General features: G+C 28.2%; 1 protein-coding gene across 1 annotated transcript; it reads left to right on the top strand.

Annotated features, from left to right (window-relative positions):
• The first annotated feature begins 26,542 nt into the window (after positions 1-26,542).
• LOC107457290 (homeobox protein NK7.1) lies at positions 26,543-135,815 on the top strand. The gene is made up of 3 exons (XM_016075428.4): positions 26,543-27,785; positions 105,204-105,508; positions 132,749-135,815. The coding sequence occupies exons 1-3, from the start codon at positions 27,035-27,037 to the stop codon at positions 133,538-133,540; spliced, it is 1,848 nt and encodes a 615-aa protein (XP_015930914.3). The 5' UTR covers positions 26,543-27,034; the 3' UTR covers positions 133,541-135,815.
• The last annotated feature ends 8,364 nt before the right edge of the window (positions 135,816-144,179 follow it).

Below are 144,179 nucleotides of genomic sequence, written 5' to 3'. Positions count from 1 at the left end.
GAAAACCATTGCCCATTGAGGACTGCGAGACAAATTAACACTTGTCAACGCTTTTCAGTAAACGGCTGCGAGCGTTTATCTCACTCGAACATGCGAAGCGTAATTATTATTAATTCGTAGTAATCTAAACTTTTCACGCTCTTTCTCTCTTTGCAACCGTCGATATCATTTAGCCATGAAAAGGAACGGCGGTAGCGTCATGGTGTGGGGAGGTGTATGTGTAAAGAACGAATGAAAGAGTTACTTGTTCATTCGAAAGTTGCGATAACCAGTTTGGAAACCTGATTAGCTTGTCTTCGGGTAAACTCTTCGCTGTGGCTAATTTGTGCTAATAGAGAGAGAAGGGGTGGCCATAGAGTTTATTCATAAATCGGGGATGGGTGTCAGGATGCTGTCATAGTCTTGGAACGAAGTACTACTTTTCCAAATATGTTTCTAAGTTGTCCATTCGAGCGATCCAATTCCATTATTAGATTCCTCGATAGGTAAGATACTCGACGGGTATTGGTTTCCGTCAAGATTAAAGGTTTGATAAACTTAGCAAGGTGAGAAGGAACTGCCCCCTGGACATTAAGGTTGTAAAAATGAGTTGGGGAAATTGTTTCAAATGAGATAATTACATGTATTAGTGGACCGTATTAAATAGTTGGTTCGGAGTTCTTAGTAATAAATAATTCAAGTTAATGAACTTCTGTTGAATAATTAATTAAAAGGCGAAATCTGTGTGATTTAAATTTAACGAAGAAGTTTGTTGGGAATTAATATTTTAAACGGCAGAGCATAATTTCATTGCTTTTTTGAATCTCTGCAAAAATACTTTTGTAATATTAAGTGAGTTATGTGTGGTTTTTTGTGTAGGCTTATAAGAAGTCATGAAAAAATATAAATTAAATGTTTAGAAGGGATATTCAACAAAATGTTTTCTACTTTTTATAAAAGGTAAAATCTGTGTGATTCAAATTTATTAAAAAATATTGTTAATAAATTATTTTAAAAAACAAAACGAATTTGAATTTTTTTTTTCTTTTGCAATTCAATGAAAAATAAGAGTGCAATATTAATTTCTAATTGAATTATGCATGAAATTTTCAATAGTTAATTGAATATTCTCTAAAAATTATGAAGAAATTTAAACTAAATTTTTTGCTTGTTATGCACGTTAGAAAATATTTATTTGAAAGTCAACAAGTTGCTTTTAACCTAACTCCAAAAATATTTACTTTTAAGTAGTACACAAGGTTGACATTATGTTAATAAAATGCAATTTAAATTTTACAAGCAAACTATTTAGAAAATATTTTGTATGTATTACAAAATATTGCAAATATCGTAACATTTAGCTTAATTTTAAAGTAAAATATAGAAATCCATTGCACGTTTGTACATTATTAAAAAACGAAATTATTTCATAAAAATAATTATTAATGTTTACGAGCAGAATATATCAAAAAAATAGCACTTATCGTAGAAAAGTAATAGTAATTATGCCAGATTATGGCTCAAGGTTGAAGCATATTATGTTTCAAGGTATCGAAATTATTGTTGAACAACGCAACAAGTTTTATAAGTAAATGAAATTCAGAAATGAGATAATTACAACGGTTCTGCAATCAATGACATCAACGTTTTCTTACACTAAACATGCCATAACCTGTCATAAGACCTGTTATTGTATGTTGTATAGAATTGTAAAATGTTGGTATTTTTAGTGTTAAATATGTTCATAAACATATAATAAATTAAAACTAAAAAAAATAGAGAGACCAGAACAAAAGTTATAAATTTAAAAAAATAATACTTTATGAAAAAACGTGAATAAGTAAAATAAAGTTTTAAAATATTAATACGTAATGTATAATGTTTGTATTAAAAAAATTATCACTAAATATTATAAACCGCAAACGTTTTAAATTTCATTATTTTATGTATTCGTCATTAAATGTACTTGTCATAACTCTTTACTATTTACTTATAAATGAATCTGAATAGCTGAAATCAATCGTCCTTTCATATAGCTTGGAGCTGTTTGATCATTTTCACTAACAAGTAATCCGATTACTGCTCAGTTTCAATTTTGAAAATCAGTTTAACTGGAATTTTAATATTTTTATAAGTTTAAGATAACGAACAGTCCGGAATTTCGCTTTGTTGATGCATTAGAAAAAAAAGGAATTAAACACATCGTTCATGTTTGGTGCAGTCTGCATTATTCTGTTATTAAATTCTTTTTTTATTCTCTGTATTTCAGCATTGAATAACAAACCATAATCTTCAAAAACGTTCAAATAGTTAATTCCAAATAATAATTTATTTATAATTTTATCAATTCTATTTCAGACATTTCAACTTTTTCATGACTAAATTAAATAATGAGCTATTTACCAATTACTATTGGTCGCGTTAAAGTTTACAGAACCATTAATAATTCTATTTGAAATAAACCTCTTTTAATTATTTTGATATAGTTCTATCGCTACATAATGTGTCGTAATAAATGTTTATTTTATTGAAACTATATAATCACATTCTGATTTTGGAAATTATCTCTAAATATATTAATAGATTATATACTCTAGCATATAATCCATCATTAAGTATTCATTGTTACGATCATTTTCTTGCATTTTATATAACTCTCAATATATTTCCTGTAGTTTACATCGAAAAGACACATAGGTATGAAATGTTTAAAAAAGTTCTATACGTAATTTTTCTATCACTGCCGACCGGACAGTGTTGGGATCAGGGAGCTGACCTCACATCGGAGTGGTCCTGGGCTCGAATCCCGCACAAGGTAGGGGTGTCCTTACTGGTAGGGGTATCCTTACTATCTGTCCTTACTGGTCTACCAAATATGATGCCCCTGAAAGAATGGCCGACGAATTTGCCCTACTGACAGCTGAGGCACAAGTATCAATCGGGTGAATATCGGGAAAAAATCATTAATTTAACTTTGAAATTTAAAAAAAGAATTATTATGTTATATAATATGACAGCACACGACTACAAACACATCAGAGTATCAGGTACAGATATTTCACTTCTCGTGTTTTATGTGTCTGGTATTCAACCTATCTCTAATGTTCGCCTCAAATAAAATGTAAAAACATGTATTTGGACTACACAAACACACAAAGTGCAAAATTTGTACAATGTTTCAGTTTAAAAATACCGAAAAAATATATTTATAAAAACTAAATTAAGAAGAATTTTTATGAAGAATATTCCTGATTTATAATACAATATGCACAAAAAAACTTTCATCAAGAAAATTATTAATTAAAGTTAATTGAACAAAGCTGTTAGAAATTATGAAAATTAATTTAAGTAATTTGAACAAGAAATTTCATGAATTTTGAAAATTATTGATTGAAGTATAATTTGGCAATGAGCCCTTGAAATCTTCAAAAATAAAGAAAAAAACGGAATTTAACATGACCGACAAAAGGAACATATGCTTAAAAAATCAATTCGGATGTGTGTAACCTCCAATTAAAACCTCTATTGTCTATAGGTGCAACCTCCTCTTTGAAAAAAACTAAAGCAACTTTGAATTAGAAAATAAAAATGGACAACAATAATTCGAAAGACAGAAAAAGAAACATTTTTCTGTATATGTTATAAATATGTTGAAATTCTATGTATTTTAATTACATATGGTATAGAAGAAAGGAGATTACAAACAAGAAAGAAATATTATTTTCCAGGTTTGATTCGTACCTTAAATTTACTTTCAAATGGCTGATGGATACAAACATGTGACTCTGCTTAATACAATGTTACAGTCATGTTCTTATCATTTAAAATGTTTAAAAATTAAAAACCGAGTTGGGACAAACATCCCATATAGTACCATTTGGTATGTTTTTCCCTGTATGTCGTGATAAAAACTATTACTTTTTATTTTTAAGTGATTTGTAAATTAAATTTTAAAAAAACGAACCCTTTATAACAAAGTCGCTTATGATGTTTGACTATCCTAAATTTTTTTAGGATCAGGAACCATTTAAAACCAAAGTGAAAATCTGAAAACATAGTAACTAAAAAATGTACTTTCAAAACTTCAGAGTAAATTTATCATTCTTTGTCTTCCCCATGAATTAAATAAGTATAAATAATGTCACCATATGGTTCAAAACTGTCGATATTATAATGTTTTTTATTTTATTTTAACAATTAAAGCTAAACGACTGACTTAGAAAAAGAATAATTGTAGATTGTTATTTTGTGTAGATGAAATCCAAATTGTATCATTTGTATCTCACCAAATTGTATCTCAGGTGAAAGGTTGACCTTATAAATAAAGAATGCTAGAGAAAATATTTTTCTTTCAATTTGTCTTGTCAACTGGCAAAAAAACATAATTCAAAGAAATAATTCTACATATTAATCTCCTTTTAGATGAAATAATAATCTTAAGGAAAAAAATACTCTTTTTAAAAGGCACTAATATTAGAAAAAATTTCCAATTTAGAATCTTTTTTTCGGCTATTACGATATCCTTGAATATTAAAAGTTTCTTACAAATTATTTTTTCTTATTTTTTGGCATTATTTAGTCTAAGTGAAAACTAGATACTTATTGATTCATTGAAAGATTGTTTCAAAAAGAGACTAAATTTAAAATAAACCAGAAATATGCCCATTAAAAATAATTTTCAAAGCTTTAAAACAATTCTGGCATTGCAATCCAAAATGGATAAGAAAAAAAAACCATCTTAAATTGTTTGAAATATTTGCGAAATGTATTTTCAACCATATACCGTTAAATAGCTTTTGTCAAAAGACCTACGAACTTTAAACATTAAAGAAAATACTTATTAGCCTAATATACAACTTACGCTGATCATTAGACAAGTTCAATTATTATCATATAAATTTTGGAGCTGTGTTGATACTATGTTTGTCATTTGGGAAGCAAATCTTATCAGCAAACGAATATTTGCGCGATGGAGCGATTATTGGGATAAATTTACAGTTCAAATTTTATTGATACTTCTCTCTCCGAATATTGGTTTCCGATTTTCAAACTAAGTGAAAAAAATATTTTAAAATGCTCGAAGGGGGAAATATGTCTAACGAATTATTTAAAAAATTGACGCCTAAATGATAAATACTTTCACAGAAAGTACAATTCTCAGTTCTCCCCCATTTAAAGAAACGAATCCCATTCCGAATATTTGAAAAAAATGCTTCGAATGAAATAAAATATTCATCCCAGTCGAAAAAGATTAAAATAAAAAGACAGAGTTTTTGAAACCGATGAAGAAAAAAAAAAATGGTGGCTTATCACTTAAATTTTCACCCATACGATAATTCTCCAATCTCTACTCTCGACAGCAGCGTGTAATTATACGGCATATAAATTTTACATTCATTATGAGTCGACAATTTGAACCAGTTGGGAAACGTTAATGAATATCACTATCAGGTATAAATCGTTAATCAATTAGTTGCCGTTGCAGAAACGACACTTATCTCTTTCCCATTGGTTCAGTGCTGATCCACCTGACCGTGACGTCACTGCTGATGATGACAGATTTTGGCAACAGGAAACTGGAAACATTTTCGGTAAGTATGTATAAATCTAGCGTGCTATTTGAAATGCTAGATAAGTCACAAAATTAATAAGCCAAATATTCAAACTATTCAACTGTATGGTTTGCTAGTTAGAAATTCAGCTGTGAACTTAACTAATATAGGATAGTGCTTGAAATGTGTTAATTTTATTTTTGTTAAGAAAATAAATTTAAAATTTATGTTCCAAGTCAATAAAACAAATTTCTATTATTCCGAAAATTTCATATTTGCAAATTAACATTTATTTCAATTCCATAAAACGCAAAAGAAATTTATATTTATACATAGTTTAGGTAATGCATTAGTCATGTTATCAAATTCTGTTACATTGGGGAAATCCTGATAAACAATATTATATAACATCAAAACTTTACATCTATAGCAATGCTATAAGGGTATAGAAAATTTTGAAAAAAAATGGTATGTAGCAAAACAAACACCTTTAACTGTTAAAGTTTGTTTAAATATTTGAAATTAAATTTTTTTCGTTTTAGTAAATGTATAAAAAAATTACTACTAGTTTATATGAGTTCAAATACAAATTCTATGCTATAAGTAATTTAACGTGTACAATTACTTACTTTGATTAAATAATTAGTTAAAATGTTTAACTTCATAAAAATAATGCTATTATGATTCATAAATGAAAATCAACTAAACAATTACAATAATTATTAAATGTCCAACAAATAACTTAATTTTTATTTAGTTCTTGACTTACATAAAAAATATCTATTATCAAGATTAGCAAAGTTTACTATAAGTGTTTAAATCAATTAACCATCTTCAATTTTAAGATAGATCAATAACATTAAACTTAATTATAAAACAATTTTTGTATCCTTACATGTGCTTAAAGCAGTCGTAATAAAATTGTAAAATTTGAAATAATTATATATTTTGTATATTAAAATTTTCTCGAAATTGCGAATTATTTATCCTAAAAAAGTCCGAGGAAAGATAAAGAGGATCTTGAAGTACTTGATGTTAACTAATCATATGTATACGTTGATTTTTACATATAACTGTGATAAAAAAAATTAATAAGAAAAAAAAACAATAAAATTAATAACGCTGTCAAACTGTCATTTTAAACCCAAAACTATAAATTGTTATTTAGATGTATAAAATACATTTTATAAACATATTATGCAATAAATCGCGAATTATAACTTTCATTGTAAGACCAAAATTTCAGATTATTTTTCGAACATATGAACTAGTGTTCTAGTTTAAAACCCTATATTTTAATAACATATTACTTGAGAAATTTTAAATGACTTCTCCAACAGTAAATACAAGAAATTGCTAAAAAAATTTTGTCTCTTACAAGCTATAGCTTTACAGAAATATTTCAACTCACAAAGTTCAAATAAAAAAGCTATAATATTCATAATATACTTATAATCAAGCTTGGCATGTTAAAAATGAAATATAATAATTCCAAATAACAGCTTCTAATTTAACAGCTCCTAAATAAAATATTGCCTCGTTGGGAGAAACTATTGATAGTCATTTCCTTAAAACGGCCCAATTGATATTCTGATTTAATCATCCAAAATATTCCCCCCTTTTAAGCGTCTCGCTAAAAAGAGAAAAATAATGGTATTCGAAGAAAATATGAATTACAGTCATTAACTCTTTGGAACTATTCCGTCATAACTTTTTATTCCACCGCTTAAGACCATCAAGGTGGAATCTTTAATTCCCCAAGTCGAGCACCTTATGCCCGTGACATCAACCATCAAGAGTGCCACAAAACGCTTTTGGCTTTATGATTCGGAGGGAAAACCTTCAGCCCAGCAAAACTCCTTCCGCAGATTGCAAGACACATACAAAATTAAAGCGTTAATTTAATTACCAGTCCGACGTTCACTTCGGGAGGGGTTTTGACACGTCGTTTCAGCAGTAGAAAGATATTTCCATAATGGGCCTCTCTTATGTCCTCCTCTAATTAATGTAGTCGGTCTTTTACGAGCGAGACCAGTTAGAAAAGACTTTATGGTTCTCTGAAACTCGGACGTCGGTTTCAAGAAAAGTGAGTTCAAATCATTTCGCCTTGCCATTGCATTTGGCTCTCTTTCTCTAAAGAGGGGAAGAAGAAGCAAATGCCGATTGCTTATTCGTAGGTTGGAAATTTCTTTTAAATTTATAAGAATCTATTTAATTGAATTAATGGACGAAATCAACAAATTAAAAAATTGCCTCTAGATAGCATTACGTTTTAGCTACTACTTAAATTTCACCTCATTCTTACTGCGGTATAATGTCCTCTTTTAATTAATGCAGTCGGTCTTTTAAGAGCGAGGCCATCAGTTAGAAAAGACTTTATGGTTCTTTGAAACTTGGACGTCGGTTTCAAGAAAAGTGAACTCAAATCATTTTCGCCTTGCCATTGCTTTTGGCCCCTTTTCTAAAGAAGGGAGGAAGTACCAATTGCCGATGCTTATTGGTAGATTAGAAATTTATTTTAAATTTAATAGGAATCTATTTAATTGAATTAATGGACAAAAGCAACAAATTAAAAAATTGCCTCTCAGATAGTTGACTTAGATAGTATTACGTTTTAGCTACTACTTAAATTTTCCCTCATTCTTAGTGCGGTATAATGTCCTCTTTTAATTAATGTAGTCGGTCTCTTAAGAGCGAGGCCATCAGTTAGAAAAGACTTTATGGTTCTTTGAAACTTGGACGTCGGTTTCAAGAAAAGTGAGTTCAAATTATTTTCGCCTTTCCATTGCTTTTGGCTCTCTTTCTAAAGAGGGGAAGAAGAACAACTGCCGATGTTTATTCATAGTTTGGAAATTTATTTTATTCTAAAGTTAATGGGAACAGAAAACTTAATTGAAACAATAACGAGAAGAAAAAAAATCAATTAAGTTTAAAAGTTAACGCTAACGTTATAAAAGTTAAAACACCTCTAATAATTGTCTATTCACGACGTTTTAGGTACTCCTCAAGTTTTACATTATTTTTACTTCAGTAAAATGTATATATACCACTCATTAATGTGATCAATCTTTTACATGTGACTCTTACTGCATGTGACTCTCTTTCTAAATAAAAATCGAAAAAGCAACTGATGTTTCTAATTTGTAGATCAAAAATTGACAGAAAGGAAATTAACTTATTACTCATTTAATTTATTTCTTATAGAGTTAATGAGAATTGGAAGTTTTTCTGAATTAATAACAAGTCACAAAAACAATAATTAAAAAAAAGTAAAAGATTGCTCAGAAAATAATCTCAGATAATTGAGTAGGATAGTTTTAGCTACTACACAATTTTGCTCGAATTCTTACTTCGGTAGAATATTAAACTTAAAATGTATATTTTCACATTTCCCTAGCATACAGAGTGTTCCGTAAATACCGTCCTTGATTTAGAATTCTAATCTATGTGTGATTTTAGAATTTTAATCAACAAAAAGAGGGCCATAAGCATTTAGGATCACAAATTAATTAACATCAGGCAATTTAATTAACAACAAAACGGATTTACTAAGAGGTTAAGACTGGAAGGTGACTCTGATACCAGTCTTTCAACAACAGAGTGAGTTTCCTCCCGCAATCAAACTTCTCTCGTTGTTTATTATTACACTCGCCTATCTCTACTGTGATTTGTCAGATTTCGATAACGTTTCCCCTATATATATATATAGCACAATAAAAACAAAGAGAAAAACGAAGAAAATTAATAAGTTTTATTAACTGCGCATAAGCTGCAAATATATAGAACTCATAAAATAAGCTAAAATATTGAGAAAATATGGAAAATAATAAATGAAAAAAATGACAAGAGAAGAAAATTATTAAAAATAATTTTTCAAAAGAATTTTAAAGAAATATAATTTTTGATATCTTTAAAAAAAAAATTAAAAATCCAGAAATATATCCAAAATAGCTATATTAATACACTATTAGAAAGCACTCCTTTTTGCGGATGTAATCGTGTGGGCTGATGAAGAGATCATATCTTTATATCTTATGCATGCATATATATATATATATATATATATATATATATATATATATATATATATATATATATATATATATATATATAAATATATAAATATATATATATATATATATATAAATATATATATATATATATATATATATATATATATATATATATATATATATATATATATATATATATATATATATATATATATATATATATATATATATATATATATATATATATACAGTGGTGGCCAAAAGTGTGGACACTTTTTGAAAGTTTCATGTTTTTCAACTTAGTGTGCTTGCAGAATATATTAATTTTCTCTTAAATACAAACGTTTATATATCAAATTGAAGGTAATTTAATGTAAAACTGCCCTGAAACCAAAATTGATACCTTCCATTAGGGATCTCTTCTCCAACAACACACCATTTATTTTTCAGCAGGATTCAGCTCCATGCCACACAGCAAAAGTATGCAAAGCATGCTTTCAAAATAAAGGCATAGATATATTACCATGGCCAGGAAACAGCCCTGATCTCAATCCAATTGAAAATTTGTGGCGACGTTTGAAAATTCTTGTACGAAAAAAACGTCCATCCAATAAAAGATAACTAAGTGAAGCTATAATTGATTCTTGGCACCATGTGATTACGAAAGATGAACTCCAAACACTCGTTCACTCGATGAAAAGACGCTGTGAAGCTGTCTTAAAAAATAAGGGTTATCCTACTAAGTATTGATTGTGTAAGTATCACTTTAAAAAAATGCAAATCTAAGATAGATCTTACTATTAATTGCATAACTTTTTTTGTAATACAGATATTGTAATACTGTATTTATTATTAAATTCTACATTAAATTACCTTCAATTTGATATATAAACGCTTGTATTTAAGTGAAAATTAATATATTCTACAAGCACACAAAGTAGAAAAACATGAAACTTTCAAAAAGTGTCCACACTTTTGGCCACCACTGTCTATATATATATATATATATATATATATATATATATATATATAAATATATATATATATATATATATATATATATATATATATATATATATATATATATATATATATATATATATATATATATATATATATATATATATATATATATTATCTTTACTTTTTTTCTTTTTCTTAAATATATGGATCATCTCTTTATAACACATTTTTATTTCTTTTTTTAGTTAGGTTTCTAGTAAACTCCTTCATGTAGTTTATAGACAATCCATAATAATTTACTAGTTACAAATATAGTTTGCTTGCAATCAAAAAGCTGTACAATGCTAAATGAAAGACAGAAAAGAAGTTTCAGATGACAAAATAAGAACAAAGCCTGTTTTCCTCTTTCGATACGAATAAATAAATAAAAGACAACACTCTGAAAAAAAAAAAGAATGAAAGGAAGGTTCGGTTGCTGGGGTAATCCCCTTCACTTAATACTGGTCTCCGAAGGGTGCTCCAGAAATGTCGCTGACGGTTTCCGTCGGCTCACCTCTAATGGCACTCACTTGGCTAATTCGGTCACTTCCACTAGACACAGATAGATATCGACCCCATAAGCACACCCTCCCTACCAAATAGTTCTTGCTTTTAGCTTGCAATGGAAAAAGAAACTCACATTAGTGATTCTATTCAATGTCTCTTAGAGAGTGATTCTCTTAAATATTGTTAAACATGTCGTCGTCCTTATTTATTGACCAATGAAATCACTAAGAATTGTATTTGAATTTGATTTTTCTTTAATACATTTAAACGATAGTTGAATGATAACCGATTTTTTTAAAAGATTTTTAAGCATGTCATCCTTTAAATTGAGCTATATAATTACTAAAAGTGTATTTATTTTTGTTTGACTCATTTAAGTTATAATTTGATTAAAATTGATTTTTTTTAATATTAAACATGTTGTACTTATTTATTGAGCAATGAAATCATTAAGAATTGTATTTGAATTCGATTTTTCTTTAATACATTTGAACGATAGTTTAATGATAACCGATTTTTTTAAAAGATTTTTAAGCATATCGTCCTCTAAATTGAGCAATATAATTACTAAAAGTGTATTTATTTTTGTTTAACTCATTTAAGTTGTAATTTGATTAAAATTGATTTTTTTTTAATATGTTGTATTTGTTTATTTAGCTAAGAAATCGCATCGAATTGTATTTGAGTACAATTTTAAATTTTTTAAACTCATTTAAATAATAGTTCAATGATAACTGATTTTCTTAAGCATTAATAAACATGTCGAGCACATTTAAAGTTTTGTTACGATATAATTTTTTTTTTATTTATTTAATTCAAAATAATAAATGGCAAATGACAATTTGAAATGGCATTTGTATTCGAAAAAAAAACAAAGTTTCTGAATTTTGAAGCACAGTATTTTTAGAAGTTTTATAATTTTTTAGTATTTTTAAACTTTTTCAGGTCAGAATTATGAAATTTTTTTAATACTTATTTCATAATACAGAAAAAAAAATTTGTTTTAAAAAAACATGAATGGTTAAAAAAAAGGTTCTGGATTGTAACAATATAATTTAAAAGCACTTATTATTGATGGAATAAATTGTACATGCATGTAATACTTATAAATTTATTTGTTTATGGTAAGAACCCATTAACTAAAGAGCTAGTTAACTTAAACAAATCAGATTTTTATGTAATAAAAATCCTGAAATCATTTCTTACTAAGATCTTTTGAGATACTATTCATTGAAAATATATTGAATTAAATAATTGAATAATTTCAACGCGTCCTGTAATATGTTTTTCCATTGAGATTAAAAATTTAGTGAATTTTAAAAATTCCTCCGAAACAGATATAGTCAAATGTGTAAATCCTGCACATTCATTATTGAATATAGTGACATAAAAATTGAAACAACGTATACTCATTGAGCAAAATATTTAGTCTCAAAAATGATGTGGAAGGAGAAATGTGTGAGAAAGATGTTCATTGGCTGCCGGTAGGATTCGAACCAATGACCTCCATGTGCGCATTAGAATTTTCTTACCCCCATAGTGGTACACCACAAATCAGAAAAGTTTACAATGACATACTAATTTCAAATTTCAATAGTATAACTGCTTGAAATTTGGAAAATGTGGTCCCAATAGCTCTTAATTTCTCTTTTTTCTTATTTCGCTATATCTCAAAAACTTTTAAGGGAATGAGAAGTCTGTCATGGCGTGTAATTACCCCAGACACTATATAAAGCTCCCTTTATCTCAATGGTCTGGGGGTGTACAAATGTGGTGGTTAGAGTATCCGACTATGATCCTAGACGTCCTTGGTTCGAATCCTGTAACATATTTCCCATATGTTTCTCCTTCCACATTAGTTTTGAGACTACGCATTTCGCTCAGAAAGGAGTATGTGCTGTTTCAATTTTGATTACATAGATTTTTTTAAATTCGGCTATTATTCGTTTCAGAGCCATTTTCACACATTTTTGCTCAATTTTGAGAAACTCTTTTTTACAGTGCAGAATACAGATCAGGAATTATTCAAGAAAACTAAAATAAAAATCCGCAAGTACATTTTTTTCTTTATTCAATATGTTCAGTAGAAACGGTAGTAGTTATAGGACTTTATTCACATCACACTAGTATTGCTCAATTGGCTATTGGCAACGATCTGGGAAACACCCTGGTCCGAAGACATGCCATCACAATTCTGTTCCTTTGTTCCGTAGAACAGTTTAATGGGGTCGATACAACTCACCTTGGGTCCCTTCGCAGTTTGATCAAAGTGATCACCCATCCGCTCACTGACTGCTGCCATTGATGCTTGACTTCGGTGATCTATTGGAAACCGAATCTTATAATCAGTCAGTCCACTGTGGGTTCTAATGGCAATGTTTTTAAGTAATGTTGTAACTTATGCTAAAATATTCGTAGTTTTTCTATGTTCAGCAGAAACATTTAATGATGATAAAACTGAATGGCTTTTAACTTATCGCTGACATGAGCACCTGCCACAATATTTTAATTCTAATCACCCTTAAATCTTGCTTAAAAAAATAGTATTATCATCTGAAAAAAAGAATGTCTTTAGAGAATAGAGAAAAAAAACAGAATTTTTTTTGTGTAAAAAAGAGAAATAATAACGATGTAACAGAAGTTATTAAAAACACAAATGACGATAAAGCATTTAAATATTTTACAATGCATAGGGGAAACTCTATCTACCGCAATAAAATACTCATCAGGAAGAAGAAAGCTAAGAAAAGTGCTTTTCCTTCGAAAACATTAATTTTCCCTGGAAGCTCGCCATCTCTCCCAACAACCTCCCGACATCAATGAGACTGAAGACCGACCATGCAGAGAAAGCTTACTTACGCGACCATTTAGCTGTGTGTTATCTGTTTGAAATACGATCTTTGCGGAATTTCGACTCCTCTATCTATTATCGTACGGGTGAGGCTGAGATTGATTATTTCACATGCCTGTAAGTCGCTCTTTTCGGCTTGGCTTACGACGAAAAATAAAATAGAGATTTGTCTTTTTGGGCCTTACGTCTATGTATTGGATAGCCAAATCAGATAAGGAGAGTATATTTTTATCCAATTTCGTTGTAATGCATGTTCTGATTCGAGTCTATTAAACGTTTCCGTTGAAAGAGATTAATTATTCTGTCGTAAAAATAACGCCGAATTGATGCATAGCCAATCAAATTGCTGACTTATGTTTCTGACTTATGCACTTTCAAAACGAATTTAGTAACTACTTGATTATAATGGAAATTAGAATAAAGTTAGAAACGGAATGGTTAAGAATATGATGAAAGTGTATCATGAAAGTGTATAATGAAAGTATATCAGGAAAGTATATCAGGAAAGTATATCAGGAAAATATATCAGGAAAATTTATCAGGAAAGTATATCAGGAAAATATATCAGGAAAGTATATCAGGAAAGTATATCAGGAAAGTATATCATGAAAATATATCATGAAAATATATCATGAAAATATATCAGGAAAGTATATTAGGAAAGTATATGATGGAAGTATACGTGAGAATGGCTATTACTGAATGAAATCAAATGTATATTTATGAGTTTTAAAAGTGGGCTCAAAAGTCTATGAGTAATTAGAAGCATATTGAAATATAATTATGGGTCTTGAAGTCTTTTTCATTCTTCGACTAAAAAAAATTGGAAAAAAATTCTACTTAATTTAAAAGTTTCTAATTATTGGAGATTGGTGTAATTTTTTTATAAAGAAACTAACTAAGATCACTGATGATTTTTAAAGAACTGATCATTTCACACAATTTTGGAGAAATAACGCCATTTAAGAGGAATGGTAAAGATTTAAAATATATTTAATTAAAATGTCCAATATAAGGAATATGTAATTCAATTTTAATTTAGAAAATCTAGATTAATTTTAATCACTTCGAAAGATTCAATAATAATTTTAAAAAGAAAAGAAAAGCAATTTTAAGCAATTAATTAAAGATTACTTAGTGTCACATGTAAACAAAGTAAAAACTACATATAAAATAAAGCATTAATATTGTCACAAAAAAGATATACCATGATTTAGGTACTATAATAAAGCTCCTTCTTCAATGTCAAAACGCAGATAAATACCAATCTCTGTGTCTAATTAGAACCTGCATATCACATGATTATTGAAATTTGCTACAAGCTTATTATGATACTTAAACAACCATAGAAATTACTCTTTCCTTAAAATTACAACAATCATGATATGCGTTCATAAGATTGGAGCAAATTTGAGCCATTGATATGGTTCAAAGAAACGATAGGATTTAAAGTTGGACTGGTGTATAATTTGTAACATGAGACTGGATTTAATGATCATTAAATATTTAAAATTTCATCTTGAATAGCTAAACTGTAAAAAGGGATTGAAAAATTTCATAGATGGTTTTTCTGAAGACAAATTTGAATGCATCGAAGTATAATTAATAACTTTCGAAAAACAAGCTCTTCATTTTAAAGTGGAGGAAGTTCACACTTTGTTGTTAGAGAAAGTAATGAAATTGCCCTACATCCTTTATCAAACCAAAAGAATGTTTTTAAGAGTAAAAATTGTTTGTTGATGACTTTGTTTTTCAGGAATAAAAAAATTTAAAAAAATTTTTTTATCTGTATTCATAAATTTCACTTTCCTAAATAAATATGTTCATTATTAGCCATATTTAATTAATGCTTGTTTCTATTCTTACTGCAACATATTTAAACTTGAAAAGAACTTGACGCTCTTTTCTAATTTATTAATGATAAAATTAACATTTATATTCAAAAGGAAAGGAAAGACAACAAAAATATCAATCAAGAGTTTAGAGAATTTTTTAAATATCTTTTCATCAAGAAAATATATTCAAAGATGTAACAATAAAAAGAACCGTAGGTTCCAAAAAGTCTCTAAGTTTTCAAAAATTAATAGTCTAAAATTAATAATCTATTAAATTTTCTGTCTATTAAATTAATTAGTCTATTAAATTTATAGTTTATTAAATTTACATGCAAGTTACATTAAGTAAGTGTGCGTTTTTAATCAACACGGAATAAATTAATGCTCGCTCATACATATTTATTTTTATATTTTGATTTTTGATTTTTTTTCTTTATTATTGCAGGGCTAATGCAAATGTAAAATTTAAAAAAAAAGCTACAATAAGTTGCATTGCCTCACAAATCATTATCTCAAAAGTAACTCCAGTGCGTCACAGGTTTTAAGTCATCTTGAAGTGCTGCACACAGGCGGGAGAAGTTTTCCTGTATTTAGACTGTTACATTAAATCTACTTAACTACAAGCAGACCATCCCCATCGATGTAGTTAGGTAGATTCCATGAATCTGCTTAACTGCAGAGGGAGAGAGATTTCATAACTATTCGAAGGTCATAGAGATTCTCTGCTAAGCAGTCATGACCAGTCGAAAAACAGATGAGATGAAACTTAGTCATGCTGAAATTAAAAGCTATATCTTTATTAATTATTATTCCTTTCAATCTTTCGACAATAAAAAAAAACAACAGCATTGTTCCGAAAATAGTTTAAAAAATTTGCACTCTATCTCATTTTTTTTTCTGCACAATAACTTCACTATTAAAACAACAAAATATATTATTCCTTTTTTATTGCCTTCTAAGTTTGAATAGGTGTGTATATAGCAAATTTGTCTGCCTTGTCCAGTTTGATATTTTTACCAAATAATGTGGCTTAGTATCTCAACACACATGGTACATCGTTTTAGAGTCTACTAGTATAAAATCTATTAGGTCACACTAGTGTAAAGGCAATCACAGGCAGAACAATCAAATTGACTGATGATAATTATAGCGCAAATTATCTTTAATTATATCAAATTATTTTCAATTATAAAGAAGTAATTTTCAATTATAACATTATTGTTAACACAACTCAAATGCACAAAACTGAAATGAATTCTGACACGCGAAAAACCACAAAATGTCTATTTGAAAATAAAAGAGGAACTCATATAAGCTCAAGGGGTAGTTTTGTCTGCCTTTGTCTTTCTCGTAATCTCCTCCATAAAGACTATCAGTCACATTTAATGAAAGCACTTTTCAATGATTGACAAATAAATCCGATTTGTCTAAATTGGTTGATTTTCCTTCTTTACTTTATGCATTTATAGATTACTCATCTTAAAGGTCATAACGTTCACGATTCTATAATGTCCATAATTGACGATCATTCTCCACAGAATCGATATCTAAACAATCTAAAACAGTTTAACGCCAATAAAAATAAAAGTAATTATTAAGTTGAAAACAATCATTCATTTTATTAATAAATTCAACCGTTTTGAGTGTCAGCTTGATGACATTAAAAGGCACTTTCGCAGTATACATTCTCAAGCATTCTAAGGATTTATGAGAAAGTTTAGAAATGTTTCAGCAATTAGGAAACAATCCCCACTCCCTCCTTTCTACATCAGACTGCTTAGCCGACGCTGGACATCAAATCCCTCTTTCCTCCCTCCTCCCCGCATCCCTTTCCCGATCTTTGTTCCCCATGCTCATAACGGCAACTAAACTCCATCCCATTCAACGTCATCCCGTTACGTCACACCCCACTGCACCTCTCCAGTGGCGACTGTTCCCGAACCCCCATTTTCATACTACTTGCCAATGGAAATCTGCCTTATTAGAGCCTCAACCCCCAAAACTAAGTTAATTAACGGAGTTAAGTTCCTCGGACTGTAGATCTAACGGGGCATAGCAACGAAGATTGTTCCTCCTCAGTTTTCTGAGTTCTCGTTCGGTAGTTTGTGCTCTCGCGCTTGTATAAGCGGAATATAATAAGGTCCTCGGTTATGTTGCGCGTCGCTCTATAGAGGTTCCTGGTAAACGTTGTGTGATAGGGTGTCATAATGATACGGGTAGACCTGGATATATCCAAACAGCATTCTACCTTCATTATGTGCGGGGGCACAAAGGAGCAAGCGGTCGAACGAACAAAGTGTTGTTTACCTCCGAACAAGCTGTTCACTTGCTGTGGAAACTATCGATTAAATGTAAGGTTAAGAGAAGGCATGAACGGTGGTGAATTTTAATAATAACGTGTTAAACAATTCGTTTAATGTCTTTATATCATGTTAGATATTGAAACGCCAGAGGATGAGATTGTAATCAACATTATTGTAGTTTAAGTACACGAAACAGATGGTAGATTCTGATATAAACATTAATATCAATTTATACAATGCGATTTTCTTATTGTACAGGAAGTCTGATCTACAATATTGATAGTCATATATCTGTCTACTATCTGATTTATCATATTTTCATCATATTATGCGCTCTAACAATTATTTTATATCGCTAAGGAAAGTTACGAAGGGTAGAAAGTTTTAAAAAGAATTAGATTTATTTAGTGCAGTTGTGACGAAGATTAAGCATCACTTTATCATTAAATAGAATAGAGGCATCTGAAAACAAACTCATTAATATTTATAGAACAATTTATGCTTGATTAAGAGTGAAATCTGCTAATTTCATCTCTTTATGACTTCATTACACAATCTAGTGACTTAATTTTTTTTAATAATGCATTTTATAATTTTAGTACCATTAATGAATCCTTTTAATAAGTTATGGATAAAAATAAATATAAATATAATAAATATAAGTATAATAAATGTAAATATAATAAATATAAATATAATAAGCGTAAATATAATAAATATAAATATAATAAGTATAAATATAATAAATATAAGTATAATAAATATAAATATAATAAATATAAATATAATAAATATAAATATAATAAATATAAATATTAGAATAAATATAAAAATTCATTTGCTTAAATAATTAATGCAAAGTTTTAACAAAATTACGATACAATATTAAACTTGAAGATCAGGGACACTTATTATTTCATATTTTTGCTCTCAAATCAAATAAATTTAAGTTGATATAATGGGATATATATTGAATAACGGTATATGAACGGAATAGCAGTATTGAATAACCGTTTAAATCATTTAAGAAAGAGTTGAAAAACTGTCCACCGTTTTTAATGGTTTCAAAAAAATTTTATCGTTATTTATTATTAAAAATAATTTGTAAGGCACTAAAAAATATCTTACTTTTCAAAACAATCGCTCTGCTTTATCTTCCAGATTCTACTTATTCTTTCATTTTTGCGTTATTGAATGTGTAAACTTATATTTTTATTAAGTTATTAGCTTTTAAAAATATTCATACTCAAATTTTAAGCATATTTTTCTCATTTATTAAATTTTCGAAACAAGAAAATTTGAAGAAAAAAAATTACTAGACGTTACAAAATTAACATACTTAAATGCACGCCCCACTAAAGCAAGCTAAGAAAATTTTTACTAACTCGAACTTTTCACTTAAATAAATTAAATATTTTTGAAATCTCTTTAAATCATTATGCTTGACATTAAATGTTAAGGCATATTTTATTCTTTATTAAATATTTTAGTACATTAATTTATATTAAAACTTATTTTTGAGTAAGGAAATTATAATGATCATAAAAATAAACAATAAAAAAATTAAAACACTTCAAACAAAAATAAAATCTTTTAACAATAAATTTTATATAAATAGGAGGGGAACTACTGAAACTAATCTTAAGCATTTTCTTGTTTAATACTGATTCGTTGTTTTCTTGTGTTTCTTATTATAAGCACATTATTAGTGTATAATTTATGAGCACTTCTTATAATGTAGTTTGGCAAACAATGTTAAAGCCATATAATTTTTATTTTTACTAATAAAAGAAAAAACCATAACATAAAACGTTCTTGAATTAAAAAAAAGAGAGAAAAAAGTACTTTAAAAAATTTCTACTATAACTTAAAACTTTTTAATAAGTACTAAACTTAATCGAAAAAATTATTAAATAAAATTTTACTATACACATTAACTTTTTCCATTAATATGTTGTTAAATAAAGGTTAACATAAAATCTTTCCTGAGATTTAAATAAAGTACCAATATGAAAATATTTATTTTAAAGATTATACTAAATTTTCATATAAACATAGTAAAAAAAATTCAATAACAAGGTATTGCTCTGAAATATGGTTTGATTTCTTTAATCTATTAAATATGACAATCTTATTAGGTTTCTACATTCAATCTAATTGTTTTCAAGTCATTGACAGTTCTGTAACACAGAGCGTGATTCTTTTTCACAACCTACAATTTTTTCTAAGCATTTAAGTACATTCTCAAAAGCATTTAAGTTGCATACATTGATTTTTAAATACCTTACGTGCAGTTTCAAATGTCCTCTCATATTGCTTGATTGCTTTTTGTTCGCCAAGGCTTGATCAATAAATAATCAATATTGCTTGAATACTCCATGTTTTCCGAACATGGAATTATTTGGAGCATAATGTTACCTTAAGCTTTATTGTACATTTAAATGGTGCTTTACTTGTAAGCGAAGAAAATTGGTTAAAATTGTTATAATTTATAATAATAAAAGACTTAATAAATTTATTAATATTGCATCATTTCATAATACGTTAACTTCTAGTTTAAAAAATTTATTTTAAATGTAATGTTAAGCACTTTTTTGAGTCATTTATGAGGCAGATTAGAATTCCAACGCTTGTTGCTAAATTCTTAATGAACTGTAACCGTATGCAGGATGTTGCGTAATTTCCTCTCATAATATATATTTTTAGAAATCTTGTAAAAAATGAAGTAAAAAATGTATACATTTGAATTCACAAATTTATATTTAAGTGTGAGAAAAATAAACGTTATTTAGATCATTCGAAATCTTAACGGAAAAGAAAAAACTAAAAACCTGTTTGATTGCCTAAGGAAATCGATCGAGGGGGGAAAGAGATTATTACGAAAATTGGCAAACAGGCGTAACTTAGTAGTTTTTCAACCCTCGTTGTTTAATAATGGTTTGTTAAATTAAGCCTGTATTTGTTTTTTTTCCTTCCTATTGAATTGCAACTTCTAATATGTGGATTTCCCAGTTTCTGTTTTTAAAAAAGATTATAATAGTGTGTATTAAGGGTTTTTAAATACTGAGAAAATGGTATGGTCAAAATTACCAAAATATGGTAAAAGGTAACGTATATTTGACTCTGAGGGAACACCAAAAATATAATTTATTTTTACTGAAGCATTTTGGTAATGATTTTGGTCTGTAATCAGTAAAATCTGTTTTTATAATATGTAAAATATTTGGTAAATACGGCAAATTTTGACAATTTTGTCATAATACCTTAGAGCATGGCATAAATGCTTATTCCTTTAAATTTTCTAATGAATTTCATATTTTTTACTACGTTTCTGGTTACAAAAAACTATAATTTTGAAAATCAGAATTTACGGTAAAGCGTTACCATATGAACGGAAAAATATCAAAGGAATGATTTAATAACCATATATTTTTTTGTATATAATCCCATGAAACTAAAGCGGAAGATATTACCTAATTAAAAACTTCATTCGCTTCAAATGCATATAAATAACAGTCGTTATTTGCTATTCATATATATTTTTGTAAACTTTATTTTTTAAAAAGGTCGTTATATGACTTATTTGCTATCCATATATTTTTGAAGCAAAAAAATTTTTAAATCAGGTACGACCACATATTTTTGTATTGTATTGTATTGTTTGCATTGTTTTGTACAACCATAATTACCAGATACCATAATTATCATAATCAATCGGAATTAGTTTCTTTTACCAGAAATTTCATTAGTTTACAATCTGGTATTTGATATTAGATTACAATCCGGTAATTTTACCATAATTTTTTTTTCTCCCTGCTGTTGTTGTTAATTTACGTCGCACTAGAGCTGCACAATGGGCTATTTTTTTTCCTCCCTGCATAAAATGAATACGAATAAGTGTTATCTTTTAAATACATAAAAAGACATAGTCATTTAAATTCAAATTAAGGACAATAGCGTAAGTAAGGGAAACATAAACCTCCATTTTCCTGTACTAAAAAATAGCGAAGCAACCTTCTCTCTAGCAATCGATTTCGAATACAAAAGACAACTAGGTAAATCAATTGGGCTATTCTATTAAACGGCAGCAGAGTCGCTCGATCATTTCCGCCAGTATCCTTTCACCGCCAAAATGTATGAGTAATATAGAAATATAGCAACCCCAACAAATCAAGTTATAGTCTTCTTGTCACGCGAGAAAGGCTTCCTCGTAGGACTAAGCAGGGAAAAGGGATCTACAGGGCCCACAGGGAATCCCTTGAAACGTTAGCCATAATAGCGCCAGCGCTTCTGAGAACACTAACACTTGGGAATAGTCGATGTGCTATCCATTGAAAAGGGAAAAAAAATGGGGAAAAAAGGAGGTCAGTTCAGAAATGATATCACGAGTTAAGTGGATTAAAGTTCGGGAAAAGGCGAGCTCTGATGACTAAAATCTCATCTCGCACTACAACCGTTTCAAAAAGTAAGCTTTTGCGAACAGTAATAAAAGGTCCTTCTGGATTGAGGTTTATTTGTATTCTTTGGGTGTGAAAAAAAAGGGCCATTAGATTTTTATAAAGATGATATTTAATGGGTTTTTAGTTTTGAATGTTTTGTTAAGGATTTTGTTGCTCGATAAAAAATGTCACGTATTTTTTAAAAAGCTTGTATGTCCTGAGATTTAATTAAATAGCTTATTTACGTTTTCCTTTTTTTTTTTTTTTAATTTTTTATGGTGCTAAATATTTTGAAATTTTTAACTTACCCAATTAAAGTATTTTGCTTCTCTTCAAAATTTTAAAAGCAAAAAAAAAAGTTACAAAAAATAAGTAAAAAAATTTTTTTTGATTGCATCACTGGTTACCTACTGGTTTAAAGGCTTTTTTTCTGGTTTGACTCCGATAAACGTCACAACATTTCAAATCATGGGTAGCAAAATCTGTCTCAATTAATGTTTGTCGTCTGATTGGTTTCTAAATCCTGACTGTATACGTGTTTCAAGATGTCACAAAATACTTTTCATTCCTCAGTATTCATATTTACATTAAAATCACCATCAAGAGAGTAATTATAAGTTAATAATAAAAAGAATATAAAAATTATTATTATGTAAATACATTAAGAATGACTGCGGATGAAAATAAAAAGAATAAGAGAATTCTAAAAAAAAATTATCAAACAGCAGCGGTTGCCACAGCAACGCATGCAATGACGACGCCTGCGAACTATTTACTACTACTCTTAGACACAGTTGAAAAGTGTGATAACGTCCAAATAAAGAGCGCAAGCCATCAAACCCAAAACAAGACCTATTTCGCCTATAGGTAATAAGTGAACAATATTTTTTTTTAAATGAATAACTAAAGAAAAGTACGAGGTATTATTTACTTTTATAGTGAAATAATCTATAATAAGCAGTCTGCTGTTTCATTCTTTTCTTATTTTACTTACAAAGCCAAAAGTACTACTACGTGAAAAAAGAACACTGCAAAAAAGACAAACCATTTCCAAAGCTTGTAGCTGCTCCTATTTCGTATAATTTAGTCGTATAATTCTTCAGAAATAGGAAAAGGGTATCTGGTATACATGGAATATGATAAATGTGAGGGAGATTTTTTCACACAGCAATATTTGATATAATGAGCTTAAATGAACCATTTTTCTGAGTATACGCCAACAGAAACACTGGTATAACCAAAAAGTGCAAAATATTAAAATTGCTATGCATTGTCAGAAAATAATAACATTTAACAATACATCGTGATATTCTCCCATTTAACTGATTAATATTATTTTTACATTGGTCAATAATTTTGTTGACCAATTAAAACTTATCAAATCTCACAATATCATATTCAATCATCATCGTGTGTTTGCGATTATATATTTTTGATATGTTATGTGATCGATAATGATGTCAATTTAATAGTATTCTATAGTTAAAGTCATTAATTTCTTTGTTGAGATATTTTAGTATTTGATATACATTGTTATCAATAATGTGCATTGTTCCTACATGTTGTCAAACTTGGAATTTTTATTCCTATTACAATTAAGTAATTAATACTTTGTAGCATCACCTTTACCATTTCATGCATTTTGTTAGAAATTTTACACAAATATTTTCTTCATATAAATGATATAAACACATTGTAAAATAAAAGCCAATGAAATAAAGGATTTTAACTTAGTCAATTGCCGCAGTTTTTTTCATCGTCACTTCAAAAGATTTTGCTTTTACAATTTTTAACTTTATTACGTATTTTTTTATTTTAAACCTTTTTTTTTTCATCCCTAAATCACAACGTTCAGATATATTTTTCTTGCCGCTCTTAAAAATATATATACTGTATTAGTCGAACATTTAGCCAGAAATTTTCACTTTTAAAATTAGTATTATAAAATACAGTTATTTATGAACCTTTATAAGGAAAAAGAATAAACTTTTTTACTGTTTCTTTTTAGGATTTTCTATAAATGACAGGCATTAAGTTTGAAAAATTGCTTTGAAAGATTTTGATTTGCATTTATAAATTGCTAATTTTTTTTTTTTTTTTTTTGCTTTTTTTATTATAATTCTCAATTTTATTTTTAATATAATTCCTGATTCTTATTTTAATTGTTGCAAATGATTCCTTATTCTATATCGAAAGAAGTTTGTGGTTGATTAAAAAAATCCACAATAAATAGCTTTAATATTTTCCATATATAATCCACAACCTTTCTTTAATATTTTTACTCTATCTTCAAAGATTTTCCCACTGGTACGATTTTATGTAAGGAATAAACATTAAGATGTTGAAAATTAATACTAAAATGCTTAAGATACCCTAAAAAACTAAAATCATTAAAAATAGGAGAGTATTACTCCAATAAAATTAATGAAAAGCTAAAGAAGACATACAAATGAAAGATCATTCAAAAGAATTTAAAAAAATTATAATTCAGTATGTGACTACACAATAACTGATTTTCAAAAGCCCACAACCAAGCTAACCAAATTCAGTGTGATACGAATTTTGGCAACAAATGATGATTTTTAATTATCTTTGGATAAATAGTTGACTATTCTTATGTTGAAATCTATTGCTATTAAGTAATTAATGATAATACTTTTCAACTTTAAGTAATTATTAAAGTATTAGATCGCATTCAAGTTTTTAGTGACTAATAATATGCGTGTTAAATAGGTTTTCCTATTTGCACACATAATCATACTCACTGAAATGATAACATAAAAACATAACATAAAAAATTGCAATATGATGATGAGTTTTAATTATATGAGTTTTAATCGGAAACATAAAAACCCAAATAATCTTTTAAATTTAAAAAACGAATGTCGAAAGAATAAATCAAATTACTCCATTCCTTGTTCAACAACACCATAAATTTTATATATATATATATATATATATATATATATATATATATATATATATATATATATATATATATATATATATATATATATATATATATATATATATATATATATATATATATATATATATATATATATATATATATACCGTAATTTTAAAATTAATATTTATTTAGTTTGATTTAGTGATCTTACTGTAAAAATTATGATATATTTTAGTTTTTTTGTTCCGTAACATGGTCCTGTGAAAGGAAATTTACGGTCAAAGGGGATTTTACCGTAATTAGATTCGGAATTTTTTACAGTGTAGATTAACTTTTAATTTCATAGGTAATATTTCAACAAAAAAGAAAGTTCGTACTTAGAAAGATTTTTTTATGTACTTTATTTAAGGAAAACATCCTATAAGTATAATGATTACTAATATACATCTTTGTTTCATAAACTTTCAAACAATTCAAACTGAAAATCAAACCAGATTATCATTTTTCTTATCGACCAAGTACAATAATAATTAGCTCTCCGTACTTAAAATCCCAAATGAAAGCATTTTAGATTTAACTTATACGACTCGCTTTTCGCAAGACAATTTATTCCCTCAACTCCCTGATAGACTTATTTCCATCCTTCTTTTTATCTGGCAACTCCAGTTGATACGTCGGTGTAATTCTCAAAAGGAAAAACATCTCCTTCCATCGCAGAACCGTGTTCCAACGGATATAACGTTTTTTCATCCCTCATTCTCCATAACTTCTCCGGAAGAGTTATCGATAATACGTCAAATGATACTACCGAACTCCCCTTCCACAATTTGGCAGGAAATCGCCTAAACTACCGCCAAAACAAAACTTTATTTTAAAATCATACCCCCTCACCAATATACAAATAGCTATATTTTGATTTGAAATGATGCTCACTCAAGTTTTGTGGTATCAAGTGATTCAGTATTAATTGCCGCGCATTTAAATTAAGACATTTTCCCGAAGTATCTTGCCAGAAACCTGCCCCTCTCTATTGATTGGGCGCGAGGATTATTGCTTCCCCCCGAAATATCCCCCCACACTCAGGGAACTCCACCTCCGCGCCCCCTATCCATGCCCATCCCTCTCCCTTTTTACGATTCCAAAGCAAGCTCCTCGTGTTCTTCATCAGTTGCGTCAGAGGTTTCGGAAACAACAGACATATCTCGAAGGCTGCTCTTAATGAAAACGCTTTTCGCCATTGACAAGCTCCAGTAGGTTTTGGTGCGTGACGAATTGTTGATGTTTAGTTATACCTCCATTAATGCGTCGTGATATAAATGGATTTAGCTATTAAATTTGTCATCTTGTTATATTTTGAAACATAGTACCATTAGTATTTTGAGGATAGTATCGGTTTTAAAATACAGTGGAAATAAACAAAAAAAAGATAATTTATTTTGCGAATTTATTAAATCAGATTGAATAATGAAAACACGATAATACCTAAACTGTTGGAACATTTAAAGAGACATGAAGGGTTTTAATTAATCTCTTCATATGATGGCATATGATAATGATAAGATACCATTCTACATGAGTATATAGAATTCTTACAGCTAAGAACGTAAAATTTGTTTAAAATCTGGTCAACAACCTCTTTCAAATGCAAGAATATTACATGATGCACCAAGCCAATGGCTGTGGGTCAGATTCCTCTTCACCGTTTCACAACCATCATCAACTGCACTCTCAGCAGTTGGCTTCACCTCCTGGTCAATTACCCCCAGTTACAACAGTCAGAACATGGCACCCTCACGTTTATGCCAAACCGCCAAGACATCCTACGCCGCATTTCATAGCAGATATTCTTGGTTTTCGTGAAAGAATATCTCCAGAAATAGTTAACAATCATTACTGCTCCATGACGATGAGTCCTCCACCTTCTCAAGAAACTACTCCATTGATGAATGGTAACTGTGTGCCAAAACAGCCTTTGATACACCTCCACCAAGAGTCTCGATCCACGGTGGAACAACCGTTAAACTTGTCATGCCCAGAGAGTAAGAAATCGTACACCCCTACAAATATATCAAACTCTTGTTCACCAGCTGGTGGTAATGGAGAATATGAGTGCGCCTCCCTACCAAACGGTGCGATGACACCAGATTCTATTGTCATTCCAAATGTGGTGTGCAAGCTAAGGCTTGAAATGACACAAAAGTCAGGCACGCCATCCAATTGCAATCCAATAAGGTCACCTGTAAATGGAACCTTGTGTGTGAGACCTATAGCTAGGACAGGTGAAAACGCAACTGCTAATGTCTGTCATAAAGATATGGCAGGAACAGTACCAAATACTGTCATCACGAACACTATGACAATCACAGATGGGACGCCAGGACAACCTGTCAAAGGTAAGTCTTTCTTCGTTTTTTTTTTTTCCTTCCTTTTTTTTGCTGATGCATTTAATGCTTAATGTTTCTGCCTATATTTAAAAGGGTTAATGGGAGTTTTGTGTCGTACAGCATATTATTTTTTTTTCCATCGGAGATTAAGCATAAATATTTATGACTTAATTTCGAATCTTGTTTACAACCTAACTTGGAAGCGTAAGTTATAAACTGTCTGTAAATTATAAACTGTCTGGATTCATGGGTATTTTATTCAAAATGGTAATAAAATAAACAAATAAATAGTTATCGGCAGATTTGTTCAAATCTTTATAATCAATTGTCATTATGTCTAATGTTACGTTCGTTTTCATGTCAAATTTTAAATAGAGTTTTTCTATTGCAAAGACAAACAATAACCGTTTTTTTAGGGGGGAAAACAGATTCAAAAGTTAAAAGGTTAACTAAACATCAAATTACGGTCTAAAAATGTTTTGAATTTATTCAGATTCGGTCTTAAAAATTTTGTTTTCGTTTTCAATAGTTGATCGTTAGCCCTAGGTAACTAAACATTAATCTTATGAACTGCCTACTTTTTACTGATTCGAAAAGTTCAAATTGTCTCTAAAATTAAACGTTTTCAATTTTTTTCTTACTTTTATGGAATTTTAAAATTATTTTCCTTAAGCGAAGCATCTTTGCCACATTTAAAAATATATAGAGAGAAATTTTTTTAACTGATAGTTTAGGAATTAAGTGATTAGTTACAAAGCAACATTCATTAAAGTTTAACTGTCTAAGGTTGACTGAACAATAAAATACTAAACATTGACTTTAAGAAGCATGGTTTTTGGACTAACATATCTCTGAAGCCAATATATATCAAAAAGTAAGTTGATTTATAAGCTTTATGAAACGAAGTATTGTTGAAGTAAGAAACAAAAATTTGTTTCTCTGTAATTGACAACGTGTAATTGATTGTGAACGTGTAATTGACAGAGAATCATTTAATCGATTGGAAATTTTTATACATATTTGTAACTTAAATGGTAACTTCAGATTCTTATGACTTCCCAGAACTGAAAAATTACATTTTTTGAAGATATAATTTTCATAAATATTTTAATAAAAAAGACTTTATGATATTAAAAAGGGCTCTATTTATGAAGCAATGTAGCATATTTTAAAATATTGCTACGTATTTTCAAATATGAACCCACCAGTATGCAAAAAGAACGTTGAGGGGTTTTTATTTTCAAATATGGAAATTCAAAAAATTCCGGAAATAGTGGAAGTAAAATTTTTTTATTAAGTTCTGCACTTAATAAACCATCTATTCCAGTTAATGATAAAGATCCCTTTAAAGATAAGTGAAAGACATGTGTCGGTAAATTAAAAAGAATTGCCTTAATGTGAAAACTGACGACATCTAGGCTGTAACCCCAAGATGTCTGCTTAAATCGTCTTAAAATTTATTCACGATACTTTGTTATTTATTCTAATAATATTTTTTTAAAGTAAATATTGCTATGTATTTAATTGCTATCTGGGTAGATCCATCTGTAAGCAAATTCCTAACTTAATTAACTCTTAAAATGTTCCAAAAAGTCCTCCGCTTAAGCATGGCACTGTATGTATTTTTTTCTCACAATACAAATTTTATGTTAATAAGAAGAAGATTTTTTCTAGTCAAGTAAAAGTATACAAGTAAATTCTCTGATTATAAGAACCATAAAAATTAATTCCATAAACATTAAAAAATTCTTTTAATGTCAAAAAGAATATTCGAATATTACTTTCAATGTATTAAAAAAAGGCTTATTGATTTTTAACCACAATAGCATGCATATTTTGAGCAACCTTAATAAAGGGTTAAACTGAGATGGGCACAGTAGGCCTTGACCCTCCATGGGCTGTCGCGCCACTGAGTTTAGTTTAGTTTAATAAAGGGTTATGTGAAAACTAGTTGAATGATATCCCAGTACACTATAGTCAAGTGTAAGAAATATTAATTTGAAATATAACATCTTTCTACCCAATACGCTTTACTAAGGCTGCAGTATATTAACATGTTTTACGCACTTAACATATTAATAAAAGTGAATGATACAATAATTTTTTATTCACTAATTGAAGACAGATTTAAAATTATTGTTGCTAAAACCATTTAAAAGGTAAAGTACAAAATGTTTTTATTATTAACTAAGTTATTTTTCTCTTCTTCCTTCATTTAAAATAAAACTTAACTATTTAATGAGCACCAATTTCTACATCTACAGTCACGAAAAACAATGCTACCATTCATAATATTTTTTTCCTCCTCAATCTGTAAGCATTCCTTATCAAATGTTTCTTTCATTTCAGGTCTTATAAAAGTAGTTCTGAATTCATTAATTTAAAGCAAACATAATTTAAAACTGTCACGAGTAATTCAATTTGTTTGAGTACAGAACCGAATTTTTAATATTGCTTACTTGTAAACATTTCTATGAAGGAGATTTACTAAAATTTCAGCTTTGATTTAAAATATAGATAACGTTTTACAAATTTTTTTTTTTGAAGAACCAATTTTTCGAAAATTGATTTTAAAAAATCTTAGCCAAAAATTACTAAAATCATAAGTAAAATCAAGTGATTAAGAAGCAAACTATTTTCAGTTTCTTTTTCCTCTTTTAAATTATGTTATTAAGGTTTTCTGTTCCCTCTCATTCTCAGAAGACATGATCCAGATGGTTAGTTGCTTGTTCGAGGAAGGAAGGGTGTTAGGTTCGTGTTAAGGATCAATCACAGCATTTTTCAAATTTTTCAAATTATTAAAAAAGTAATGATTTAAAATCCTTCCCATTTCCACATGAGAATTTGTTGTGTTTATACAAAGGTCATACAACTTATCTTTTTCTCATGCGTCAGACTTAGCGTGAAGTACATTCTGAAAGACCAACATAATTTGCTTGTGAAATATGCAAGAAAAATGTATATAATAATAAAAATGTTACAAGTTATAAATTAAATATTTAAAAAAATATATAGATCAAAAAAATTCTGATGAATGAGTTCGAAAAAACTTGAATGACGAACTAAAGTAAGAATATTCTTATACAAAATACTTATTCAAGCTTATTAATAGTTTATTCAAGCATAGTAGTTTCAGTTATAGCTGAAAACTTTAAAAAAAAAATCACTTTTTTTCAGAAGTTTTAATTTTATAAAATGTGCCGTAATACAGTCGTAAATATTTTTAATATACTCATCATATGACTTGACAACTTAAACAATTTAAATAAAATACTTAAATTTTTTAAAGAAGTTTCATAAGTGTGTCTCGAAAGCCCTTAAGTGACAAAATGTCATTTTGTTTCGGAATTCACCTGATGACTAAAGTCAAGACTTTTATAATCAAATGTAGATAGAAAGCTTGCAGCAAATTGTTTCAGAATGTAAAATTTTCACGTCAAACTGCTCTTTGAAATTGTTTCTAAAGAAATAATTTAAAAGTTAAAGACATTTCTTCTAGATAAGAGTACAATACACAGAAGCATTTTATTCCCAACAGTGGAATTATTGTGTTCTTCATCAAAACCACTGTCCTAAACAACTTGAAAATGTGGTTTATCATTCAACTTCCCATAGTTTCAATTAATGCTTCTCCGCTTGCACCTCGCGGAGAAAAATATTCTGGCAAAGTTACTGTACAATATGATAATGACATTTTTAAGGTAGATTTTTCATATATATATATATATATATATATATATATATATATATATATATATATATATATATATATATATATATTCATTTTATTATTTCTAATCTGTCTTTCTTTAATTTAGGAACTCCAGCTTTCGTTGCGCTTTAGGGAATAAAAAACAATAAATAAAAAAAAGTTAGTTTCAAATGGGCTCTTGGATCACGAAGTTGCTGTTACCTTTAATTTTAGTTCGTGACTAAGAGGAGGTTAAGATGTTATATTAATTGAATAGAATTATTTTCAATTCAGATTTTTAACTATGAACTTATTTATAACGAACTCTAATTTTAATATCAAAATATTGTAGAGACTGGTATTACTAATTCTATATTTAAATAGATTATATTTAATTTTTTTAAAAGAACAATTTGCAAAATGTTTACTGTTCTAGTACAGTTAAAACACTTCATAATATTATAATAATATTAATTTCAAAATAATAAAAATAATAAACACTAACTTCAATGTTTATGATGCGAATATCGATGTTTTATGGCAAAATCAGATTTCAAGTTAGATCACAATCTTGTTAGGCTGTTCGAAAGGCAGTCAATAGTACACGTATAACTTTCTTGTATTCTATCAGCTACGAAAAATGTACCTGATAGGCACTCATTAACCTAGCAAAAATTTTATTTGCTCAAATTATTAGATTTAGTTGTGATAGGTCAATGAAAAATACTACATGCTTTTAAGTAGTAAAAAAGTCTTAAATTTAAATTTTCCGCCATTTCTAACGCCATCTTCTACTTGCCGGAAAAACGGAGTTCACTTGTGGCTACAGATTGCTCTAATTCACATACAATGTTCAACCAAGTGATACTATCAGTATGCAAAAATTAACATATAATATCTAGAAACTATTAACAATTTTGTACGCAGATAGTTTTAGTGTGGTACTATCTTATTTGCTATTTTTTTATTTGACAGAAAACAGATAAAGCTGATAGCTCCTTTGAAAAATATAACCTCTTTGTGCTGATTAAGTGTTTTTAAAATTGGTTTTACTGAATTAATTTCCATTGCTAGTTTGGAGATCGTTGATATCTTTCAGTTTCTTCTTTCACACAAGAAAAAGACAAAAAAACAAACAAAAATGGAAATTTTATTCAAATTTAAAGAAAATAAAAAGTTATCAAATGTTTAATTTTTTTTTTAAAAAATGTATTGTTTACATTATTAATGGTATTTATAGTATATGGTCAAAATGATAGCCTTATATGGTAATTATGTTTTTCCTCTCACTCAATGAGTGAAATTACTTTTTTTTTCTTTTTTAAGGAAAATGAAATAAGGAAAAGATAAAACCTTGTCATCCATCTCACACGATTACATTCCAAAAATTAGTGCTTTCTAATATTGTGTTGATAAAACCATATATGTCATAACCATATATATATATATATATATATATATATATATATATATATATATATATATATATATATATATATATATATATATATATATATATATATATATATATATATATATATATATATATATATATATATATATATATATATGGAGAGAGAGAGAGAAGAGCTTGTTTTCCCAGTTTCGAATTTTGTTCATTCTACAAAACATATCTCTTAGTAATTCAATGTTATTTAACTGATATAAAAGATAAATCTTAGTATCTTAAATTTCTCGGTCAGTTATTTATTCATCTTCAAAAAGGTTCCACGAAAGGTTTTTCTGAGAATAAAAAAAGTATAAACGATGGAGAGTAAATTTTTCTTTAAAAGTTTTATCATTGCTAAATGTGAAGAGAACGAATTCAAATACCAACTTCTAGAGAAATGCTTTCTAGAATGTATTTACTATTTTTATTTTTTTGCCGATATGTTTAGTCTAGAATGAAATCGGAAAAAGCTATCAGTAAGTCGTTCAACTGTAACGAATTGCGATGATACTTTTGATAAATAAGTAGAGGTCTCCAGAAAATAAATTTATTTCTGAAAATAATATAAAGTAATGATTAAACGTGGATATTATGTTTTGAAAGAATTATAAAATGAGCATTTTGATTGCTACTTTTTATCGTGGTATTATTCAATTAATCAATTCTTTCAGTTATATAAATAAATTTGCAATTGTATCCTAAGAAACAAAAATTTGGTCAAAACTACCAAAATATGAAAAAAATATACCGTATTTCTATGGGAACACCAAAAAACAATAATTTTTATCGAAGTGGTTTGGTAATGGATTTGGTAAAATTAACAATAAAATACGATTTTATAAAATTGGATAAAAGTTATAAATTATATCAAAATGAAGTATTTTTACTTGATATCTTTGAATATGGCATAAAAACCATTTATTTCGTTAAATTTACTTTTCAGTTTTGTAATTTTTTACTAATGTGTGACAATAAAAACACAATGGTTTTGAAAAACCGTAATTTCGTGTAAATAATTACCATATGAGAGGAAAATTTACCAAATGAATGGTTTAAATACCGTATATTTTGGTTTTATTAATTAAAATCTAATTAATGGGGGTTTTTTTTATCAGAAAAGTCAATACCCGGTAATTTTACTAATTTTTTTCTCCTTGTAGAAATTTGACTTATATTCTTTAAACTTAATGTTTTATAAAGTACACTGTGTAGTGTTGCTGTTTACTCTAAATCAATATGAACTTTAAACTTTATAGTAACAGGAAAATTTGAATTTGAGAATTTAACAGAGTATAATTCTCAAATGCGTAAAAATTTTTAAAATCTTTTACATAAGAGATTGATAAAAAAAATCAATCTGCTCAGCGGATGCTTTATTGGTGAGATTTTTTTAAACACCGGAAGGAATGCTTTACTGATTACATTTTTTTAAAAGGGGTTACTACAGATTAAAATGTTGTGACGAATTTAATTAAAAAAACTTTTTCATCATGCTGAACCTTCAATTTATTAATTTTTGCAATTTAGCCAGTTTCGTTAGGTGTGCTTAATAGTAAACGCTTCAAATCAATGGCTTCAACTCTGGTGTTACGACTCATACTATAGTATATGGTCCTAATTATAATATTTTATGGACATTATGTTATTTCTCCTTTCACTCGATAAGTGAAATCACATAATTTCTTTTCCTTTCTTTTTAAGAAAATATTCATTGCTTTAAACGTGAGAGCCTTTAATAATTCCTTTAAGAGCCAAACTTCTGAACCATATTTTTTTCTATTACTAAGGTTACATTTAACTGTTATCAAGATTATCTTTATCTCTTAACAAAGAGTTGTTGAAAAATAAAACAATAGTTCATTACTTTAAGAAAGTAGCTAAATAGTCATTAATTCAATTCAAATAAAATAAAGATCTCTACTATACTCCTAGAAACTGGTTCAATTTTTTTTTAAAAATTACCTAATAATTCGTTTGAATTATTTAGGAAAACTTTAACTGAAAAAGTGTATTTTTTAACTAATTACGAAGCCTTTTATGTATTTTTTAAAATGTTTCGATGTTGATGCTTTAAAGCAAAAATTTAAGTATTACTATAATTAAATAAATGGTTTCTAAGAAAATTAATTCATCAACTCAACTAATCATCAATTAATTATTCATTTAAAAAAATCAAAAAGCAAGCGTTTAGTTAAAAAAAGAAATAAAAAACTGCACAATGGTTTAATCAAAGAATTAATTAAAAAAGTCTATAAAGTATATTTTTCAGCGCCGCAGTAGCTACGTAAACTATTTTTAAATAACTAACATGGTAGTAGACAATATATCCGAGCGGTTTATTTCAGGTTATATTGGCTGAGGAATTATCTATCAGAAATCAAGATGAATTTTTTATAAAAATATTAAATTTGAGAAGTAAAACCTAACAATAAATTGTATTTCAATTTATATATAATCCATAATCGATATAAGTCATATATAAGTGGTGTAGGTGATTTAGATATAAGTCATACTTGATCATAAAATTGGATGAGCTCCCTCTCTCTCTCTCCTTCACTTCCTGCACCCGCTACTTTAAAAATAAATTCACCTGGAATTTTTAAAGAAACAAATGTCGGTTCTCCCGCTCGAATCAATTATCGTTTAATCCTTTTGAAAAACAGAATAAACTGTAGCGAATAATTGCAACAATTTGCTATTAACAATATTAAAACATAATAAACAATATCGTGCAAATATATTGCAACTTTAGGGAGGAGTAAAGTGTTGATTTATTTTTGAGCAAAGTATTCTTTTTTATACTATAATATACTATACTATGGTTTAACTTGAATCGTTTTACACTGAGAAAAAAATGTAGTCAAAACTTCCCGAAAATGGTAAAATTTACCGTGTTTCTGACTCTATGGTTTCACCAAAAGCTCAGTGATTTTTACCGAAGTGCTTTAGTAATGATTTTGGTAAAATTGACAATAATATCTGACTATATAATATGCAATAAAACTTTGTAAATGTGGTAAAATTCGGTAATTTTGTCATGATATCTTAGCATATCAAAATAACTATTTATTCGGAATAATTTACTTTTCAGGTTTGTGTTTTTTACTAAATGTGTTGTAATTAGAACTATAATTTTGAAAACTATAATTTCCGGTAAACGGTTAGAATATGAAGGGAAAAATTACTCAATGTTTAATTTAAATATCGTTTATTTTGATTTTACTAATCTGAATTATGGTTTGTTTTTACCAGAAATGTCCTTACTATACAGCACGGTTATTTTACCAGATTTTTTAATCTCAGCGCAGATTTTAAAAAATCTGATATCCTTATAGTTTAAGATAAAATTGATTAAAACATTCTCTATATTTTCTCACACAAATGCTTAAAATTCAATTAAATTATTTAACAATATCTTAAGAATTAAAAAAAAATAAGCAAGTAAAATCAGATAAAAATAAAATGAAAAATATGAATCCTTAAACGTTGTGCCTATATTTAATTTATGCATTTATTTATTCTTTTTCAATTGTTTACATAAGTACCCTTTTTACATATAAATCTTATTTTATTCGACATTTACTAAGAAACACTGTTTAGGATTAAATGTTTTCCTACCTGTACATTTCCCAGAAAGTTTCTACCAACGAAAAATTCGAAGAAGTCTTATCGGTGATCAAGTTTCTCGAACAGGAATCCTTAGAAAACTCGGTATAGAAGAAAGAATAGTATCGAGTAACTCTTAGCCAATGATTCTTCTTTTCTTGTGTTAATAATAGTTTTTTGGGGTACTTATGATTGCTAGGAAATAGAACAAACTTCAAACTGAATTTTATTTCTGATTTTTATTTTTGCTACTAACGATTTGTTACAATTATAACTAAATATAAAAAGTCTATTAATATTTTGGATATTGTTACTTTAGCATTTTAACACTTTTGGAAGGACAAATCTAACTTGCCTATAATTAGGAATAGACTACCGAATAAGTTGGTTAGAATAAATCTAAGTACCTTAAACTTGTTTGCTTAAAGGTCATTTTTAAATAAATATAAGAATTTTCTAAAATTTACTATTTATTAGATTAGTAAATTTTATATGTATACAATGTATATGTTTACAATGTATGCATTACAATGTATATGTTTACAATGTATACATTACAATGTATATGCTTGCAATGTATATGTTTACAATGTATTATGTATATGTTTACAATGTATTATGTATATGTTTACAATGTATTATGTATATGTTTACAATGTATGCTTGAACACTGGTAGGCATTATCTACCAGTATTCAAGCATACATTGTAAACAAATCCCATTCTTACAGTCTAAAGTACCGGCACTTTCGGTGTATCATCCGTTAAATCCATTTTTATCGTAAAGTATCACACCGTAGTTTATACAGTAATATTTAATTACAGTGATTTAGTTATGTACGGTAATTATTACCGTAAAAATTACACCACATCATATTTTATTGTTTCACAACTTGTAAAAAACTTATTTTGAGGTAAAATGTACCGTAATTTTTTATAGTGTATTTGCGTTTTAGCTCTATGGGCGACTTTGGTGAAAGGGAATGGTGGATTGGTATTAAGGCTAAAAATCTTTCTATTATTATGAACTGATAAAGTCCTATCACTGTTAATATTTCAGAAAAATAAGCAAAATTTCATAAATCACCATCGATATAAAATCAAATAAGTAGGTTAAGAAATGAAATTAATCTTTTTTGTTAGGATTAATCAGAGAAAATATACTTTTTTGATTTTGTATTTTAATTTAGGTAACTATTGTTATTGAATTCTAAACTTCTCTCTCTCTCTCTCTCCACACCTAAAAAATGAAAAATGGACGGAGGCAAATAACCTATTGTTTTGGAAGATGAATGCCGCCGAAATTAGCTCAAACATAATATTTATAACAATTGTAAGGATTCTAGAAACACTAAGGAGCAATATAATACTTTAAATTAATGTATAATTTTAAAAAAAACTTTCATTTTATGGCCAAAAATTTTTGAAAATCGTAAATTATTCCAAAAATTATATTCGCTACCTTTATAGTTTCCAGAAACAACCATGGTTTCGTGAAGAAAAAAAAAACTATTTGCATTGCATTAAGAACTTAACAGTTTCAAACTTAACTCATACTTATTTTTCATATCGCTCTCAAAGAAGAATTTTAGAAAAATTTTAGTATACAACATAACCTCATTCACCCAATTTAATAACGACTTTACTATATAGACGAAAACAATTCAAAATCGATATCTATTTCTTAAATTATGTTCGCGATCCCTGTACGATTGTTCTCAAGTAGCCAACATCTGTCATAGTTTTGCGAAAAACCTGTTTCTATTTATTTATTTATTTCTAATTTAACGTTATCACTCTAAACTAAAATCTATTTTTATACTAATTGTTTTAATTTTAGAAACACTTTACAATATACATTTATGAAGTTAAATTGAAACTTAACCCATATGTAACTTAACAAAGATTACATTTTATGGCAAAAAAAATTAAATACCAAGCTCGATTTCATAAATTATGTTCAAGATCCTTACATGTTTATCAAATCTAAAGTTGCCAACAACAATCATGGTTTTGTTAAAGAACCTATTTGTTTCCGGAACTTAATGCTATCGAAATGAACTAGAATATTCGTATACCAATTGTTTCAATTTCGGAAACATTTTAAGCTACAATTTAACTTCATAAATATATAACTTAACAAGGCATACATTTTATGGCAGCAAAAAAAATGTCCAATACCAAGCTCTATTTCATAAATTATGTTCAAGATCCTTATACGTTTATCGAATCTCAAGTTGCCAACAACAACCATGGTCTCGCGAAAAACCTATTTGCTTTAGGAGCTTAACTGTATCGAACTTAGGATTTATTCCATAACAACATTCGAGGGAAGTACCAGAAAGAATAAGAGAAAAAAAAGCACCTGCTCTTTCTTAGATTTTTCCCCATACATTTCCCCTACCCACATCTAATGCTCTCCCCCCCCTTTTACAGCAATTCTTCCCAATCATACAGCAATGCAAGGTGAAAGAAGCTTAGAGAGTCCTTCCTAAAAAGACAGTAGGATGATACAGTCTACCCCTGCAAGAAAACCGAGGATATCTGATTACAAAGAAAGAATCAGAGAAAGATATTCTTTTTCTGTTCCTTCTTTTTTCTGGAATTTTTTGTTCGCTTCAAGTCCATCTATTCCCACGGGCGAACCGTCAAACCCAAAGGGAAAGGAACACTCTCATTGCAATTCTGATTGTAATTGGTCCATCGAGGTTGAGTAAGAGTTGTATAGTGGAGAAGAAGAATCACAAAATGTTATTTTTCTAGAGGCTAGGAGCAGGCAGAAATCAAAATCACTTGCTACCGTTAAGATTTTGAAAGCTTTGTAAACCTAGATAATGATTTTTACTGAACCTAACCAAAACTTAGAATAATTGTTTCTTAAGGCTTTTGTTGAAGCATTGAAGAGCACTGCATTCGTATTTTTCTACATGAAATATGTTAACATTATAAGAAATATGTCAGAATTAAACTATTAAAAAAATTTTAAATTAAAAAGCATAAATAAGAAATTTTGGATTATTTTAAATCACAATATCAATTAAATCTGCTGCAAACTTATTATACTGCTTAATTTAACTATATTAGGGTAAATATGGGTTTGTTTTAAATTTGATTAAACGGGTAACAAGAACAAATACATAGTTTAATTTAACTTAAATAGGTGCCATGTTGAAGAATAATATGGTAAAAACTAATCATTTTTTAACTTTATTTTGAATTTTGACCTAAACAAATGCATCGATAAATGTAGCAGCTAATTAAAAATGCTACCTTAATACGATACCAATTTCATCCATATTATCTTGAAAATCAGATCTTTCTAAATTTATTTAAATGATAGTTTAATTCAACTTAAGAAAAAATACATGGATTAATTTAATAAAAATATACATTAACATTACAATCTTTATACTGTACCAATTTAAATCATCTTACAGTTGTCATTTTTCATCTACTTTATTGCACGATAGCATGATTCACGCTGAACGAATACATGATTCAATTTAAAGCTGCTCTAAAACTACAATTTTACAAACTTGCAATTAAAAGTAGAATTAAATTTACAAATAAACATTGTAGTGTGATACAAGGTACTAAAATTACATTTTAATGGAGAACCAATTGTTTTTAAAATTATTTTTAATTTTTATAAAACTTTTCAGCTATAGCTGAAAAAATATTCATAAACTACAATTTGAAAAAAAAAATTCTTTCAAAAATTACGTTTTTTAGTTTAATTGGGTTTTTTATGTATAATAACCAAACGAATGGTTTAAATACCGTATATTTTGGTTTTTATTACCAGAATTAAGGGTTTTTATTTTATCATAAATGTCATTACCATAAAGTAAGATAAATTAATCAGAATTTTGTTTTCTTGCTATGAAAGAAATCATATTTCTTATTGTAACTACAAGATACTACACCTTTAACTAATTAACTTTAGTGACTAATTGGAAAATATGTCTCGTTTCAAATGGAAGAGATCACACTTTTAAATGCACTTACATTAGATTCACAGTTATAAACCTAAAAAATCACATTGTAAGTTTACAAAGAATCGGTTTTTCCAATTCATTTATGACATATTTAAACTGAATTATATAATTCGTAATAATTTAGCCTATAAAGTGAAAGGCAAATAAATATTACCAAAGAACAAAAAAAAATTTTAAATTTTCGGAAGAATAAACTGTTTTATTAGGAACATTACAGTAATTTTAAATTTTCATAATTCTTAATCATAATTTATTTTTTAATATTGATGAAAAAACAAGGTGGCTTAGTAATTGCAACCAAAAAATAATCTGAAATTATATAGATTGTGATTTATAATTAAATTTATATTAACTTTACTTTATTAAAATGAGCATCTAATACAACAAAAAAGAATATTTTCATCACACATTAATAACAACAACCACACTTTAAATTTATATTTTTAACAATATATTATAATTTGGTAATTTTTCTTCAGAATTTAGTTATCGAACGTTCAATGAAAAAATCAGATTAATTCTTAACAAAAAAAAGTTTTTTTAATTTTTAAGGTTTGTTAAGTTAAAAATATTTTTAAATGAATCTTAATTTAATTATAATTTACAGTATGCATGAATTTATAGAAATAATTAACTATTTTCTCATAAACGCACTTAAGAAATACTTTTAAAATTATTAATTTTCTAAAAGGGTTGCACTTAAAGTTAATTTATGATACATATTTAAATTCTTGCCGTTGTAATTATCTTCCTCATAAATGTAATATTACTTTGTATTGTCTGAAACACTAGATAAATTAGACAATAATTTTATTTTTGCATTAAATCATGAAATTCATGAAAATCCGCTTCAATTTGCAAATTCACTTCCTATATACATGAATTTCTTGGAACAACATGAACATATTTCGAAATTTAATTTTTATTTCTAATTCCAAGTCGACCAGCCTGCGTAGGGGTCAGGGAACTGCCCTTGTATCAGAAAGGTTCGGGGCTCGAATCCCGGGGAAGGCTTGGATGTTCTTTTTTTGACTGTACTATCTGTCTTTACTGTGGAAGCAATGTTGGCCTACCTAATATGGTGCCCCGGAAAGAGTGGCCAGAAAATCTTCCCTTCAGATACCTGTATGACGAAAGGTCATTCTTTAGGTGGGCTTTGAGAAAAAAAATTCCTAACTAAAAAAATATATATAAATTGAAAACATTATTTTGAAATTAGTGCAATAATTTACATTGAATTGTCAATGTCGCAATCAGTATATGTTATATGTTGATCCAAATTTAAAATTAAAAACTAATAAATTAAGTGTGTTCTAAACCTTTTTTTTTTTTAAATTATTTTAAGCGGCTAATTTTTTACATTAGAGTTCGTTAAACTTAAAACTCTATAGTCTATTCAGTACATCCTCTAAAATAAGATCAATACTAGGAAACGAAGGGAAATTAAGTTAAAGAGTACTCGCGCTATTTACGCATTAAAAATGTGTAGCACACAAGTTAAACAAAAAAAAAAGAAGAAAAAAAAGACAGAATGGTCTCTGGTGATCTTTAAAAAACCATTTATTTATTAGCTGCTGTAATATAATTTTAATATTACCTAAATTAAAAACTGCACATTTTTTTAATAAATGAAAGAATATTTTTAAATTAAATTTTTACTTTGCAGTATGTAAGATCTAAAACTCCAGTCTATTCAGTACATTTTCAATGCGAGAAAGCGAAAGGAAATTGAGTTCTTACTTACCCGAGTTAAACTCATGGAAAAATAAACAGAAACGTCTTCGCTGACACATGAAAGCCATTTACTTATCAGCTGCTGCAATACATATATTTAATATATCCTCAATTACAGACTACACGACTCTTTAATAAATTTTAAGAAATTTTTCTATCCTTTTTAATTAACTTATTACATTAGTGTACGTAAGTCTTAAAATTTTAGCTGATTCAGTACATTCACGAAAAATTAGATCAACGCGAGAAAGTGAAAGGAAATTGAGCCAAAAAATACTCCCCACTTACGTATTAAAAATGTGTAGCACATGCTTTCAACTCAATAAAAAACAAAAAGAAAAGGTCTTCGGTGACCTATAAAAACCATTTACTTGTCATCTGCTGTAATATATTTTTAATATATTCTCTCTTGCAAACTAAACAATTTATGAATAAAAATTTATTTTTAAATAAATTTATTATGTTAGAGTACGTAAGACTTCAAGCTCTAGTCCATTCAGTACATTCTCAAAAATTCGATCAACTCAAGAAAGTGAAAGGAAATTGAGCCTAAGAGTACTTGCTACTAAAACATTAAAAATGTGTAGCACATGCGTTAAACTCATCAAAAAACAAAAAATGAAAAAAAAAAGTCTTCGATGACCTATAAAAACCATTTACTTGTCATCTGCTGTAATGTATTTTTAATATATCCTCAACTGAAAACTAAACAATTTGTTAGTAAAATTTTCTTTTACTTATCTTTTTTTAATTCACTTAATACGTTAGAGTATGTAAGACTTAAAACTCAAGTTGATTCAGTACATCCTCTAAAATAAGATCAGCGCAAGAAAGCGAAAGGAAATTGAGCCAAAGAAGATTCGCTACTTACGTATTAAAAATGTGTAGCACACGCGTTAAACTCATGAAAAAACAAACAGAAAGGTCTTCGGTGACCTATAAAAACCATTTACTTGTTAACTGCAGATCACCCAAACTTATAACCCTTTTAAGCGTTTCACCGTAACTTATCACGACTTATCCTTATCTCTCCCCGAACTACATTTTGCTCTTAAATTGCTCCTACTAAAGCGCTGTAATACAATGATAAAAAATTGGCAGAAGAAAGCTTTTGCAAAAAAATAAAAAAATAAATGGAATGAATAAAGAATAAAAAAAAAGGTTACAGTTTGAAAAAACATTAAGCGGTTTTTCTGCAAACAAGAAAGCAGGCAGTTTTCTAGAAGGTGGAGAAAATCACTTGACGTTATTTGGTATTCGGTGAGCATCCCAGACATCTATAGGGTCTTCGAGTATTTATTCTGCCCTGCTCTCGTTTTCCCCTTTTTTACCCTGCCATTTCCCCATCCGTGTCTCCCCAGAGCCCTTCAATTCTTTCCTATCAATTCGCCCCCATTTGCAGGGTTGCTCACAAGGATTTTGCTGTGCGTGTTCTCGGAAGTAATCCTTTTGTGGATCGCCAACTCTCGCCAATAAAGGGCCAAATTAAATATATCCTTGTGTGATGTTCCAGTAAAAAGTGGGGTAAATATTTTCCCTAAGAAATTACTAGAAATCGTTTTAGATAAGTTGAGACAGTTTAGACAATTTGAGATAAATGAGCATCCCATAATATGAACTTAGTTGAAAAATAAAAGTTCATAGTTTCAATAAGGGGCCAAATTAAATATATCCTTATGTGATGTTCCAGTACAAAGTTTGGGTAAATATTTTCCCTAAGAAATTACAAGAAACCGTTTTAGACAAGTTGAGACAGTTTAGATAATTTGAGATAAATGAGCATCCCATAATATGAACTTAGTTGCAAAATAAAAGTTCATAGCATGGAATGCTGATTGTTAAAATCATTTTATGGTAAAGTTATTATAATTTGTTCATTGTGCAGAAATATTATTTTTACGAGTTCTTAATGTCGTGTGAGATTATTTAGATAATTTGAGGTAGTGTAGATAATTTGAGATAATTGAAATGGATTTTAATTTGCAATACATATGCTTACAGTGTGGAAAATCGATTCTTAAAATCATTTCATTGTAAAGTCACTTTAATCTGTCCATTGTGTAGTTATATCATTTTGATGAGTGTAGTAAAATTATCATAATCATCTCATAATTAAGTACGAGTTTTGCAACCTGTTCATAATGCTCAAATATAATCATTGAATGGAAATTCTTATTATCAGTTTATGGGGCATGATGCAGTGTAGTTATAAATGTTCGTAACGTAGTTAGTTATTACTATAAGTTCGTGGTTTAACCATTTTATTATTTGATACAATAATTTAAGAGTGTATTATGATGAAAAAGAAAAAGAAGTTTAATTTCACATTTTCTTTTCATAATGGAATTAAGCTGAAATTGTTATTTTGAAATTCACGTATAGACTAATTTATAACAAATTTGGTTTCTAAAGGTATTAACAAATCTTCATACGAAAAAAAATGCTGGTAAAATTACCGTACTGTATGGTAATGATATTTTTAGTAAGAAAAAACTATAGTTCTGGCAAATAAAACCAAAACATACGGTATTTAACCCATTCTTTTGGTAATTTTTCCGTTCATATGGTAATGATTTAGCGAAAATTCTTGTTTTCAAAATTAGAGTTCTCATTACCACACTCAGTGAAAAAATACAAAATTAAAAAGAAAATTTAACCAAATAAATGACTTTTATGCCATTTTTTATGGCATCATCATATAATTATAAATTTAATCATACATTATAAAACCATATATAATTGTTAATTTTACCAAAATCCTTACCCAAGTTCTTTGGTAAGAATTACCGTGCTTTTCAGTGTTCCCATAGAGCCTGAAACACTGTAAATTTTTACCACATATTGGTAGTTTTAACCATACTTTTTTCTCAGTGTTATTCAAGTAAGACAAACTATGTAAAGTTGAGTAAAAAATTTATTAAATCATTTTATAAGTAGCTAAATGTTAAAATAGTTTTCTTACTTTCCATATGCAAAGCGTACTTCCGGATAAAACAATCAATCGATATTTTTAGTTTATGAGTTATATCTAAACACTTTTCTAAACATAAATAATTTTACAAAAACAGTTGGCAATCTTCGTAACAACGTAACACTTGTATGTTTTATTAAAAAATTGTGAAGTACCTTAATATTGAGGACTGTCAAATAAATAATGCTGCACTTTTTCACACTGATCACACTATATTACATAAATATCATAAACATATCCTTGAAATTGTAGAAACAAAGCACTACGTTGCAGATCATATTTTAAATTGTGTATCGAAACAATAAACGAGTGTCTACTTGATGTCATTATGATCATCCCAATAATTTTGAAGTGTATTTATTCTGAATAAAATACGATAACGACTTACAATAAAAAACATAATGCAATAGTACTAAAATAAATTAATTGTAAAAAGTTGCAGTTTTGAATCTGAAATTTATTTTGATGTATTTTGTTTTAAATCTTATCTTTGCTTTATTAGGACAAAATACTCTTAGAATTCAAAGAAGAAAAAACTCTCTGTTCGTTTTTTTGACTTAATTGTTATCTTATTTCATTTGTCACACTAACTTATGGAATCATTTTTAAAATTTTGTACACAATCATAAAATAAAAATTACTCGCAATCATTTACTGCTACCTTTTGGGGGGGGGGCAACCCAAGAAAATACATTTTCGTTCATCGAGTGCACAGACATTTGACTTATTTATTTTATTTTTATTTTTTTGTTTAAAAAGCATCTGTAAAAAATAACTTTTTTCTTTTCAAAATAAATGCAAGATGAAAAAAGTGCAAAAAATTAATAACAAAAACATATTGAATTTGCTGATACCAATTTAATTTTAATTAAAATGTGTGATATCAACTGTGTAGTTTTCAACATTAACTATACGCGTATTATCAGTCACAATTACTTTATTAGTAAGAGAAAAACTCTTAAAAAGGTATCTTCATAGTTATTTCACCATACTAAAATCAATCAAGCCGTTACCAGATATGCTGTAAGCATTATTTGTTATCAGTCACACTTATTAGTTACGGAAAAGCAGATAAAAAGGTTATTTAATAAATCTACCTTCATACTATTAGCAACCTAGCAGTCAGCATAGATGCTGCCGGTATCATTTGTTATTAGGCATGGATATTTTCTAGTAAGAGAAAAAACAGCTGAAATGATCACTTTACACTGCTCTCGTCATGCTGTAGCCAATTAACCAGTCACCAGGAGATTTAATGCCAGTGTTATCTGGGATTTTTCTCTTTATTTTAAAACAAACTTTGCTAATTTATATATCTAATTTCTACAATCGCAAGTTATCGATTAAAGCAAAAAAATATTAAGTGTTATTATTATTTTCTTTTACTTTAAAACAGTAATCATATACATTGTAAGAAATTCCGGATCCAACTACGGTCATCCGTGAAATCTATTTTTCCATAAAATGCATTTTTACCGTTAAATGTTATACCGTAATTTTTACAGTAATATTTATTTAATTGGAGTGATTCAATGATTTTACGGTAAATACTATTGTAAAAATTACGATATTTCAGATTTATTATTCCGTAAAATAGTTCCGGTAAAAATGGATATTACGGTAAAAAATACAGACATTTTAAGTGCCGGTACTTTTTACCGTAATTTGATCTGGAATATTTAAAGTGTAAGTCTACATTATTTTTCCCGCAAAAGTATTAAGTCAGACAAAATGGCCATATATTTTCTGGATGAAGGCCCTTTTAAACACGGGAAGCAAAAAAAGTATGAAAAAAATGAAGATTTATTATCTTCTTATTTTTGCGTTAAGATTATTTGAATTAAGACTTAAGCAAAAATTACTCTTATTGTGTAATTTGTTTGTGTTCTTATTGTGTAACTTTAATTTGTTTTGATTAAATACACTCTTTTATTCAATAACATTTCCTTAGTTTCTTTTGCCTGTAAAGTGAGCATGTTGTGGTTTATTTTCCGATTTAAAAGGAAAACAACCTGTGCATTTAAATAAATAAATTTTTTTTTACAAACTACTGTAATTGGACCCAAATTAAGAATATAACTTATTGACATAAATTGTTGTAAAAAAGTCGATAAATTTTTTTACCAAACTTTAAAAGGCTGAATTTGCCCATCTTTTCCATCTATTCTCTTAAATTTATGCAAAGGTTTTCGATTTACTTCTGCTTTCAAGGAGATCTTTACTTTCTTCCCCGCCAATTAGTCAGACCTTTTAAGAAATTAAAACCATATGGTAAAAGACAAGGTTAAAATACAATGAAAGACAACAAATTTGAATTTTCCAAATAAATAAAATCAATGAAACTGCGTATGACATCTTCAATCTAAAGCAAATTAATTATCGAAAAATTAATTATAACAATCTCAAACACATTAACTAATTATCCATTTATTTTTGAAGTTATGCTTTTAATTTTTTGTGTAATGAAATTAAGAAATTGTAATGGATGTTAAAAATATTGAAAATAAAATGTTTTATTTTAAACAAATACAGACGTCATTGTAGTTTTTATTTGGAATCTTTTTAAATATATCCAATTATATTTCTAACTTAATTGTTACTGAATAAATAGTTTATTTCTTATTACACTTTATAATAAATATGTTTAGTAAAGCATCCAAAAATCATTTATAATATATTATACAAATAAACACTTTATGTTATATTGTGACATTAAACAAATATAGGAAGAGTAACACTATCAATTATGAAGAATTTTTTTTACTGTGGAATAATATGTTACGTTATATGTAAAATGTACGTAAATTCAAACTCGGAAATGGCACCAAGGAAATGAAATTGATAATATTTATTTAATTTTCATTTATTTCGTCGTCATCTTATTTCAGGCAAAACAGTACTACCATATTATATTGTCGAGTTGGGCACATTGCAGTTTGAAGTACATTGGTACCTCAGTGCACATTGCAATTTGAAATATGTTACGTCTTGACACATCGTAATATGCAATACACTGTTTCTTCAGAACATATTACAGTCTAAAATACATTGTTACTTCAGAACATATTGCAATCTGAAGTACATTGTTGCTTCAGGACACATTGCAATTTGAAATACATAGTTACTTGAGGACGCATACTGTAAATACAAAATAAATTGTTACTTCAAGACATATTGTAATCTAAAATACACTCCCTACTTTAGGAGACATTGCAATCTGAAATACATTGTTAATTCAGGACACATTGCAAACTAAAATACTTAGTTACTGCAAGAAACATTGTAATCTCAGTTACTGATTATGAAACAAGAATTTATTGCAAAATAGTAAATTACATTAAATAGCATGTAGCTTTTATTTATTTCCACTATAAAACATTTTAGTAAACATATTTTTGAAATAAGATTTATATTTTTAATTAATTCTTATCATCTTTCTTTATACTGTGTATCATACTAATTTTGTTCAAGATTATATGAGCATGTATTATTTCATTTAAAAGTTCCCATTTAATCTGAAACTTTCTTAATGGTGTTCAAACTCAGTTATCAAATTAAGTAGGAGTTTTTAACACCTACTTTTAATGATATTATTGAATAAAGTGAAAGTAGGGGAAGTTCTGCAAACTTTTTTTCTCCAAGAAATATGCTAAAACAAGTTTTCAAATTTTACATAATAGACAATCGAAGTTGTAAAGTTATTATTTTACTTAACAAATAGTTTATTATATCATATTTTATTTAACAACAAAAAAACAAAATAACAAACAATACTGAGAATCCGCCATCTATAGAGCAGTTTTCTCGCAAAATTTAGTTTCTTTTACTCTCAAAAGCATATTATTTTTGAATAAAACAAATCACAAATTATTTGAATAAAATAATCATTTTGAATGAAATAAATCATATAAAAACAATTTTTACAAATTATTCTCCAACCAGCGGAAGTAAGTTTAAAAACTGATGAATGCTAGTTTTTACAAATGATAATTTTTGCATCCATATATTTTTTTCTTTATTATAAAACAATGCTGTTATGCAAAGAACTTATACTTTCACTCATAAAAGGAAAAAATATATTGCTAAACGCATGATTCATTCTATAAATATTATTTGAAGGAAAATGATTTATAAATCATGTAATTCACTTTTTAATATAACTTTACTTTTATTTAATTAGAATTTATTTCTGAGTTTACAATAAATCATCTGTTCGCAGATATAATTAAATAAAAAATTACAAGTTATTATCTCTCATTAAAAAAATTAAATTAAGAAATAAATAATTAAATAAATAAATAAAATTTTAAAAAAAGGTTAAGTTTAGTTTTTTAAATGGCATACATTTTAGTTACAAGCAATTCTATATTTGAATATTATAATTTGTTATTAATAATTGATTTCTAGTAATTATTATAATTTGTTAATATGCTAAACTTATGCTATTTAAAGAAAATTTGAAGTCTAAAATTTACTTAACAATTCCAAAAATTCGCTCCCTTCTGAATCGTAAGTTTAAAACAAGCACGATTTAAAACAAATGCAAAATAAAATGATACAAGATGTAATGAAATAGAAATAAGAGGTACAATAATACAAGATATAATAAAAAACAAATTTAAGGGGCAATAATACAAGCTGTAGTGAGTTCCAAGTACAACACAAAGATACAATAATAAATATTGCAAGATGAAACAAAATTCAAGAGCAAGATGAAATTATTCAATGAAATTTATTTACATTTGACTATTGAACAATAATTCGTATAAGAATATTCTTTTCATAATTAATGTTTCTAATTTTCAATTTCTTTAAATAAAAAAAAACGTGTTTTACATGCTTCATTCGTTACTATGTGCTGAACCAAAAATCTTATTCTTTAACAGAAGTAAAATCAAGATAACGGAAAAATACTTGTATATATATAAGCTTAGTATTCCCAATAGTACAATGGGAAAAATTACTAATAATATTACTGCAAAAAGTACCAACACCCTGTACGTATTATATGTTAAATCTATTTTACCGTAAAATCCATTTTTATCGTAAAATATTATACCGTAATTACTACATCAATATTTATTTAATTACAATGATTTAGTGATCTTACAGTAAATATCACAGTATAAAAATCACGGTATATTAGATTCGATTTTTACTGTAATTTTATCTGGAATTTTTTTAGTGTACATGATATAATAAAATATGGATTTCAATTATAATTTAATCCACTAAAACTGTGTAAAAAATACCCCTCCTATATCATAACATAACGTTGTATCCTTTTATACCCTGTTGTTTCCCTACTTTGAAAACTACGTTCAACTCAAGTTTTTTTTTTTAACGGAAAGCTTTTGTAGTTTTATTGATAAAATAAGACATGTTACATTCAGACTTTTTTTTTTCGAAATGGTGCGAAAACTTTAAAAGCTTTTAATTGGTCAAAAACTGCAAAATATCATTTTCAGAGACAATAAAGTGCAATAATCTAATCAACATATCAAACATAGATCAGCTGCATATTAAATGAACATTGCATCTTAACGTACCCTTTTGTAGTAGTAAAGTAGAGAAGACTGAATAATATAAAAACTAAGTTAAAGTCAAATATTTAAAAAAAAGCTTCTTCAGTTTTATTGTTAAAATAGGATCTATAAATTTATTTTATTAAAATCAATTTCAAAATTTTACAAAAGCTTTAAACGCTTTTCATTGTTTCTAAGCCTTTCAAATTAATTAGTCAAAAGCTACAAAATATCCTATTACGAGACAATAAAAAGCGATAATCAAATTTAGAAATCAGATTTAGATTAGCAGCACACCAAATAAATATTTCATCCTGACATACCCTACTGTTTCCCTACTTTGAAAACCATGTGCAATTTAAATATTAAAAAAAAAAATCTTTCACAGTTTTATCGTTAAAACAGGATTTGGTACGTTTATTTTATTAAACTTAATTTAAGAATGGTACAAAATCTCAAAAAGCTTTTCATTGTTGTCAAGTCTTTAAAATTAATTGGCCAAAAATTACTAACTTCCACATAAAGAGACAATAAAATGAGATAAACTAATTTACTTATCAAATACTGATCAGCTGCACATCAAACTTTGCATACTGACGTACCTTATTGCTTCCCTACTTTGAAAACTATGTTAATTTCAAATATTTTTTTTAAAAAAAGGCTTCTGCAGTTTTATTGTAAAATTGGGTTTGTTACATATATCTTATAAATGTCCAAATGGTACAACAACTTTAATAGCTTTTCATTGTTGCAAAGTCCTTCAAATTAATTGACCAAAAACAACAAACTATCACATTAAGAGACAATAAAATGCGATAATCAAATTTACTTATCAAATATAGATCAGCGGCACATCAAACATTCAAATTTGAATATCAAATATAGATCAGCTGCGCATCACATAATCAAATTTACGTATCAAATAAACACTGATGTAAGAAATTAAAAGAATTTGCGAACATGGTTGATTATCTCTAGAACTACTGGACCTATTTTAATGAAATTTGATATGTACATACATTAATACAACGCATGAGCAACACTCGTTGGAGTCGGAAGGTATGAAATCGCCACAGGACAATTCAGGCCAATTGCGTCAAGAAATGATAAACTGCCTTATTTCAGGAATGAAACATTGCAAGGCCTGTATATCTGTAAGAGGGGACCACACCCCTATTAACCCTTTTTTTGTTGTTTATTCTGCAACCACTGTTTCATACCTTCCGACTTCAGCGAGTGTTAAGCCTGTTCCTGAGCGTGTATTATAATTGTTGAATGGTTATTTGTTTTGTATTGTATCAATGTATGTACAAATCAAATTTCATTAAAATCGATGCAGTAGTTCTAGAGATAATCGGCCAAGTCTGCAAATTCTCCTAATTTCTTACACCGGTGTAGATCAGTTGCACATCATATAATCAGATATACAAATTAAATATAGGTCAGCTGCAGATCAAATAATCAAATTTACGGATCAAATATAGATAAGCTGCACATCAAATAATCAAATTTACGTATCAAATATAGGTCAGCTGCACATCAAATATTCAAATTAAATATAGATCAGCTGCACATCAAATAATCAAACGTACAAATTAAAAATAGATCAGCTGCACATCAAATAACCAAATATACAAATTAAATATAGATCAGCTGCACATCAAATAATTATATTTGCGTATCAAATATAGATAAGCTGCACATCAAATGTACAAATTAAATCCAGATCAGCTGCACATCAAATGTACAAATTAAATATAGATCAGCTGCACATCAAATTAACATTGCATTCTGAAATTAAAAAAATAAAAGGATCGCCAACACGAGCCAAGCAATGCCAGATCTAGGAAACCCGATCGCAGTAGAACCTCCCGGCGTCAAATAACAACATAAGGATAGATTCCCGAGCAAAACGGACTCTCCAACCGGGCCGGAATACGCGCACTTGTCGGCGGGATACTCGGCGACTAAATATTCTCTACTCTCGCTACCCGCGGGGAATGCATAAGGTCCCCCCTTCTTTTTTTTTCTCCCTTGCTTTCTCCCTTTCCTCTTCAGAAGTGAAGCATGGGGGAGAAGAGGGGGAGATGGTTATTTCCAGATTGTCGATTTATAGGGGAGGAGTATCGGTGAAGCAACCACGATATTGCTCGTTGTCGCCCTGTTATGACAGTAATATCTTCTAGAGAAAAGGTGCTTCAAAAAATACTTCTTTTGTATGCTGATATTTATGAATTTCGGCTTGGGGATTTATTTGATTTTTATTTTATGATTATTGAGATGAAAACAGGAGTTTGAAGTTTATGTATTTCTGGGAAGTTTTGGATGTATTTTTGCGAGTTGTGGTAGAACTGATGGTTAGGTTGCAACTAGAAGTTCGATTTATAATCTATTTATTCGATTTATTTCTTTTAAGAAGTAAGAAAATAAACTAGCTTACCAAAAAATATATATACAAATAAAGATGCAGTGGGTTATACAAAAGAGAAGAAGTAATTATTATTATATGGAAAATGCTGAACGCTGACTGAAATATTTTGTTAATAAATATATTAACTATGAAACATTTTTTGTGTTTCTTTGACTTGCCTTTAACTCACCAAATTAATGTCCAAATCAGTATTATTTTTTTTAATCAATCATTTATAAAGCTATAAAAATAATATTTAAAATCAAGACAATTTATTAACAAAAATAAATAAAAACAAATATTAAATCAAAAGCAAACAACAAATACTATATGCATTATGTTAAGAAACAATTCCCAAACTCATACCAAAAATTGGTATTTTTAACAATTTTTTAAAGAGTTTTACCACTTTGATTGAAAGGAAATTAAATTTAAGATATAAACTCAAAAATTATGCTCTGTTTTAAATCCATTTCTCTAATTATAATTGAAATAAGTGTCCTGAAAACGTAATTAAGTTTCCTCACGAAAGGTTAAAACGATAATTAGCACATAAGAGGGTGTATTAGTTTAATTTTATGTGTTATTTAATGTGACAGTGTGGCAGACGAAAAAAAAAAAGGCACTAACCTGAATAACTTTTGATCTAATGATAGAATCTTCGCGTTCTAGGACTCAATCTGAATGGTTCAAAGGGGTGATCTCAAATATGCCAATTATTTAGTACAGACGATATTTTAAGTTACGAAATCAGGTACAAAAACGTACTTTTTCTGAATAAAAATACTTTTTTTTTTGACGGGTTCAGATTTCTGGGAAATATAGATTCCTGACCCCATAGGGGATAGCCCCAATCTGGGAAATATGGTCCCAATAGTTTGGTCAGGAGAGCTATTTAAAGTTTAGACCCCTTAATGGTAGTTATACTTTTTGCGTATAATATCGAGAACTTCTTAAGTGAATTTAAAAATTTTGGCACGGAATTATATTATTTATTTATACAAAGACAATTTCCTTTAAAAAATAAATTTTGGTAAATATTTATTATTTTATTTAACAATACTCGAAAAAATGTTGAATTGGACTTATCTTTTACATCACTTTAAAGTATCTAATTTTACATGGCAAAATGGAACATTTGAGCGAAATCGATTGATCAGTTTCTGAGAAATCTTTTAAATTTCTGAGAAAGTTTTTAAAAAAATTGTAGATTCTCAGTGGTTAAAAAGTAATTAGATTATTCAACTTTAAAATTATGTAAAAATTGCATGGTTTCCAATTCAAATTTTTTTCGATAAATAAAATAAAAAATAATAATTTTCACTAACATTTACTTTTTGCATAAAATTATCTTTGGGTAAAAAAATTTTACAATTCTGTGCTCACTTTTTTCTATTTGCTTAAAAAGTTCTTGAGATAGAGAAATGCGCAAAAAGTAAAATTAACATTAAGGGGTCCAAACTTTGGATCGCCCTCCTAAAGCAATTATGAGGACAATATTTCTCAGATTTTGAGGCTTGAAAATCCGAATTCATCGAAAAAAAGTTTTATTTATTGACAAAAGGTAAGTTTTTGTGTTTGATTTCATAACTTAAAATATCGTCTGCACTAATTAATTAGCAAACTTGATCTCACCCCTTTGAACCATAAAGATTGAGTCCTAGAACACGAAGATCCAATTTTTAGATTAAAAGTTATTTAGAATGGTCCATTTTTTTAGTGAACTATACATTATTTATTATAAATAAATTAATATACGTTATTTAATAAAGATAATTTAATGTGCGGTTTTCATATTTTTTTAAAATGTAAATCCTCTCCAATTAATTTCTGTGCTATTTCCGAAACTAGGCATCTCGCAATTAAGACTGCAAACTCTGAAATAATAAACTCTAAATGTATTTAGGGAATTAAAGCAAACTGGTATTTTCAAATATTCCTAGATGCCTCAAAACATGTTTGCAATCGTTAAGAAAATAAATAATAATAATAATAATAACAATTGCATTCACTTTTTATTTGCAGTCAGATTTCTCAAATACTTAGACCAATCTGTGTGTTATAATCCTAATTTCAGTGCCATTCGTCTATGTAATAATTCATTGCGTATTGATAATGTATTTTATACATACGCAATTGAAATGTGTTAGCACCAGTTTAAAATATTTCTTTAAGGATACGCAAATTCAGTATTATGGAATAATTAAGGAACACTTTGCTTAAGATATAGTTTCGTAAATCATACAAATAATATAGCACTGATAATTGAAATAAACAAGACTGTTAAAATAAACCGAATTTATACGGAAAAAAAAGTTTCAACAAAGTTTCTCTCAAAAGTTTGTCAACTCATATTTTAAATTTTAAACAGGAGAATAAAAACTAAAATTGGGACATTACTTTTCCTAATGGCATTATTAGAAATAGTGACAATATTTAAAACAGAAAAAAACAAATTGAAACTCTGTTTTTCATAGTGTCGAAAAAAATAACTTTAATAAATATTCATTTTTAAATCATGAATAATTTCTTTTTAACGAAGGTTTTGTGAGGAAGAAACAAATTTTCTACAACAATGAATAAATAGTCAATATTTAAAGCAAAAAAAATTACTAAAAGCACTTAAACTTGCACTACATTTCATACAAATTACAATTTCGACATAAAATATTTAGAGTCAACAAATTAAAATGGCACTTTCAGTGCATTAAATTTTAACTCCGTTGTTGCATTTCAACTGGCTATAATTCAACCAAATATGGTATTTTTTCACTTGAAATTTAACAGTTAATAATTCTCGAATTAATTGTAATGTAATTTTTCTTATGTCATTTTACTCCCGGCACATTTTTCAATAACCCATCCTAATTTCCAATTAAGACAGAAGTAACGTAAAGAAAATTAAGGAAAAATTAGTTAAAAAAAAGCACTTGAAGTTGTAATAACTTTCAAACAAATTGGAATTTCGAAAGAAAAAAAACTGTGCTTACTTCATAAACAAACATAAACCCTTTCAGCTGGCAAATTTTATCACCATAGTTGCATTTCTGTGGCCTGAAGAGCGGCACCTATTGTATTTGTTCGTCTGGAATCAATTATCGAATATTATTAGTTTCTTTAATTCTATTGTACTTCTTGTACAATTTCTCTCTATCTAACATAATTTCAAGTTTCTAAGTCTTACAGAGATAGCGTAGAAAGGCAAAGTGTAACGTCAAACTGAACACCTAAAGCAGCGTTGTGGACCCTTGTTATTGGCTCTACATTTCTTTTAATATAGAGATCAAAAGAACTAGTTTATAGTGATAGTTCAAATGTGATATCAAAAAGCTCGTGACAAAGCTCCCTATCTTCTGACTTGTCTGTTATCGTCAGAACATCAGTATCAGAAGGCATGTTTGTTGCAAACATTCCCACAGTTAACAAGTGTCTGAAAAGATTGAATTACTGTTTAAGCTATTACTCTTTTTAGAACCAATATTATTAGAATCATCATTGATAATCATTAGTTTTACATAAATGCTTAAAAGTCAACATGTTTTGTAAATTTTGGTATTTTTATTGTGAATGAAATCAAGTTGCTTCAAAAAAATTAACCAGAAATTTCCGTAAATTAAATTTTCCTTTAAATGCTATCGAATTGTTTCATTTCTATTCAAGCTATAACTAAAAACTTCCAAAATTAGCACAATTAAATTTTGAATTAAAATTACATTTAAGAGATTTGATTTTTTAAAAAAAAACTTCTTTTTCAATAAAAGTCAATTTTCATTAATTGCTAACCATGGTTTTACATGTGATGGAAAATGTGAGTTTTTAAATGCATATAAAATAAAGTCGCCGCTGAACAGCTGACCCAATTTTGAGTTTACGACTACCAATGCTGAACTCAGTAGCCTCGTAATTTTGAATCCAATCTAGAAGACAAGGGAACTCTTGGATCAAGTATAAGGAGAAATTTGCCTTCTTGGAGGACTTTTCTGACGGAACTAATTCGCATTTGCGTTACATGGAGAGGAAAGCCATGAAAATCCCACATTGTTAAACCAACAGCAAGGAAACTATCATCTGCCTACGACTGAGATTATTTTACGTTAGCACTGTGGTCGGAGAGAGCCGGTTGTGGAATTCGTATCGACCAGCCAAATCGCTGGAACGAACCCGGGTCACCTCACTGGGAGGCAACCGTTCCATCCTTTGAGTCACCACGGTTTAAAAGTCACTTTAAGAAATTATGATAATTATGTAAGAATTAATTTCAGGATAAAACCTAAATAATATTCAAATACATTTCTATTTTTATCCCTAGCTTATTTGAATTTCCATTAACCGTGCTTCGAATTTCCGAATCTCTACAATTCTTTATCATTGATGAAGCAGCTAAAATCGAATGGTCATGCTTAAGTTTCACACTAACACTTTATAGATAGAGTGTACAGTTATTGAGCCACCTTTGTTTAAACACTGCAGCGTGCAGGCATTAAGGGGGGCATGGTGTCCAAAACGTTTCATTCCCCCCCTTACTCCAAATGGCTCGTTAGCCCACGTGACTTCGATTCTAATTAATGGCCGAGGGGCCCGGAATGCAAATAATTCCGGACGCCGCCGTTGGGGGAGTTGATTAACGAGGAATTAAGCCTCTTCACTTCACTTGTCGCTACTAAAATGCTGTCATCGTCTGCTCTGTCATCTTTTATCTATGCAGTCTTTCATTGAAGAAGAATCTTTTGCAATACGGCAGACGGTCGATGTGTCTATTAAAGAGTAAAATAGAACGTATGGATCTTGTCTGAAAGAAGAGAAAGAACGGGCTTTCTTTGGTCTGGTGGTCTGCTTTGTGTGGGCCAGGCTGTCTATTCGAATGTAGGCCCTGTTTTGTTACGCTTTTCAGACATAATTACGTGATTACATTTGTTCAAGTAAAACAAGGCCGGATTTTGTAATGGATTGATTTGTTTTTCCTCATCAGAATAAATGTAATCATCACAGAGAAAACAAATTCTGCCAAAATTACCATATTGTACGGTAATGACATTTTTTTTAAATAGAATCCAGTGTAATCTGGTTATAAAATCAAAAATATGATATTTAAACCCTTCTTTTTGGAATTGTTTCCTATTTATATGATAATTATTTCACCAGAAATTCTAGTTTTCAAAAGTATACATCTTGTCATCACACATTTTGTACAAAATACAAAACATAAAGCTAGGAAAATGGTACATTTTACCATATTTTGGTAGTTTTGACCATACTTTTTGTTCTCATTTTTAAAAAAACAGAGGATCTAATTTTATTATCAGAGGAACGAATTTGATTAAAAACAGCGTTCAAAAATCACAAATAGTAACATTTGTATTAAAACCTAAACGCTAACCGAGTCAATTTGGTATAACTGCATCAGTAGGATAAATTGCAGGGGTGGCAAGGTATTGATTTATTTCATAAGTTGATCTTGATTACTAAATGCTTCTTCATCATTATTACTGTCGATTTAATGTTGCCACTTTTTAATTTATATTTATCTTTTTATTATAGCGAATTGCATTACTGTTATACCATTCTTATAATTTGTCCTACTTATGAAGATTTTTTTTTTTTTTTTGGTTAATGGCGGGCACTTGGGTCTATTTCCCATTGGCTCAGAAGTGCCAGAATTGCTACTCTCTTATCGTTACCCAGTGGACACCTATGGCTAAGCCACGGCGGTGGAGTAGCTTTCCCCACGTCATACAACCACAAACCCGTTTATAGGGCGGGTTACATTCACACAATCACACAAAAGAAAGGACATAGAACACAGAGAGAAAGAAAGAAACATCCATGCCCTGAGCGGGATTCGAACCCGGGATTTAATAAATTTAATATTTGCGATTTTTAAATGTGTTTAATCAGAATCTTTATTAAAAAAAACTCATAAAATAAGTCTATAGCAGCAATGTCTTTATCTACTGGCTTAAATTTGATAGATTCATTGTTCCAATTTTTATTATTTGTAACATTCTAAAAAGAAAGTAATGCGGAAACCAAATGGTTCAGTTTTGTAGTCTGTCGTCTGAGCAAACCCAGAACCAAAAGACAAACGTGATTTTGTCCGATTTGAGAGTAGATAGTTTTTATAACCACTCATTTCGTAAAATAATAATAAACGGTATGTTTATTATTATTTTATGAAAAAAGTAATTTAACGGTAAATTAAATTTAAACGTATGAATGGTTTTTATGCCGTCCTCTAAGATATCATGATAAAATTGCCAAACTATAGCTCATCTACCAAATTTTATGACATATTATGAAACCATATTTTATTTTAACTTTACCAAAATCATTAACAAAGCACTTCAGTAAAAATTACCGAGTTTTTCGATGTTGCAATTGAGCCGAGTATATTTCCTTATTTTTTTTATTGAATTTATCAAAAATATAGCTTAAAGTTATTCAATAAAATTCACATTTGATTTTAAATGTGAAAGCACTTTTTTATGAATATTTTAGAATGTAATGTGCATTAAGTAGTCACCTACTTTCGGTTTTATATGCTCATATATATATATAACCTTATAAACGTTTATTAAACTAGTTACAATCAAATTTTTTATTATAATTTTATTCCAGGAGAAAAAAAACATAGTATTTAAACTTAGTATTGGCTTAGTATTTAGAATTAAATTTAATTATGTATTTGTAGAAAATCAAACTAATTCCTAATTTTTGGAAATAGCTTCACTTAATTGTTATTATTATTATTTGAAATTTCTTAAAGATATTGAAAGATATTTTATTATTAGATAAACAATGATAAACATAACACTTTTAAGTATTCAAAATGAAATCAATTCTTTCCAACACTGTATGAAATAAACATGTTGATTTTTTTCCCTTTTTGAGTTCCTTTTGGTGGATTTAAAAATGATATTCGTGATTCACGTGAGGATATTCGTGAATATTTAGCAAAACAACATGTATTCAGCTAAATTAATATCAAATTTCAAAAATTAGTTTAACCAGAATTAAAATTTAAAGAAATGATAGAAAATTGCTTTCAATAAACAAATACCATTTCAAAAATTTTAACGTACTCGCTGCAGTACTTTTCTTAAATAATTTTAAAAAATAATTAGTTTTAATAGTAACTGTTTTGACAACAGTTAAACAGCAAATATATTTTCTTAGAGCCTTCAATTTAAGATCTAAGAGATAGTTTTATTATCGTAAAAAACTACTTCCTAGAAACAAAGCTCCTTGCTCTGTTTTGGAGAGAAGCGTAAAAAAAAAAAAGCGTACCAGAACTAGTTCAACTGGTGTGAAAATTGCTTTCAATAAACAAATACCATGTCAAAAATTTTAACGTACTCACCACAGTACTCTTCTTAAATAATTTTAAAAAAATATTAGTTTAAATAGTAACTGTTTTGACAACAGTTAAACAGCTAATATATTTTCTTAGAACCTTCAATTTGAGATCTATGAGCTAGCTTTATTATTGTTAAAAACTACTTCCTAGAAACAAAGCTACTTGCTCTGTTTTAGAGAAGTGTGAAAAAAAGCGTACCAGAACTAGTTCAACTGGAGTAAAAATTTAAAATAATGATGGAAAATTGCTTTTAATAAGCAAATACCATATCTAAAACTTAAACATATTCTTTACTGTATTTTTATTAAATATTTTAAAAAAGAATTCGTTCAACTATAGTAGTATTTCGACATTAGTTAAACAGTTGATATAATTTCTTAGAATCTTCAATTTGAGGTCTAAGAGCTAACTTTATTATTGTTGGCTGAAGACTACTTCCTAGAAACTAAAGGAGGTTTGTTTTTATTCACCCCCTCCCCCCAATCATTTCGGCTGTGTGAAAGGAAAACCTCTTAGGTTTCTTGCAAACATTGGGTTGGGCATTTGCTTGTCAATTTTGTTTCGTTTTCTGTAACTGGAAATAGTAGACCACCCTAGTAGCCATTTTCTAAATGGGAGACCCCCGACAGACTGTAGTGGGTACTTCCTCTAAACCAAGAGTTTCATTTCCAAAGTACTTATTCTCTTTCATCCGCCTACATATCTCCTCTGTTTTAGAGATAGAAAGAAAGTACCGGTTATATAATAGTCAAACTAAAAATTTACATTTCATTAGATTTTTAAGTTTTTATTTAAGTTCTAGTCTACATGCATGTTTAAATGAAAAACTGAGAGTGATATATAAATTTTAAATTTTTATAAAAGCATCAGAAATAAATAAAAATACCACGGTTCAATGTCAAACAACCTCATTCCAAAAAAATTTCAATGCACTGTAAAAACTTCTGGATGAAATTACGCAAAAAGTACAAGCACTTAAGAAAAAGTACGTGAAAAAGTACAAGCACTTAAACCCACTGACGTTATTATGCCTTCTTATTGAATTTTGGAGCTTAGTTTAATTTCCTGAGAACTTTCTTTTGCGAGTTCCTTGCAAATTCTCACTATTTTTTTTTGTAAATCTGTAGATCCTGCAATTTACCTTTTTCAAGTAATAAAAAATTTTCTACTGGTTATAAGCTCTTCGGTGTAGGTCCCATAAGAACTACATGTTAGTTCCTTTCTGCACTCAGGCGGGTGGCGGTACTTTTTTTCATAAAATCTATTTTTACTAGAACAAGTTAGGGAACAAAAATTCTGATACAAGTGAATTTTACAGTAATAATTACCGTAAAATCTCTGAATCTTTCTAATTAAATAAATAATACTGTAAAAATTACAGTATAATATATATTATGTGAAAATGGATTTTACGGATAATACACCCATTGTACCGGAACTCCACACCGTGATTTAATCCAAAATTTTTACAGTGTGTATCAATTAGAAAAACGAACTTTAAACATACAGATTGCAAAAAAATATTGAATTTCAGTATTCCTTTTACTGTTTTAAAACCAATTCACCTGGTTTAAAATTATTGAACTTTAAATATATATCTAGTTGCATTTTACATGGCAACTACTGCTATATTTTTCATGTTAAAATAGTGATCAATTAATGTTAAGCAGAACAAGTAATCAATGACGCTCAATTCCTTTTTTATTTAATCAAAATTATTATTTCATTTCATTTCATCTTCAATTTCATTTCATTTTTAATTTCATTTCATTTTTAATTTCATTTCATTTTTAATTTCATTTCATTTTTAATTTCATTTCATTTTTAATTTCATTTCATTTTATTTACTAATTATCTGTAAACACTACAGAATTTTCAAGAGAAAAAGAGAATTTCAAATTTGATCAAGAAAAAGTCACACAAAAAAAATATATCTTATTAGAAGGAAGGGAACCACATGAAAGTACTAAAATGATCATCTAACCCAAACTATATTGCTTGGTCAGTTCAACTTGACCAGATGGTTAACAATTAGGTGGCGTGAATACATCAAAAATCAGCAACAGATTTTTTTTTTCGTTAACTAACTCATAATTAAGAATGTCAGAAAAACCATAGTTAGTGCTACATGCTTACTTGCACAGCAAAACATTTTAGATCATATTACAGTATAAAGAACTGGCCGTTTGAGTTCATCATTCGTTAAATCCATTTTTACTAGAAAATACCAAAGCACTTCGATCAAAATTATCAAGCTTTTTGGTGCTCCCATAGTGTCAAAAACACAAACACGGTAAATTTTACCCTACATTGGTAGTTTTGACTACACTTTTCTTTTTAATTTACCATTTTTTCAATAAATTTCAAGCTCTAATATATCGTAAATCCAATTTTGTAACATTTTATATTAACATCAAATTATTAGATGTTAGTATTTCTACGAAGAAGAGTAAAAATTTTTCAAAGACAATATACTGCTTCCACCCACGTTTTAATGCATACTTTTTTGGCCTTTTATTACAAAATATAATAATTTTTATGTCTAATACTAAGTTTATCAACATCGACTTAAATTCACATTTAATTATAATTCTTAATTATATAACTATTACAACCTAATAAATATATACTAATAATACAAAAAAACAGCTTTATAATGATTAAATTCCCTAAGTAGTTTTCATTATACGCATTAGATAATATTCTTTAAACAATGAATTATTATTTTACTATTCCAAATATTAAAGTAAAAGCTAAGTTTAGGCTCAAGGGTGATTTTTGTGAAAGTTACATGCATAAAAGCAGATCTAAAAAATTAGCTATGAAAAAGCTTATTTCCATAAACAAAAATAAAATTTAAACTTTTCAAATAATCCAAATAAAACTTATTCCCTTTAATAAATCCCCATATAATTTCTTTTGGGACTATTTCATATACAATATGAAATATAATTTCAAAGAAATTCATAGAAAATAAATATTTCAATGCATTAAACTTTATTTTCATATAATTTTTTTTTCAAATAATATGGTCCTTTTTTTTCAAATCTAGACTAAATAAAATGTCAAGTTTAAGACCACATATCTTGTTTGCTCTGAAAATTAAAAAGCAAAAGTATATAACTATTTTAAATGTACAAAGCAGCTGTCAAACAAAGTTTACAGTTACAGGCATCGTCATCATATTTTGACTTCATGTCTAAACGTTTGGCTTTTTTGAATTAATAATGCGTTGATTTTATTTGCATTAAAAACAAATAATTTTAAACCTCACGAGTACATAATTACGAACAGCTTTTAATAAAATATTTTTTTATTCAAAAGATCTTCAACAGCAAACATTGCCATTTGATGCTTTTTCGGAATATATTTTATTAATTTGTATGATACAAGAGCAAATTTACATCTAACAAAGGCAAACAACAATTCTCTCTTGAGATAAAATTCAGAGGGAGAGACTTTTTAATATTTATTTTTTACTGACTAATTTTAATCAAAGTAAAATAAATACGAAGCTTTAAAATAAGTATAAAAATATTTTTATATTTCATTTTTTGTAGTTATAACTTTTATAATTATTGGGAATAAGTCTTTCTTACTTTTAAATTTTCACACAACCAAAACTGTAGACTAATTTAATTTCTCTAAACTTTGAATAAAAAATTTTTCATTATTATTTTATCTTTTTTGTAACAGTATATAATATAAAAAATAGCTGTTAAATTATCTAAGTCCAGCTATGCCCTCTAACTCAAGAATAAATAAAATTAATCTCATAGATTTTACTGTGATCATTCACAATTATTTCAATTATCATCAACAATAATTGAAAATCAAAAAGTAATAATAAAGTCTCCGTCCATCAATAATATCACTCTAAGAGAAGAGGAAGAAGTAATAAGTATGACAACCCATATTTTGGTTACAGTAGACACATTGAAAATATTCAATAAAATTTTTATTTAATCTTACTTGTAACAGTAAATAATATAAAAAGTAGTAGCGAAGTTATAAAGCAATCAAACCCTTTTGATTTAAAAATATAAAAATAAATCCCATTGATCTTACTGTGACCATTCACAATTATTTCGATTATCATCAACACTAATTGATAGTCCCATATTTTGGTTAAAATAAAAACATTGAAAATTAGCAGATTAAATAATATTTTTTTTTATAATTTGTTTATATTTCTTTTACCTGTTACATACACAACTGATAATTATTATTGATATGCATACAAATAGCATTAAAAACATAGTTAAAATTTGGAGAAAAAAGATGGAATGTATTCTATAATATGTGTTTAATGTCTAAGCTGCTAACAAATGTGCAGGGAAGTAAGGTAAATTATAAAAGTTTTTGACAAAGGAAAAGAGGGAATCAAAATATTAAATAAAAATATATAGCATCATTTATGGACGGGCCCCAAAGTATTTTAATCAGTGTCGGTATTTAAAAAAACTTCAGTAAAGCTAATATTCAATACAAAAAAAATAGAAAGAACTTTTGTTTCATTAGTACCTTTTCCGTATTTCAGATTTATACATATAAGCTAAAAATATCAAACATTAAAACGAATGATGACAATCAACTTAATTTTTAATTGACGATTTAATCTTCGCATCGCACTGGCTTAGGGCCAGCAAAACGATTTTTTTTTTCAAAAAAGGTATTATTTTTTTTATTTTTCCCTAATAACCAAGTAATTACAAACTCATTAATCTAACTTTATACTGTCGGGAAAAGTAAGAGGGAAAAAATGACTCGGTTTTACTGCGAGGGGGGAAAAAAGGACATAGCTTAATGATCGGTTTACAGAATTATGTTCTGACTTCATCGTAGTTGCTGCAACGACTGCAAAAATTAGGGAAAAAAACGCACATAATGAAAGAGTTTTTTCCACCTTTCTACTGTAAAAGTTGCAGCAATGAGTAATTGCATATGTTCAGGAAAAGCAAGCACAATTTGAAAAATTTGCTTTTATCTGGTTAGTTTTTATTGCTTCCATCTCTGACAGTCAGTCTTTGACTTAGAAAATTTATCTAGGTAATATTGTCATCATTTTTTTTATTTTAATAATTTTTTTTTATTGAGTAAGGAAGTTATTGATTAAAAACATGATAAGAGTCAAAATATATCTGATATGATTTCTTTTTTGTCAATGTTTTTTTTTTACTTTATTTTTCATAAAAATTCTGCGTTTTATTGATGCCGAACTAATACCGTATTTTATTTGATTTATGAACAAAATGCAAAGTTTTTTTTTCTGCGAACATTCAGAAATTAGTTAACTAATTGAAAAAAAAGTCAAACCTACATTGTTTTTAAGGTTTTGTTTCTCATACACTTTTAATAGTAATTTAGAAAGTAAAACCTATTTGAAAGTCTCCAGATAATTTTTGAATCTTAGGATATCTTTAACAACTTTTTGGCAGGATTTTGCCTCAAACTGATCAAAAATGCCCTAAATTGCCCAAAATTATCCTAAAATATCCAAAAGTGTTCTAAACCTAAGACTCAAAAAATATTAATAAAAAGTTAAAATTCAAAATGTACCCCCTAAGCACTTATTGCATATGAATGCACTTATTATATCAAGCTGTATATTTTGTAGGAAATTATATAAAGACAGACTTAATGCCTGGAGATATTTCGTGATAAGTCCTTGACCCACACTTTTTTTCACACTTGAAGTTTTTGTGAATTCTGAGGAAAAATCAAGAGTAGAAATCATAGTAGTTAACATTATGTCCACGATCTCGCCAAACTTTCTTTTAAATTTTTTAAAAGTACATACATTTTCCAGTAATTTTTGAAACAAAATAAATGCTAAGGGAATAACTGTTTCTTTTTTAGCATAATTTCGAAATTCATTATGAATGCAAAGAACCGAGACTAAATAAGAAACATAGAAAAAACAGAGTTTCTTAGATGGTATTGATTAACACTTTAATGAGTGAATAATTAGTTTTTCAAATGTAAATTTTATTGTCTTTTTATATTGGTTTATATTCTTGTTGCAAAATCAACTTACATGGCTTTAATTAATACAGTTAATCATCAAAATAATAAAATTTACAAATAGTACTTGAGTATTTGCAGAAATATTAATTTTCTAAGAGAAATTAAAAATTTAAAAAAAAATTAACATAATTTTAGAAATACTTGTATCAAATCACTTATTCCTTAAAATAAATCTAAAGTTTTACGGAAGCAGATTTTCATTTTATTTTTCATTTAATTCTTTTTCAAAACACAAACAATTTTTTTATAGATTTATCATAAATTTATTTACATCAAAATCAAAAGTTAATTTTAAAACTTGGTAAAAACTCATGTGACATATAGCAAACAAATGTAATAGATGTAGATTTTAATTACATATCCCCTAATTTACTATTTCTTTACTTTTTAAGTTAGAAATTAAAAATTTCTTGTTTATATAGTGTTACATATTTTACTCAAGTTGCACAAAAAAAGTACCTAGATATGTGGCATTAAATTTAAAATATTTCCTGCCTTGAATTGATAGTATTTATTAATACATAAAATGCTTAATATTCTTTTTAAATTTATGGAGGAAATTGCATTAACTAAACTAGATATATTGTTGAGAGATGCTGGAAATTATACGGTTTCTTACACTATTAAAAATTCCGGATAAATGTACGATAAAAAGTTTTAGCACCTGAATGCTGGTACTTTTTACCGCAAAATTTCATAAAACAAAAATCTTATAAACCGTGATTTTTACTGTGAAATCACTGAATCACTGTATATCAATAAATATTACTTCAAAAATTACGGTTCAAAATTTTATGGTTAAAATAGTTTTTACGTTAAAATGGATTCTACGGATGCTGCACTCAGGTGCTATGCATTTTACCGCAAATTTATTCGGAATTTTTTACAGTGTATTAACTCTAGAAATATTTACAGTATTTTGGATTGCAAAAGAATTTATTTATTCATTCTTGTTTGCTGGATTTCTCTAAGTTCCTTCCTTGATCGCAAAAGTTCGGCGTGGATTTCCGGGTATTGAGACCTGTTATGTTCGTAAAAAGGAATTAAGATCACTTCTTTCCGGATTAAGTTTCTATCCTTCCAAAGAAACAGAATAAAACAACTGTTATATTTGACTTTGCATTTAATCGAAATTAAGTATATTGCAATGGCACTTGTTTACTACTTGTTTTTGTTATAAAGAAATTGCAAGTTGTCTCTTTTTTATAAATTACCACTTTCAACAAAAACTATTTCAAAGTAGATAGAGGTCAAAACATAGTCAGACAAACTGAAAAATAATAAGTTATTGTATCTATAGTGAAAAAGTGTGCAAGTCTTATTTGCAATTGCCTTGCATAGATTATTTTGACTTTTTTTTCTTCAAAATGTTTGAATGTTTCTTAAATTACGTACCAATTTTAGAACGAAATTTTCTGAAAATTAGAATTTACAGTTAAAATGTTCGGATAGAGTTTAACTAATTCGGAAAACAAGTTTATCTGTAACGCTATTGATATAAAAACTATTTTACACACATATACTATTTTTATAGACAGCTTTTATATCGATATTTTAATATCGATATAAAAACTGTTTATACTTTTTTACGTACTGTGTAATTGCTATTTACATTTTAAAAAGAATTTAAATAAAAAAAAAATAAAAAAAATTATCAAATCAAAAAAAGTATTGGAATAAATTTTCTGAAATCTCCGGAGAGTAATCAATAACAGATGTATTTAGCCCAAAATATTCCTCATCTTAAACAATACCCATGTTTGATTCAAACGACTCATATGACCCCTTCAAAAATTTATTTTCGATATTGTAATTAAAGAGTTGCATAGCAATTAACTACAAATACATTATAAACATATTTTGTTGTAACGAAATTATAAACTCTGCAGATTTAAATCAAACTCACGTGCATTAAGAAAAATATTTTTTTTATTTGCATCCATATTACGATTCAAACAATGTATAAAATCCGATATAATTTTCTTTCCATGTCATCATAAAGGCAGTAAGCAATAATTAGCCACAATAACAAAAATTTATTTTCTTGATTATATATTAAATTATTCTTGATTATTATTATTCTTGAAATATATTTAAATATATTCATAACAATTATATATTCTCAATAAGTAATCAACTATGTATGTATTTAGCTCAAAACATTCCTCGTCGATGTCAACAACTGCATTGAAAGAAACTTCGATGTATAGTAGTCTCCATTTTCAGTGAAATATATTTTTTTGACAGCAGAAATGTAGTTATCATGCAAAAAAGATATAAAAGAGACAAAAATTGATTAAGGGAAATTATGCAAATATATTGCTAAAAATATTCTTGATTTTTTGAAAAAAAAATTTGGGAATGAAGTCTAAATTGATTCGAATGCTCAAAAAACGAAATAAATAGTAAACAAACAAACAAACAAAAAGTGAATAAATAAACAAATAAAACTATAGTAATAAAAAAAATTTCAAAAAAATATTACTGCATGCACTGTAATAAATCTTAGTTTAACTCAACACCAAAATTTGTTTTCACTATACAAAAATCTTTTGCAGTATATATTCAGATTCATAAAATATGTATAATCCAATCAATAACTTATATTGCAATATTCTTATAACACAATATACGCTTATGCATTAAAATCCAGTGCATACCTAAAATTACAATTTTAATATTGGTCTATACGACTTTACCACAACTTAAAAAACCTCCATCCATTAAAAAACCTTTCATTCTTTGGTACTCTAATGACGAACTAAAAGTATAAATGCGTATTTAGTTCAAAACATTCCTGATCTATATCAATATCTATATTCTGATTCATACAATACTTATAATTCAATGCGTTTTTTATTTTTTATATAACAATATAATCCAGTGCATTAATTAACTTCCACTGCATACCAAAAATTTAAAGTTTAATATTTATATATCTACACGATTTATTCACAAGTTAAAAAGATTCCATCCATTAATAAATCTAACTTCTTTCGGACTTTAATGGGTAACAAAAGTTTAAATGTGTATTTCGTTCAAAGTATTCTTCATATATAACAGTATCCATATTTGAATTCATGCAAAACTTATAATTCAATGCATAATTTATTTTTTATGTAATAATATACTCTTGCTCAGTAATAAATTTTACTACCTTGATGGAATGATGGGGAACAAAAGGTACAAAACGATCTCATATGTAACAATACCGCATATTCCGATTTACACAATACGTGTAATCCGATGCATAATTTTTCTTAATAAAACAATGTCATAGTAATAAATTTTACTACCTCGATGGAATGCTGGGGAACAAAAAGTAGAAAACGTTCCTCATATAAAACAATACCTTATATTCCAATTTACATAATCCATGTAATCCAATGAAATAAATTTTTTTTATTCAACAATATTCTCTTGCACATTGATGACCTTCCAATGCATGCCAAAAATTATAATTTGATATCTATCTATGCAATCTATCTATAATTTAAAAAGCTTCACCCATTAATAAATCCTACCTTTTTGGTACTTTAATGGGTATCAAAATTATAAATGTGTATTTCGTTCAAAGCATACCTCAAATATAGCAATATCCATATTTCATTTCATGCAAAACTTATAATCCAAAGTATAATTTATTTTTATGTAACACATTCTTGCACAGCAATAAATTTTACCACCTTGGTGCAATAACGGGAAATAAAATGTACAAAGCATTCCTCATATATAACAATATCCTATATTCTGATTTGCACAATATGTGTTATCCAATATTTTTTTTATATAATCATATACTTTTTTATATATAATAGTAATCATATACGACTTATCTCTAAGTTTAAAAATATTCCATCCATTAATAAATCTTACTTCTTTAGTGGTCCTTTGGGGAACAAAAGTATAAATATGTTTTTCGTTCCAAATAGTCCTCGTATATAACAACATCCATATTTCGATTCATACAAAACTTAGAATTTAATGTATAATTTATTTTTTACAACAATATAATCCTGCGCTTTGATTAACTTAAAACACATAGCAAAAATTATAATTTTAATATTTATGTATGCGACTTATCTCTAAGTTTAAAAAAGTTCCATCCATTAATAAAAATAGAAAATTAAACTTTTAATATTTATCGATCCAAATTATATAAAATTTAAAAATTTTATCCATTAATAAATCTTTCTTCGCTGGTGCCGTAATGTGGAACAGAAAGTATAAATGTGTATTTAGCTCCAAACATTCCTCATATATAAAAATATCCATATTCCGATTCATAAATACTTACACAATGTATACTATATTTTAATATAACAATATTCTTTTGCCCATTAATGAATCTTACTTTCTTGGTGCTATAATCGGAAACAAAAAGGTATAGATGTTTGTTTAGCTCCAAACATTCCTCATATATAACAATATCCATATTTCAGTTCATACAATACTTATAATTTAATGTATAAATTTTTAATATAACCATATACTCTCGCAAATTAATAAATCTTACTTTCTTGATGATATAATCGGAAACAAAAAGTATAGATGTTTGTTAAGATCGAAACATTCCTCATATATAACAATATCCATATTTCAGTTCATACAATACTTATAATTTAATGTATAAATTTTTAATATAACCATATACTCTCGCAAATTAATAAATCTTACTTTTTTGATGCTATAATCGGGAACAAAAAGTATAGATGTTTGTTAAGATTCAAACATTCCTCATATATAACAATATCCATATTTCAGTTCATACAATACTTATAATTTAATGTATAAATTTTTAATATAACCATATACTCTCGCAAATTAATAAATCTTACTTTTTTGATGCTATAATCGGGAACAAAAAGTATAGATGTTTGTTAAAATCCAAACATTCCTCATATATAACAATATCCATATTTCGATTCATACAATACTTACAGCCTAATGCATAAATTTTTTTTTATGTAACAATATACTCTTGCGCATTAATAAATCTTACTTTCTTGGTGCTGTAATCGGAAACAAAAAGGTATAGATGTTTGTTTAGCTCCAAACATTCCTCATATATAACAATATCCATATTTCGATTCATATAATACTTGTTGTCTAATGCATAAATTATTTTTAATATAACAATATACTCTTGCACATTAATAAATCTTACTTACGTGGTGCTATAATCGGAAACGAAAAGTATAGATGCTTTTTTAGTTCCACACATTCCTCATATATAACAATATCCATATTTCAATTCATACAATACTTATAATTTAATGTATAAATTTTTAATGTAACCATATACTCTCGCAAATTAATAAATCTTACTTTCTTGATGATATAATCGGAAACTAATGTATAAATGAGTATTTCGTTCAAAATATCCCTCCAATATCTAAATTCCGATTCACACAATACGTACAATCTAATGTATAATTTATTTTCTGTAAAACAATATACTCTTTCTCATGGAGTAACTTCCAATGCATACCGAAAATTATAATTTTAATATTTATATGACTTACCTACAAGTTAAAAAACTCCATCCATTAAAAAATCCTACTTCTTTGATGCCCTAATGGGGAATAAAAAGTATAAATGTGTATTAAATTCAAAACATTTCTCATTTATATCAGTATATCAGTAGCTATATCCCGATATGTACAATAAGTAAAATCCAATTTATAATTTCTTTTTTCATTGCAAAACACCCTTATTCATTATCTTCCAATACGTACTAAAAAGTTATTTATAATTTAACTTTAATACTTATCTATAAGTTAAAATATCCATCCAATAATAAATTTTTCATCTTTGATAAATTTTTCAACTAGGAACAAAAAATAATGTGATTATATATCGCATTGTATAGCAAGTAATGAATATCTACTTATAATGAATCTTACTAATGAGCAAGTAATGAATCTTACTTCAAAAATCTTTCTGATCAATGATTTGCGTGTTACCACCCTCCCCCTAAAAAATAGAGTTTTTCATGGGGTTTGATAAATATTTTATATGAGTGATTTGATAGCTTGCAGTTCGAATAAATGAAAAGTTAGTTTTATTGTACTTTTTAAGAATTATTTTTAGTTGGTTTTTCATATTACCAGCAAAATGAACGTTAATAACTTCATAACATACGGCAATGACGTCACTGATTTTGTATTTTAAAAAGTATGTGCTGCCACGTGCTTCTATTTTTGCTTCTAAAACGTGTCTTTGTAACTTTTATGGAAACTTAACAAGGAACAATAAAATTAAGTTGAAGTTATCTATCAAGCCGGGGGGGAAATTGTGGTATATTCTGAATACCACCACTTAAATGATACCATATGCATAGCTAATCTTTATTTCGACGAGTTGAACTTTGAACTCATATTATGGTAAATCTAATAGTATGAATCAGAGCAGGAATATACCACAAGTAACAAAAAACAATGTTTGAGTATTAGGTGCCGCGAATGCGTAGTATGGTGATATTAAGTTACTTATCTACAGTTCGGGGGGGAGGTAAAAAACGCAAAACCATATTACCAATATTAGACTTCTATATCAGTATAATAATTTTCTATTACCACGATACCTTTAACTGTAATACCAACTACCTTTAATACCACTTTTAATTAAGCATCACTGGAGACAATAATAGATAGGCGATTACGGGTTTCAAAATGAGTTCCAATATTAGTTCGTCAGGAGGTATTATAAAAATATTAGTAAAGCCATTTTTAAAAATAAAAATTTATTAAAAAATAAAATGAAAAAAATTTTGTACTAAAAAGTTAAATTACTGAAGATAGGGTACTTATTTTTTTTCGGAGGACCCTAAAAAGTAGACATATTATTATTGACGCCTATGATGCTTAATTTTAGTAATAGGTACTACTGGCGTTATGTTAATTGGTGTTTTTTCCGGGTGGGGTGAACTAAATACATTAATAATGGTATCAAGATACCTACTATAGGTACTACGAAAATAGGATTTTTACAGCTCATCGAAAGCGATAAGTACCAGAAAAAATTTTTGACAATCATAATTTTTGACTATCATGAGTTGAACTTATGCCAAATGGTACTGAATATAGTTAATCCTTATTTTTATGGATTTAATTTCTAATAGCATGTTTTGATAAATCAAATATCGTTGACACCGTGAAGGGCAACAAATATAAATTTTTAAAAAATTATATTATTTTGTCTTAACGGGACGGGTCACGCACAAACCATTCGTGCAAAATCAGAATCAAGATAGAAAAAAAAAGTTGCTTGCATGTGAGCATTACATTTTAATCAATGATAATTTAATAGCAGATTAAATCAATGTTAGTTCGAAGAGCAGAAATATAATTTTTATTTTGAACTAAGTTGTGGTGAATTAATAAAATCAAGCTACGCTGGTGCGGGAAATTAAGAAAATTTGCAGACTTGGTCGATTATCTCTAGAACTATTGGACCGATTTTAATGAAATTTGATATGTACACACACACATTGATACAATACAAAACAAATAACTATTCAACAATTGTAATACACACGCATGATCATGCGTAACACTCGTTGGAGTCGGAAGGTATGAAACAGCGGTTGCAGAATAACAAAAAAACTGGGTTAATGGGGGGTATGGTCCCCTCTTACAGGGTTAGCAGCGTGATTTAATGCTTGAAATAAGGAAGTTCATCATTTCCTAGGGCAAATCGACTTGAATTGTCCTGTGGCAATTTCATACCTTCCGACTCCAACGAGTGTAACACACGATCATGCGTGCATATTGAAATTGTTGAATGGTTATTTGTTTTGTATTGTATGAATGTACATATCAAATTTCATTAAAATCGGTTCATTAGTTTAGAGATAATCGAAAAAGTTTACGAATTCTCTTAATATCTTACACTAGTGTATTATAACCCCACCCAGAAATAAACTGCTAAAGAATTAGTTACCTTTTTACCATGATTGATAACGTTCATGCTCGCACTTATTATTTGTGACAGTCGGTGCTAAAGGGTTAATTAATTGTGTCATTATATGCCTTTTCGTTGTGTGCATGATTTAGTAATGTTTATTAATACCGGTTTACTTCCTTTTTTTTTTACCCCGTATGAAGAACAGGTATTCTGTTAGTATTACAATAAATCCAACTTCCAAAGTACCCTACAAGTAGTATTTTATAATTTTAATATTTATCTATACAAATTATCTACAAGTTATAAATTCCATCCATTAATAAATCTTACTTCTTTGGCGCTCTAATGGGGAACAAAAAATAATACGATTATATTTCCTATTGTATAACAAGTAATCAACTCGCCAGAAAGTAATCAACTTTCATTCAACTACCTAAAGTGAAAGCCTCGATTACTTTTTATAACTACTGCTTCCTAACGAGGACATAAGACACCTACTTAAATTTAATACCTCGTAAAAAAAACTGTCGAAAAAATAATGAAAAGCTCGGAAGCGATCATTATTTTTACAAAAGCTAAACCATCTTTTTTTCTCTCGTTCTCCCAGTGTGCCGTAGAAGTTTGTTATTGGTTTTTCATAAAAAAAAGTGATATGACAACATTGTATACTTTAATCGACAGTTTTCATTGGCGTCTGTTGGCGAGAAAAAGAAGATGAAAAAAATAATTAACCTGGCGCTTTAATGACTCATGAAACTGTGATTAAATAATTGACGTTTTATTACCTTGCGATTAGTGTAGAAATGAACGTCAGAATAAATAGTTCCTCTGTCGTCTCGAAGGCTATGAGGGAAGTGAATAAAATACTTTTTAAACGAAACTTTTTTTTTAATGTTTTTCTCTTCGGAATCGTTTAAATATCGAAACAAATTAACTAAGGGAGGGATTTTTTTTTTTTTTTCGTGTTCGATTTTTTTACACTCGGTTTTCCAATTAAAAACTTATTTTAAGTATTAATTACAAATGGTGTTTTTTTTTTTTTTTTTTTTTTTTAAGTATCGACTTTTGAGTTTGCTTTTTTTATTTTACCGTATTATTAATTAATGGTAAAACAGTTTCAGATAACTAAAAGAGTAGTTTAGAAATGAAAGAGTAAAAACTGTATTATAATCATTAGTAAAATTCAGTTATTGACTTCTTCATTCACATAAAAATAACTTCCTTTAAAAGTTAATATTTTTGATTATGATATTTCAAACTGAGAAAAAAGTATGGTCAAAACTACCAAAATATGATAAAATCTGTCATGTTTCTGTCTCTGTTCCAGTTCGGTCTATTTTGTATTTATTACGAGTTAATGTTAAAGAGTTAATTTTCGAGTTTTTGTATTTTAAAGTACTCAGGAACTCAGGGTGTCGGTACTTTTTACCGTAAAATCCTTTTTTTACCGGAACGTGTTAAGGAACAAAAATCTGATATACCGTAATTTTTACAATAGTAATGATCGTAAAATCACTGAATCACTCTAGTTAAATATTACTGTAAAAATTACGGTATAATATTTTATGATAAAAATGGCTTTTACAGATCATGCACCCAAAGTGCTAGTACTTTATACCGTAATTTGATCCAGAATTTCTTACAGTATAAAGAGATAGTTTAAAAATTGTATTTCTTCTAAAACTTTATTTCCTAGAAAAGGAAATTGCAAACTTGAAATTAGGGGACAAAGAAATCAAACTATTATATTTAACCACTATTGCAAAATAATAAAATCTAAGTAATTTTTAATCGAATCTAATTTTCATATTACTGATTAAAAATTTTAAAAGCTGATTAAAAATTTAAAAATTATTATTGCTGAACTATTAAAGGAGTTAAACTTATCATGGCAATTTATTTACATCAAGGATAGATGCTTTAACTGGATTTTATGCAAATAAATTTTAAAAAATCAAAATAATGCTGTTGAAATGCTGAATAAAACTCTGAAAAGAGAAATAAAAATAAAATTGCCTAAGTAATGAAGCGACAAAACACTTAAAGTTTCGATTGACTTACTCTCGAAATTGGGTATAATATAGCCTACGTCACAGGTTGTGTTGTTCCTAGTAAATTTAACCCATGAACAACATTTTCTGCGAGCCTAACATCAAGCCACAAATAAACAAACGAAGTGTTCGATCGTTTAAATAGCTGCTCGCCAGATTTTATTACATTATAAAGAAAAGTTATTGAAACTAAATACAACTAAATAAACAACAACAACTAAAACAAATAACAACAACTACTAATAACAATAACTAAATAAACAACAACTAAATTCCATTCGTTTAGCATTGCGTCATATGTTGTTCCTACTAAATCGAAGTAGTTGTGTTTTTTTTCATATTATACCCAATTACAAAATTGTGCAACAAATTAAAACAAAAATGAAATATTTCCCTAAAAATCAAACGAATTTTTAAAACCACTATATTGCAGACGTTAATTTACTTTAAAATTTCGAACTAATCAAATTTGAATATTTATTAGCATTGAATATTCCATTCAATTTCCTAATGTGGATTTCTAACTCTTCTAAACATGCAAAACAAAATATCAAAATGATTTAAAAATAAATAATCCTAAAACATACTAAAACACTTCGACACGTATAAAAAAAGCACTTCGATGTAAACAAGAACATAAATGCCTACAATAAGAAAGAATTAAAATATTAAAAAGGTAAGAAGCAAAATTGGCAACAAAAAAAATGCTCTAACAGAAATATTTAACATAAAATAACTGTTTGTTTTCCTAAGGATATATATATATCCAACCTCTCATTCGATATTTTCTACACTATTGTGAATCAATGAACAACTGAGAAGTTAATGCCATAAAAATGGAATTTCTCCGCTTTTCTAATGGATTTGACAAGTATAAAGTTTCTCCAATAGTTCTCTGCCGAAAGAAAAAGGTTAAACCTATTGCTATTCACCCACCTCAAAGAATTTCTGCACATCAAAATAAAATACCACCAACACTTTAGGCTCTAAAATACGATATTTTTGTTCCTGAAAAATCGGGTTTTCCCGACATGGTTGACAGTTTTATACTTCTCCCCTCTTCTAAACTAATGGAAAACTTGACTGCACGCGTCCCTAGGCGCGCTATTGTGGAGAAACGGAAATCTAAGAAGACGATGGGAGAAAAAAAAATGGAGAATTTCTCCACAGCCACATCCCATAACTTCGCGAATTCCATATCAATGATTTGGCAAAAAGTTAAATCCGGAATATATGGATAGAAATATATCGGAATAGGAAAAGTAAGTACCCTTTGGCATATATACCTTGTTGGCGAGGAAAAACCCACCACGGAGGAATTCCACTGTACGGTAACTCTTCCACGCTGGAGACAGTCATGGTTCTGGTACCCTTTCCGGAATTCTGATCAAGTCTTGCTGGCTGTTACCACTTATTTTACATCTCTGAGGATATTCAAAGGAGTTGGGGATTGATTTACAACACCGACTGAATCAGCATTTCTTTTCCTTTTTGCGGACAACCAAAGAAGGATGGATGGATTGCTTTTGTATTCTAAAAAAAATGGCTAGATTCTGAAAAACCGTCTCCAAACTACGGATTACCCTGCAGAAGAGGATCATTGGTGGCGGGTAGCTGCAAAAATGTATTCAACAACTCTTCTTTCTTTTTTTCTTAAAACTGATACCCTAGACGAAATGTCAGCGAGGCAAAGCGTATAAGACAAAAAAGAAAAGCTGTAGTCAGGGAACATTTTTAACGCGTTTTTGTTTCGACAAGAGTTAGAGCTGTAGGAGCGGGTGGCTTTTATCCGGGAAAATAGAGGAAGTATCCGACGAGGGGAAAAATCTTCTGTACTTTTTTTTTCCATTTTGAATATATAAGCGGTTGTAGAGGTGAAGATTCTTAAGGGGACTAAATTCACAGCGCTTGAGATCGCTTCTTTTTGGAAAGCTGAATACAAAAGTTGAATAAGTGCATACAGGATTGTGAGAAGCGTTTTCAAGTATTGGAATTTGCTGAGTAAAATATTCGTTCGTTAAGTTACATACATATGCGGCAATTCATATTTAGAAAACTTACTTTTGGTTTTATGGTTTATTATCTGTAATATCTTTTTCCCAGTTTTATTTTTCAATAAAAATAAAGAAATTCCAAACTTTTTAAAGGAAATAAATAAAAATGACTCATCATTTTTAAGTAAAAAAATTTAGTACAGTTTTGAATTTTACTTAAAAACACATCAAATATGAAACTTATAAATAAACTTAATAAAGTTGAAGCCTGGATCCCATATAAAACTTGCATTTTACTACTTCAATACAAATTGGTTGTGGGATATGAAAAAAAAAATTGTTAAATGACATTTTCAAACCATACAAGTTTTTAAATTCTCAGTCAGATGTGAAAGTATATAAATTTAACTTGCTTTGCCAAATCGTCGAATAACGTGGATTTCAATTTTAAAATGTGCTTTTAAATGCTTCCTAGTTAGTATTAAAATGCAATCTAATTATTTCAAATTCACCAAAATGGTTTTTAACACAATTCCATTCATCATCTACCTTTTTTCTTTCTTTTTTTTTTGGTATAATGAAATAAATAGTAAATTCAAATTCCTGTCACAGATATTACAAAAATTTGTGAACCAAATTTAATTGTATATATATTATTTAATAGAACCAAAAAAATGTAATTTCGTCTTCATGAAGGAATTTTAATTATTTGCGACAATTCTGACTAAATACATATGGGCCCCTGGAAAAATATCAAATTTACGTGAATGAAAATAAGACACTTGTCAAAAATCCCTAAATTACCCCCCGTTGACGTAATGAAATATCATATCAACTTCAACTACAAAATCAAAACAAATGCTTCCAAAGGACTTGGATGTTATTTAAGTTATACAGCTTCCAACTAAATTGTATAATTGAAGTAAATATATTAATAAATAACGAAAAAATATTTTGTTTTTTGTGGACTTACTTCATTTAGACAAACATAATTATAAACTAAGAAGAATAAAATTTATATTTTAATTAAATCAACCACTTGTTCTATCATCACACTATTCATTTTAGCATTTTATAATAATGAATCCTCCATCTTCATACTGTGTTGGCGATCTTCTTAATCTATCAGTAACACGTCAATGCTGTTAATTAGGAATTAGGCTTAACAGAAAACAATATTTAACGGCTAACAATTTTGTGCTTGTAACTTAGTAAAAACCACGCAAAAATGAGTAGTATTTAAAAAATATATATGAGCATGCGCAGTCTCTTCAAACCATACGTAAGGAAGCATACGAAATCTAAAGTAAATTTAAGAAATCTTTCTAATTTCCACTGTCAACGTTTCAACTTTTTTAAAGTATTACTAAAATGTTACTTCTTTTTTCTTGTCTCAGCTTTTCTTAATTTCAGAATACTTGCTATACTTCATAAAATACGTAACAAAAAACAAAATGCACATAATGACGACGAAAATGCACAAATATTAACTTTCAATATCTTCACAAAATATCAACAAAATATTACAAAACCCAACCACAAATCGAACAAAAAACTGGCTTACGATGTTTACCATCAGTGAAAGAAAGTGAGACTTTATAGAAGAATATTCAAATTGTGCTATCAAAATTATTACATGCTATTCCAAAATACTTAAAACAAGAGTTACTGTAAATAAATCTTATCCCAAAACATTTAAAGAACATACTACATTTAATATATGTATCTTCATATCAGTTTTGTACGTCATAAAATAGGTAATTTAAAACGAAATTTATGCTTCAGTGATTAAAATACTTAATCCAACTGTAATGATCTTAAAGAAAATATAAGCGAAATAAACATTTCGAAGCCCTATCTCAAATCAAGTACAAATGGTGAACTTTTCCACCAGATACAAACAGAACTTGATATTTCTCTGTAGAATCTTATCTGAACTCTCAGGGCTTGATAAGTAAATAAGAGAGGAAAAAATGACATCTGATCTTCCCCTTCAATGAGTGAAAACGAGATACGTAGAAAAAAAAATATTTGAATTGGTCTTCCGAAAATATCAAAAGACCAGATGGCCATATAGGGGCCAGCTTGGTTACCTTTCCAAATTACCTGGTACAAGATATAAACTTTAATGGTAACCAAGCCGAATGAGCAATACATCGGTATTTGAATATTCAAATTCTTTATCCCCTTTTCCAATCCTAACATCTTAATTAGTTTTAAACGATGTATTAACCAAATTTTTTCCCTGCATTTCTTTAACCGGAAGTATTTAAATTTCAATTTTAACTATTTTCAAGAAAAATCCGTAATACTGTCAAAGTTCTGAATGCATTGAATTTTTTAATTTATTTAAAATTTGTCAGGCAGCCATTAAATCAGACAAACCACCGTAAGTATAAGTTCATGACATTTCAGCATAGTAGGAAGCAGAAGTATTAATATTATTTTCCTCTCTGTCGTTCGATAAGATCGGAAACGTATCACAATGCTTCATTACGAGCTCTATTACTTCCTCAAGCTCTTCTCAAACCAAAAATTGAATATCATATTATATATATATATATATATATATATATATATATATATATATATATATATATATATATATATATATATATATATATATATATATATACAAGAAAACACGAAGAAAGTTAAGAAAAACAATAAGTTTCATTAATTGCGCAAATGCTGCAAATAAACAGAACTCATTGGATAAGTTCAAAATGAAGATAAAACAAAGAAAAATTATAGACATATGAAAAAGGGGAGGGGAAATAATAAGTAAAAAAATAACAAACAACAATTACTCGAAAAAGGCAAGCTACATCACCAATAATTGGTATAGCAATATGCGGCACCATAGCACTGTTTATTGCTTAAAATTTTTGCTACCATTTTAGAAAGGATCTATGATAAATCTAAATAATTACTTCGTAAATAAGTTTTTTTTTCTACAAAACTACAAAATTATTTTAAATAAATATTTAACGTATAACTAATCATTCAACACTGCTTAAATTATTATTTAAGACAGACTAACAAAATGAATCTAAATTAATGCTTAAAGAGTAACTAATATTTATAACACTAATTTTTTAATATTAATAACACTACTTAAATTATTACTTAAGATAACCTAACAAAATGTATAATAACTACATCGTTGTCAATAGATGGCTAAATTCCCGAGTTAATGGTGCCACATAAGAGAAATATATATCTCAGCTGGCCACCTCAACTAGATTTGACATGTGACATTTTTAGCGGCAATCATTGGTCGATTCGCCGTGTAAGAGAAATAGTAACGTAAACAAAACATAGCAAACGTTGCCACAGGCGGAAAAGAAATACAGTCAAAATTTGTGAGCCACGGAAGAGAATTATATATATTGGATATAAATTACACTGTTTTAGGCATTGCAAAACATTTAAAACAAACAATGTATTTATTCCATTCTAACCAGAGACATTAAATATATATATATATATATATATATATATATATATATATATATATATATATATATATATATATATATATATATATATATATATATATACATTTATTCATTCTCCGTTTCATTTTTGTCAAGCCATAAAATAAGTAACATAAAACGAAATCTATATTGCAAACGCTTATTCCAACTCTAATGACCTTCAAGAAAATATCAGCGAAATGTTTCGAAACCCAATCTCAAATAGAGTACAAACGATGAACTCCTCCACCAGATACAAACAGGACTTGATATATAAATCAGAGAGGGAGAGAAAAAAAAATTGACATCCGATCTTCACCATCAGTGGGAGAAAATGAGATTCTACAGAAAAGAAATGGCGTTAATGGGGAATCAGCCAACTTGAATCCAATTGTTGCTATAGAAACCGATTGGCTGGATGAAGAGTGATTTACTGGAGCATCTGACTTGTCAATCGCCAAAGTTATTAATCTTCTTTTTCTTACTTTTTTTTTTCACTCCACTTTGTTTTGGAAAGGAACAGAGGATGCAATTGCGGATCAGCTCTGAAAATAGGCATCTTTAAGAAACGGTTTCCAACATTTCTTGGCGCAGTTTCGACAATAAATGTTTTTTGATACATCATAAAGTATTATGAGTTGAATAAAATTGAATTAAACGCATGTCTTGCATCAAGGGGCTTGTAAAATGGAAACTAAACGAAAATTGTTAACGTCTTTTATTTTTATATTTTTTTAGTAATAAATGCATTCTCCAGTAAATTACTAATGTGTAATTTTAGAGAGATTTCGTAAATGTACATTGGCCTCTGTACGCCTCTGTCCGCTCCCATGCTTGAAGCAACTGCGCATGCTCGAGTTTTTTTTTTCCGATCCTACGTATTTTTAAGTTTTGTTGACGCGGATTTGCAAAGCTACAAGCACGCTGCACCTAGCTGTTGGATGTTTTTTTTTTGTTTTTTTTTTTGTTGTTTAAACCTACTTCTGAATAACAAAATGAACATGTTACACATAGATTAAGAAGAACGCCTACAGAAAATGAAAATGGGGGATTTATCATAAAATGTTAAAATGAATCATGTGATGATTCAACAATTGGTGGATTTATTAAAAAATAAATTTTGTTGGTTTTAGTTTTATCAAAATGGCTGTCTAACTGTAATAGGTCATTAAAAAACTAAATATTTTTTCTTTATTTAAAATTATAGAATATATTTACTTTAATTATACTATTTAGTTGGAAGAAGTTCAATTTCCATAATATCTAAGTTCATTGCAAATTTTTGTTTTGGTTTTGAGGCTGAAGTTAAGAAGATTTTTCACTGCGTTCGCATTTTTAACTTTAGATTGATGGAATATAACTGAAAAATTAGTTTTGATAAAAAGAACAAAAAGGCACAGTTATCAATTTAAATCGTCTTAACTTATGCTCTATTTGACATGGAAACAAAACTCAAACGGCTATATAAAGAAAAATTTCAGAATTTAATTTTAAATAGAAAATTTTTAAAAAATATTTTAATTATAATCGGCTTACAGCCTCTGTAAAAAACTCTCGGGTGCTTTAATAACTATGCCTTTAGTTATTTATACAAACATGAAATGAAAACAGACACAAAGCTATAATGCACATATATCATAAATTAAAAAAAAAAACTATGTTTAAATAATTTATTTGAATTTGTCATTTCAAAGTACTAAAATTCAATTATAACACTGTTTTAATAATACTCCTAACACAATTATTTATTTTTTATAAAATAAATTAAATAAAATTAAGCAATAGTATTGGAGACAGATTATTTATTAGAATATTTCTTGCTATTTACTATAATTTCTATGAACACTTATTGGTTTGTGAAAATAATTATTAAGAATTAATTAATACTTATTGAATCATTCGCTTTAAAAACACGTTTTTTAATAAAATTTTATCAATAAAACAAGCAAATTTATCTGGGGTTATCATTACTTATTTGCTATTTAACATATCTTGTTATTTACTATATGTTCTGAGATTGTTTTTAAATAGATAAGTTTTTGAAAACAATAAGCAATGCCGTGAATTACTTTATAAAACAAGGATGAACAATAAACAATGAAGCAATAATACATTTATCATAAAATAAAAACAAATTTTATTCTTAAATGATTCAGTTCGCTTTTTTTGGCGTACTGAAAAGCGAACTGAAACCTGAAAATTCAATCGCATAAAAATATCTAATTCAACACGCGATTTCGTTCATAAAATGAATCAAATAAAACATAAACTGCTCTATTTCAGTCTATTCCAGATTCATCCTTTTAGCCTTGGAGTATAAGGGATTGTAAATATCACCTTCGCGAAGTGATACTAAATATAAGTTTAATCTCACTGTAACCGAATTCTCTTAAACTTTACGAGCTGTTTTCATCACTCCAAGATTGACAGTCCCTTAAAACCTCATAGATCTCACCCGACGCTAAGGAGAAGAAGAAAAAAGTATCTTCTTTTTTTTTTCTTTTTTTTTTTCTCCATCTTCTTTTTCTTCTTCTATCCCCCTCCAGTTGAAAATTCTGCTTACAGCTGACACCTTGAAGGGCATAAACGAAATGAAAAAAAAAAAGCATCCTATAGAATGGCTGCTGAGATGCTACCTTTTTATTGTAGATGTACGCTGAACAACTGACAACTTACTGATTTAAACATCCTCTTTCTAATTGTAGCCACACTGCTTTAAAAGATTATATGACTTTTGGAACGCATTTTAGAAGCAATAACAAACACTGACATCGGCTTTCGCTTGTTCAGCAAAATATAAAGATCTTAACAACTACAGTAAAGTATTTCCTGAATCTGAAATTTTAGAATGAGTTTAAAAAATAAAAACTAGATATTTAGTTTGCCAAGGCATTCTAAAATATGATCCGCTGCTGCCAATTGGTAAACTATTTCATATTTTGCCGTTATTAGCTCATTATCAGCTCATATATCGATGTCTTAAGGCAAATAAAAATGAATTTGTTTTTATGAGAATATGGTATGTTTTTTAAATCTTTCTAATTGTAACTACATTATTTTTAGAGATTAGACTTTTGGAACGCATTTTAGAAAAAAACACTGACAGTAGCTTTCACTTGTTCAGCAAAGTATAAAGCTACAACAAATTAACAAATTACTTTTCAAATTACTTTTACAAATTAACAACTACAGTAAAGTATTTCCTGAATCTAAAATTTTAGAATGAGTTTCAAAAATAAAAACCAGATATTTAATTCATCAAAGCATTCTAAAATATGATCCATTATAGCCACTTGGTTAACTATTTTATATTTTGCCATTATTAGCTCATGGTCAGCTCATATATCGATGTTTTAAAGCAAATAACAATGAATTTGTTTTGATGAAAATATGGTATGCAGCTTAAATTTTTCTATTTGTAACTATATTATTTTAAAAGATTATTTGACTTTTGGAACGCATTTTAGAAACAATAACAAACACTGACATAGGCTTTCGCTTGTATTGCAAAATGAAATATCTTATTAACTATAGTAAAGAAATTCCTGAATTTAAAATTCAGCAAAGTATAAAGATCTTAACAACTACGGTAAAGTATTTCCTGAATCTAAAATTTTAGAATGAGTTTTAAAAATAAAAACTGGATATTTAATTTATCAAAGCATTCTAAACGATGATTCGTTATAACCACATGGTAAACTATTTTATATTTAACCCTTATTAGTTCAATTCAGTTTTCCAGTCCAATCCAATCATCCCTGTTTTCTTGACAGTGGGCTCTGGGGTGTAGAAGCAGATGTTGCGGTTGGTTGTCAGTGGCCCCAGTGTTTAGTCCCCAAGCTTGCTGGTTACTCATTTTATCAATCCACTGAAGGAATGAAAAGCAGAGACAATCTCGCCTGATCTGAGGATAGAACCTCGGACCTTTGGCACAGGATCACAAAATGCTATAACCAATGGGTTTCATAAACTCTGTTTAAACTTAGCCCATATTATCATCTTTAGCTCATCCATCGATCTAAACTATGATTCTTATACTTGATTCCATGATTCTTATGGAGGAAACATACTCTCTATAAAGATGACTTAAAAATAGGGAAACTAGATCAAGAAATTTTAAATAATATATTTTTACCGACATGCTTAATTTGCTTATCAAAAATGAAGAATAACTTTAAATCAGGCTCCATTATTGAAAGTAAAATAATAGATCCAAAAACCTTACTTTACAAAAATTTAACCGTATATTTTTAAATTGTAAAGACATACGGTACTGCGTTGAATTAGAAACAATACTTAATAACATTTAATTCAGAGCCGCAGATTAGATAAAAGAAACTTACTTGCTAAAAAAATAGCATTAATTAAGACGAAATAACTTATGAAGTCAAGTTTCTGAAGCCGTATTCCTTTCTAGTCACATTTTTAAAGTGAATTCCACGACACATTAGTGATACTAATGTCAATAAATATTGTCTTTCAGTCAGTAATAATGTTAACGAGATAGTGGTCAACGCTTTGACTGGTGGCAGATAAATTCTGGTGCAATTGAAACACGTCGGGTGCAATAGGAACATGGGGGGGGGGGTAATCGAAATAAGTCTGGTAGCCTGACACAAGGATTGAGTTTAAATTTATGCTCTGCAACTATTTGAAAAATGGTAGAAATTTTTATTGCAAGATTTATGCTTCATAACCAGACATGAAAACAAGTTAAACTTAACTTGGTAGTTCGTAAAAGACAATAAATTCTACAAAACAATAGAAACTTGAATCCGACTCAGAACTTCAGTTGCATAAGTTAGTCAAAAAGTGATCCAAATTTTTATTAAAATATTTTGTCCTTCCCATTAGACATGAAATTCTGTCAATTAAAATATGGAGCTATTAAAATAACGATAAGTTCATCTTGCAGCTGTAAGAAAACAATTAAAACTTGTATTTGAGTTCTAGATGGAAGCTTAAATTGAAATTTGAAAATGAAAGTGGTCAAAAATTTAATTTCTGACATTTACCCGCCACAAGCAGAGACACAAAAAACGGTGGAAATACAACGTGGTAATTTATTCGTAAAATTGATAAAAATTCTATTCAAAAACGATTAAAACTTGTGTTAGAATTCGACACCGATCTTAGTTTCATTTTAACTCCTAACTAATCGGAAAGTGGTCAAAATTTTTATGGCAAAATATTCCCTTCTCAATTAGACATGAAAGTGAGTCAAGTAAAACAAAAAAGCGATACATTTTAATTGTAGTGGTAGAACTTAGATTGGTATAGGCTGAAATTGAAATTTGAGTGGGGAAGTGGTCCAAAATTTGATTATCGGATTTATTTTCCTCAATAAGAAATACCAATGCAAAGTAAGTAATGCAGCGTAACATGTCAAAAAATTCTACTGGTAGTAGTCAGAAATCGATTAAAACTTGCATCTGACATAGAGCTTCAGTTGCATCTTCAGCTAGTCGGATTGTGGTAGAAATTGTCATTGAAAAATTATCAAAATCAGATTATCAAATTCTCACAAACAGAGGCACTAAGTTAAGGCACGTTCAACGTTATAAACATACTCGCAAAATGGATAAAAATTCTACTCGTAGCAGCAGGAAAACGATTAAATCCTGCAATGGTATCCGACATGGAAGTCCAGTTGGAGTTCGAACTGGAAGTTGATATATTGATTGCAAGGTTTGCTCCTCACAAGTAGGCACGACAAGGCGTTGAGTAAAAAGGTTTTGAAATAAATCGATGATCTACAGCACTATGTTTCTATTTATTTTTAAGTGAAATATTAAAACCAAAAAAAAATAATATGTAGGACAAAATGGCTCATTTAATAAAATAGCAAGAAAAATCTTTGAGACGTGACATATCTTCCAAGGAAAAGAGGAGTCGCATGACACAGAACCCCAGATGAAATTTGAACTGCGAAGTAGTTGATATATTGATTGCGAAACTTGCTCCCCACAGATAGCTACGACAAGGAGGTAAGTAAAAAGGTGTTAAAATAAATCGATGACACACAGCGTAATATTTCTCTTTATTTTTTAGTGAAATATTAAAATCGCAATATATATATGTGACAAAATGGCACATTTAATAGAAAAGTAAGAAAAATCTGCAAGATGTGACATATCTTCCAAGGATCTAAAGAGGAGTGAAAGCGCCATGCATCCATCAATGTGGCACTTGCACCCAACAACGCTATAGGAGCGTTTGTATCAAGATCCATTGACATGCTTTAAGAAAAGATAACAGCTGCGAGAAAGAAGATAAGTCGCTGCTAAAAATAAGTTTGCAATTCATCCTCGGTATTTTGAAGATCTACCGCTATTTGTGCTAAAGACATTTTTTTTAATACCAGACTTCGGCGGAACTGGATTTATTTTCTGGTCCCTCGAACACAGTTTTCTAAGATTATTTACGAGCGCGGAATGTTGAGCATTTTGGCTGAGGAACAAGAACTCTTTGAAATCTTCATTGGATCTGAATTAGTACTCTGCTAAAAGGCCGTTAAATGTTGTTTTCCTTCCCCGCTACGAGACTACATTTTTAATTGTCAGCAACTGTTGTGATCTTTAATTGTATTTTTTTTTCTTATTATTAAAATGTTTAAAAATAACATCGACAGCAGATTTTTACTTAGGAAAAAAAAAGGGCATTATATCACTTGAAATTGCTTGAGTCGTAAATGTTCTATATCAGAGATTTTATTTATATGTCACGACTTACGACCGTTTGTTGCTAAACGTTAGAAATTTTTTAAAAGAAAAAAACTTTACCTTCATATTTTCCATGTCTTAAGAATCGACTTTAAATTTTCCAGAATATGCATATGATTCCCATAAAATAGATTTTACAAAATTCCGAGTCTTAATACACCCTTCTTCATTAAAATATACTAATTTAAAATGAGGAAGAAAAAAAAATTTTTTTTGCAAACGATTTTTCTGGATACAACAAATTTTCAAAATAATTTTCTAATTTACTTCATTTTGATTGCTTTTGAAAACAAAAAATATCTGTGATACTGGATATTTTTCCGAAATCAATTCAAAATCAAGCTTAATAAATGATATGGTGAACGAAATTTTATCCTAAAATGTAATATATAAAATGAGTATTATCGAATAAATAATATCTCTGCAAATTTTTATTTTTTAAAAAAACTTTTCTAGATAAAAATAAAATAATGCCGATTGCTGGAAAAAAGTTAGAGGAAAAAAAGGAATGCAAGAGACAAAAAATAGTTGAAACAATTATAGAATTAAAATTACTAATTATCAATGATAAATTTACTATTTATCGTCTGAGTGTTAAAAATGCAATTAAGATTTAAACTATATCCACTCATTCTTTCTTCTCAGCATGTTAAAAATGTATTTTATATATTCAAAACAATACTATTAATCATGAAAAATTTTGGTTAATTAAAGAATTCTGCTACTTTAAACGTTTTTTTTTTTTTTTTTATTTTTTATTTTTTATAAAAAGCTATCCATAACTTAAGTTTCATTCAGTCGTGTTCTACGTCTCCTTACACTAGGTAAAATCGATCACTGCCACTGCCTAACGTTATAAAAATTGACTCAAATTAGCTTTCAAATTGAACACAACTTATATACATTTGTTATGCGTTAATTTTTACCATGAAAATGCATTTTACATATGATAAAAATGTTTCTCTTACTCATGATAAAAAGATTCAGTTATACATGGTCAAAAGTGCATATTATATGCCACAAGTGTCTTAACTAAAAGTGACTATTACGTGTGATAAAAAATGCAAATTTATAGTTTTTTTGTCATATGTAATATAATAGATTATATATGATAGAAAGTATTTGTCGCATAGAACAAAAAATGCCTGTTGCATATAACAAAAAGTGTCCGATATCTCTTATTCTATTAAAAAAATAATGCTTAGTAGTTGGGGAAAGAAACATAGCATTGTGAAAAAATTATTCAAAATTTTCGAATTTAATTCTTGTTGTTGAATAAAACAAAGCATATCATGTTAATTTTTGAAAGCTCTAAAAAGTTTGGAAAATAAATTTTTATTCTACAATAAAACTACGAAAATGGAATAAAATAGACATTTTGGAAATAAGTTACTTTTATTATCATTCATATGTGAGTTTCAAAAAAAAATTATATGTATTATTAGGAAACGATTATAAAGTTTGGAGGTTTCAAAATATTTATTCTTCTCAAAAGTGGTAGCGTTTTCTAAGAAATCTATATTAAACGTTTTATATTCGGGGAAACAGATTCCAAATCTGATATAAAAATAATCACGATATATAAAATCTCATGTTTAATGATGCATGATATATAAAATACGGTTAAAGTTTTTCAACTGCCGTAAATAAGTTTCTTAAATATTTCTAAAAGAAAAAATGAAGAAACATGATTTCCATTTACTCAAGTTTTTCCGTGGAAGAAACTCTTTCTTACAAAAGAAACGCAAATATCAAAACATCCATTTAAATTGAGAACAATTTAGAAACAAATGACGTGTCACAAACCCTTTTGATTCCAAGTAGAAAGGGAGAAGAAGAAAAAATTCTATTCGAAAGGTAAACATGCGGAGGAAAAAAATTATGACTATGAAACAAGACAAAAATATTTTGTGTCTTTCGTAAAGATAATAAAAAAAATGAAAGTTGAAAAAAAAGCCGAAACTAAAGAAAAAAGGACATTAACATCCAATTGGTCGAGCATTAAATAAAATCCCACTGCCGAGGCTATTTAAGCTTCAACCAATCAGAGACAGTTTGTGAAGCAGTGGCCCATAAAGTAACATTTAGACGAAGAGAACTTTCAGCAAAATGATTCAGTCCAAATCCTTTTTATTATTATTTTTTCGCCATTTCTTTCTCTTTTATCCTTCATTGGCTTCACAAAAGAATAAAGACGAAGGGGAGAATGGCGAAGGGGGGAGAAAAGTGTGGCGAAAAAAGTCGTCTGCTTAAAACGATGGCGTGAACAAGCTACCTTACGCGTTGCCAGAATAGGAATTGATAACCTAGCAGGTTAAATGTACAAATCCTTAAAGTAATTTTTTGTACTTCGTGTTCGTTTGTCGTTTTCGACTGCAGGCGAACTTTTTCTCTTTTTTTTTTTATCATTATTATTTTTTTTTTTTTGAAAAGTTTTTTTCTCTTGAGGGAAAAAAAATCGTAATTTTATTTTCGCTTTTCTTGTTTAAGTTTTTCTGTTCGGAATAATTTTTTTTTCTCTTTTCCAGTCCACAACTTTTGAGATCGTCATCTTAACGGATATTATTTCCCTCTTTTATGGCTAATCTTTCGTGAAATTATTTGTGAATGTGTACAACAATGAAGCAGGGGGGGAAAAAGCAATCTGCGATGTCTGATTACTTACAAAGAGAAAAGCGACAGACATTCGAAAACGCTTAAAGCATTCGAGCGTGTTTTATTGCAACTTTTTAGTGATAATAACGTCAATCCTGTTACAAGTGCCTCTTAGACGATATTACAGCAAATAAACACCCTTGAATTATGGGACTATATCATTTCCATCATCAGTTTTCCACGAAAACGATTCCCTGCCGTTTTAGCATAAATTAGTTTTCCAAAAGTTATTTAACGCATTTTGGGAAATGGATAAATATTATTAAGCGGAATTTAATGAAGCTCAACAAATTATTTTAAAATGAAACGTTTTATGTTTTATTATGGGACTGTTAATACACGCATTAAGGAGGGATCATTGTAAGACCATAATTTTTTTTAAATCATAAATACAATCTTAAATACTTTTAAAAAGTTTCTCTTTTTAAATTAATTTTCCATCATGCATTTTGCATTTCTGAAATGTTTGCGCTTGTTAGAATGCAATAGACTATTTGCGTCGAATGTATTGTGTATAGTATGAACCCTTTTTTTTTTGTGATAACTATAAAAACTTTCTGTGGTAATGATAAAAAATAAAAACAAGGGAAAACGAGATGTTTCTTTGTGTCAATGGCTGAGTTCTATGCAGGGACTAATATATCTATGGTTCTATGACGTGGGGTCAGAATAGAACGTTGGAATCATTCAAACAGCTTAAATCGCTACCGCATGTGAAGAGTTAAAGGTTCAAATGGTTTGCAAGCTAAAGGAGATGGTTCTTCCTGAAATTATTTATGTGAGAAAAAGTATTTTCTCTTAAAAAAATATTTTCATAAAAAGAACTTATGTTTATAATGCACGGAAGAAAAAAAAAATCTGATAAAATTACCGTGCTGTATAGGAATCACATTTCTAGTAAAAATAGAAGGAAAAAAAAGCGAAAAACGTAATTTTGGTTTCATTTAATAATAATAAAAAAGATACAGCATTTAAACCATTTTTATAATTTTTCCTTTCGTATGGTAGTGGTTTTCCAGAAATTCTGATATTTAAAATTACAGCTCTTATAACCACACATTTAGTAAAAAATATTAAGACCCAATAGATGGCTTTAATGCCATGCTTCTGGGGCATCATGACAACATAACCATATTTAAGCAGATTTATCAAATTTTATCACATATAATAAAACAATATTTTTTGCTAACCCTACCAAAATCATTACCAAAGCGCTTCGGTAAAAATTACCAAGTTTTTTGGTGTTCCCATAGAGCTGGAAGCACTTAAATGTTTACTACCATAAACTACTATATTCTGGTAGTTTTGATGATACTTTTTTTCTGAAAAAAATTCCTTATTGGTTGAAACAGGATCCATAAGAAAGTTATTCCTAAGCTTCTGAAAATGATTTATCAAACTTTGTTAAAGGTTAAAAATTTAATTTTGCTGCGGTTTGCTTTACTTTTACGAAGATATTTGAAATATTGATAGAAAATATTATAATTAGATAAAGACTTATAAGGTCACATGATCGATAAGAATCGGATTGTTCAATAATTCGGTAGTCGAATGGCTGTCTATGTTTAAAAAGTCGGAACAATTTGACGCGTACTTGGTTTCATTGAACTCGTCAATGGAGCAATCCCCCCCTGCAAAGGATAGAAATTGTGATGACAAGTCTTCGGATCATCCCCTAGAATGTTTCCCAGATAGTCGCATATAGCCAACTGGGAACCTATAGTGTAACGTAAATGAAGTATCTCTATTTCGACACTAAGAAATCTATGAATATTTAAGAAAGAAAATATATTTCTAGTCCAACAAATCCACGCAAAAAAATAATACCTCTTAGAAAAATCTTCGATTATTTCTTAAACACTTTATTTTTAAATCTAGTCTTTTAATTCAAATTATTACATAAATTGAATATCATTTGACTTAACGGTCATCGTTCAAAAGCTTGTTTTTGGCGAAAAAAATCTGAAAAACATTAGCTATTTGTTGAAAACAAATTGGGAAACGTCAGCCAAGAACAGGGAGACATGAAATGGAGTTTTGAAGAAGGCCAAAACCTATCCGGAGAAGACGAATGAAGATTTACTGAAATTTTTTTTTTCCTTTTTTGCTGTGAAACTTATTAAAATTTAATCTTTAAAACGAAGTATGTGACCTTAAAAAATGTTGAATTATAAGGTATACAATTTTTTCCGCCATTTTAAGGTATGTAATTTTACATAGTAAAATGCATGGTTAGAGTGAAATCGGTTGAATGGTTTCTGAGAAATCAAATTTTAAATATACTTTTTCAAACTTTGATTTCTCTGGAACTATTCAACCGATTTCGCTCAAATTTCGGATTTTGCTATGTATAATTACATGCCTTAAAATTATGTAAAAAAAATGTATACCTTGCTATTCAAAATTTTCTCGACTATTATTTAATAAAATAATAAAAAAATAATAAATATTTACTAAAATTTATTTTTTGCATGGAATTATCTTTGGATAAATAAATTTTATAATTGTGTGTGAAGATTTGAAATTCGCTTAAAAAGTTCTCGAGATATATTGCAAAATACGCAAAAAGTAAAATTAACACTGAGGGGTCCAATCTCTCTAACGCTCTCCTGGCCATGCTATGGGGACCATCTTTCCCTTCTCAGACTGCGACTACCCCCTATATTTTGAGTAAGTTCAGAGAAAGTACGTTTTTGGGTTTTATGTCGTAACTTAAAATATCGTCTGCAATGTTTAGTTAGCATATTTGTGATCACCCCCTCGAATCATAAAAATTGAGCCTAAAACGTGAAGATCCGACCATTAAATCAAAGGTTATTCATTGTAGTTCTTTTTTTCTTTTCTTTTTTTCGTACTGTACATTAGAAATACAATATTTTAGAGCATTTGCGTAATATTTTAGTGTTTCAATAATTACACTGGAGGATTTTTTCTGTTAGATAAGAGTTTTCAACGGGTCTTGGATATTTTTACATCGTCGATTTCAAATCTGCAATCAGTTTCTCTCTCCAAGCTACGGATATGTTTAATGACATTTTTAGTCTATTTTTTGACGAAACTTACAAGTATAAACATATGTGTAACAGGGAGTTGCGTAAATGCAGCGAAAAATTTCTAGGAAAGTTAGGACACATCAACAAAAAAAAAAAATTGAATTGGAGTGCTTATGCTCGATATTGTCATCATGCGTCGCTAGGGGTACTTCCTATTATGAAATGTTTCTTTGTGTGCTTCTGAACAATTCATAATAGGGTAGCGCCTCTAGCCGCATATGCTCTAGCTCCCCCTAGAAGTTCGTCGCAACATTTAACGTGCCCCCTGTTATGTTCTTAAACTTGTACAATTTGGCGAAAAATAGATTAAAAATGTCATTTAAAAAATGTAGCTTTAGGAGCAAAACTAATTTTGGATTGGAAATCAGGCAAGATCAAGTATTTGTATAAATGCAACATATAAAAATTGTTTCTCAGTGTTTTCCAAACGTTTTACTTTCCTATACAACTAGTGTTATAAAATATGTAGCATTTAATGCTATCATAATGTTATAGACCTTCACTATTTACATGAATAAGAACCAAATTAAGCGTTGCATATTGAAAGATTTTAATGCATTAAATGATATCTGTTAAGTATTTGTATAAATGCAACATATAGAAATTGTTCCTCAGTGTTATCTAAGCGTGTTACTTTCCTATACAACTAGTGTTTAGGAAATAGGTGGGATTTAATGCTATCATTATATTATCCACCTTCACTATTTACATGAATAAGAATCAAATTAAGCGTTGCATATTGCAAGATTTTAATGCATTAAATGATACCTGTTAAGTATTTGTATAAATGCAACATATAAAAAATTTTTCTCAGTGTTATCTAAGCGTGTTACTTTCCTATACAACTAGTGTTTAGGAAATAGGTGGTATTTAATACTATCATTATATTATACATCTTCACTATTTACATGAATAAGAACCAAATTAAGCGTTGCATATTGCAAGATTTTAATGCTTTAAATGATATCTGTTAAGTATTTGTATAAATGCAACATATAAAAATTGTTTCTCAGTGTTATCTAAGCGTGTTACTTTCCTATACAACTAGTGTTTTGAAAATAGGTGGTATTTAATGCTATCATTATGTTATAGACCTTCACTATTTACATGAATAAGAGCCAAACTAAGCGTTGCATATTGCAAGATTTTAATGCATTAAATGATATCTGTTAAGTATTTGTATAAATGCAACATATAAAAATTGTTTCTCAGTGTTATCTAAGCGTGTTACTTTCCTATACAACTAGTGTTTTGAAAATAGGTGGTATTTAATGCTATCATTATGTTATAAACCTTCACTGTTTACATGAATAAGAACCAAATTAAGCGTTGCATATTCCCAGATTTTAATGCATTAAATGATATCTGTTAAGCGAGTTATTTTCCATTAGAGAAGGTATTTTAGAAAAATGTTTGTTATTTACACTTGAGACCGCAATTGCTGTTAAGTAAAAATGGGAAAATAAATCAAAGGGGGAAATAAAGTCGTTGAAAAGTACAACATGTAATGAAGAAATCCCTTCTACTTCGTCAACGAAAACCTCAGAGCATGAAATATGCCCGGAACGACAATTATTCAGTTCTCCAACCAACAGCTGTTGAAAGGCGAATCTAAAATAGAAAATACACCGCCTGTACCCACTTAATGCTTTATATATTTTCGCCATTGCCCGCTTCTACGGCGATGATCATTTATCAAGCGAGTAGCGTCTTGGCAGCAGTTTCATGAAAATCCTGTTTTCCTCTGACTCTTTCTTTCTTTCTTGCTCTCTTTTCTTTCCATCCTCATCTTCCGTCTTACTTACTGTCATGCCATGATTTTGAAGGGTCGTTGAGGAAGTTTTAAAGAGTTCGCTTTAAAGAGTCATCAGTTGTACGGCTCGTTGTTTGTGCGACTGGCGACGCTTTTAATTCGGCGAAGGGAAGGAGAAAGCGAGTTGGGAGACGGATTTCGAAAACGTTCGAATAAGAAGGGGAGGGGGAGAAGTGAGTAAATAAGAGTGACTGACAATCGAATAGAGAAAAGAGTGTGGGTGGGAGAGAGAGAAAAGGGGGGAGAAACGGGACTGGGTAGCTTTTTACTTGGAACTAAAATAGTTGAGCTTTGAAATATTTGTAGAATTTTCCCCCTGCTATTTTCGATTGTTGATTATTTAATGTGGTCGGGTAAACATGATTTGATAGGTTATAATGTGCTGCATTTCAAATGAAGCGTGTTTAACGAAATGAGCTTTGCACACTCTTTTATTTAAGAATTAGACTTCTTAAATTTCTGCTTTTCCTTTTCAGCTTGTCAAGAAAAGTCATTCGTTTTAAGTTGTTGCAGAAAAATTAAAAAAGAAAAAAATGAATGAATAAACTTGTTTTTGAGAATAATTGCAATATTTTTTTTTTATACTTTTGAACAACTGCTATTAGAAATAAAGAGAATTCGGTACAACTCGGACTCACTCCTTATATTAAATGAACTGAATAATAAAAAATTAGTGATCCCTAAACACATTGCTTATATTAATTGATCCATTGACATCAAGCATGAATTCAAAAGTAATGGATTTCTTATTCTTCGACTAAAATAGCATGGTTTGCTGGCTGTCCTGCTATGAATATAGGAAATAAATCAATACGACATTATATAGGACCGAACGTCCAATACACTGCTTTTACTATATCAAGGCAAATGTCCAAATAAAGGAAAATGTCCAAATAAATAATAACCAATCTGTTGTAAGATGACCAAAATGGCAGGACAGGAGGAAAGGTACTCAGGTGTCAGTTCTGAGTCAGGGCCATAATTTCTGCTATGCAGGTACTTTGTAATTCCATCTTTTTGAATTTTTATTCCTCTCAGGTGGCGTGTTCTGAGTCTGGTAAGGGTGTTCGCCACCATTCTGCTTGTTCACAAATTTGATGTTTAAGGTTTACTGCCTTGTCCTTTAATCTTAACCTAGCCACTGCACTAAATCATTAAGTGTTACCACACAGGAGAATTTATCATTGTTGAGCTTTCTTAAATAGTATATCAAATTAATATTGGCAAAAAAGGATATTCGGTACGAATGGGTCTCACTCCTTATTTTAAATAAACTAAGTAATGGAAAATTGATGATCCCTAAATAAATTGCTTATACTAATTGATTCATTGATATCAGGCATGAATTCAAAAGGCGTTGACTCCTTATTCATAAAACTAAATAGTATATCAAATTTATATTGGAAAAGAGAAAATTCGGTACGATTTGAACTTATGCCTTATATTAGAGGTTCCCAAATGGTTTTTCGTGGAACCCTAGAGAACCCAAGAGTTCCTTGAAAGGGTTTGAAGGGGTTCCGAGATTGCCTTTTTAACCATTAATTATTTTTGAAACTTGTATTTGCATTTAGATCATATTATCCGTTATATATTTAATATTTCTGTTGCCTTTATGGAATTATTTGAAGTAAAATAGCAATGAAAAAGGGATGGCATTCTTTTTTTTTTTTTTTTTTTTTTGTAAAAAATTACAAAAGTCTTTTATTGCTTCACAAAAGTCTTTTTATAGGTTAATACCCTCCAGATTTTCTTTATATACTTTATTTATAAGGTCGGGGTTCCGCTGAAAGAAGGTCAATCATTTAGGGTTCCTTAGTCCTAAAAAATTGGGAACCATTGCCTTATATTAAATAGAGTTATGAAAATTAATAATCCCTAAATAAGTTGCTTACATTAATTAATTCATTGATATCAGGCATGAATTCAAAAGACATTAATTCCTTATACTTCACATTAAATAACTTATTGAATTAATTGATTTGTTAACATAAAATGTGAACTTAAATCTAAATAATATTAATGGAAAAACACTATTTCTAAACTTTTCGTTTCATTTTTGGTTGTCTAGAAAATTCACTTTTATTTCGTTGTTAAAAAATGTAAAGAAAATTACATTTGTTTTTTGCGAAAAAAATCTGATGAACTTTTTTATGCTGGTGAATAACTGCAATGAGATAAAAAGTAATTCGCTTCAGTTTGGATTCACTCCTTATATTAAATAAACTGAGAAATGATATACCGCTAATACTTACATGGAGAAAAAAATACGAATACTTACATAGAGAAGTGATATTGACAAACCTGGTAAAAAAAAAAAAAAAAAAAAAAAAAAAAAATGTTGGTTATAAAAACTAAAATATAAGGCATTTAAATCGTTCATTAGGTCATTTTTCCCTTAACGTCATTTTTCATAAGTAAAAAATAAAACTTAAAAGTAAATTTAACCAAATAAGCGGTTTTCATGCCACGATCTGAAGTATCATAAAATTATCAAACTTATTATCAAGTTTATTCACACATTAGGAAACCATATTTTTTGTTAATTTAAAAAAAAAAAATCATTATCAAAACGCTTAGGATGAACCTACCGAGCTTTTTTGTTACTCCCACATAGCCAGTAACACGGTAAATTGTAGCCATATTTTGGTAATTTTAACCGTACTTTTTTCCTCAACGCAGTAAGAAATAAAAAAGAAATTCGGTACAATTTGGACACACTCCTTATATAAAATAAACTGAAAAATGAAGTATCACTAATCCTTAGAATCATTACTTATATTAATTGTTTAATCAGTGTCTTACCGGACCCCCACTGTTCCCTTTGCGGGAACATCATTATGGATGGACGACTCATTTCTTACTTCGTGGGGATTCCTTGCTGGAAAGGCTAGAAGTCGAATAAGACAATGACCTTATTTTATATTTCGTTCTTTTTGCGTGTTACTCATTTTTTCAAGTTATTTGCTTCTGAAAAAAAAAAGGAAGTACTAATTGCTGCGTTAATATAAGACACAAAATAAGCCTCAATCTTCAAATGAAATGTCTTCCTCAATTTACCAATTTATTAATACTGATTAAGATGAAAAAACGTGAATAAAGACGACAAAGGTTTCACTGTAAAAATTTCCAGATCAAATTACGGTATGAAGTATAAGCACTTTGGGTGTCTAATCCGTTATCATTTTAATGATTGAAGCCAAAATAACATGAAAGAAGCACAAATATAGGTACACTGTAAAAATCTTCGGATTAAATTACGGTGTAAAGTACAAGCACTTGTCCATTTTCCCGTAAAATCCGTTTTTATCGTAAAATATTATACCGTGATATCACGGGAATTGTTACTATAAAAATTACGGTATATCAGATTTTTTTGTTCCGTAGCATGTTCCAGTAAAAATGGATTTTACGGTAAAAAGCATTGCTACCCCAAGGGCTGGTACTTTTTACTGTAATTTGATACGGAATTTTTTACAGTGTGCATACATGGACATAATATAATTTTGGTTTTATAGGCCAGGTCTTTTCTCAGTATCTTTACAGAAAAATTTCTGCATTTTTGTGCTAAAATGCTGATGCAAGCTATATTTAGATCATTTCTGTACCATTATTTGTGCTTTATTAGCGTTTGTTACTTTATTAATGCGTAGCTCGAAGTGCGCTCTATTTCATTTGGATCGCATTTTCATGTAGGTAATCCAGTGATGTGTATTCACGTCTATTTTTTATGAATGGAAAAATAAATAGAAAGTAATTAATATTATGGTACATTATCATTATTAAAGGATTACAAAATTCTTCGAAGATTTATTGAATAAATTAATGAGCATAGTGAATCAACTGGGGATTTCACGTATAACGGATGAATTCATTTTGAGTGAAAAAGGAAAAGATTTATTTATTACTTATAAATTAAACTAATTTCTAATCCAATAATATCATACACCAGGAGTTACTGATTTTTTCCAAGTTGCAGCGTTGTCCTTATAGAGGTTTAATACTGTTGACAGCCTATTTATATAATATTTGTTATATACATATGATGTACAGTGTGCGAGAAAATGAACCACCCTGAATATCTTTTGATCTAATGAACGAACTTTCATGTACTAGGACTCAGTTTTATCAGAAATGTCATTACCATACAGTACGTTAATTTTACTAAAAAAAATTTCTCTGTGTACGTCAAACTTTGCATTTGCTGTTTCTTTAGAATGAAACAGTAAGGTTAAGCGGTTAATCATTATTTCTGCGAAGCAGAAATGTTATAATGCCAATATTACTTTCTTAAAGATTAAATGAAGGCTCGCTTAAAATTTTTAAATATATATATAATTTCCTAGCTTTTAATGAAAACCTTGTTTTAAACCTTTTTCCCATTTGTACGTTAAGGTTTTCAAAGTAACCTTTTTTATAATGATGTGTGGTCTTTTTAGATTCAAACTTAATATAAAAAAGGCTGCAAAGTGAACCTCATTGAGTGTAAACTATCATAGTTATATTTAACATTGTTTCAAGCTTGAGTGATATATTTGCTAATCATTTATAAACTTTGTTGAGGTTTTGTGATAAAAGGTGCTGCTGTATTAAAATCAACCTTACAATGCTATCTGGGTGAATTCGTATTAAAGCTTGAGAAAATACAGAAATTTAAAAAATATTGTAATATTTATTATTAAAATACTTGGGAATATTTTTAAACGAAGAGTATTGTACAAGTCTTGTTTTAGTATATAAAAAAAATTAATCATTACTGAAAATGAATTTATATCTAACCAATTGTTTGATGATTGTGTTTGCGTACATGGAATATAAAACATTAAGGTTCCAAAAAATGATTCTATTAATTTTAAAATTGAAGTAATTTTATTTGTCGCAAATAAAAAGTATTAATTGTTGATTAATTTTATTAGTGTAGTGAAGTTTCCTTTTTAGATTTTTAAAAATATTTTGGAATAATTTTAATTCAAACAAATTAAAAATAAACTTTAGGCATATCGCTTTGTGTAAGATTCAAAGAAGTAATTTTTACACTCTTTATTATTTTTTAAACATTAAGTTTAATAGAAAAACCATTTGCTTGATTTGCTACAAAAACTACTTTTACAAAGTCTTAAATAAATTTGAAGTAAACCCTCCAAAATCATATTTAAGTAAACTCTTTTATATAAATACATTTAAACTAATACAGTTAGTTTTTCTGGATATAAAATATCGACAAACTCAATTAAGGAAGGTGAATTATACGGAAATAAAAATATAACAATTATGCGAAATATTCTGTATCTTTGAATATTTAATAATAAAATTTACCTATTCAGTTAGCATTTCTCAAAAACTAAATCGTTATATCCTACGCAAAAAATAAAAATGCTGAAACTCATCATCTCTGTGCTTAATCAGTGAGTTTAAAAAAAACATTTTCCACGGAAAAAAACTATTTGGAACTAATAGTTCAAATATACTTTCCCAACCAAGCTAATCATATCAAATTAAATTTTATACAAATATGAGAACTGTCGTTATAAATTCGTAATTTTTCCTTTTTCAACCGGAAAAAAAATAGCTGCGTTAAATCTCTCGATATTTCTTGACAATGACGCTCAAACAAAACTGTCGGAATATTTGATTCGGATAAGGAGTTCGTAAGACGAAGGCGAGAACAGATAATTTTCTTCGATTAAACGAGAGAATAACCATAAAAAAATGTTATTCTATCATTAAAAAGGTATAAAAAGTATATCATAATTATCTTCTTCGATAAACTTAATTAAAAGTGTTTTGACCCTTTTTTCGGAGTGATGCTTTTCATTTAACGCGATAAATGACTGCTTGTTTGTTAATTAGAAAAGCTTTATTTTTTTTTTCTTCTGTGAAATCGAACTCGTTATTTTATTTGTCGTTCTTGTTACAGTTTAGTAGTGTTCGTTTTCCTATGCTTTGTTGGCTTATTTTTGCTTTTTTTAGAACGAATTGTTATTATGAATTCATCGGATTAAAAGCTTTTAACTTTTACTTTTCATTAATATTGATGATGTAAAGAATATCCTTTGCAACAGTTTTCTACTGAGAATTATACAAATATTAATTTAATTAACGATATAATATTTTTCCTCATTTTTGCAGTTTTTTGCTTAAAGTTCATGCATTTCTTTAGTACTATCGTACATCAGTAATTTTTAGAAAATAAATAAGCCATAAGTGAATTTATAAGAAATTTACCAAAACAATTCTGTAGCTGAAATTCGTTTAAATACCCTGCAGACTTATTTAAAGAAAACCATAATTATTAAAATGTTATTTTTTGTTTCTTAGGTAAAGTATTATTTATTTATCGGTTTTATTTGTTATAAAATCTTTGAGTTAAAAAATGTTTTTTAAATTGTACGAGTTATTTTTATTTGGAATTGTTTTAGATAGATAATTTTTAGATAAGATAATATTTTGATGCTTCATATGTTTATTTTACTGACATAAAACGTTTTTGCTACATTATTTTTATTTACACTTTGTGCCTACTGCACTGCAAAAAATTTCAGATCAAATTACGGTAAAAAGTGCCAGCACTTAAGATGCTAGGGATGAAGATTTTTTTTTTACCGTAAAATCAATTTTCACCGGAACAAAAGAATCTGATACTGTAATTTCTACAGTAATAATTAACTGAAAAATCACTGAATCAATCTAATAAAATAAATGTTACTGTAAAACTTACGGTAAAGTATCTAAAGGTAAAAATTCATTTTATGGTAAAATGAATTTTATGGATAATGCACCCAATGTGCCGGTACTATATACTGTAAATTGCTTCGGAAAACTTTACAGTGTGTAGTTATTATAGTCTTTTTCTTAACATAACTTACTAAAGTATATTAATAACTCATGTACATAAAAGAAATTTTAATACTCCAGATTTTTAGATCCGAAAAGATTTTTATATGAAAAATTTTTAGATTCGAAAATTTTCCGGTAAAGTCTTGTTTTTGGTAACACCTGTAAAGGAGGATAGCATTGACTGACTTCTTATTTCCGGTCCACTTTTTTTAAGATTTTTAGAATTTCCTAAATTAAAAATTATTACATAACTTTCCTTGGCTAAATGGGTTTTTTTTTTCAACGATCATTTCGGCATGAGCCATGGTAACTAAAAGGATAGAGCGTTCTCTTATCAATGAGATGTCCCAGGTCCGAATGGTTGACGCGAATTCTGCTCCCGGTTCGCACCGACCACAGTGCTGACATAAAAATATCGTGAGTGGTATTTGAATTATGGGTAAGAATCCATTTTCCGTCGGATGAACCGAGGGAAGTTTTCATAGTTTTCTTCCATCAAAAATTCCTCCGTGCAAAATAGTTTGTCCCAATGCTTAATCCAATAGTTCCCTTGTCTTCTGGATTGGGTTCGAAATTTCAAGGAAGCGGAATTGAATATTGATTGTCAGAATTAAGTCGGCTGTTAAACGCCGGTTATTATATAAAATTAATTTCGCATATTGCTTATTTCACTTGGATTGAAATAGATTTTATTTAGTTTTAGATTTTAGGTGAGTGGATAGGATAGTGAAACAGAAAAAAATTAAGCAATGCTGAGTGTTTTAAGAGGAAACTAAGTGGAAAAATGAGCATAACAAAATTTTTTTTTAAAAGTACACAGCAAAAACTTTTGGTGTTCGGATAAATTAAATGTATTTTTAAGTATAGAACTGTTGTTATATCGGGCCAAAACTTCTATAAAAATAACAATTGTTTTAAAGAATTAAAACGAATACATTACTAAAAATGTGCTTGATTTTTAAACCAAATTGTTTTTGCAATCAAGCCGTTAAACTAATTTTAATATACATGAAAATATATGTTGTGAGTAAACCAAACAAAAAAAAATAAATGAGTAAGACTAAAATGGTGAAAAAGTAAGTAAAAATGTGACTAAATGCACTGTAAAAGATATTATTTTACCTCAAAAACGGTAGTAACTATACACTAAATTTTTTACAGCGTAGTTAAAGAACTTATCTAAACCATTTGCAAGTAAACTTTTCAATTGAGTCTTTAAAATAGTAAATATATATATATATATATATATATATATATATATATATATATATATATATATATATATATATATATATATATATGTACTGTAATATATTCACTATATCACCTATATTCACTATATTCACCTATATTCACTACTAAAGATAAGTATTTTACATTTGAAAAACTTTAATCTGAATCCTATAGGGTTTTACATTATAACTATTTTGATATTTAAGAATTTTTAGTAGTAACAAGTATCTTATCAGTTTATTTTTACCTTGCTTGTGTTATATTTACGTGAAGTTAAATCGATCTAACTTTAGTAATTACTTAACAAGAATTCCTTGTGGTTTAATTAAGTAGAATTACGCAATAATAAAGTAAAATTAAGTGTTAAAAAGTGTCAAATAAGTGTTAAGTGTTTTGCAAATGTTTTGAGAACGGAAACTTTGCTTTTAAAATGTGCTAATTATCCAATAACTATAAGTAGCACTTTATTTTTCAATCTGTAAAACAATTATCATATTTCAGCAGAATCCTGATATGAAAATTATGAAGAAAAAGATACGCTTTTTAAATAAAGATTATACAGTTAAAATTAATTGAATTGATAAATGTGAAGTGAAACATTTTTAAAAAAAAAATGCATTAATAATAATTATTTCACATAACTCTATTGCAACTGTTATTTGAAGAAAAGAAAATTCAATTCAAATTTTATATAAACTATGTAACTTAAACTGTTTCCTTATTTCCCTTTTATCTTTGATTGTTTTTCACTGCTGAGTAAAAATAACCAACATTTTATCATAATTTTATGTAAGTAGTAAACATACCGGATACGTTTTACTAAATGATTCACAAACTATCTTTTTATGTAAAATTCGCGTCATAAAAATAAACATGAAATTATTTTCAAATGTAACATAAGAACAATTTTTATTTTTCAGCTAAAACTGCGAAAAGCAGCACAAAAAGAAAGAAAGAAAAAAAACCGGAAGGTCTCAACGTAACACCACAACCATCGTGTGCGACAACAACAGGACCTCAACAGCAGCAACCACAGCCTCCATCACTTCACCAGCAACAGCAGGACAGTGACCCAGAGAGCGAGAAGAACAAGAAGAAAAAAGCTCGAACCACTTTTACAGGAAGACAGATATTCGAACTGGAAAAGCAGTTCGAGATCAAAAAGTATCTTTCTTCCAGCGAAAGGGCGGAAATGGCAAAGTTGCTAAATGTTACCGAGACACAGGTAAGTTTCATCATCAAAGCATTTGAAATATCTTTATATTTAAAAATTTTTAGCACTAAGTTCCAATAATTCAATTTTATTCTCTGTTTAGAAGATAATAATCATATTCAGAAATCTATAAAAACATACAGTTTAATCATTATATATGAAAGATTTGCGTACCTAGAGAGGGACTGTTATAAAATCCAAACTATTGGAAGAAATAAAAAACCGATTAATTCATAGTCATGCATAAAAAATTACATATTTTATAATCTCTATTATTGTTATTACATCACATATAAAAGATTTGCGTACCTGGGGAGGGACTGTTGGAAAATAAAAATACAGCTACTATTAGAAGAAACAAAAATGCCGATTATTATTATTATTATTATTATTATTATTATTATTATTATTATTATTATTATTATTATTATTATTATTATTATTATTATTATTATTATTATTATTATTATTATTATTATTATTATTATTATTATTATTATTATTATTATTATTATTATTATTATCATCATCATCCTCGTCCACCGAGCGTTGAAAGAAACAGAAAATATCTACTAAACTTATAACTGTGTATAAAGAACTACATTCTCGCGAGATTACTTAGGCCATCGCACAGAGAAAAAAATATGGTAAAACTACAGTACCGTATGGTGATGACACCATAATTATGGTTAATAAAAACAAGATATACGGTATTTAAACTATTCATTTAGTAATTTTTCCGATCATATACTAATAGTTTGACGGAAAATCTGGTTTCGAAAATTATAGCTCTTTTTATCACGCATTTTAGAAAAAATAATAAGCTTAAAAATAAATTTCACCAAAATAAATGGTTTTTATGCCATCAACTAAGGTATCATGGTACTAAATTTTACCACATTTGTCGTATTTTATCATATAGTATAAAACCATATTTTAGAGTTAATTTTACGGAAATCATTACCAAAGCACTTCTGTAAAAATTAAGGAGCTATTCCCATAGAGTCAAAAAAAAAAAACATGGCAAGTTTCACTGCATTCTGGTAATTTTGAACCCACTCTTTTAATCCCACTCATCATAACTTAGTGTATCGTAACTTACAAAGACTTATACATATTACTAAAAGATACATAAATAGAATTCTAATTATCCAGATAGAATTTTTTAAGATCTGAAAAATTTTCGATCCTGCCTTGATTTTGGTAACGGTTTGTGAGTAGGAATTGCATAAACCGAACTCTTTATTTCCTGTCCATTTATTTTTAACATTCTTAGAATTTTCCCCAATTAAAAATTAATACGTAACTTTTTTATGCCAGATGTTTTTTTTTGAAGGTATAAATGTCTAAGTCTCTTTAAAATAAAGGTATTTCAGTACATTTGATTCAACAAATATTTTAGCGAGTTGGCTATTGGAATTTGACTTAGAAAGAATTAGACTTTTTTGTTCCCATCCCATCCTTTTTTTTCTTAGTAAGAAAACCCACTGTTTTGTGAAATTTGAAAGCATTTCTGACCTAATTTTTTGGTAATTAAGAAGTTTCTCAAACATTGCATTATTTTGGCTCATGAAAATTTCCATAAAATTGAATTAATCATTAATTTTGATCGTTTTCATACAACTGTCAAAAATTTGTTAAATTGGTGGTTATGTCTCGCGCTAGGCAACAAATGCCATCAAACTTTTTCTAAAAATTGACTTTTTTAACCTCCAGGGACAATAACTTTTTCTTTCAGAGACCATTATCAAAGAAAAATTTTCTTAATTATAATCCTTTTAACATGTTCATGTTCATATTTTTCCTCTCTTAAAAATCATTTCAAAATTAAAATTATAAACCCTTGAAATGTTTCACGAAAATTTAATAATGCATTTTGATAGGTTTTTTTTTAATTCTTTGAAGTAAAAAAATATTAATTTAAATATTGATGCAGTTATATTGTTACAGATACTCTACAACTAAAATTGTACGTTTGTTGTTTTTGATTACTATGACAACGAACAAAATTAACAAAACAAAACAAACTAAAATTAAAAAATAAAAACAGTTCATCTGAATTTTTCTTCAAAACAAATTCTTTATTTTTAATTCATACGAAAAATAATTTTTCAAAATAAAACTATTCAAAAATTATTAATTTTAAGGATCTTTTAATAAAACAAGAACAAGTACCCAAATTCAAATACCTGAATCAATGAAATATTTGGTTAATTATTCAACTTTTCTAAAAATAGGCTGAAATAGTGTTAGAAATAAACATTTAATACAACCGAAATTTTAATACCTAATCCAGCTTTTCTTTCTCATTCATAAAGAATGGCCTTATTTCTGGAAATGCTCATACATATTATATAAATGTCTTAAAAATGTAATAAATTATGGATATGACATTTCGGCCTTATTATATAAATATTTCTATTTGTTTAATGCACCTAAAATATATTATCCACAAATAAACGTTCTCATAGTTTTCAGCCCTCAAAAAGAACATATAATAGTCTACCACGCCATAAAATGTTTTCTAAGCTTATTACAAACAGTTTCAAGAAAGTTTTTTCAAAGCTTATTTTGTAAAATTTAAAGTACCAAACTGTTTTTAATAAGCGAGAAAATCGCCAACAATAGCGATCTCACCATGAAGAGGGGGGAAATGCTATTTGCAGTTCAATGCATATTGTATGACTCTATCTTGGAAAGACAAAATAGGTTTTAAATAGCCAGTAATAACCGGTTCTTCATAACCGGGGAAACAGAATCCCTTTAGAGAATTATGATCAGGTGAAACAAAGCTTCTAGGTATTAGAAAATAATCCAAACATTTTTCCATTTTTGTTAGCAAGTTTAGAGACTAAAAAAAAAAAGCAAACTATAATCTCTTTTCAGATTTTTTTGAAGACAACTCAACCCATTATGTATTCAAACCCGAGTTTTTGAAACGTATCGCTTCGACGCAAATTTTGTTATACTGTTCGACATAAAACATTCTTTTCTAATAGACGTGGAACGTTTATCTATTCGTCGAATATAATCCTCCGGGTAACTAAGAAACCAAGCATTTTTAACACAAAAAAAATTAAAATGGTTAAATATAAATAACTATAGGATATATTCCATTCTAAAGAACTTTGAATGTGTAACCTTAACTTCGAAATTTTTATTGCTTTGTTTTCCTCTTTTCCAGCTTATTTGTTTTCCCCGTTTTTTTTAAATCCCTTTTTTGAAATGAAGTGTAAGCCTTTTATTTCCCAAGACGTTCTTTTCTGACAAAAAATTCATGAAATTTTCGTTCACCATGATAAATTATTAATTATTTGTATTGAAGAGGTTTACTCGATTTCGATAGTTCACCAATTACGCATACCAAACATTCAAAAACTTTGTAAATGTTTTTTTAAAGGAAAAAAAAAACGCTAGATTAAAAACTTGACATGCGTCTTGTTTTCAGTTTGTTGCAAATTACGCTTTTAGAAAACTAACAAGAGTAAATTGAATTTTCCATTGCGGTTTCATTATCCGCTATTAGGAGTTGTTTTTTTTTTCAATATAAATATTTAAGCTAGAAGTAATTCTTTATTAAAACTGTCGATTAAAAAAGCTTCTAAAAAGTGAAATAATAACTTTATACACTTGTAAATATAATTTTGGTTCAAAATCAACTAATGGTAAAAAAAGTTTCGCGACTCTTTTTAAAATGTATCTGTTAAAATACTCTTTTTAAACATCTTTTTAAATTCTTCATTTAATTTTTTTTCTTTTAGATTTAAAACTTTTATAATAATAAAATATTATTTCTACTGAAAGTTACTTTGATATACTTTAAAATTAAAAATGAATAAAAATCATAAATATTTTTGCAATATATTCTCTGTATTCAACAAACTATTTAAAGTTGTTTATGACAGTAATATCTTACGTCATCTTACATCTTAATCATACAATTTTTTAATAATAGTATATATCATCACATCATTGTTTCAATCAAAGAAAAAGAATTTTTCTTCACAAAAAAATGAATTATTTAATAAGGTTGATTAAGTAATGAAAGGAAATTGATGCATATTCTTGACGCAAAACAATCAGCAACAAAAAATTTATTATAATATTCAGTTTAAATATAATAAATAATTCAGTTATCTTCATATAATTTGAAACAATTTTTTTCTAAAAAGGTAAAAAAACTTAATACTCAGAACTTGAAGAAAAAAATATTAACTGTAGTTTACAATTTTCAGATATTACAATGTAATTCCAATAAATTATGCTAAATTTATCTTGCCTTTTAAATAAATAAATAAGAATTATTGAATTTTATAATAACATTATTTTAAACAATTAAAAACAAACACATTAAGACTATTAAAACATTATTTGAATTTATTTTAATACAATTTTAAGAAACCTACTAACGTTGACAAATTCTATAATTAATACTTGAGAAAAACTATGAACTAGCTTAAGCCCAGGATAGATAATCAAAGTTCTTTTTTTTCCCAAATCGAAATATAAGTACTATGAGAAGAGACATAATAAATGCTTATATATTTTGAATTCTCATACATGTACTCAACATATTTTAATCAAAAAATAATAAAATATTAAGGGTAAAATATGAAAAAATTTATAGAAAATTGCGTTACAAGCGGCCATATCTCTATAACGTGGAAGTGAGTTGATCATCCAAAAGAGTAAGAGAAAAGTGAAGTTAAAATATGAAAAATAACACATTTCATCCAGTTAACCATTAAAACAAAACTTCCTGTAAGTTGTAAACAATGCATTTTATCATGGAAAATACGTGAGCTTGTGAATAAAGTGAATAAGTGAACTTGAAATGGAGACCATTAATATAAAACCATTAACGAAACCAAAAATTTCGTTGCTAGATTCATTTATTTAGAAATATTAACCGTGGTGGTGAATAAGAATTTACTGAATTACATTTTATTTACTTACTTTTGCTATTTTTTATTGTTGTTGTTTCAAATGTCACTTGCCTGTACCAACAAACTCGCTTGGTGAAACCAAGTGAATTTAGGCAGAGGGTGCGTTTCTTGGCTTTCAGTGTCGCCATCTATGGCCAAGAATAAGACTTGCTTTTTCTTTTTTTTTAAATTGTTCAGGTTAATGCTTAATATGATGTCTGATATGTCAATACGTGCACTAATGAAAAAAAAGCTATCACTCCTCCCTTTTATGTGGCCATCTCACCTAAAATTGAAAATGAGGTGGCTACTGAATTTAAAAGTGTCACTCGCCTATTATATTTCGCAGCTTTTTATGCAAGATTTTATTCAGGAACATGGGTTGGAAAATATATGTGCCTTATAAGTCCATCTAGTTGAAAAATTTATAACCTCTGCATTTAAAAAAACAAAAAAATATTTGACGAGTGGTAAAATTTTAAACACTCTTTGTTATCATGGAAAGCAACGCTTTGCCCAAATTAATAAACAAGTTAAACTGATTCTTGTGAAACGGTTTGTAAAATATCAACACATATCGGATATATTAAATAAGTAAGCCCAGGAAACTGAAGAGGTAAGATATTATATGATTGAAAACTTCATTTGCTGTGCTCAAAAAACAGGCACCTATTTTTAATACTTGCCAGACGTGAATGAGAAGAATGAAGGTATTTGAAATATAAAATGCAAAGTTTCCAACGAAAAATGCAAAAATAAGGGCGCGAAACAAAACTAGAAAAACCACAAAAGCCGAGAGAAAAAGAAAAGAACAACAAAACAAGAAAAACTACAGTGGCGGAGAGGGGGTAAATGAGGGTAAGATGCATTTCCAAGCACTACGGAGAGGTTGTGAGGAACTAATGTCGTTAACAAAGGAATCAGCATTCATGCAAATAAAACAGGATTCTATGGCAATTATTTTTGGGTTTTTTTTTAAACAAATAAAATTTTTATTCAAGTCATACTGGAGATATTTAAACTGGCTAATGGCCATCTAATCTAGAATTACCCTATACTTCTGCGGTAAACATAAGACATCATACACCATTACATACAACATTATTTCAATAAAAAAAATACTTTAACTGTGCACAACAAAAAATTTAATTTTTATGTGAGAATGATTAAGAAAGTAAATTAAACTAATTCAAATTCTCAAGGTAACATATTCTGAAATAATAACTTTAAAAAAAAAGCATCAAAACTATACAGATAGAAATTTCCGATAATTATTTAAATGAAATTTTTATTACATTTAATAATCTCAATAAATTCATTGTACTAAATAAAAAAAACTATCAAACCAATTGAAAGTCTTTAAAAGTTTTAATGACTATTTTTGAAGCAAATGCCTAATTATATTTTGAAAGAAAGATTGTATTTTGATTTAGTTAACAATAAACATGCTATTGGTTTCAAGCGTGTATTTAACTATTTAAACAGAGGTATTTATTTAAATTATTTATTTGTATTATCAATTACTTATTCCTGTTGTTTCATAAACAGAAATGCCTCGGGTAAAGTACTCCAGTTCGTGTCATAAACAAAATAATTTAATTAATAATTAACGCATCAAATACGAAAGAAAATATTTTGATTTGTTTAAAAACAGAGTTTCATTAAGCATACATTTTATATTAATTATTCAAATATTAATTATCAAAGCAATTTTCTTTAAATACTTAATATATTGAGCCAATTGTATTTCCTTTTTTTAAGTCTTTTTGCTTTCAACGTATTTAAATTCCGATTTCACCTTCAAGCATTAAATCAAATGTTATTTTAATTTACATACATTTCAAGCAAAACACCTATAAAAGTACTTATGCAAGACAAGAATAATTATTGTTTTATTTTCAATTACAATATTGATTATACATTTTCATGCAAATAAATTGTTTAAAATAAAAAATTTTAAAAAAATATGAGTTTGTTTCTTTCGCTTTTTGTAAAAAATTATTGATGAGTATTGACGTATAATTAATTTTCCTTAATTTATCTATTTAATTTTTGTTGTTAACTTTAATGAAATTAACAATAAACAGTCTTAATTTAGATAAATCGCAATCATCATTGTTTTAGAAACCATTGACGTCTTTTTGAGATTTTGAAAAAGGATTTACAGAAACTGATCCTATAATAATGATGGTATTACAGAGTAATAAAATATTAAGACAATAATAGGCATAACGACAATTTCCTCAATTAGCAGGAAAGTACTCTATTAAGATACATCTTAACCTCAGGCGAATCTTTTTAAATGGTAATTAGTTCTAAGAATACTGAAAAATTCAGTAAATACAATGTTCAAATAGAGAGGATTATATTTTTAGAAATACGAGGTAAAATTTTAACACAACAAATTATGAAATATTTTAATTGTATTTGATTTAAGATAAAATGTAAATTAAATATGATTTTGGATTACTTTTTTATAAAAATTTAAAAATAATTAGCTTGTTCGTTTTATTCGCATAACTATATGAGTATTTTTCATTTCATTGATTAATAATGAACTGACAGATAGAGAAAATCAATCGGAACATAATATTTGAGCCTTCTCTGAAAAAGAAATGTATCATCAAAACTATCAAAAAGTTAACCGTGTTTCTTACTCTCTGGGAACAACAAAAAAACCAGAATTGAAACAATAATTTTTTCCTAAACGCTTTGGTAATAGTTTTGGTAAATATAACTATGAAATATTATTTTATGTGCGTTAAAATGTGGTAAAATTTATTTTTTTTTTGCATTAGTTTAGTTATTTTAATAATTGGTTAATTACAACAATTTACTGTTAACAATATTAAAGCATAATAAGCCGAAATATCTTACAAATGTACTTCAACCCTAGCAAGGATTTATTTCTATGCAGAGATTTATTTTCTGAACTTGAATATACATATTATATCCCTGTTTATTATGAATTGATTTGAACTGAGAAAAAAGTCAAAATTACCAGAATACGGGAACGCGCCAAAAGGCACACGTACCGTGTTTCTGGCTCTATTAAAACATCAATAAGCACAATAATTTTTACCGAAGCGAATTGTTAATGATCTTGGTAAAATTAACAATAAAATAAAATATATCTAGATAATATACGATAAATTTTGATAAACGTAGTGAACTTAGGTGATTTTATCATGATACTTTAGAACATGCCATAAAAACTATTTATTCGGTTAAATTTACTTTTCAGTGTAGTATTTTTTACAAAGTGAGTAGTAATAAGAACTAAAACTTTAAAAACCAGAATTTCCGTTAAGCCATTATTGTGAACGGGCTATATTCTTACATAGCCCGTTACCATATGAATGGTTTAAATACCGTAGATTTTGGTTTAATTAGCAGAATTATGGTTTTTTTTCAGCATACAATATGGAAATTTTACCAAAACTTTTTATCAGTGCAATGAAGGGATTTTTTAAAGTAGCTTTAATGCATCAAAGGGATATTAATAAGTGTGTATAAAGGCTAAGCAAATTTCGAAAAAAAAATTTTTTTTCTCCAAAAAGTCCATATTTAATTATTAAAATCATGAAGGAAAATTGCAATTTAAAAGATATCATCCCGATAGTTAACTAAGAGAGTTATCAAAAGTTCGAACTCTTGTAAGGATATTTTTTAAGCTCTTCCGCCTACAAAAATATTTAAAAAAAAAGCACACAATGACTGCCGTTAATTCGAAAAAACATTAATTTAAATGTGTTACCGTTAAAGTGTGAGCATTGTTATTTCATAGAATAACTAGGTATTTCATGAAATAACCAAACAAGTCAGTTAAAGTTACTTTATTCTACGTTATTTTATTAAAATTATTTTATTCTACTATTTAAATGGGCATTCCACAGAATAACGATTATTTACTTGATCGTTAAAGTATTAAATGCTGCATACTTTAAAACGGTTTTATCTGCTTTGCAATGGCGTGTGTGCGGGTACGCTTCATTCCGTTGCTGTTAGACGTAATTATATGAGCAAAGCAAATTGTATGAACAATATGAGCAAAAATAAGTTATATTATCTGCTTTTCTTATAATTTATCAATTAATTAACTAACCGCAATAGAGATAAAATGTATTTTGGGATACCTTAGAGAGATTTTAGCTATTTGGGATAAATGAATTTATAAAATAACTTTGAAATTGTTAATTTTTCACTTTAATGGTTTATCATTATAGTTATTTCATAGAATAACTAGGTAAAGTATGAAATTATTTATCTATTAGATACTATAACTGACTTGTCTAGTTATTTTTGGAAATACCTAGTTATTCTACAAGTAACTGAATTATACACTTTAACGGTAACATATATATATGCACTAGCTGCTTAAAAGGAATTGTCTGCTCTTAAAAACCTGAAAACAGCCTTATTAAAAATACATGATTTTTTACCGGAGATTCTTCTATTTAAATATATGTGTGTTAAAAATAACAGATATTTATCAATATTTACTTTTTTGTACGAATTTAAACAGTGGAATATGTTGCAATAACCTTTAAAAATGCATAATTATTTTTAAAAAATTTATCAAAATAACTTCGCAATTTTAAGAACTGTGATTTTTCTTTGCGGTGAAAAAATTCCAATAAAATTACCATGATGCAAGACATTACCATAAAATTACCATGATGCAAGACATTACCATAAAATTACCATGATGGTGTATGGTATCAATATTTCTTGTAAAAAAAAAACATAATTCTGGTAAATAAAACCAAAATATACGGTATTTAAACCATTCGTTGGGTAATTTTCCCATTTATATGATGACAGTTTATCCAAAATTCTGGATTTCGAAATTGTAATTCGTATTGCCGCATATTTGGTAAAAAACACAAAACTGAAAAGTAAATTTAACCGAATAAATTGTTTTTATGCCATGGTCTAAGTTATCATGATAGAATTACCAAATTGTATAACTTTTATAAAACCATATTTTATAGTCAATTTTAACAAAATCATAACCGAAGAGTTTCAATAACAAATACCGAGCTTTCGGTGTTTCCATAGAGCGAAAAGCTTAAGTCTTACCTTATTCTGGTAGTTTTGGCCATACTTTTTTTTTCTCAATGTTCAATTCTACATTTTGCACCACTTTCAAAGTTAGTATGAAGCTCAATAGTTTTAAGTGGATAAAGCATAGCCAAGGAGTAATGAATAACTGTTACAATAAGTTACAAATAGAACATTATTCGCAAATAAGCGATATTTATATTATTAAGTGTTATTTATAGAGTTAAATGGCAACAGATCTTATTAAGAACAGCTTTAATTTTACTCTATAATAAGATTTTTGGCATATTTCTCAAACAATATACAAACAAAAAAATGTGCTCCAGCCTTTGAAACCTGCGAAAACTCAAAACATATTTTATACAGTTCACCTTTAAACTTTTTACTCTGGAATAAAACAAAATAATAAAAGAAATGCTTCGGTGAAACTTTAAATTTGGAGACAGCTTGAAAGGAGTATTAATGAAAATGGACACCACTCGAAATGCGTTTTTACGAAAATGCACACAGCCAAAATACGCTTTTCAGTTTTCAACCGAACTAAACGAGAAGTTGCGTGCTTACTTATCAATTTTTTTTAACAATTCAAATATTAAGCAAGGTCAAGGTGGCTAGTACATTACTAATGTAACTTTTCAGACGATGTCTTCATATTCAAAAACTGTAATCGATTAAGTGAGTTTTGAAACTTTAAATTTCTACACACGTTAAATTTACCTTCGTTACTATAAATTTAGAGCAACCATGGCAAACTTGCTGTTGAGATTTGAATTATTTTATATAGTCTTTTATTATAGTCCTTTTTCAGTTTAATAACATATATCAAATGATTTATGTAAATGGACGATTTCACGCAATACGGACTTGTTTAGTTTCATTAGTTTATTTTTTTAAAAAGTTAACAAAAGGCAAAAATAATAAATTTGATAAAAGAAATAAATCGCCTTACCTTCTTCACGCAATACGGACTTGTTTAGTTTCATTAGTTTATTTTTTTTAAAAGTTAACAAAAGGCAAAAATAAAAAATTTGATAAAAGAAATAAATCGCTTTACCTTCTTTCTTAAACACTCAATTCGAGCTATGGTTATTTTCGAGCATTTTGCATGTGAACCTGATTTAAAAACTCTCCGACGACTTTATAAAAATAGACACGACATCGAAAAATTGTGTTACAAAAATCACTAGAAAATCATTCACTATAAATTGAAAATTTGGTGCATAATTGCCACCGTGTTTGGTATTGAGGTAAATTTAAATAAATTTTTGAGTACAGAATTTCAGCTATTGTGCATGAAAGCAATAAAATTGACAAGTTGTTTAAAAGAATTAGTGCAAGAATGCCACTAAAAATGTGATTGTTTTTTGGACGGAATGTTTTTTCAATAAAACCATAACCTGATTCTTATGCGCATTAAAATATGTGTCATCAGTAAACATGCAGAGAAAAAATGAATAAATAAATAAAACTATAAAGCTAGTGAAAAAGTAAAGGGAAAAAATGTAATTACATGCGCAATAAAAATTTAAAAAATGGTGGCAACTATACTGCAAAATTGTTTACTATCTATAAACACAATAAAATAAGAAATATGTTTAAAAATAAACAATTAAATAAAAAATAATGAAAATAATTATATAAAAAATAACAATCAAATGAAAAACGTTATGAGAATGATTATTCTTTTATAGTTAAATATGTTTTAACAATTTATATTTAAAAGTATTGATAGTTTCTAAGCAGTTTTACAGAATTTTAACATCATATGCTAAACCCTAATTAAATTTGTAAATATGTAGAGCTTCCCCAATGAGCCACAGGACACAATTTACAATATCGCTACAAAACGGTACTTTATTTTCCTCAAAGGACACTATTATGTTCACACGCACATTCCCAAGTATTCAAAAAAAATCATCACAGTCAGAAAATTATCCCCAACGGATGAATTTCCATCATTTCTTCCTCTCTTCTTTCAATTTTTTTTACAAAGCTCATACCTTCATTTCCCATTCTTTACCTTTTGGTTTCTTGATTCTTTGCTCAACGTAAATAAATTTTCTATAACGGAGCAAAAAGCGAAAAAAAAAAAAAAAAACGAGAGCGAAAGAAGGAAATACGATTAAAAAAAGATTAAAAAGACAGAAAATAATAAAGAAAAACCCTGATCCTATTAAAGAATAAATTACCCGGGTAGATAAAAAAAAATTTACAAGGTAAAAAAAAAGGGAAAAAAGAAAGACGTACGGCATACTATTAAAAACTCCAATAAAGTAAAGTATAGTAGCTTAAAAATCACTTTATTACTGTAGCTGTCTCAGTTCGCCATTGAAGAGACTTTTAAACGGCGATTAAGTTGTTCTAGATATTTTTTTCGGACTTTTCTTTTATTCTCAACTTTTTCTAAGCCTTTTTTTTTCTTTTTTCAATAAAGTAAAATGTTATCGAGCGTGTGAAATGTAAAGAAAAAAAAAAGAGGCAAGGTAAAATGAGAGCCGCCTAAGGGATGTTCTTTTAAAAAGGCGTGAATTGTTAAAATGAAACGATCTTTTGTTGGCGAAGCTATTAAGATTTATTTGGATAATTTAAAAGCTTTGTTTTTATTGTTTCTTTTTAGTGTTACTTAAAGCAAAAGTGGAAATAAATACTGAGTGATCAGTTAATAGGGGAGCGTTTTTAAAAATCTACAAAAATGGAGTAAATATGGTGTACAAATTTTTAACTAGAAAAATCAAACGATGATCTATCAGTTATTTCTGTCAGTATTAGATTATATATAGCTTTCTTATAAATTTTATGCCACTCTTCAAGAATAGACTTTATAAAATATTTCACTATTAATTTTATAAAACCATTATATGCTCGGAAAAGCACTTATATTAGTACCATTCCATTATACTAGCATCATTTACTCTTCTTAGTTAGTGTCTAAAGTTGTAATAATAATATGGAACGTTTAAAAAATTTATATTACCTAGCGTATATGCTACAAAAATTAGCTTATTAAATATAAAGTTTGTCATGAAATTTAATTATCAAATTTCATGCCAGATTTCATCGCATGCAGTATACTTTCTTTTTATTGCTTCTTAAAGCAGAGTGTATGTGCTAGCAGATTTTGTTTTCAATTTTTCTAAAAGCAGAGACAGAATGTTATGTATGTAACAGAAGTAGTTTTCACTTCTTCTAAAAGCAGAAACTGAGTGTTATGTGTGTAACAGAAGTAGTTTTCACTTCTTTTAAAAGCAGAAACTGGGTGTTATGTGTGCAACAGAAGTAGTTTTTACTTCTTCTAAAAGCAGAAACTGAGTGTTATGTGTGTAACAGAAATAGTTTTCACTTCTTCTAAAAGCAGAAACTGGTGTCATGTGTGTAACAAAAGTAGTTTTCACTTCTTCTGAAAACAGAAACTGAGTGTTATGTATGTAACAGCAGTAGTTTACACTTCTTCTAAAAGCAGAAACTGAGTGTTATGTGTGTAACAGAAATAGTTTTCACTTCTTCTAAAAGCAGAAACTGAGTGTTATGTGTGTAACAGAAGTAGTTTTCATTTCTTCTAAAAACAGACACTGAGTGTTATGTGTGTAACGTTTGTGTGTTTAGAAGTGTAACGGGAGTACTTTTCACTTCTAAAAGCAGAGAATGAATCGGGTGTGAATTTTTAAAGACAAACTGGCTGAAGTTCTTTGATAAAAATTATTCCAATCGCATTAGTAAATTATAACTCTTAAATTTACTTAATGTTAACCTAAGTTGTTTTAATTAATTTTAAATCACTTATTTTTAAAAAAATTAAAATTTTAATAGAGAAGTATGGTAAATATTTTTCATCTTTTTCATTATTTCTTTATCACAATCCATTCAACTGTCTTTTAAAATAAATCACTGTTGTTTTGGGTAAATGAAAAACTCATTAAATCGCCTTAATTCAACAGAAATACACCTCATATTTTAAAATTATTAACAAAAATCATTAAAATTTTGAGATTTTTACGAATAAAGCTGTAAACAATATTCATCAGCTTATTACATAACTTTAAAAATTTAAATCACTTACATGAGATTGAACTTCTTTTCTATTGAGTCTGAAATCAACAGTTCTCAAACAGAAAATTATTTATTTATTTGCAAAGCCTCATAATTAGCCAACTTATTCAAACAGTTTGAGGGTAGTGATTGCGATCACTTAAATCATGAAATAGCAGATCCGTAAATAATTCTTCTGCCAAATATTTAAATTTTCCGTTCCCATCCCCTTTAATTAAATCGCATCTGTATCAACTCTTCTTATTCCTGGGGAAAATATTTCAGAAGACAAGTGGTGCAATATCCATTTACGTCTCTTGCACATTCCTCGCGTTGAGAAAATAATGACAAACTTGCAATTACAAATTTAATTTTGGTAGTTCAAATTAAGTATTTATACAAGAGAATAACGTTTGCGTTTACATGATAATTTTTTTCTCTTTATCAATAATTAAGTGTACACGGAAGAAAAAAATCTGGTATAATTAACGTCATCAGTGGAAATGACAATTCTAATTTTAAAAATATATAATTCTGGTTAATGAAATCTGGTATATGGAATTTATATTAAATTTTTCATTAAATAATTTTCCGTTCATATGGTAACGGTTTACCGAAAATTCTATTCCTTAAAATTATAGTTCCCATTACCACACGCTTAGTAAAAAATACGAAACTAAACAGTAAATTTTACCTAATCGTTTTTATGTCATGCTTTAAGGTATTATGATAAAGTTACCATATTTACCAAATTTTATCACATATAAAAAAAACTATGTTCTATTGTGAATTTTTTCAATGTAGTATCTGAAGAAATTATAATTACTTCAAATTTTCTTTACTTTTCTCACTTCACATTTATCAAAACTGAAAAGTAAATTTAACCGAATAAACGATGCTTTACGGCATCATAAGTACCAAATTTTAAAACATTTACCAAGTTTTATCCCACAATATGAAATAATATTTTGTTAATTTTAGCAATATAAAACGCTTGAGTAAAAAATACCGAGCTTTTTGGTGTTAGCATTAAGCCAGAAGTACTGCAAATTTTACTATATTCTGGTATTTTTTTTGTATGTTTTATTATTATTAAATGATTTATTCATGAAAAATGTGGCAGATGCTAGCGAATGAAAATGTCAAATTTTATAATCATTTTTGAACTTGACTGATACAGGAAAAAAAACAAATCATTCTGTTGAAATAAAAACTGTAAAATCTCAAACAATATACGAGCCCTCCAACTGAAACACTTTGCAAACACCATCCAGCATTTCTTCAATTAAAGTGAAAGTTTCTTCCATTTTAAATTCTACCTTAACTGAAAGTGAAAATAATTTTTATTATAAAATTAACAATCGAACTCTGCTTTAGCTTCTGTAATAACATTTTTATGTCAAAAGCACTTGGTTCTAACGCACCAAAGATGCACGAGATTGGGGCATCATATAAAGTATAAAAATTAAATTAGAAAAGAACAAAACAGTCATCTACCTCATAAGAAAAGCTCCATCGAAATTTCCTTACAGACCTAACACACATGGGCTCTGCTTTTAGAAGAAGTGAAAGAACATTCTGTTATAGATTTAACAAACGGGCTCTGCTTTTAGAAGAAGTGAAAGAACATTCTGTTAGAGATTTAACAAACGGGCTCTGCTTTTAGAAGAAATGAAAGAACATTCTGTTATAGATTTAACAAACGGGCTCTACTTTTAGAAGAAGTGAAAAAAAATTCTGTTATGGACTTAACAAATGGACTCTGTTTTAACAGAAAGTGAAAATGACTTGTCCCATATATATGTATATTTTTTTTATTAAAAATTCACTTGGCTCTCCCGAATCAAAAAATTTTCAAAAGCAGTTGGCTCTCCAAACTTAAAAATGCATGGGATTGAAGTTAAAAAATGAATTTACAAAAGAACAAAACAGTAAATAACCTCATAACAGTATCTACATCAAAACTCTGTTACAGACTTTACACACAGACTCTGCCTTAAGAAGAAGTGAAAATTACTCTTAGACTTACAGCGCTCAGTCTCTGCTTTTAGAAGAAATGAAAACAAAATCTGTTACGGACTTAGCACATACACACTGTTTTAAGAAGCAATGAAAACAACTTCTGTTTCGGACATAACACACAAACTCTGTTTTCACAGGAAGTGAAAATAAATTTTGTTACAGAAGTTATCTTAATTAGACAGAAGTCTCAATTAGGCCATTTGGGTAGCGAATATACAGTTTTGTAACTAGATAAATAAAACAAAAAATTAAAAACGTAGCAAATAAATTGCGCTTGCAATATAAATTTATGCCTCTAAAATTTAAAAAAAGCAATGTATTGAGAAAAAATCACGGTTAAAACTATCATAATATGGTAAAATTTACCGCGTTCCTGGCTATATGTAAACACCAAAAAGCTTGGTAATTTTTGTCGAAGAGCTTCAGTAATGATTTTGGTAAAATTAACAATAAAATATGGCTTTATAATATTTAATAAACTTTGATAAATGTAGTAAAATTTGGCAACTTTATCATGATACTTCAGAGAATGGCTTAAAAACTATTTCTTTGGTTAAAATTACTCTTCAGATATGTTTTTTTCAGTAAATATTTTTTAATAAGAACTATAATTTTGAAAACCGAAATTTCCGGTTAACCGTTACCATGTGAAAGAAAAAAAATACCAACTCAATGATTTAAATATCGTATATTTTGGTGTTATTAACTTGATTTTTTTTAAAAGAAATGTCATTATTATATACTATGGTTATTTTACCTTATTTTTTTTTTCGTCAGACAGCTTTATGTAATTCACGCAAACATTTGTATTCATTAAATTAAGAATGAAAATTTCTTTAACATTGAATTATAAGTAAAATCTCTTAAATGTAAATTTTTATTTTATGAAACTGTGTAAAATGGTATGACGATGCAGTGTGATGAAAAAAAAATATTTTATGTTAAACGCTTAAAATATCTCACAAACGGTTTTTTTTAATCTCTGAAAAACAAAACATCGCTCATAAACATAACAAAGCATTTATCATAACAAAACAAACATAACAAGCATAACATAACAAAGCACTTCGCATTTATTAATAACAAAAACAAAGAATTATTTCTAGAAAAAGTTTAAAAATGCATAGTAATTTTAAAATATTTTACAAGACCCTTAGACGCATACCAAAGTATTAGTTAGTAAAGATATAACCAATGTATGCTTTAATAAAAACTCATAAAAAACTCGCAAGTTAAGCAAATTTTTTGTATGCAGTTAGTTTCTTTTTATTAGGATAGAATATTTGTAAAAATATCTGTATCTATAGAATTTGATACCCAAAAAAAGCTTTTTAAATTTAATATAATTTTGAATTAAATAATTTTAGATACTATTAATAATTTTTGTAATTTATTTTAAGCTAGTTAGTTATATTAGTTAAGTTATAAGCTAGTTAAATTGAGCTAGTTAGCTAAGCTAGTTAAGTTACTTTAGTGCTGGTCCTCTCAGTTTAGTCAAAGAGCAATCCAACGTGTTGACCATTTAATGTTAATTCTACTTTTTGGCGCATGTCGCTATATCTCAAGAAGAGAATTGAGAAAAATTTGAATATTTTTGCACACAATTATAAGATTCATTCATCTAAAGATAATTCCATGCAAAAATAACATTTATTTAATATTTATTATTTTTTATTATTTTATTTAATAATACTTATTATTTTATTTAATAAATTTGAGAGAAATTGATAGAATAGTTCCGGAGAAATCGAATTTTAAGAAAGTCGTGTATTTAAAATTCAATTTCTCGGGAACTATTCAACCGATTTCACTCGAATCTCGTATTTTGCCATGAAAAATTCGATAATTTGAAATGATGTAATAAATTGTATATCCTACTATTCAAAACTCCATTTTACTATTAATAAATAAAATAATAAAAAATATAGTAAAAAATAATAAATATTACAAATATTTACTTTTTGCATAGCATCTTTGGATAAACGAATTTAATAACTGTGTGCAAAAATTTTTTAATTTGCTCAAAAAATTTCCACGATATGGCGAAATATTGAAAAAATAATAATAAAATTAACATTAAGGGGTCCAAACTTTGGATCATTTCCCTGACCAATATACTAGGACGATATTTCCAAAATTGCGGCTGCGTCCTATATTTTGGGGATCAGAAATCGGAATTCGTCGAAAAAAAAAGAATGTTTGTTAAAAGAAAATGCGTTTTTCTGTATGATTGTATGATTTCGCATCTTAAAATATCGTCTGCTTTAATTAATTAGCATATTTGAGGTCACCCTCTCGAACCGTTAAGATGGAGTCGTAGAACGTGAAGATCCGATCTCTAGATCAAAAGTTAGTCAGGGTGGTTTCTTTTTTTTTCTTTCCTGGCGCACTTTACATAAGCACCAATTCAGTGAGATAATTTAAGGATGATTTAAAAGGAAATATTTGTGATCCTGAATCATTTTTTCTTGCCATAAATGAATATAAAATAATTGATACAGGCACTCATTTATAAAACCTTCATACTGTTTATACAAATCACTTAATAAAATGCCTTCTTTACCCGAACATGGCCGGATAAAGCTACTAGTAATACATACTCCATTTAAATGATATTACAGAAAAATCGCCGCAATCTGGTCAGAAGTGGAATTGACACACACCACTTTCATTCCCATTTCAATTTCTAAATAATCAATCTTATAGCGATCCGTTTTGGAGCAGTAAAAGGGGAAAAGGTTTTAAAAGCGCATATTAAACGAGCATGTTGATACGCCCGATTTGTATTTATCGTAGAGAGTAAATGTTTGAACAGGATTATTCTAGTAAGCTTCGTTTGCCACAAAACTAACCCCAATTGAGACAGAAACCAAAGCCACCCGCAGGCTAATGAGATTATAGTTTTGCATAGCCCCCACAGAATGAATTTGATTGATAGAATCTAAAATGCTGATAATTCTCAATGTTGACATTCCTACGAATTGAATAATTATGTCATTTCGATGTCCATGTTGAGGTACGTGTGGAGAAAATGCTAATTGTTCTTGTTTGGATGTACTGGCTTTTTAATCACAGAATAGAGGTTTCATTTCTGTCAAAATATTTTTGTATCTTAAATTTTAAAACTTTGAGGAAAAACATGTAGTAAAATACCTATAATTCTTAAAGTTGACATTATAAGAAATTGAATAATTATGTCATTTCGATGTCCATGTTGAGATACGTGGTGAGAAAATGCTAATTGTTTTTGTTTGCATATACTGACTTTTTAATCGTAGAAAAGAGGTTTCATTTTTGTCAAAATATTTTTGTATCTTAAGTTTTAAAACTTTTAGGAAGAACATGTAGTAAAATACCTATAATTCTTAAAGTTGACATTATAAGGAATTGAATAATTATGTCATTTTGATGTCCATGTTGAGATACGTGGTGAGAAAATGCTAATTGTTTTTGTTTGCATATACTGACTTTTTAATCATAGAATAGAGGTTTCATTTTTGTCAAAATATTTTTGTATCTTAAGTTTTAAAACTTTTAGGAAGAACATGTAGTAAAATACCTATAATTCTTAAAGTTGACATTATAAGGAATTGAATAATTATGTCATTTCGATGTCCATGTTGAGATACGTGGTGAGAAAATGCTAATTGTTTTTGTTTGCATATACTGACTTTTTAATCGTAGAAAAGAGGTTTCATTTTTGTCAAAATATTTTTGTATCTTAAGTTTTAAAACTTTTAGGAAGAACATGTAGTAAAATACCTATAATTCTTAAAGTTGACATTATAAGGAATTGAATAATTATGTCATTTTGATGTCCATGTTGAGATACGTGGTGAGAAAATGCTAATTGTTTTTGTTTGCATATACTGACTTTTTAATCATAGAATAGAGGTTTCATTTTTGTCAAAATATTTTTGTATCTTAAGTTTTAAAACTTTTAGGAAGAACATGTAGTAAAATACCTATAATTCTTAAAGTTGACATTATAAGAAATTGAATAATTATGTCATTTTGATGTCCATGTTGAGATACGTGGTGAGAAAATGCTAATTGTTTTTGTTTGCATATACTGACTTTTTAATCGTAGAATAGAGGTTTCATTTTTGTCAAAATATTTATGTATCTTAAGTCTTAAAACTTTTAGGAAGAACATGTAGTAAAATACCTATAATTCTTAAAGTTGACATTATAAGAAATTGAATAATTATGTCATTTTGATGTCCCTGTTGAGATACGTTCAGAGAAAATGCTAATTGTTCTTGTTAGCATATACTGACTTTTTAATTATAGAATAGGGGTTTCACTTTTGCCTAAATATTCTTGTTTCGTAAATTTTAAAACTTTTAGGAAAAACCTGAAGCAATATTTAAAATTTGGATAATTCTGTATGTTAGCATTTTAATGACATTGGATAATAGTGTCAAATCGATTTCTATGCAAGATTTGTTGAAAGGAAATGATAATTATTCCTGTTTGTTTAGGTTTGGTCAATTTTCGTTATTTTAGATGAGAGAATTCACTTTGGAAGAAAAAAATTTGTAACTTAAATTTTAAAAGCTCTTAGAGGGGAAATGACAAAAACCTAGAAATATATCTGATATATTAAAAAATTCCGATGTTGACTTTACAGCTAATTTGAGAATTGCGCAATTTTAATATCGTTATTATGTCGCGCTAGAGCTACACTAATGAGATTTTTGGCGATGGCCTGGTATTCATTCTTTATGATAATCCAAAGGATTTACAAAATAAGAATTATTCATGAAAGAAAAAAAAAGGCTAATTCTTCTTATTCGCGTATGGGGAATTATAAAATCGAGACTTTGACTTGGAAACAGTTTTTGCTCGTGCCTATTGTAAGGTAATGATCATTATATATTTTTACATAATTTTTAAAAACTTGTTTTAAATAAATATCATTAAAGTGATAGAGCGTTTGTCACCCAATGAGGAGACTCCATTTCGAATCTGGTTGGAACGAATACTGCTCTGGCTCGCACCAACGATAGTGCTGACGTAATATATCCTCAATGGTAGACGAATCATGGGCTAGAATCCCCTTGTCTTAGAGCTAGCCGTGGGAGGTTTACGTGTTTTTCTTCCTCCAAGTAACGCAAATACGGGTCAGTTCCATTAAAAAGTTCTCCACAAAAGCTAGTTTGTCTCACTGCTTGATCCAGGAGTTCCCTTGTTTTTTGGGTCAGGATCAAAATTACGAAGCTACGGAGTTGAACATTGATAATCGAATATCAGAATTTGATCGGCTGATTAACGCCAGTTATAAATAAATAAATATAACAAACCCAAGATGGCCCAGGTAATAAAGTGCTCGACTACCAATGAGGCGGCCCATGTTAGAATCTCAGCGTCATGGTTGGTTGATTTGAATTTTGCTACCAGCTCGCACTGGCCACAGTGCTGCCGTAAAGATATCCTATGATGTAGACGGATCCTGAGTTAGGATCCCTTTACCGTTGGGATAACAGCAAGGAAGCTTTCGCGTTTTTTTCCTATGTAACACAAGTGTAGGTTAGTTTCCTCAAGAAGTCATCCATGAAGACAAGTTTGTCCCATTGCTTGATCCAGCGGTCTTCTTATCTTTTGCTTTGGATTAAAGACTACGAAGTTGAGTATTGATTACGAAAACCCAAAAAATGAGTAGGGTGTTAAACTTCGGTGAAAAAAAGAGAACATGTATCTAAAAGAAATATCATCAAAAATTATGAAACATAACTTACTTTTTTTAAATTAATGAAAAATTTAATCATCACTGTCTCGAATTTCATTTTATTTTTTTAATTGTCTACATCCTCTGCGTCAAACATCCAAAGACTTAACACAAATAAAAGCTATCAGAAACATTTAATTCGAGAAAAAAAAATCTGCCCATAAAATACTTCCGTGGTTAAAATTAGGCCATAAATATCCTCATTTACAAACATAAGATCAAAACTCTTTTAAGTCAATCCTGGAAAAGCCACCCACGTAACCCATCCACAAAAGAAACAAAACATAAATCGCAGTCCCTTCCAAGTTCGTAAATGAACTCTAATTAATGATCCCTTCATCTCTCGTTGAAACGGTTCACAAACCGTGAAGCGAAAACATTTCACTGGAGCTACTGTACGCGAACGAAAAAAAAAATAAACTGAAAGCACAAAATTAACAAAAAAAACTAAAAAAAAAGAAATCCTAAAAAGATTCAGTTAAAATAAGCCAAAGGAAGAAAAAAAAAAACTCCACATCCATTTAACAGACTATCAGAAACGTCGGCACAAAGACTGAAATGTACGCAAGGGTAGGCGGAAAACATGGCTGTATAGTGAGTTAGGTATAGGCTATAAATACTGGAGTCAAAAATGAGTTAGGCGAATGGGGTTCACGGCCGACTTGTTTCGTGTGTCTGTTCACGCATTAATTGCAGTTAGCGTTGAGCCTTGTTCTATTGACTGTATGTGACAAGTCACTGAAACAAATGGACGGTTGTGATTTCTGGCAAGAACTCTCGACATTTTTTTATTATTTATAAATCCTCTTTTCCTTCTCGGCCTAAGAATTCTATAAATAAACTAGGAATCTTTCGCATGATTCGTATTTTTACGGCTGACATAGTATAAGTCTCTAAATGCGTCTAACGGGCATTAATTCCTCAACGCGAAGGCAATCTTGTTAACCTAAAAGTGGGCGAGAAAAGAAAGATAAATAAGTGAAGCTAAATGCTTTGGAAAGAAAGTTTTTGATGAGCTTTTCGATCTATCTGCTCTGAAGGAGGGGAAAATATTTTCTTGAACTGTTTGCAAAATAAACAAGTTGAACTCATTCTACAGCAAAACACAAAAGCCATTTATCATTAAGCTTAGAAATATATGGAACTCAAAATATTTAGACTTGGATAATAAGAAAAAACATAATCAAAAATCTATTTATTAGTTAATGTTTTCGTTCCATTTTGGCGACTAAATAAACACACTGGGTGGAATTTCATGCCAATTCGATGTCAAATCTACATTTATTACACACGTATTGAATTGTTTATAAGATTGCTCAAGGAAAGGTAGTATTTTAATCCAAAATGATTTGCAGAAATGTGCTCACCTTTTTATAGTTGAATTTAATGTTGTAGTTCAGGAATGACGAAATGCCAAACCGGTAAAATATTGGACACGGAAATACATTCCAATTTAAAATCCCCAAAGCAAAAATAAGAGCAATCAGCTAAAAATTTAAAAATCAACAAATCCTATTATGGATAACAACTTCTCAATTATAGAGAGATTTTTTTCGTTTCACTTGTGAAATAGTTTCTTTTGAATTTTTCTTCTTCAGAAAACAGGACTTAAAAATAAGCTATAATTGTAAAAAAGGAATGCATCGTACACATAAATCTTTTATTTTTTGTATCTTCCATAGTAAAATACAATACTGAAAATTACCTGGTTGATTTCGACAAAATAAAAATACATTCAAATAACAAAAGAAAAACACCATTTTGCAATCAACAAAGTAAAAAACTCAAAATATATTTTTCCGATTTTTTTTACTGAGGAATTTTATTCATTCATTCTAAAATAATTAATCGGAATGGCATCTCTTCAACTTCGAATTTTGTAAAATATTATTAATTCTTCGATACAAATTTTAATATTGACTGCGCTAAAAACTTTTCATCACCTTTAAAGAAAGAAATCATTCTATTAACAATAACTTTTATTCTAACGTTACTCTAACGTTATACTTGTGATAGTTTTATGCAATATGGAGAGGAAAAACTACAAAAACCTCCCATGGTTAGCCCGACAATAAGGGGACTTTAAGTCATGATCCGTCAACCACTGAGGATATTTTAAGGCAGTACTGCGGTCGATGCAAGCCGGGAGTATAATTCGTAGCAATCAGCTACCACTAGAATACGAACCTGAGTCACTTCATGGGCATGCGTAAACCATCGCGGTTTGGGTGTTGCCATTTAAAAATTTCGAAATTCTGTCACTGTAATAGTGAAAGTTAAATAATAATGTTTGACATCATTCTTTGGCGCATAGATCATAACGCCTGTGTACAAAATTATGCACCATTCACTTAAACGGTGAGCCCTCAAGAGGGTCATATATAAGTAAAGTTACTTTATTTGTTACATAAATTTAACTTGGAGTGTGTGGATTCCATAAAATAATATATCAGAAAGCAGTGTAAACTTTACTAATTAAAACCATTATCTAAAAAACTCCTTGGAAATAATAGAAAAGGCAGCAAACATTTCATAACTATACAACAGATAATAATTCATTCCCTCTTCAAGTTATTTTATTGAAGTCATATTTATTATTTTATTGGAGTCATATTGCAAATCACTGGAAGAATTAATTTGATGCAGTACCTGATAGAATTTTACAATTTGTAAATTCCAGTTTTTAATTTAAATCAATGGAAAATTATCGGTTTTGTAATTAAATTCTGTGATTACTTATCATAATTTTTTTTTAAAAATACATGTCTATTAAACTTTATTATCCTCCCATAGAACCAGCTCATAAATACATAAATATGTAAACGTCAAAATATGTAAACGTCAAAATATGTAAACGTCACATATGTAAATATCAAAAGTTTAAACCATAAAGTTTTCAGTCTAAATATTTCTTACACTGGACAAATGAATGCAGAAACGTAGCCATGCATAAACTTTAAGAAATTCGCATTAAAAAAAATTTCAAAATGCCTCAAAAATGTGTTTATTTATAAACTAAAACGTAAAAAATTCACATTTTCCTTCAACCATTATTAAAACCTTTCATGTACATATTTTCAATTTCCGATAAATATTACAATGGCGTTTCAAAGGATTTTAAGCATTATTGTCTAGAAAATATAGTCCTTTTTTAGATTTAATAAAACTCAAATTATTTCTATTACACATCGATGACTAAATTATATGAAGAAAAAACAATTGCTGCACTTATCCACCCTCTGATCATAATTTGTAATGATTCAAACTTTTTTCGCAATAACATTCCTCTGTAGAAATTCGAACCCTAATCACAGAAACTTAACATTGCTCAATCCTAGTTAAGAAAGATGTATGATATATTATGAAAAAATTTGTCTTCCGATTATTCTCGTAGCAGTTACAAGCAGTTTTCAAAAATTTACTTTCCTTACAGGATTAAAAATATGCAAAAAAAAAATACCGAAACTAATTGCTATTCAACTGAAATGTTATCCTTTAGAAATTTTATCACAAGCGTATAAGAACTATGCTTTGTTTTTTAGAAGTGAAGCGTAACACAGTTTCAAAACATAACACCTATCAGAAACGTAGATAAGCTTTCTTTATGCATTTTTCAAGAGAATATACTTACAAGTAAACAGTTTATGACCGTTATTTTTTATAATGATCAAAAATGAGTCCTTCAAAATAAAAATTTCCAATTCGGCAATATAAGAAGTCAAATACATTATTTCCTTACAGTTTTACTCCTGACTTGAATTTCATTATGAAAACCACGGATCAAATACCAGGCAATTAATTTTAGAAAACCAATTATTCTACGCGAAAACAAAGATTGAGAAAAAAAAATCAAATCAAAACTTAAATAACGCGTCATTTGAGTTACGTTCTCAAAATTTCAAAACCTCCTTAATAGCCTAATGAAGCCTCATCGCTTTTCTCACCCTTAAAATGAAAAAACAAAAAAAACCTTTTCTCATATCAGTAACCACTTCATATTTAATAACACCTTCCTTGCCTTATACATTCTGCTGAGTTGCTCGATAACGAAATTACAAAGTATAAATAAAATTGATACGCTATTTTAATTTGGGCCTAACATGGCGCCCACTTCGACGATCGTTTGGCAGTAAACGAGCATATTAAAAGAGCAATGTGAGTTCATTACATCAGCTAAACTATCCCGCTGCCTAAGTAAGTTTTAATCTGCCATTTGAAGCAATTCCCGCCCCCATTTAACGTTGAAAGTGACGTTATGAAGGCAGTTTATTATCTTCCATTTCTTGATTAATGGCGGACGGGATATTAGAAGACGTTTTACACGATTACCGGTAGGCGGCGCTAGTAGCCGACCTTTTTGAACCTAGCAAACGGTCCCGCTCATTAATGGAGTTAAAGTGTTCGCTTCGAAACAAAACCTGAACGTCTCATATTTCAAACACGTGCCTTCTAAATTGTTTTCGATGTTCGAATTTTAGCTGTCGTAAATGATTATAGACGTGCTTACGTTACAACGGTGAAGTTTTAAATTTTCTGTAATTAGCTTTTCAACCTGTTCAATTTTCGCACCTGGAAAATCATGTTGTAATAAAGTTGAAAGCATTCCACCGAAGTGAAAACTGAAGTTTTGCGTTTATTTTGCAAATAAGTTTCGAGCCTTCTTAATTAGCCGATAATAATAGATGCTTAAAATTCACCCTTAAAAATTTCCAGATTAAAATTATGGAAATACAATTTTACTATGAATATAATTAAAGTCTGCGCTGAGATAATTTCAAACACAACAGCTCCAAATACCATATGTGGGCTAACATGACTGATTAAAGAAGTAATGGGTCTGGCCAGCAACTTTAATCACCATATAAGTTATTAAGCCATTTTTAGCTACGATGTATTTTAACTAGATCAAATATACTTTTTTTTAAATGATAAATGCAAAGCTGTGACATTTTTCTGATTCATTTATAATTTTCTTCATATAAAGCAAAGATAATTCCCCTAACAAATAGTTATGAGGAAAAACAATCTGAACAAGATTTACAATTTCAAATCAGATATTATATTTCCCTTCTTTACGAATTAAAACGTTTTCGCGTTAAAATTAAAACGATGCCAGTGGAGCACAAATGTAACAGATAACAAAAAATTAGAAATTCTATTTTAAAAAAATAATTATTTAAATAAAATAAAAATATATTCTAAGGAATTATATGCATATGTCTTTGTGCGTTGAACTATTTGTGTATAAGATATCAATAAAGTTTTCTTATTTTCTTTTCATATAATTTTCGCTTATCTTTTTGTCACCTAACTAGCTTAATTAACTTAAAGCTAGAAATGGTATCAACAATTCAATTGTGGAAACTGATTGAAAGTGTAAAGTTATTATAACGAAAAACTAGTTTTTTACTTTAGTTTAAAAACTATACTCAAATTAATAACCATAAAAAAATAATTCACTCATCTTCTTTTTTTCCTCTACAGGTGAAAATCTGGTTTCAAAACAGGAGGACGAAATGGAAAAAACAAGATGGTGTTTCAAACGCGGAAGCTGCGGAAATGAAAACATCCGGTGAAAAACAAAATTCTCAAACTTCAACTAAAAAATCAACCAAGAGCAAAACAACAGCAACTGCAGTCAACGGCAACAGCAGTGCCGCTACAAGCGTTGGATGTGTACCTCAACCTCAACGCCCAGTAATCAACGGACCGTCTTCGCAAATCTCTGTTAACAATCTGACGACAAAGCCGAACACAAACGAACCAAACTTAAATAATCTAGATCCAGCTTTAATGCCTGGTTCACCTATCCTTATATCAAAAGTGTCTCCTGTACCGGGAGACATTATATGCAGTAACACTTCTTCAGAATTATCGTCAACAACCCCACCTAATGTTAGTATGCCTCCCATAACCACAATGACCCCACCCCTGTCCATCGTTGAGAACGGGATAGATTCTGATAGCCGTGCATCAGATGTATTCTGTTGGGGGAGGTCATCCTCTCCGCCATCTTCTATGGAGAATGGTGTTGCCGGAGATAATTCAGTCGATAACACCGAATCCAGTCATTTACAGTACTCACAGTACAGTGGTCCGTGCTACACTAACAATGTCGTGAGCGTCGATGCAGCCATAAATACTTCCTCGTCTTATCCTGACTCCGATGTGAGACCCACTGTGAAAGCTATTGGTGTTGACGCGTCTCTGCACATACAAACATGTCCGATAAATAACCAGGCACTAACCGAAGAAGATGGTTCAAGCAATCACTGACGGTTTGTTTTCTTTTTTTAAAAATTTGAAGAAAAAAATTTCATGTTCTGAGCTGTATATGATGATTTCATTGAATGATAGTCTAAAATTAGCCATGCTACAGTTGTCCATTATCCACACCTAGTCTTCAATCCATGTCTGATGATTTAAAAAAAAAAACCAATATGATCGTACGGAAACATCTGGTTGAATTAACGAACGCACATTCTAATTTAATTTTTTCAGAGGAAAGTAACGTAAATTTTATCTGAATCTGAAACAGCTCAGAGTCTTCCTCGTTATCAACAGGGTAATTGTGTATGTTTATAAACTGTAAAGATATCTTTTTTTCGTTTGACACTAATATTTGTATCATACGTTTGAAACAGTGATACTATCCAAATGCAAGTGTATCTCTCCCAATCCCCCCTCTAATCGCTGATTGCTCTTACGAAAGTAAACTGTATATTTTGTTCTATGTGTTATGATGAAAGATCAGTCACAAAGTGCATTGTAAATTTTAATGTGAATAATTTACAAAAATGCTTTCTTGAAAAATTTCAATCCATAATAGGTGCCAAACGTGTAATGAATGCTTGCCATAAGTCAACCGTGAATTTTACAATATTAATTCTTTACCTAAAGATAATAGTGTTAGAGATATATATAGATGCAAATTATATAATGATATAATAATAAAATAAATTTTAAATTATTGTTACAGATTATATAAGCATCTAAAATAAAATCAGAATTAACTGTGCTAAGCAAAGTATTCATACTTTTAATTTTAAGTTTTTATTTACATTTTATTTCTTAAATCAAGGAGAGTTTTTGAAAGACTTTAAAAACATTTCTTACAAGTGTTAATGATAATTTCAGCTCTCAACTACAAATAAGTTTAAGAAAATAATTTTAAATATTCTTTGTTCAATACAGATTTCAGATACCTATGCATATTTATATTCACCGTAATAACAAAATCAGAATATTTTTTCAGAAAAATTATTAAATCAGGAGACAGATTAATTTAATTCATAATAAAATAATTTTTTCAAGTAAATAATGAATTTTCGAAGTTTTGAAAGTTCGATTTCTTCTATTAAAGTACTAAATCTTTTTCATATAAACACATACAAATTTTTATTTTTAAAATGAAAATCTCTGAATCTAAAATCATTTTCTTAAATACAATAAGTTTATATTCTGTTTGGTTTGCTTGTTCAGTTGTTTTAAATTTAACAGATCTTACATCTATAATTTTTATTGCACTTTTAAAAACATTTTATTAAGAAATATAAGAACCATACCAAATTATACGCATGTATTCATTTATACTTAATATTTCTTCGTTAAAAAAAATCATTTCAAATCTTTGAATTTGCTGCATACTTATAAAAAGTATGCAGTATCACTTTATTTTGTTAACTTAAATTTCAATATCAAAAACATTACCCAACTGCTAAAACATCTGTAATAGCATTACTCACACAACCTTTTTAAACTGTATAATTTACTTTATGCAGGTAAAGATAATATATTTATGATGTTATATTGCGCCTTTCAAAATGTTTAAATAAAAAAATTCAACCACAATACCGAATTCTAATCCCATATTCACTTAAACTTCAAATAGTTTTATCAAGAAAAAATGATGTATTTCAAACCCCTAAGTTTATTATATACTAATAAAAAATATCTAGTTTTATTTTATTTTGTCAATATTAATTTAAGTACTATGAAAAATTTTCTGATTCTAAAATATTTATAATAGTAATATATTCACACTGCCTTTCTAAACTGTATAAATTACTATATACAGATAAACAGAATATATTTAGAATGTTATATTCCTTCTTGAATCACTGTAAATACGCCCATATATTGTGAATCTTTGAATGAAAATCCCATTTACATCTTAAAGATAATATGTGAATATAGAATTATGAAGGAATTCAGTAATCTTCATATAATAAATTGTATATTAAAATTATAGATTTTGTGATAATTTCTCGATGTACAAATTTGATGAAGGTCTAGTTATGAATGTTTCTGATGTTCCTTTATTTTTTCTTTCAACATTTCTTTCGAAATAATTTTTCTCAAACGAGCTTCGTAAACATCTAATTGATTGATTCATGTTTGTTTTCAAAGTATAATGTCCTGTATTTTTGAAAACCCCGATGTATGCTTCTTTCATTCTCTCTGAGAAATATATCTCCTTAATCTGCATATGTTTATGGTTCATGAAATCTATGTCGTTCACAAGAAATAAAATTCATTTTGTGCAATATAATATTTTGTGCTTTGAATTTTCATTCTTTCCTCTTGCATTATTACAACTAACACAAGTAAGCAACTCTTACAAATAAGTAAAATGCGTGTTTTCTGTGTCAGTGAGATTGATGTATTTTTATATTCTCGCCAACTTATTTTGGCAATGTGGTATGAAACAGAGCATACGTAATGTTCTACCAAAAAGAAATTAAGAAAAAAATTTCAAGACAGTCCAAAACACGAAAAAAATTTAAAAATTTAGGAGTTTGATTTCTTACAACACAAAATGCTAGTTGCTCTCCTGAAAATAGTGAAAAATTTGTTTCAAAATTAAATCCCAAGATAAGAATTTTTTTTTCTTCCCATTCAAACGAATTTTTTTCTCCTGTGATCTATTTTCTTCACATTAAAAAAAATCGTTTGTTAACTCTAAAGTACAACACAAGATGCGATTTTAGTTTCGTTTTTATTCAATTTAAAATGGAACAAGAGATAAGACTAAAATTCGTTTGCATCTTAATTAGATCGCTAGATAAGATTTAGTTTTGTTTCTCTCCCATTGAATTTTAAATGATGCTGAAGCTTTCGATGTTTGTTTGTTTGTTTTTTCTTCACCATGTTCAATTTTTTTCACAAAAGGAAAAAAAAATTGTTGTATCTAAATTCGAACACGAAATACTATTAAAATTGTATCTAAATTAGATCCCAAGATAGGATTTAATTTCGTTTTTACTCCCATTAAACTTCAAATGAAGCTGAAATTTTAAAAACTTGCTTTTTCTCAATTATCATTTCTTTATAATAAGAAAAAAACTTCGTGTTCTAATTAGAACAAGATATGAGATTTACTCTTTCTCTTTATTCTATTTAAATTAAAACATGAAGTGAAACTAAAGTTTGTTTGTATCTAATAAGTTTGCAAGATAAGATTTAGTTTCGTTTTCCTTCCCATTGAACTTCAAATGATGCTAAAGTTTTTAATGTCTTTTTCCTGATTAACACTTTTATACAATAAGAAAAAAACTTCGTAATATCTAAATTGGATCAAGATATAAGATTAAGTCTCACTTTATTCTATTTAAATTAAAACATTAAAACACAAGATTAGACTAAAATTTGTTTTGCAAGATAAGATTTAGTTTCGTTTTTCCTCCCATTGAACTTCAAATGATGCTAAAGTTTTTAATGTCTTTTTCCTGATTAACACTTTTATACAATAAGAAAAAAACTTCGTAATATCTAAATTGGATCAAGATATAAGATTAAGTCTCACTTTATTCTATTTAAATTAAAACATTAAAACACAAGATTAGACTAAAATTTGTTTTGCAAGATAAGATTTATTTTCGTTTTTCCTCCCATTGAACTTCAAATGATGCTAAAGTTTTTAATGTCTTTTTCCTGATTAACACTTTTATACAATAAGAAAAAAACTTCGTAATATCTAAATTGGATCAAGATATAAGATTAAGTCTCACTTTATTCTATTTAAATTAAAACATTAAAACACAAGATTAGACTAAAATTTGTTTTGCAAGATAAGATTTATTTTCGTTTTTCCTCCCATTGAACTTCAAATGATGCTAAAGTTTTTAATGTCTTTTTCCTGATTAACACTTTTATACAATAAGAAAAAAACTTCGTAATATCTAAATTGGATCAAGATATAAGATTAAGTCTCACTTTATTCTATTTAAATTAAAACATTAAAACACAAGATTAGACTAAAATTTGTTTTGCAAGATAAGATTTATTTTCGTTTTTCCTCCCATTGAACTTCAAATGATGCTAAAGTTTTTAATGTCTTTTTCCTGATTAACACTTTTATACAATAAGAAAAAAACTTCGTAATATCTAAATTGGATCAAGATATAAGATTAAGTCTCACTTTATTCTATTTAAATTAAAACATTAAAACACAAGATTAGACTAAAATTTGTTTTGCAAGATAAGATTTAGTTTCGTTTTTCCTCCCATTGAACTTCAAATGATGCTAAAGTTTTTAATGTCTTTTTCCTGATTAACACTTTTATACAATAAGAAAAAAACTTCGTAATATCTAAATTGGATCAAGATATAAGATTAAGTCTCACTTTATTCTATTTAAATTAAAACATTAAAACACAAGATTAGACTAAAATTTGTTTTGCAAGATAAGATTTAGTTTCGTTTTTCCTCCCATTGAATTTCAAATGATGCTGATGCTTTTGAAGTTTTTATCACATTAACATTTTTTTTACTAAGGAAAAAATATTTCGCTGTATCTAAATTAGAACATGAGATAAGAAGAAAATTATAAAAAATTTTAGAGAAAATTTTGTTGTATCTATATTAGAGCATATGATCGGTTTTGTTTTCTTTCTATTTAAATCGGGCATAAGATAATACTCAGCTGTGTTTTTATTTTATCTAAATCGGACAAGAGATAAATTTAAAAGACTTATTTGTACTAGATTAGATCATGAGATAAGATTTAGTTTCTTTTTCCTCTCATAGAACTCAAATGATATACAAGCATTAAATGTTTTTTTTTCTTCTCGGATAATTTTTTTTCAAAATAAAAACGAATTGTTTTTCGGATCTAAAATAATGCATGAGATAAGATTCAGTTTTGTTTATATGGTAACGGTTAGCCGGAATTTCTGGTTTTCAAAATTATAAAAATTATACTTCTTATTAACTTACATTTAAAAAAAATATAAAACTGAAAAGTAAATTTAATCAAATGAATAGTTTTTATGCCATGCTCCAAGGTATGATGATAAAATGAAAATATTTTACCACATTTACTAAATTTTATCGCATATTATAAAATCATATCTTATTGTTAATTTTACCAAAGTTATTACTAACGGACTTCCCATATAGCCAAAGCACGGTAAAATTTGAAATATTCTGGTAGGTTTGACAGTATTTTTTTCTCAATGCAGGTGTAGAAAGAATTATTATGTGCAGTGCACCAAAAAAAAAACAGACCACCCTGAATAACTTTTAATCTGATGTTCGGATCTTTATGTTCTGGGACTCAATCTTCATGGTTCAAGGGGGTAACATCTAATTTGCAAATTAATTAGGACAGTCGATATTTTAACTTACAAAATCAGACACAAAAACATATTTTCTCTGAATAAACATACATTTTTTTTAACAGATTCGGATTTCTGATTCCCCCCCCCACCCAGAAAAAGTATATGTATAGTAGGTAGCCACAATCTGCGAAATATGGTCCCTATAGCTTATTCAGGCGAGCTATCCAAAGCTTGAACCCCTTTATGTAAATTTTACTTTTTGCGTTTTTCGCCATATCTCGGGAACTTTTTATTTGATATGAAAAAGTTTTGCACACAAATATTAAATAAATTTAAGCATATATTTATTATTCTCATTTTTTTATTTGATAATAGTAGAAAAAAAATTGAATTGCAAAATATTTTTTTCTTCACTTCAAAGTACGTAATTTTACATGGCAAAGTACAAAATTTGTGGGAAATCGGTCGAATAGTTCCGGAGAAATCGAATTTCAAAAATATCGTACAGTTAAAATTCGATTTCTCAGTCACTATTTGATCGATTTCGCTCAAATTTTGTATTTTGCCATCCTTTACATACTTTGAAATTATGCAAAGAAAATTATGTCTAACAATTCAAATTTTTTTGTCTATTATTAAGCAAAATAATAAAATATAAATATTTACTATTGCACGAAATTTGGAGAAAAATAATGGATTCTTTGAAAAAATGAATTCTATTGTATGCAAAAAAAAATTTAATTCCTCTAAGAAGTTCTTGAGATATAGCGAAATACGCAAAAAGTGAAATTAACATTAAGGCGTCCAAACTTTGGATCTGTCTTGAGCAAAAGCTATGGCGACCATATATTTCCCAGATTACGGCTACTCTCTATATCTTGGGGGTCAGAAATCCGAGAAAAAAGGTATGTTTATTCAGAGAAAGCATGTTTTGTGTCTGATTTCGTAACTTAAAATATCGTCTGCACTAATTAATTAGCATATTCCAGGTTACCTTCTTGAACCATTAAGATTTAGTTCTAGAACGTGAAGATCCGATCATTAGAGCAAAAGTAATTCAGGGTGGTCCGCTTTTCTTTTCTTTTTGCGCACTACGCAAAATTAAATTAAATTTAAGATTACAGAAGTTTCGAGAAATTAAATACTTAAGACAAATCACTTAAATAATAAGAAAAAATGCACTTTGTCTTCGTTAACATTCCACACATTAGAAAAAAACAGGCTCTTTGCATAAGTAGGTCAACTGTATTCGAGCTCTAACCTTAAATTCAATAGCCTAGACTTCATAAATAATTAAAATTGACACTCACATTTCGTCGCACAACGTGTAAATACATAAAAAGAAGATAATAAAAAGTGAAACAAAATTATTACGAAGTTAATTTTAGAGAACTAGGTTCATTTTCTAAATATAGATCCATTCTTAAAATATTTATCCATTTTTCGGGTAAACTAAAAAATATTGCTTTCGATTGCTTTATGAATCGCCGATTTTGAAATCATGTAGTTTTTTTTTATCTGAAAGATTTAATAACGAGGTTTTTAATACGAGTTTTTATTATTTAGTTACTTAAATACATCTTAATAATTACTTAAGGTAATCACTCCAACGTTGAATCCCTGTAAACTCGTAATACTAAAGAGCGTTAATATATAACGCTAAAAATGTTATTGTTTTAAAATTTAAACTTTGAAGTAAACTAAAAGTTTAAAGAAAAACTCAGTGGCATGACAGTCCATAGAAGAGCCTAGGCCTACTATGCCCATCTCAGTTTTCTTGACCTAGGGCTCTGGGGTGCAGGATCCGGTTTAGGTGGTCAGCCTAACGCGGAACCCCCTGTGTTTAGTTCCCAAGCATGCTTGCACTGAAAGGATGAAAGGCTGCGTGAACCTTGTCCGGCCCGAGGATCGAACTCAGGACCTGTGGCATAGGAGGGAAAAGCGCTACCACTCAGCCACCGGGCGTCGAAAGTTTAAAGAACACTGCGAAAAAATATGGTAAAATTCACAGTTTTTCATGCTCTAAGACCGAAAAGCTCGGTAGTTTTTACCGAGGAGCTTGCGCAATGATTTTATAAAAAATTAGCTGTAAAATATGGTTTTATGTGATAAAATTTGATGATTTTATTATGACACTTTGTAGCAAGACATAAAAATCATTTATTCGGTTAAATTTACTTTTTTGTATTTTTTTCAAAAGGTATGGTAGTAAGAAATATAATCTCGAAAGGCAGAATTACCAGTTAACCATTACCATATGAACAGAAAAAGTAACAAATGAAGAGTTTAAATACCGTTTATTTTAGTTTCATTAACCAGATTTTTTTTTCCTCCAGAAATGTCCTTCTTATACAGTACGCAAATTTTAACAGTCATTTCTCCGTGAAGAAATCTTATGTTGCAAAACTTAAAGTTCCATCTTAATCAGTTGGTTGTTAAAGCTACAACTCCCTTTATATAAAAAAAAACTAAAAGGATGTCTTTTCAAATAGACAGAATTCGAGAGCCACAACGCACAATTTCTAACTGACATATTAATGGGCAACACAATCCTCGAAAAAATGGAGGTAAGTTATATATGCCAGCATAACATAAAAAAAGCTTTAAGAAAAGGTATCAAATCGCTCCAGGTAACACAAAATTGTGAGAAAACATAACTTCACTTATCTTATCAAGAGATCTTATCTGAAATTTCAACTTTTACTTTTCTTATCTGAGAAATTAAAATTACAAATATGTTTATGTTCTATTGCACATTAACTACTCAATCGAACTCCTAGCACTAATAACTGTAATGGTGTAGATGGGAAGCTTAACAAAATTTCAGTATCAACACAAGCAAATGTAGTAATGTTCTATTGCACAAATAATACTCACCCGTATTCTTACCGCTTATACGTATACTTAGCTATAAATTATATTTTGAGAAATCGCTATTTTGCTTTTGATATTAATCAAAGTCAATATTTTAGTATATAACTTACAATATTTTCAAGAAAAATATAAGTATTACTTTTAACGCAGACATCGTAGATTAAGAAATGCATTTGACTTTCTTCCCATTTAACATTTTTTTTTGTCATTACAACTTATTAAGTATTAAGGCTTAATAGGTTCAAATAAAATCTTCTTTATATAAATCCTACCATTATGCTTGAAATCTTTGGCTAAGCATTTGTCGCATTTGATAAAGTAGCGCAAGTTATAGATAATCTTTCTTAGAATTGGTTATACTTAAAGAGATAGTTAAGAAAACTTAGTTTCGGCGAAGCGTAACCAATCATCTCAGAACTCTTTTGAAGCTAAAGGAAAAAACAACAACCGTGAAGGTGGTTCAAAAATTTCTTCGAAACTAAAATTATTTACATAATATATAAATACTTTACGCATCATTTACCATTATACTTTTAAATTGAATAACGAAATAGCCAAATATTATTATTTGCTACTCCTATCAAAAGACAATTTTTTTAATGCGCATTCAGTATATTCATTTTATTCATCTACTATTCTATGCAATTTGTTTGTGATTTTTAGCTTTTAAAAAAATTTCCTTTTTGTTATTATACCTCAATCGGTTTTTAATACAATAGATGGCCAGTATTTCACATTCCATGAATTGTTCAACCATTTAAAATAAATGAAAATTCCTACTTTATTGCATACTATTGCAACATAATAAGTAAAAAATACTACTAAACCCTTAAATTCACCTAATTTTTTTATTCATGTTAAACATTTTTTTTTAAAAAATAAGTACCATTTGAGTAATTTGAAAACTTTTAAAGCTATTTAAATTTACGTTAAATTCATTCTAATAAATAGAATAAAATTGTGTAATTTACCTTATCATTATTATACATTATTATACATCATTATTACACTCATTTGATTAAGCGCTGTTAGAAATCTCTCTGAAAAAGTGGTTAAAAAAACAATTTAATTAATTATTATTTAACCATATTCTAACAAAACAGTCAAATAGCCATAAATAAGATAGTATTCAAACCGTTAACTGTGAGAAAACTGTTTATTAACTGCTTTCACCTAATACGGTTAAACAACCAAAATTTTATAGCTCTAACAAAGCCCATCTAATGAAACCACTTAGTTCCTTGCAGCTGGGTAGCCGCGATTATAGCCACAAGGACTACTTTGTCAATCTCTTGGCACACTAGACAGGGGTTCGAATCCCAGATTTAACAACACAATGTTTCCTTCTTTCCCATCAACACAGGAAGAGTATCCTGCACTCCCAAATTTGTGACCCTGATCTAATGGAATACGGTACTCTCATTCACACATAGATGTACCATAACGCTTCTAAACTCTCTCCAATGTCCAGTTAAATTTATTTTTAATGCTCGTGAAACCATGCTAGTTGTAAATGGTTAAAAAACCGTATACTTTTGTATTCATGGTTTTTTAACCATGCTAGCTTTAAACGCTTTCAAAACCGTTAAGGTAAAAAATGTTCGACTATGAAAATTACGGCTAATTGGATGGGCAGACTACTGTTGTTTATTTTACCATAATTTTAGAACGAAAATTCTAACGGTGTGAATTGCAATCAAAAAAATTATTAAAGCTGCTTTATCTAATTAAAGTTAAAAAAATTAAAGTTCATTTTGTCGAATTGTTATGTTCAAGCAAACTCATCGAACGCATTTATTATTATTAAACTGTCGAGACAAATTTAAAGTTTTGCACATCTAAGGGGTCACTGAATGTTCAAAACAATTCGTTGATTCAATGATTTTCAAATTTTAGCAGAATATTGGTAGTATGTAGTATTAATGGAAGTTTGAGTACAATGTTTCGGAGAAAGTAATTAGTTTTAGAGTTATAGTTAAAAATACGGTTATTAATTGTAGATAATTAAATAGTTCCTTCCGAATAAATTCTATTTTTTTATTAACTTTTTACCAAATTACGTTGTTTTTAGGGATTTCAAAAAGCTTAAATAGTTATGGTAACCGTATAAAAATGTAACGTACCTTGGCATTAAATTTTTATTCTGTTACCAAAACACTCTTCAAACATGTTGTTCAATTACTAAAAATTTAAATGAAGGAATTTTATTACCGTCGCTGAGCAGTCAACCCAATTTTTAGTTTACGACTGCCAATGTTAAACTCCAAAGTATTTCAATTTTGAAGTCAATTCAGAAGACAAAGGAACTTCTGAATCAAGTATAGAGAGAAATTTCCTTCGTGGGGGACTTTCTGATGGAACTAATTCGCATTTGCGTTACATGAAGAGGGAAACCATTAAAACCTAACACGGTTGGCCAGACAGCAAGTAGCTTCTAACGCATGATATGTCTACCACTGAGGATATTTTACGTCAGGTCG

The sequence above is a fragment of the Parasteatoda tepidariorum genome, chromosome 2 (genome assembly GCF_982258835.1).
Source record: "Parasteatoda tepidariorum strain Cologne lab strain chromosome 2, Ptep-v5.0, whole genome shotgun sequence".
NCBI classification, from domain to species: Eukaryota; Metazoa; Arthropoda; class Arachnida; order Araneae; family Theridiidae; genus Parasteatoda; species Parasteatoda tepidariorum.
The sequence above is the reverse complement of the archived record's forward strand: the minus strand, read 5'-3'. Positions and strand labels throughout refer to the sequence as shown.

Excerpts from the sequence above, each read along its gene's own strand:
- LOC107457290 (XM_016075428.4), top strand. The coding sequence starts at position 27,035 with ATGCAAGAATATTACATGATGCACCAAGCCAATGGCTGTGGGTCAGAT. Across the intron at positions 27,786-105,203 it reads GCCAGGACAACCTGTCAAAG|CTAAAACTGCGAAAAGCAGC; the intron begins GTAAGTCTTTCT and ends TTTATTTTTCAG. Across the intron at positions 105,509-132,748 it reads TAAATGTTACCGAGACACAG|GTGAAAATCTGGTTTCAAAA; the intron begins GTAAGTTTCATC and ends TTTCCTCTACAG.